The following is a 144,179-nucleotide window of genomic DNA, read 5'->3' on the forward strand; positions in this document are numbered from 1 at the left end:
GGGTTGTTTATGAGACTTTTCTTGTTTCCTGTGGTGAGATTGTATTGCTGTAAACTTCCCTCTTAGAACTGCTTTTGCTGTGTCCCATGGGTTTTGGATAGTTGTATTTTCATTGTCCTTTACTGCTAGGTATTTTTTGATTTCTTTCTTTAATTTCTTCAGTGATTCATTGGTTATTTAGTAACATATTGTTTGGCCTTCATGTGTTTGTGTTTTTTACCATTTTTTTCTGTTAACTGATTTCTAATCTCATAGCATTGTGGTTAGAAAAGATGCTTGATATGATATCAATGTTCTTAAATTTACTGAGGCTTGATTTGTGGCCCAAGATGTGATCTGCACTGGAGAATGTTCCACATGCACTTGAGAAGAAAGTCTATTCTGCTGCTTTTGGATGGAATGTTCTATAAATATCAATTAAATCTATCTGATCTAATGTGTCATTTTGGGCTTGTGATTTCTTATTGATTTTCTGTCTGGATGATCTGTCAATTGGTGGAAGTGGGAGGTTAAAGTCACCCACTATTACTGTGTTACTGTTGACTTCCCATTTTATGGCTGTTAGCATTTAGGTTATATATTGAGGTGCTCCTATGTTGGGTACATATGTATTGTATTTAAAATTGTTATATTTTCTAGGATTTGTCCCTTGATCATTATGTAGTGTCCTTCCTTGACTCTTGTATCAGTCTTTATTTTAAAGTGTATTTTGTCTCATATGAGTATTGCTACTCTAGCATTCTTTTGGTTTCCATTTGCATGGAATACATTTTTCCATCCCCTCACTTTCAGTCTATATGTGTCCTTAGGTCTGAAGTGGGTTTCTTGTAGACAGCATATATACAGGTCTTGTTTTTGTATCCATTCAGCCAGTCTGTGTCTTTTGGTTGGAGCATTTAATCCATTTACAATTAAGGTAGTTATCAATACGTATGTTCCTATTGACATTTTCTTAATTGTTTAGGATTTGGTTTTGTAGGTCTTTTTTCTTCTCTTCCTCTTTTGTTCTCTTCTCTTGTGATTTGATGACTAATTTTAGTGTTGTGTTTGGGTTGCTTTTTCTTTTTGTGTGTGTGTGTCTATTGTAGGTTTCAGTTTGTGGTTACCATGAGGTTTTGATGTAAAAGTCTATGTATATAAAAATGTTGTTTTAAATTTCTGGTCTTCTAATTTCAAATGCTTTTCAAATATCCCACATTTGCACTCTCCTCACAGTTGCTGGTTTTGATATCATATTTGTGTGTGGATGATTTCCCACCTTTATGTATGTTTGCCTTTACTGGTGAGCTTTTCCGTTTGTAATTCTGTTTCTAGTCATGGCTCTTTCTTTTCCACTTAGAGAAGTTCCTTTAGCATTTGCTGCTTACCTGGTCTGGTGGTGCTGATTTCTCTTAGCTTTCATGTGTCTGTAAAGCTTTTGATTACTCTGAATGAGAACCTTGCTGGGTAGAGTATTCTTGGTTGCAGTTTCTTCCCTTTCATAACTTTAGATATATAATGTCACTCCCTTCTGGCCTGAAGAGTTTCTGCTGAGAAATCAGGTGATAACTTTATGGGAGTTCCTTTGTATATTATTTGTTACTTTTCCCTTGTTGTTCTTAATATTTTTTCTTTGTCTTTAATTTATGTCATTTTGATTACTATGTGTCTTGACATGTTCCTCCTTAGGTTTATCCTGCCTGGGATTTTCTTCATTTCCTGGATTTGGGTGACTGTTTCCTTTCTCATGTTGGGGAAGTCTTCAGCTATTATTTCTTCCAATATTTTCTCAAGTCCTTTCTCTCTCTCTTCTCCTCCTGAGACCCCCTTTACTGTGTGTTTGACATTGCCCCAGAGGTCTCTTAGACTGTCTTCATTTATTTTCATTCTTTTATCTTTATTCTGTTCTTTGGCAGTGATTTACACCACTTTGTCTTCCAGGTCACTTATCTGTTCTTGGGCCTCAGTTATTCTGGCATTGAATCCTTCTATTTTTTTTCTTTTTCATTTTAGTTATTTTATTGTTCATCTCCATTTGTTTGTTCTTTAATTCTTCTAGGTTTTTGTTAAATATTTCTAGCATCTTATCGATCCTTGCCTCCATACTTGGATCATCTTCACTATCATTATTCTGAATTCTTTTTTTGGCAGATTGTATATCTCCACTTCACTTTGTTGTTCTTCTGGTGTTTTATCTTGTTTCTTTATATGGAACTTATTCCTCTGCCACCTCATTTTGTCTAAATTTCTGTGATTGTGGTTTCCATTCTGCAGGCTTGTAGTTTTTCGTGCTTATGCCATCTGCCCTGGTAAATGAGGCTGTCTAAGAGGCTTGTGCAGGCTTCCTTATGGGAGGAATTCCACTGGTGGATGGAGCTAGGTCCTGTTCCTTTGATGGGAAGGGCCATACTCAGGAAAATTTTAAGCAGCCTGTCTGCTGATGTGTGCAGCTGTGTTCCACCCTGTTGGTTGTTTGACCTGAGGCTTCCCAGTACTGGAGGCCACAGGCTGTTGGGTGGGGCTAGTTGTGACCTCTGAGAGGGCTCACACCAACAAGTACTTCCCAGAACTACTACTGCCAGAATCTGTCCCTGACATGAGCCAAAGCCACCTCCCACCTTCACAGAGGATCCTCCAATAATAGCAGGTATGTCTGGCCCAGTCTCTTATAGGGGTCACTGCTTTTTTTCCCCTGAGTTATGGTGGCCACAGGACATTGTGTGCTCCCTGCAAGACTGGAGTCTCTGTTTCCCCCAGTTCCATGGATTTCCTGTGATGAAACCCCACTGCCATTCAAAGCCAGATTTTCTGGGGTCTTCTGTTGCTGGGCCCGCAGGCTGAGAAATGTGACGTGGGGCTCAGGACTTTCACTCCTGTGGGAGGGCCTCTGTGGTACAATTGCTCTCCAGTCCATGTGTCACCCACCTGCTGGGTATTGGATGTGATCTTATTGAGATTTCACCCCTCCTCCCATTTTGTTGTGGCTTCCTCTTTGTCTTTGAGTGTAAGGTATCTTTTTTGGTAGGTCCTGTGTTTTACTGTTAATGGTTGTTCAGCAGTTAGTTGTGATTTTTGTGTTTCCCTAAGTAGGGGTTAGCCCATGTCTTTCTACTCCACTGTCTTGAACTTGAGATCTCCCTGGTTCTGTTTCTGAGCTGTGTTTCTGATCCTTGGTAGGCCAGATTGGAGCACTACTACTGGAAGAAAAGCCACTGAGTTTTCCTCCTTTTGAGATGTTCACCTGTGAGTGCACTCTGTTGTGTCATTTTTCACTCATTGTGCTGGCTCACAAATTACACTGTTGTTGGAACAGCTCTCAGCCCCACCTTAACTGTGGGTATGCTGGTAATTGGCCCTAGTGTCTCTCAGGCATTGTTTTCACTAGGCCACCAGCACAGATCCACTAAATTCAGGTCCCAGGACTGCAGTGATCATGTACCTGGACCTGCTGTGTGAGCCATGGAAGCAGCTCAGATTCTGACCTGGACACATTCCTGCATGGGCATAACCACAAAGTCCACAGTTGCTAAAGCTAGACCTATCTCAACTACAAGAGCACTCATCCATTTAGACGTCCCCCATGTCTCAAGCTTACAAAACCCACAGCAGGTGTGTGAATCCACAGTTCCCACAGCCATGAGGAGAAATTTCAGTCTTCTTCCTCAGTTGCATGGCACCTAGGGCTCAGCTGTGGTTTGAGCCCCACCTCTGTGTCTGTTCTTCCTATGACATCTTTCCAAACATCCCCACCCAGGTGGGAGGGGGTGGAGGTGGTGATGGGCATGGAACACAAGCCCACCAGGGCTGGTGGTGCTGGAGGAGGCTTTGGCAGAAAGGGCATATTAGCCTGCTCAGGCAGGCGTCCCTCCTAGTACCTGTGGAGGCAGGGGCCAGTGCATGGGGAAGGGGGTGCAATGGCAGCCCCACCCCTTGTGCACCACTCAACAATTGTGCCCTGCTTCTATGGCAGCATGGGCTTCTTTCACAAACTTTCCCAGTTGTGGAGTTCCTTACTCCCATCCTTTCAGGCTGTCTATTTGCAGCCAACAGTTGTCCCTTCCCTGGGTCTTCTCTCCAAATCCCATGTTCTAGCACCCAGCACCTCTTCACACTAGCAGACACAGAACTCAGCCTGGGGCACTCAGAGTTGTGGCATGGGTCATCAATGTATGTCTTACTCTGTGCTGCTTGTCACAAACCACTTGCTGCTCTCTCCTGCGAGCCCCCGAAGCTCCCTCTCTGTCCCAGTTGATCTTCCCACCAGTGAGGGAGCTTCCCTGAGTGTGGGAACTTCTCTTCTCCTTCAGCTCCCCACCAGGGGTGCAGGTCCTTTCTCGTTTCCTCTTTTCTTTCTTTCATCCCACTCAGTTGCACAGGGATTCTTATTGTCCTTTTAGGTGTCTAAGGTCCTCTGCTAGTGTTCAGCAGGTACTCTATGGAACTGTTCCATTTGTAGATGTATTCTTGATGTACTTGTGGGGAGAGGTGAACTCCTCACCCTCCTATTCTGCTATCTTCCTTTTTCCTATTTTTCCGGGCTTGTCACTAACTATTATATATTCTAAGTATTTCAGTAACTTGTGTATCTGGATATGTCAGTAACTTGTGTATTTATATTGTGCAGTCTCTTTAAACTTAGATTTTTAAATATATATAAATATATATAAATATTAAATATTAAATATATATAAATTTATAAATAATATATTCTCTTTACTTGGTTGTAAGCATTTTTAATATTCTCTATTACAGATCTTCAAAAACATGCTTATTTCTTATATGAAAAGCAGTATGGTATAAAGGTTTGCAGTAAATATTTTCTGTTTGCTTCCTCAGATCCACTCTTGATTTAAGTGTTTGTGCTGCAGACAGCAAACTTTATCACTTGGTTCCTTTGTTTTGTGGGTTCCATTTGCATTTAGAGAGGGTATTTATAGTCAGTTCTGCTAAAATGTAATATGTGTGTTTCTAATTTCTAACATTCCATGTAAAATTATGCAATTAAAACCACAGGGCTAGTGGAAAAATGGGTTTGGGTGGTTTAACACTCAAAATCTTACCAGTGATACATTAAGAAATTAAGAGATAAACTAATGATAATGGTTGCACAGCATTTTACTGTTAATAAGTGTATAAATGGTACAATAAATATGGCTATTTCTCTTGAAAGGGACTCAAACTTTGCTTCTGGATGTAGACATGAAAGAGTTGCACATTGGGAATTATTGTGAAGTTGGGGAAGGAGAGTTACATGACATGGGAGAGAAAGTTGTAATACCAGATTCAAATTACATGGCTCATATCACACACAATGAATGAAGTACAGTCAGCCCTCTGTATCTATGGGTTCTATATCCATAGATTGTTTTCAACCACTAATCAAAAATATTTTTGAAAATTTCCTGAAAGCAAAACTTGAATTTGCCTTTGCACTGACAACTATTTACATAGCATTTACAATTTATTAGATATAATCAGTAATCTAGAGATGATTTAAAGTATTGTAATGGATGTGTATAAGTTTGATGCAAATACTATATATTATTTTATAAAAATTACTTGAATTTTGGTATCCGTAGGGGCTACTGGAACCAATTCCCTGTGGATTCTGATGGGCAACTGTAGCTAGTAGACACTTGAAATATATGTATATGTTTGTTTGTGTATCCCCACACTGCTCTGCTCACTAGGTTTTCTTGTGAATAACAGGAAATTATAAACACACAAAAAAAGAAACATGAAACGTTCCTTACAAATAAGCAAAACCAAATTTTTTCTGCACAAATCTTCTCTAGTATATCAATTGTATTGAAACAAATTCCCATTTTTGAAGCAAGTATGGTATTTACCTGGCTCTTTCCTTGTGTTATTGTAGGCTGCAAATTCTCTGTTCTTCTACTGAGGGCCACAGATCTTTCAAGGAAACCTTCTCTTTCCTACCATTATAGAGGGTGTTAAATCTGCTTCTCAGTTCCAGGCATCTCTCATCTCTTGCTCCTTCTGGCATGTAGGGATTATGTCTCACAATCATCTTTTGTTAGTTCTCCTTAGTCCTTCCATTATATCTTTAATCAGTTCCTTCATAAACCTTTACAATTAACACATTCAATTGTGCCATCTGTTTCCAAAATGCATACTTACTAATACAGATGAAACACAGACCTTAGGTAGCTCTGGTTTTAATATTGGCTTATTCATTACCCATTTGTATACCTGGGAAAATTAGTCATTCTGAAATTTCATTTCCTCATCTATTGATGGAAATTATGGTAGAACCTACCTCATAGGATTGTTTAAAGATTTAAAAGAGATAAATACATGTGAAGTGTTTAATGTAGTACCTAGAATGTAGTATGTCTCAAGAATTTTCAATACTATATAGTATACTTTCTTTACACAATCTAATTCAGACTAAATACACATACATACAACACTACTGTTTACAAGAACTTTTATCTTAGTTTTGGAAGCAGTTTAACAATATGCTGCTAATGGACACTATTTCTTTTCTTGCATTATTGCTTAAGGATGCCTTCAACTGTACTTTGATCTGAATTGTACTTTGATTTTCACAGTGAAAAGGGTCATCATTGACTGTGTCCAGAAGTCATAAATTTGACAATCATCCCTGATGACATATCCAAAATTACAAACGCTGTCAATTCTATTTCCTTGATTTTATTTTAACTACTCTTTTCTACATGCCTATTTGCTAGTATTTAGCATAAGCTCTCAAGTCTCACCTACACTGCTAAACAGTACCTTAACTATTCTTTTTCCTCCCAGTCTTACCAAATAAATTATTCAGCATATTGTGAGAAAATAAAAGTTTATGGTGTGAAACAATTGATTATTTAATAATTCATTCATACATTTACTTTTTTTCAACTTTATTGAGACATAACAGTGTGTAAGTTTAAGCAAGATAATGTGACGATTTGATATACATATATATTGCAAAATGATTAACACAATAAGATTATTTTTTAAATGTAATTATGTGAGATACAAAAACCTTTATGATAAGGAAACTTGTGATGACTTCCAGTTGCATCCAGGATAAAACCCAAACTTTTAATATGCATTGTCCACAAAGTTCTTTGTCCTTCAGAACTTTTTCATAATATAAGCATGCAATTCTCTGTGTGTAGGATGTTCTGAGCCCCACAGCCCTTCTTTCCCAGTAACTGCATGTATTGATTTAGTAGATATTTATTAAAAATCTTCTCATTTTCTAAAACTCAGTTCAATTATTATATCAATTATTGAGTATGATAAACTAAATATCTTTAATGAATTATCGTCTGTCTTCCCCATCCCCAACCCCACTTTAATGGGTTGGCATAAAAATTATGTTTTTTAAAATCTTTTCCTTCTGTCAGGTAATCTCCAGAAAATTTTCATTAATAGATTTTGCTCCACACTTCTCTTTCTATCTTATTTGTAAGGGAAAGTTGAAGGTGAAAATTTGTGCAGCAGAATCTTCTAGGTACCTGATACTTTTTGAATATGAACAATATGGAATATAAATATCAGTCTTCATTTCAGATTTGTCTTCACCAACGTGGACTCAGTGTGATAAGGATAAACTCAAGTGTAAAAATTAGGGATAGAGTTAGCAGTACTTGATGGATTAGATTTAGGATGTGAAAGAAGGAGAATGATTAACAGTAAATCCTGGACTTGTGGTGTGATTATCTGAGAAGATGGTATTTATATTTTCCGAGAGGAAGTAAAATGGGATGTGAACATGCTATAAATCGTAGCAATCCTGCATTATTATTGGCTTATCTTTCTTATAGTTTGTTCTTGTGGTACTGCTCTTTTTTCTTCTCCAAAACTCCAAAATATTTCTGACCATTTATTTCTTATTCTCATAAACTTAAGTTTTATGCAGGGATCCTGTTATTTGTCATTTACCTTTAAGATCTCTACTCCTCAAACTTTATTATGCATACAAATAAGCTCAGACACTTGTTATAAGGCAGATTCTGAATCAATAGTATGAGGCAAGGCCTGAAATTCTTCATTTCCTACAAATATCTAAAAGACTGATGCAATTGATTCAGGTGTGTTGGAGTAATAAATTATCAGATCAAAAATACATTAATCCAAATTTTTGTATACTGGGGATCTAAATCTGTAGTATTGTGGCATTTTGTCTAAATAATTTCAGGCAACAGGTAGGAGATGAGGGGCTCTAGATGAAATCCTGAAACTTTCAAAAATTACTTCATAAAGAAATTTTGTGTGTCCACATAATTCTCTGCTCCCGTTAGAATAGCCTATGTGAAATGAACTAAAAATCCTTTACCAAGCTGCATAAATCTGACCATAAATATATTTGGGAAGATATGAGGTACATAGGTATATTTGCTAAGTTTCTGTTCTCTGAGCAATTTATCAAAAGCTCACTTCAAATGGCCATGTTCAGCCATACTGAGTAAACTGTGTATAACAAAGACCTCCTGCCTGTCCAACAAAGGATCACACTAGGCTGGAGCCAGTATTTGTGGACACGAAGGAAAAAAAAAAAGACTCAAGATAAGCAATTTAGTGCAAAGTAAGATAATGGCTAGCATAGTCAGTTGAATTAAAATCAATGCTTTAATTAACTGCACATGGTATTTTAAAAAGTATAGCACCTGTGAGCTAACATGCTTTTCCGTTATTACTGCATTGTGTGTTTTACATGGAATATCTTATTTAATGCTTACAATCATCTAAAGTAGGTATTATTATTTTCACCATTTTATAATTAACTGCTTAAGATGACACCTCTCGTAAGTGGTAGAGTCCAGAATGTAATCCATATATACTTGACTCCAAAGCACATGCTTTGTACTACTCTGTATCCTTTTTTTTTTCTTCAAATTTGTATTTGTCAACCCTATACATACGCTACATAACAAGAACTTATAAAATAGAACTGATCTAGAAATTTTAAAGTATGGAATTTCGGTTAGCATTGGTGAGAGTTTGTGGACACTCAAAATTCCCTGTGCATTTATTTCATCTCATTCATTGCCATTGGATCTGTGTTGTCTTCCCTAAACAGACATTGTGGGTTTTAAGTAAATTATTCTTATAAAATAGTTTAAATACTATTTTTAGCAAATGTATGTTTAGATTTTCTATCCTTACAGCACAGATTCACAGAAATTAAGGCTGTGATTATTCTGTGACTCAAATCATTATGTACCCACAAATTTATGTTGGTATATTTACATATATAATTAATTCTATATAATGCTACACTGAGTACGTTTAACAAAATACTTTGGATCTTCATTATATAATGGAGAAGAATAAGAAGTTCATATTTGCATTTTAAAATAATTCATTAATGAAATAATTTTGTTGATTATTTTGTATCCTCCCATTTTCTATAGGTCATATTAAAGATCGGGTTACTAAGAAGACATAGATATCACTTTTATCAATTTTGCCAAATTTTAATTCTCTGACTCAAAATTGCTAGTAAGAAAACAGGCAAACCTATATATCATAATTTCTTAATTATTAATAGCCTCAGAAAATCTAAATAATTCAATATTTTATTTGGAACAAAAGTCGAATGTATGACAGTCAATGACAAATTATTTTGGTGATCTCTTTCTACTAAATGTGTACATTTCTAAATCTGTCTAAAACCTTGAAATTCAAGATATGAATGAATATTGCCACAAATAAGCATTTCAATGAATAAAACCATTTACACTTTAATTTTATATACATAAATACACATATGTATCATGTACTTGTATGAAAAAGTAGAACCATGGATGTGTTCTAGCTTCTGAGATATTATTAGTTTTAAACTGCTTTTTGTGTGTCTTTTGCTCTGTCCATTGAAGAGATAAGCTAATTAGTCTTCTCCCTTTGCATTTTATTGGAACACATCGCCCTGTAATTTTATATACTATGACACTAATTATATCAACTAGACTTCTTATTGATTATGCCTTCCTGCTCTCCCCCAAGATACTTAACTACATTTGATTATGATTTATTTTGAAGCTGTTTCCTTAGATGATCATCCTTAGTAGCAACACTTTCCCCTCAAAAAAATTCACAAAATGCCTCCAATCACCAGGGGAATGATAAAATACTAAAATATCTCTATAACCTCTGTGAAAAATAATTGAATCGGTTGAGAAGTATATATCAGACAAAAAAATTTATAAAGAAAGTTAAACGATGTTGTCTTCCTATTCATGCTTTTTTTTTTTTTTTTACATAAAAGAGAAGTTAGAGCCATATGTTACAATGGCAGTTTCTTCCTTTGTAATAGAATTGATGTCTTAAATCCAGGATATCATTTCTGTCATTTCTTCACTCCACAGATTGCACTTGAGTTCCTATTTTATGTTAGGCAATGTGTGAGGAACTGGCCGTACATGGGTGTCAGTAGGTTCAGGGTGCTCTAACAAGAATACCACAGAATGGGTGGTTTAAACAACATTCATTTCTCTCACAGTTCTAGAGGCTGGGTGCCAGCATGGTCGGCTTCTTGGCAAGAGTCGTCTTCCTATTTTATAAATAACCACTTTATTGCTGTATTCTCACACGATAGAGAGATCTTGTGTTTCTTTCCACTTATAAGGAAACTAATCCCATCATAGGGGCTCTACCCTCAGGATCTCTTTCAAATCCAATTATCTCCCAAAGGCCTCACCTCTGAGTACCATCATCTGGGGAACTGCGGCTTCAACACATTAATTGAGGTGGGGGGATGAAAATACTCAGTCTATAGCAATGGGTCAGGAAAAACCAAGCAGCAACCCTTTTGAGATTTCTAGATTAAAGAGTGAGGCAGGCATTCATAAAATAGCTTAACATGTGTGTACATGTGAAACTACTAATGTGGTAATTGCAGAAAGAAGAATTTTTAATGCTTTGGAAGCATAGTTAGAAAGATAACATTTTCAAGGGATCACAGAAAATGTGCCTTAAAGAAACTGATCTGAAATTTTCAATATGAAACAAAGATAGAAAGGTATCTAAGAAAAAGTTGTGTGTACTAGGAAGGAAAAGGTCTTTCCAAGCAGGGAATTCACTCTGACATAAGATATATGAGGAAGAAGTAAGGGGAACATTATTACAAGGTCTGAAGGAAGATTACTGAAAGAAGTTACTGCAGGACATTTGACAAATTACTTTTACTCTTGGTCTTAATTTTCTCACGATGGATCAATGACAATGAGAATAAGACCTTACAAAGTTGAAGTGAATTATATGGTCTTTAGCTACTCAAACTTAACCAGTCTTGCTGTCCTCATACTTCTATAGAAACAGGTAAGTAATGTTTTATCCCAAAGCCTTGGACTACATATATTTCAGAGTTCAATTTTATTTTGCTTTGTTCTACGTGTTAGGTGTATAAAATAGCCCCACCATGGTCTTCAGCAGCAAACCTATTTCTATCTTTTACTGAAATGGATGAATTTTCTAATCAATCTGTAAGTTTTAAGATGTAAATTCAGGTTATGTTTACTTCCTAGAGAGTTGTGGGAAAATATCTTAAATTTAGGAAATTTTTGTATTTCAGTATCATGTTTAAGAAGTTACAAACCTGTAGTAAGACTTAGCCTTTCTCTCTAGGAAATAGCAGAATCAACTGGGATAATGTATATAAAAGCACATTCAAAATTTTAAAGAGCCAATATAATTCAAATTAATTTGGGGAGGAAACGGGGTTTTGATTAAAGCTTTGTTGCCAAGAGGTTACTCTTAAGATCATTATAAAGAATTTTTAATACTTCTACATGCACAATCATGCTTAATCATAAATGCAGACTCATCCTAAATAAAGAAATTTTTATTTTCCCTTTAGGACATGTACCCCCCAAAACAGGAGCAGAGACCATAGTACAATTTAAGGTGCAATTCTACAGATTACTTTATACACATCATATTCATACATTTCTTTTACACTTCAGAAAAATGTTATAATATCATATGATGCACTTCATCCTTATTTTTTTTCTTTACAGTGACAATTAACAGTGAGTACTTCTTATCCTTTTACACTGAATATTACAAGTGCTGTTTTACTTCTTCAGAATTTTTTTAAATGTTTTTTTTTTATTGTGGTGAAAGTCACATAATATAAAACATACTATTTTAACCATATTTAACTGTACAGTTCAGTGGCACTAAGTATATTCACAGCATTGTGCAACTCTCACCATCATCCATCTCCTGAATTTTTCACCTTCCTAAACTGAAACTCCGTCCCCATTAAACACTAACTCCCTATTCCCCCTACCCACCGGCCCAGCCCCCTAGTCCCTGACATCTAACTTTGTACTTTCTGGCTCTATGAATTTGGCTATTTTAGGTACACTGTATAATTTTAATATAAAATTATAATATCGGAAGCTGGTCATGATTGGCATATCAGAACTCCCTCTTTTCACTCCTTCAGTTCACTGTTATTTTTATGCTCCAAATACTGAAACCTGTAAATAACTGTTTCAGTCCTCAGGCTACAAAAAGATTGATAGAAGAAAGTCTTCTCTAAATCATAGAATTTTGTAACACATAAACATTTTGCAAGGCTCTTGGAAACTACTGCTACCACATTTTTTCAACTATAGGGTTGACTAAATCTAGATCTCCACAGGTTGTTTGTGCTTATTCAAACCATCTTTTTTTCATCCCACAGCAGCCTTTGACCTATAATATACTGACTTTTACAGTGGGTTTACAGAGAATCAATCAGGTTCAGACAAAACTAAAATACAGAACAGTGTTCATTATATTATATTGGCTAAGCCCAGCAGGCATGACAAGTAAAACACAGCTGATTGATTTTCTAACCTTTGAAGTATTTTGTATGTAAAGCATACACATTCTACAATACCATGTGTTTAACACTGAAACTGAATCTCAAGTTTAATGATACTGGACATTGACTGCTAGTTTTGTTTTTTTTTTTGCTTTAAGATTATTAATTTCATTTTTTCTCTCTCTCCTATGTGTGTGCATGTATGCATGCATGTGTGTGCCTTAAATAAAGAACCCATTATTATCACTATATTTTACTTCTGAGTCTTTTAATGTTCTAACAAATATGTTCGAAGACAAGTTCCCTATGGTAAACCAAAGAGGGCATGAAACTCATTGGCAAGATCAGCCAAATCAATCTGCTACCTTAGCCATATTGCTTTCCTACCCAATCACTCTCAATTAATTAATGATATCTATTTGAATTTAAGGACTGTTAGTTTTCACAAGAAAAGTTAATGGTTCTACGATATGAAAGAGTGCCATGTTCTTCCTGTAAGATACTAGGAAATGATGATGAAGAGCTAATAAATTGTTATTTCAAAACATTTTGATACTTCATGCTATCAATAATTGACATAGGCTTCATAGCTATCCAACCGATGCTGAGAATGCTAAAAATAATCCTTGACAATGGAAGCATATGAGTCAAATTCTTCCATGACTATTTTGTCTCCCAAGTAGTGATACATCAGAAAACATTCATGGATATATAATTTATTTAGTAATTTTGTGAATAGAGCTATCTAAAATTCATATACTTTTTTCAAAACAACTATATTGAAGTATAGTTGATTTACAATTTTGTGTTAGTTTCAGGTGTACAGGGAAGTGTTTCAGTTATAGATAGATTCTTTTTCAGATTCTTTTTCCATCATAGGTTATTACAAGATATTGAATATTGTTCCCTGTACTGTACAGTAAGTCCTGGTATTTTATATATAGTAGTGTGTATCTATTAATCCCAAACTCCTACTAATTTATCCACCCCTCCCCTTTTCCATTTGGTAGCCATAAGTTTGTTTTCTATGTCTGTGAGTCTATTTCTGTTTTGTAAAGTTACAAAATATATTTTTTATATTCTATATATAAGTGATATCATATGATATTTGTCTTTGTCTGACTTACTTCACTTAGTATGATAATCTGTAGGTCTATCCATGTTGCTGCAAATGGCATTATTTTGTTCCTTTTTATGCTGAATAATATTCCATTATATATAATTGAATATTATTTTATTTCACAACTTTATCCATTCATCTGTCAATGGACATTTAGGCTGCTTCCATGTCTTGGCTATTGTAAATAGTGCAGCTATGAACATTAGGGTGTGTGATATTTTAAATGCAAAAATGAATTGCCCAAATTGTTGTTAACTTTTTTCTAGTCATTATTAATAAAATTGGGTAATTCAGCTATTGATTTCTATCACATGTGGAATAATCTTTCAAGTATCTTACTGACGTTTCTTTGAAGTTCTACAAGATATGGCAATGGCTACCAAAGTTAAATATATTCCTAATGACTTGCCTTTACAAAGGAGACCATTTAAATCTAATATTTGACAGTACTTTTAAAGAAAAGTTACAAATTACTGTGTTAAGTCTCTTCTTGTCTCTCTCATGCCTTCACTAAAACAAAATATATAGCACTGCAACTATTATAGACTAAATTATGTACCTCGAAAATGTGTATGCTGAAGTCCTTACCCCTAGTATTTTAGAATGTGACCATATTTGGAGAGAGGATCTTTATATGAGCAATGAAGTTAAAATGAGGACCTTAGGGTTATCCCTAATCCAATATAATGGGTGTTCTTGTAAGAAGAGGAACTTTGGACACAGACACTGATGGAGGGAGAAGATAGCCATCTACAAGGCAGTGAGAGAGGCCTGGAACAGAAGGAACCAACACTGTTGACACATTCATCTTGGACTTCTAGCCTCCAGAAATGTGAGAAAATAAATTTCTGTTGTTTAAACCAACCAGTCTGCGGTACTTTGTTTTGGTATCCTTAGCAAACTAATACACTGGCCTCATTTGATATAGCCATTGAATTGAATTTTTCTATTCCTGGAAGCACAGCAAAAGATATAGATAGCAATAGGCAGTCAATTAAAGCCAAAAAATTCCAGAAATAATAAAGGAGATTAATATCTTAGGTAATACCATGGATGAAACAGGTGAATGACCAGAAGTGGAAACCATTTATTCCTCTTTATGCAGCCAGGATGTATTGCTTTTTAATTTTTGCTGTTACATGTTTAATGAATAAGTATTATTACTGAGTGTTTAAAATTGGAAAGGCAGCATGATTTAGTGGATAGGCTGATCACCTTAGTTTTCTAACTACATTTACTTCTGACTTACTCTAGTGACCTAATACAAGTCACTTTATCATCATTACCATTTTATTATTATCATTATATTTTTATGACTCAAATGAATCTGGTTTGAACTCATTATAATAGTATGTTACTCAGTGGACCAGCACATTTCAGTTAATCTATTATTAGAATAGGAATTTCCTAATGAAAAAGAATGCATTTTAGAATGCTGCTATTAAATTAAGCACTATTATAAACTTTCAGTTTCATTGAGAAACTGTGCTAATTTCTGTGCTAATTTCATTGAGTCGATCATGTACTTAGAATTATCAGCATTTGTCTCTATTTATGATTCTCAATTCTTACATTTACTTAAGTGTAAGTTATTTTTCAGAGTTAGATTTCTAATCATGTAATATTAATTCTGAGAAAAAAATCATTATTTTTCTATTTTTCAAAGGGGTTGATGTAAATATTATATTTCAATTATTTTGGTACAACATTAATTGACTAGATATTTCTTACTTTACTACAAATAATTTTTTCTTTTAACTACATGAAACCATTTTACAAATAATGTATTATCAATTGTTTTAACTTTATGACAATATTTTGTCCATTATAAATATTTTTGCTTTAATGTATTCATCGGCAATTACTTTCTTAAATATCCTTATGTATGTGAGTACATAAGGGTTTTCATCTATTCATTTAAAAAAATTAAGGGATTTTGCAATTTTGTAACTGCATCTTTAATACATGATTTTATATACTAGACTACAGTTATTTTTTTTAATTGTTTGTTTTGGGATACCTATAGATTCACGTGTAGTTTTAAGCAATAATATGGAGACGTATAATGACTATGTATTATACTTATATAATGACCTTGTATATACTATTATCCCACAAAGCTCTCATCCTGCAAAACTGTAATACAATACTAAAATCAAGATATTGACATTGATGCAGGCAGAATACAGAACATTTCCATTACCACAAGGATTCTTTATGTTGCCCTTTTATAGCCACACCCACTTCTCTCCCATCCCTAGTCCCCATTAACCTCTCGCAATCACTAATCTGATCCTATAGAATATATTTAGCTATCTACAGAACATTAATCTGTTTTCTATAACTTTGTCATTTCAAAAATTTCATATAGATAGAATCAAACACTATAACGTTTTAGGATTTTTTTCAGCATAATTCTCTGGTTATTCAGGCTGGTTGTTGCATGTTTTAATAGGTTGTTCCTTTTAGTTGTAGTATTCAAGTGTATGTAGTTACCACATAATGTATGTACATAACCATTTGCTTACTAAAGAATATATAGGTGGTTTCAATGTTTTGTTTACTGAAAATAAAGTTGCTATAAATATTTGTGTATTTTTAAAATAAATTTCTTTTTGGCTGCATTGGGTCTTTGTTGCTGCATGTGGGCTTTCTCTAGTTGTGGTGAGCGGGTGCTACTCTTTGTTGCAGTGCACGGGCTTCTCATTGCAGTAGCTTCATTTGTTGCGGATCACAGGCTCTAGGCACGCAGGCTTCAGTAGTTGTGGTGCTCGAGCTCAGTAGTTGTGGCTCACGGGCTCTAGAGCACAGATTCAGTAGCTGTGGCACATGGGCTTAGTTGCTCCATGGCACGTGGGATCTTCCCAGACCAGAGCTCAAACCTGTGTCCCCTGCATTGGCAGGCAGATTCTTAACTGCTGCACCACCAGGGAAGTCCCTGTGTGTGGTTTTTGGATTAACCCAAGTCTTCATTTCTCTGGTGTAAATTTCTAGGAGGGCAATTTTGGGTCATATGGTAGTTGCATGCCAAACTTTTCCACAGTGGCTGTAGTTTTCCACATTTCCAACAGCAGTATATGAGTGACTCAGTTTATTCACATCATTGCCAGCATGTGGTATAACCTTTATTTTTTTAATTTTACCTATTCTTATAAATGTGTAGTGATATCTCATTGTGGTTTTAATTTGAATTTTCTTAAAGGTTAATCATATTGAACATCTTTTCCTTTGCCTATTTGCCATATATATATATATATCCTCTTTTGTGAAATGTTTCTTCATGTCATTTTTCCTTTTCATGATTAAAAAAAAAATGCCTTGAAATCTAGCCTCTTAAATTTTTTTTAAGTGTACAGTACAATATTTTTAACTATAAGCATAATGATGCACAGCAGAGCTCTAGAATGTTTTTATCTATGTAACTGAAATTTTATACCCAATGAATGGCCCCCCAGCTCCTGGTGACCACCATTCTAATTTCTACTTCTGTGAGTTTGGTAACTTTATATAGCTCACATAAGTGGAATTATGCTGTATTTGCTTTTTTAAATAATTAATTAATTCGTTCATTTTTGGCTGCATTAGGTCTTCATTGCTGCATGCGGGCTTGCTCTAGTTGTGGAAAGCGGGGGCTACTCTTCTTTGCAGTGTGCAGGCTTCTCATTGCAGGGGCTTATCTTGTTGCAGAGCATGGGCTCTAGGTGCATGGGCTTCAGTAGTTGTGGCACGTGGGCACAGTAGTTGTGGCTCTCAGGCTCTAGAGCACAAGCTCAGTAGTTGTGGTGCACGGGTTTAGTTGCTTCACTGCAAGTGGGATCTTCCCAGACCAGGGCTCGAACCCATATCCCCTGCAGTGGCAGGTGGATTCTTCACCACTGCACCACCAGAGAAGTCCCTCTATTTGCTTTTTTGTGACTGAATTACTATAATGTCTTCAAGATTCATCCATGTTTTCACATAGGACAGTATTTCCTTCATTTTTAAGATTAAATAATATTCCGTTGTATGTATATACTCCATTTTCTTTAACCATCCATCAATTGACATTTAATTCACTTCCATATATTGGTTATTGCAAATAATGCCGTAATGAACATGGGAGTGCAAATATCTCTTTCATATCCTGCTTTCAATTCTTCTGGATAAATATCCACCAGTAGGATTGCTGGATACTATGTTAATTCGATTTTTAATTTTTTGAGCAATTTTTATACTGTTTTTCATTGTGGCTGTACTATTTTATAGTCTCACCAACAGTTTGCAAGTGTTTTGATTTCTTCACATCTTTACTAACACTTTTTTTTTTAATATTTGATAATGACAATGACCATCCTTACAGGTGTGAAGTGATACCTCTGGTTGTGATCTTTGATTTGCATTTCTTTGAAGATTATTGATGTTGAGCATCTTTACATATAGATGTTGGCCATTTTTATGCCTTCTTTGGAGAACTGTCTATTCAAGTCCTTTGCCCAGTTTTCAATCAGGTTATTTGGTTTTATGGTATTGTGATGTAGGAGTTCCTTATATACTTTTAATATTAACCCTTTCTCTGATATGTAGTTTGTAAATACTTTTCTTTCTGTAGATTGCATTTTCATTCTTGATTGTTTCCTTTGCTGGGCACAAACTTTTTTAGTTTGCAGTCCATTTTGTCCATTTCTCTTTCATTGCCGGTGCTTTTATGTTATAACCAAGAAATCATTTCCAAGACCAAAATCATGAAGCTTCCCCTATGTTTTTTCAAGGAGTTTTATGGTTTCGGGTCTTACATTTAACTTTTTAAATTATTTGTTTTGTTTTTTGTGTGTAGTGTAAGATAAATGTTAAATTTAAATTTCCTTCTTTTGCCTGTGCCTATATAACTTTCTCAACAGCACTTATTGTAAAGATTACCCTTTCTTGGTTGTGTATTCTTGGCACAGTTGTGGAAGATAAGTTGACCACATATATGTTGGTTTATTTCTAGGCTTTCTATTCTGTTCTATCAATCTATATGTCTGTCTTTATGCCAGTACCATAAAATTTTAATTTGTTTTAATTTGTTATAGCTTTGTAATATGTTTTGAAATCAGGAAGTGTGAGGCCCCCAGATTTGTTCTTTCCCAAGATAGTTTTGACTATTCAGGGTTAATTTTGGCTCCATATGAATTGTAGGATTTTTCTTTTTATTTGTATAAAAAATACATTGTGTTTTGGACAGGGAATGCATTTAATATATAGATCACTTTGGGTAATATAGACATTTAAACAATATTAATTTTTCCAATCGATGAACACAGATTGTCTACTTATTTTTATCTTCCTTAATTTCTTTCATCAATATCTTGTACTTTATACCTAAGTATTTTATTCTTTTTGTAAGTCAATTACAATAAACTTATTTTTGTTTGTTGATTTTGTATCCTGCAACTTTACTGAATTAGTTTATTAATTAGTTCTTATATCTCTATTTGTGAATTCTTTGGGATTTTTACATACAAAACCATGTCATCTATGAACAGAGATAATTTAACTTATCCCTTTCTCATTTGGAATGCCTTTTACTTAAGTCATTTTTAACTGAATTTTATTCTTCTTATTATTGAGTTTTGAGAGTTCTTCATACAATCCAGATAATAGTTCTCTTTTATCCATTTGATTTGCAAATATTTTCTCCCACTAGGTAGCTTTTACTTCATTATTTTCACAGTATTTTTGTGGAGCAAACATATTAAAATTAAAGTTTGAATGCTTTCTGTTCTTTTGTATAACAATTAATTTTCTTTTTTTAACTGAATATAATCGACTTACAGCACTGTATGAGTTTAAGGAGTACAGCATAATCATTTGACTTACCTCCGTTATGAAATGATTATCACAATATGTTTGCTGAACTTCTATCATTTCATACAGATAAAAATTAAAGAAACAGGAAAAAAATATTTTTCCTTGTGATGAAAACTTGTAGCATTTACTCTCTTAACAACTCTTTTATATAGCATACAGCAGTGATAATTATATTTATCATATTCTACATTACCTCCCTAGAACTTATTTATCTTATAACTGGAAGTTTGTACTTTTGACCTCATTTACTTAATTCCTACTCTTATTCTGCCACTGCCTCTGGTAACCACAAGTCTGATTTCTTTTTCTATGAGTTTGTTTGTTTGTTTTTGTAGTACAATTGACCTACAACTCTATGTTAGCTCCTGTTTTACAACATACTGATTTGATATTTCTATACATTACAAAATGATCACTATGGTAAGTCCAGATACAATGTCATCATAAAAAAATATTACACAGTTATTGACTATATTCCCTGCATTGTATGTTTCATACTCATAACTCATTTATTTTGCAAGTGGGAATTTTTACCTCTTAATTTCCTCATTTATTTAGTTCCACCCTCCAAATTCATCCTTCAAGCTCTCTCCTATTTGTTCTCTGTATCTATAACTCTGCTTCTCTTTTGTTATGTTTGTTCATTGTTTTATTTTTTTTGTTTTTGTTTTAGATTTCACATATGAATGAAATCATATGGTATTTATCTTTCTCTGTCTGGCATATTTCACTTATCATAATACACTCTAGATCTATCCATGCTATTGCAAATGGCTAGATTTCATTAGTTTTTTATGGCTGAGTAATATGTATATACCACATCTTTATCCACTTATTTATTGATGGACTCTTCCTGTGCTTCCATATCTTGGAAATTGTAAAAATAATGCTACTGTGAACATAGTGGTTCATATATCTTTTCTAATAGTGACCTTATTTTCTTTGGACAAATACACAGGACTGGAATTGCTGGATCATATGGTAATTTTATTTTTAATTTTTGAGGAATCGCCATGTCATTTTCCATAGTGTAACACCAGTTTACATTCCCACCAAAAATGCACAAGGGTTCCCTTTTCACACCATCCTGGTCAACACTTTGATTTGCATTTCCCTGATGATTAGTGATGTTGAGCATCTTTCCTTGTGCCTGTTATTCATGTGAACATCTTCTTTGGAAAAATGTCTAATCAGATCTCAGCCCATTTTTATTTTATTTTATTTATTTATTTTTTGTTTGTTTTTTTGTTTTTTGCTGTACACCAGCCTCTCACTGTTGTGGTCTCTCCCGTTGTGGAGCACAGGCTCCAGACACGCAGGCTCGGTGGCCATGGCTCATGGGCACAGCCGCTCCACAGTATGTGGGTTCTTCCCGGACCAGGGCATGAACCCGTGTCCCCTGCATCAGCAGGTGGACTCTCAACCAGTGTGCCACCAGGGAAATCCCCTCAGCCCATTTTTAAAATCAGGTTGTTTGCTTTTCTGATGTGCAGTTGTATGAATTATTTAAATCTTTTGGCTATTATCCCCTTATTAGATGTATTGTTTGCAAATATATTCTCCCATTCAGTAAGTGGCCTTTTTGTTTTGTTGATAGTTTCTTTACTGTAGAAAAGTTTTTAGTTTGATGTAGTCCTATTTGTTTATTTTTGCTTTTGTTTCCCTAGTCTGAGGAGACATATCTATATCTATATCTATATCTATATCTATCTATCTATCTATCTATCTATCTATCTATCTATATATATATATATATATATATATATATAACTAAGACTGATGTCAAAGAGTATACTGCCTAAGTTTTCTTCTAGGAATTTTATGGTTTCAGGACTTACACTAAAGCCTTTATTCTATTTTGAATTTATATTTGTGCACGGTGTGAGAGAGTAGTCTGGTTTGATTTTTTGCATGTAGCTGTCTAGTTTTCCTAACACCATTTATTGAAAAGATTGTCTTTTCTCTCTTGTATATTCTTGCCTCCTTTGTCACAGATTAATTGCCTGTATAAATATGGCTTCTTTCTGGGCTTTCTATTCTGCTCCAATGATCTGTGTATCTGTTTTTATACCAGTACTATACTGTTTTGATAGTATAGTACTGGTATACTAGTACTATACTGTTTTGATAGCTTTGTAGTATGGATTGAAATCAGGGAGTGTGATATCTCCAGCTTTGTTTTTCCTTTTCAAAATTGTTTTGGCTAGTCGGTATCTTGTGTTCCATAAATTTTTAGAATTATTTGTTCTAGTTCTATGAAAAATGCCATTGGTATTTTGATAGAGATTGCATTGAATCTATAGATTGCCTTGGGTATGTACCACGGCTTGGGTAGTATGGTCATTTTAACAATATTAAGTCTTCCAATCCATGGACAGGGTATATGTTTCCATCTGTTTGTGTCATCTTCAATTTCTTTCATCAGTGTTTTATAGTTTTCTGAGTATAGCTATTTCACTTCCTTAGTTGTATTTATGCCTAGATATTTTATTCTTTATGATATGGTGGTAAATGGAATTGTTTTCTAATTTCTCTTTCTGATATTTTGCTGTTAGTTTATAGAAATGCAACAGATTTCTATATATTAATTTTGTAGCCTGCAACTTTACCAAATTCTCTATTGAGCTCTAGTAGTTTTTGGGTGGTGACTTTAGGATTTTCTATATATAGTATCACGTCATCTGCAAACAGTGACAGTTTTACTTGTTTCTTTCCAATTTGGACTTGTTTTATTTCTTTTTCTTGTCTGATTGCTGTGGCTAGGACTTCAAATATCATGTTAAATAAAAGTGGTGAGGGTGTGCTTCCTTGCCTTCTTTCTGATCTTAAAGGAAATGCCTTCAGCTTTTCACTGTTGAGTACTATAATAGCTGTGGGCTTATCATATATGACCTTTATTACATTGAGGTATGTTCTCTCTATACCTACTTTGTTTAGAGTTTTTGTCATCAATGGATGTTGGGTGCTGTCAGAAAAATTATTCTGCTTCTATTGAAATGATCATATGATTTGTATTTTTCAATTTGTTCATGCAGTTCATCACAATGATTGATTTGATTATATTGAATTATTTTTGCATCCTGGAGATAAATGCAACTTGATTATGGTGTATGATCCTTTTACTCTATTGTTGACTTTGGTTTGCAAATATTTTATTGAAGAATTTTTATGTTCACCAGTGATATTGGGCTGTAGTTTTCTTTTTTCTCATATCTTTGTCTGGTTTTGGTATTAGGGTGATGCTGGCCTTGTAGAATGAGTTCAGAAGTGTTCCTTCCTGCTAAATTTTTGGAATTGTTTGAGAACGATTGGTGTTAACTCTTCTCTAGAAGTTTGGTAGAATTTCCCTGTGAAGTCATTTGGTCTTGGATTCTTGTTTCTTTTGAGTATTTTAAATTACTGATTCAAGTTCATTACTGGTAATTGATCTGTTCATATTTTCTATTTCTTCCTGGTTCAGTCTTGGGAGATTCTACATTTCCTGGAATTTGTTCATTTTTTTTAGGTTGTTCATTTTTTTGGCATGCAATTGTTAATAGTGATCTGTTATAATTTTTTGTATTTTTGTGGAATCAGTTGTAACTTCCTCATTTTCATTTCTGATTTTATTGATTTTGGCCCTCTCTCCCTCTTTTTCTTTCTTTCTTTTTTTTTTTTTTTTTTGTGCTACATGGACCTCTCACTGCTGTGGCCTCTCCTGCCATGGAGCACAGGCTCCAGACACACAGGCCCAGAGGCCATGGCTTATGAGCCCAGCTGCTCTGCAGCATGTGCGATCCTCCCGGACGGGGCACGAACCCACACCCCCGCATTGGCAGGTGGACTCCCAACCACTGCACCACCAGGGAAGTCTTTTTTTTTTCTTGATAAGTCTGACTAAAGTTTTATCAATTTTATTTTTCTTTTCAGAGAACCAGCTTTTAATTACATTGATCTTTCCTATTTTCTGGGGGGTGGCTGGGTTGTTTTGTTTTCCTCTATTTTATTTATTTCTCTTCAGGTATTTATGATTTCTTTCCTTCTACTAACTTTTGGTTTTGTTTGCTCTTCTTTTTCTAGTTTCTTTAGTTGTAAGATTGGGTTGTTTATTTGAGATTTTTCCTATTTTCTGCAGTATAAACTTACCTCTTAGAACTGCCTTTGCTGTGCCCATATATTTTGGATCATTATATTTTTGTTTTCATTTGCCTACAGGTATTTTATTGATTTCATCATTGACCCATTAGCTGCTTAGTAGCATATTGTTTAGTCTCCATATATTTGTGGGTTCTTTTGCAGTTTATTTTTATTTTTTTCTTGTAGTTGATTTGTAGTCTCATAGGGCTGTGGTCAGAAAAGGTGCTTGATAAGATTTCAATTTCCTTAAATTATCTGAGATTGTTTTGTGTCATAGCATGTGGTCTATTATGGAGAATGTTGCATATGCCTTGAAAGAATGTATATTTTGCCGCTTTGGATGGAATATTCTATATGTATCTATTAGGTCCATTTGATCTAATGGCATTTAAGGCAAATGTTTCCTTATTGATTTTCTGTCTGGATGATCTCTTCATTGATGTTAAGTGGAATGTTAAATTCCACTAATATTAGTGTGTTACTATCAATATTTCCCTTGATGTATATTAATATCTGTTTTATGTATTTAGGTGCTCATATGTTGGGTGCATATATATTTACAATTGTTATATCTCCTTCTTGGATTGATCACTTGATCATTATGTAAGGTCCTTCTTTGTCTCCCATTACAGTCTTTGTTTTAAAGTCTACTTTGTCTGATTTAACTATTGCTACCCCAGGTTTTTTTTTCATTTTCATCTGTGTAGAATAACTTTTCCATCCCTCATTTTCAGTCTGTGTATTTCTTTAGATTTTGAAATGAATCTTTTGTAGGCATCATATATATGGGTCTTGTTTTTGTATCCATTCAGTCACTTTATGTATTTTGATCTAAATATTTAATCCATTTATATTTAAAATAATTATCAATAGGTATGTACTTATTGCCATTTTGTTAATTGTTTTGGGGTTACTTTGTAGTTCTTTTCTGTTCCTTTCTACTTTTATTCTCTTCCCTTATTATTTCCCTTATAAAACTTATCTTTAGTGTTATATTTGAACTCCTTTCTGTCTTTTGTGTGTGTATCTATTATACATTTTTGGTTTGTGGTTACCATGAGGTTTATATATAGCAATATATGTATATATACACATGATTATTTTATTTTGGTGATCTCTAATTTCAAATGCATTTTAACATCCCTGAGTTTTTACACACCTGCAACCATTTACTGTTTTGACATATCTTTTCATTTTGAATATCCCTTAACTACTTGTGAATATTAATGATTTTACTACTTTTGTCTTTTAATCTTCCTACTAGCTTTGTACATAATTGACTTACTATTTATTTACTAACTTTTATTTATTTGTTTGTTTGTTTTGTTTTCAACTTTAAATACAGTTTTACTTAAGACATTGAATTTTCCACTTACAATCAAGTGCTTATAAAAGTGCAGTTATTTCCTTTTCTTGTGCACACTTTCCATGTTCAAGAATCAAGAATGCTCAGTTATTTACTATAGCAGCTCAACTGTAAAATTGCCATGGAATTTGCTACAAAGTTGGGTCCTTCAATGTTTTGCATGGAACAATGCTTAATCTATGCTAGGTTGGCTTAATCAACCTCTTCAGTGTTGGGCCCAAAGGAGACACCACCAGACAGAGGAGCTCCACCACTAGGGAAGCCCACAGGCATTCCTCCTGGCATTCCTCTTTGCATGCCTCCTGTGCTCTGATACAGCTTGGTAATGATGGGGATACAGAATTTTTCCATTTCTTTCTGCTGATCTTCAATAATACCTTTATATTTGCCTTTACCACTGGAATTTTTCCTTTTCTATTATTCATATTTCTAGTTGTTGCCATCTCTTTTTCACTTAGAGAAGTTCCTTTTAACATTTCTTGTAAAGCTAGTTTGGTGGTGCTGAACTCTTTTAGTTTTGCTTGTATGTAAATCTTTTGATCTTTCCATCAAATCTGAATTAAAGTCTTGCCAATTAGAGTATTCTTGGTGGTAGGTTTCTCCCTTTCATCACTTTAAATATATTGTGCCACTCTCTTCTGGCCTGCAGAGCTTCTGCTGAAAAGTCAGCTCATAACTCCTAATGGGACTTCCCTTGTGTGTAACTTGTTGCTTTTCCTTTGCTGCTTTTAATATTCTCTCTTCATCTTTAATTTTTGCAATTTTTAACTACAGTGTGTCTTGGTGTGGTCCTCTTTGGGTTGATCTTGTGTGGGACTCTCTGAGCTTCCTGGACCTGGATATCTGTTTTCACTCTCAGGTTAGGGAAGTTTTCAGCTATTATATTTTCAACTATGTTCTCTGCCCCTGCCCCTTTCTCTCTCTTCCCCTCCTGGGACCCTGGGACCCCTATCATGTGAATGCTAGTATGCTTGATGTTGTATCAGAGGTCTCTTAAACGAAGCTTATTTATTTTTATTCTTTTTTTTTCCTTTTTCTTCTATTCACCTTCAGTGGTTTCCACTACTCTGTCTTCTGGCTCGCTGATCTTGTCTTCTGAGTCATTTAATCTACCATTGATTTCTTCTAGTGTATTTTTTATTTCAGTTATTCTACTCTTCAGCTATGTTTCATTTGTCTTTATATTTTTAACTCTTTGTTATAAACCTCTAACTTTTTACTCTATCATCTAATCTTCTCTCAATTTCTTTCAGCATCTTTATCATCATTACCTTGAACTCTTTGCCAGGTAGATTGCTTATGTCCACTTCAATTAGTTCTTCTTGGATTTTAACTGGTTCCTTTATTTAGAAAATAGTCTTCTGTTGTCTCATTTTGCCTAATTCACTGTTTTTATTTCTATGTATTATGTAGGTTGATTTCATTTCCCAGCCTTGGAGAGTGACCTTTTGTAGGAGATGTCCTATGTGTCCCAGCAGCACACACTCCTCTGGTCATCAAAACTGTATGCTATTGGGCTGCCCCCTACGTGGCTCTGTGGTTCCTTTTAGTGTCTAGCTGACTACTGTGGGAAATATTGTAGTTGTGGATAGCCCCCAGTCTGGTTGGTTAACAGACCCTGCATTATGTAGAGGCTGCTGGCCAATTGTGGGTAGGGCTGGCTCATGAGGTAGCTGGCTGCAGCCCCAAATACCTTACGCTAACACTATCTCCAGGACCCCCAGGACCCTGCAGCAAGAGACCCTGGAATCTGACTCTGTCCACCAGTAGCCAGCATTATCCCCAGGTACACCCTGGGCCCCAGACTGACCACGAGCAGACAGACACAAGCTCCAAGCCACCTAGGACCCCTTAGCTGACCACCCTGGGATCCAGCCATACTCAGCATTGGACTGACATCAGCTTTGAACACCCCAGACTGTAGCTTACTGTATCAGGAACTGGCTCCACCCACCAGCAGGACAACACTAGATCTGAGACCCCTAGCTCTGCAATCAACCACCCTAGGACTCAGCCCTGCCCAACAGTGGGTCAGCACTTGCCCTGGTTACAGGGCCTGTGGATCCCAGATTTGCTATCAGTCCCACTGGTGAGTGGGCACTGGGTTTGTACAGCTGGCTGTGGGGCCCCAAGGGGTCCTGTGGCTAGTGTCAGTGCACTAGTGTGTGGGGCTGGGTCATGGGCCGTCTGGTGGACAGGGCTAGGTTTGGGGTGGCTGTGGGCTCAGGGTTCTTAAGGCACCTGGCCTAATGGTGGAAGGAACTGTGTCCTCTCTTGGATAACTGCTTGGTCTGAAGCTTCCAGTACTGGTGCCACCAGCCATGGCTGGTGGGCAGGACTAGGTCCCACAGTTAATGAGCCAGAGTGAGGATTCCAAATTGGTGCTTGCCAGCACCAGCATCCTCATGTTAGAATGAGCTCCCCAAAATGGCTGCTGTCAGTGTCTATGTCCTCAGGGTGAGCTCCAGTTGCTTCCTAAGCCTCTCCAAGTTCATTAGGTGGTTTGACCCAGGATCCTTTCAAATTATTGCATCTCTCTTGGGTCCCAGATCATATGAGATTTTGTGTGTGCTCTTTAGGAGTGGATTCTCTTTCCCTCAGCTCTCTGGATCTCCCAAAAGTAAGCCCAGTGGCTTTCAAAGCCAAAGTTCTCTGGTCTTATCTCCTGATTCAGGATCCCCAGTTTGGGTAGCCCAATGTGGCACTTGGACCCCTTACTCCTTGGGGAAAACTTCTACAATTGTAATTATCCTCCTGTTTGTAGGTCACCCACCTGAGGGTATGGGTCTTGACTATACTGCATCTCTGTCCTTCTTACCTGTCTTGTGGTTTCTTCTTTATTTCTTTAGTTATGGAATATCTTTTCTGCCAGTCTTCTGGACTTCCTCATCAATTGTTGTTCTGTAAATAGTTGTAATTTTGGTGTGCCTATGGGAGGAGGTGAGCTTAGGGTCTTCCTACTCTGCCACCCTAGCCACTCCCTGAGGAATTTTTCTATTATGGACATTTTCCTATTATGTTATGGGTCTCTGGATCTTATATAAACCATCTCTTTTAGATGTTTTTTCTGATACTGTTTTTGCTTGAGAAAGGTTGGGCACTCTCTCCTTAATACCAGGTGGAAGTGAAATTGCAGGTTCCTCACTCAGTCTCTATTGATACCCAAGGTTGGGGAGGGGCTTCATTACAGCTGGTCAAAGATGGGATCTTTATTTCATCTCCATAACCACTGTGGTGGATGTGTATATATTATTGCTGTGCAAAGTTGAATGTCCTGACTCTCCAGTAGACAAGCTCTGAAACTACCTACTGTAAAGAGGGAGGGATACTCTATTCCTTCAGTGTGGACATGGAAGTTCAGGTTCTGCGTGTTGTTTCCAGTGATACCACGTGAGGGAGAAGATAACTTGTTACTGCCAGGAAGAGGTGAGAACCCTGGCTCCCTACTTGGCCTTTTTGATACTACTCAAACAGTATAGTTGAGTACATCCTCACAAACCCTCAAGGTTGGAAGTTCAGTTCCCCTCATTGCTTCTGCTGGTGTGGGAAGGGTAGAGATTTTGTTTTTTTCTGAGGTGTTTACAATTAATAGCACTGTTATTATCTAAAAATATTTACTTTTTGCTAAGTTTCTCCTTTACCTAGAGAGAGCAAGCTTTGGTTGGGCTGTTTTTGATTGTGTCTGTTGGTGTTTTTAATTCTCAGCTTTTTCAGCTTAAAGTCTTTGATTTATGAGGTAAAAAGAAAACCCAGGGAACTCACCACTGTGTTGTTCCTTGGATCTTAAGTTTCCTAGCTTCCCTGTCTTCTTCTTTTTCTTTAAGTCTTAAAATATTTTATATTCAACGTCCAGGATTTTTAGTTGTATTTAGCAGAAAATGTAGGACAAATGTATGTCTACTTCATTTTTTCAGAAGTGGTAGTTAAGTTTATATTTTTTTTTAAGTTTATATTTTAAGACACTTTTTGAAAGACACATTTTTATTTTCCATATCACATTTGTAGGAACATTTATATCAATTTCAACTACAATAAAAGAAAGCATCTTTATAACACTTTTCTTCTATTGATACTTAGTAATAATGAAGGGGATATGCTTGATTTATCATTCTGGAGAGAGATCGGGTTATATATTTAATGTCTATTGTTTTAGTATGTTTGCCTTGAAATAGGAGGAGAGATTAATCAATCTAGAGAATTAACAATTAGACCTTGCCTTAGTCTATACTATTTGAATAATCAACTTGTTCAGGAAAATTATTAACAAGAGCTACTTAGTAAGCCTTTCAAAATTTAAATGTTTGGAGGCGAAATGTAGAAAAATAGGCCAATCTGGAAAATTGATTACAATTATTTTTAATGTCAGGTTGAAATTTGTTCAAATTTCTGAAAGTAATCAACTGACCTTTGAGAGTTTACTCAAATATACAAAAATGCAATTGAAATACATTACAAAATATGGAAAATGTTTTATTTATTGAACTGTTAATATGGGATGGAAAATACCTTCAGGAGTTTTGAACTTTACAATGATCTTCATTTGGCCATGTGTCCCTTCCTTTTATCCTCTGTCACCATTACTGTACTGAAGGATATACAAGAGAATAAAAATATCAACATCAGTTTTTGAAGGATTACCCAGACATGGAAAGGAAGGCACACATATTACTGTTTAAATCAAGCTTTTTTTATTTTGAGGTTATTGTATATTCACATGCAGTTGTAAAAGATAATATAGAGAAATTCCATGTACTCTTTACCCAACTTCTCCTAAAGTTGACATCCTTCAAAAACTATAGGACAATATCCCAAGTAGAATATTGGCATTGATACAGTCAAGAAACAGAGCATTTCTATAACCATCCAGATGTCTCATGTTGTCCTTTTATAGTCATATCTGCTTTCTTCTCACTCATTTCTCCTTAACTTCTAACAACCACTAACTTGTTTTCCATTTCTATAATTTTGTCATTTCAAGAATATTATTTAAATGGAATTATACTGTATGTAACCTTTAGGGATTTGTTTTTCACTCAGCATAATTCCCCAGAGATTCAGACACATTTTTGTGCTTTTAAGGTTTTTTTCCTGTTTATTGCTGAATAGTATTCCCTGATTTGAATGCACCATAAGATTGTTTAATCATTCTCATATTAAAGAACATCTGGGTTGTTTCCAGGTTTTGGTTATTATTAGTAAAGTAACAACTTTATTAAACATTAAAGTACAGGTTTTTATGTGAACATAGGTTTTCATTTCTCTTGAATAAATTCCTAGGAGAGATATTTCTGGTGGTTAGCTGTTTACATATCACTACTTACCTATCAGACTGACAAACATAAAAAATATATATACACTGGCAACACCAAATGCTGATGAGGATGTAGAGAAATGAACACTCAACCCTTGCTGATGAAAAGGTAAAAACATATAACCACTCTAGAAAACACTTTGGAAGTTCCTTCAAAATCACAAATCAATTTTTGGTCAACTTTTTGGAGCTCATGACAGGCTCCCAGGTATCTGGAACTGTGGAGTTAAAACAGTCCTTTGGAGAAGCAGTTTCTACACATTTCCTTATTGTTTAGCTCCACACGTAAAAAAAAAAAATTAAGTACACCTTAATAAATACACACTTACATGCAAATTATTTACATACCCTATGGTTCTAGTACAAAATGTACATTGAAAAATATATACAATATATACATTTTTAAAAATACATAAAAATGAATGTAAATCAAATGTCAAAATTCTAATTTAATTATTTGTGTATTTTTTCACCACACACCGGTGGCTCACCCAACATAGTCCTTAGTGTTATTCCCAAATGTGGAGATAGCCAATTTAGAGTCACATAGCATAGCAGCTCAAGTAAAAAATCTATGCATTAGAGTAAATGAAGCATTCCCCTTTTGGTCTCTAGTCCAATTGTCTTCTACAAGGATATTAGAGTGTGAGCATTGAAATCCACAATGGTTGGAGGTTTATTCTTTCATGGAGTTTGGAGAAATCACAAACCTGTAAAAGTCTGAGTCTTCAGCAGCAGCAGTGAAAGAGTTTTGTAATTTATGGAGTATCTCCTGTCACTGTAGTAATATAAGCAGGAATATATTTTAGGTCCAGTATACCCAAAATAAATATTAAGGCTATATTATGGCTAACTCATTGCCCTAAATTATTTTCTGATATATTATTTTTAGAGAAAATTAGTTACCTCTTATGGAGTCTATGGAAGTCAATGACTATTCTATTTAGTACATATTGATCGTTTTCTTAAGATCCAGATTAAGAATTATAGCAGGTGAGCTGGAGTACTGTTTCATGCCAGAAAGAGATGTTGATACATTATTTTCAAATGGAGAAAGTACTTCTAGCAGAAGAGTAGAAGGTAAGGGAGTTTGGAGGCAGTGAACAGGCAGTCATTTAACCATGACAGTTGGTATTGGTCCCAGGTATCTCTGTGGCAGTCCAGAAGAGGATACTGGGTTAAATAAAGCATATGAAGATAGAAGAATGATTATAAAGTTTATTGTGATAAGCAGGGGTTGTTGACTCAATTATTTTAAGTTAGGGAGGTCAAGTAACCAAAGATCAACCAAAAAGATGGTGAACTGCTGTCAATTATGTGCAGCCAGTTCCCCAGGATGGACTTTTATTAAAATAAGTCAGTCTGAGTGACTTCCAACTTAAAACAATTTTCATATCAAGGCCACAGTACTTATAAAAGTTTCAGAAGGAACTAATCCTTCACTTTGGGGAAGAGTTCAAAGTGTCTTTGCTCAATAGACATGATGATTTTGTATTTCTATAGAACCATAATGAGCAGAAAATGGCTTCAGTGTTTTGTTTTGTTTTGTTTTGTTTTTTTGTATTTCCAAGCATATTAGAGGAATGGGCAATCAGTTTCATAACTGAGTTAAGAGAGCCCGAAGGAATATGCCTACTATTTCTTCGCAAAATTGGAAATAAAAACAAAAAAAACCAATAAATACCTCAATAATAGAGCTCCCTGCCCTAGTGAGAAAAAAATCTAGTCAAAATTACACCTGAGGCCATCCCTGGTGTAGAAAGGAAAGAAACATTGTCTTAGTTTTCATCACGAATATGGGTTCCATATCAAAATCATTAAATGCTTCACATCCTTCTAGCACTGTTAGAGAAATAGACAAACATTTGCTAAAGTACTAATATTCTCCAAAGAGTGCTTACAGTTGAAATAAAACTTACACAAGAACACAAAATTAAAAGACATGCACCTTAATAGGATAAATCAAGGGATTTGTTACCAGGCTAGATATTGAGCTTGTTAATATTAAATTTAGAAAGAAAAAAGACTCTCTTCAAGGTAACTTATTTATGCAATGACTCAGTATTATGACTTTAGATTCCTTTAAATCAAAACAATCAGGGAATAAATAGTTAACTACATCACTTATGTGAGGTGATGACCATATTAATTGTCTTGATCTTGTTAATCATTCCACAATGTATATGTATATCAAATCATCAAGTTATACACTTTAAATATATACAAATTTTTATGTCAATTATTCTGCAATAAAGTTAGAAAAAAAGAAAAAAATAATAAAAAACACTTAAAGACAGCAGCAACAGGTGTCCCCCAAACATGGAGTCTTGAAGCCCAAGTCTTACCAGAATCAGGATGAGGGAGTGGTGGGTTTAGGTGGGGCTATTGGCTATGCCCCTGCTTGCGGCCTAGCTGCACATCACCGCCCCTCCTTCCGCCACCCCCAGCTTTCCTCTGTTTTTCACTCATGGAAGTCATCAGGCAATTTTTTTTACCTAAAAGGGACTGAGTATCTTCTACTAAGACTCTGTGGGTGTGGTTTGAAGTCCGGAGATAGTCGTACTTTTATATGGTTTTACAATGTCCAGCTATGATTGGTGCAAGATATGGGAAGTCTGACCCTCAGGTTTCATCGAGTGATTGTCCTCAATTTCCTAGGTTTTGGCTTCAGTGACAAACCAAGACCACATGACTATTCCATATTTGAGAAGGTCAGCATCATGGAGGCACTTTTGTGGCATCTGGGGTTCCAGAACAGTAGGATCAACTTATTGTCTCATGCCTGTGGGGATATCTTTACTCAGGAGCTGCTCTATAGGTTCAAGCAGAATAGATCTGGTCAACTTACCATTAACAGTCTCTGTCTGTCAAATGGAGGTATATTTCTTGAAGCTCACCTTCTTCTCCTTCTCCAAAACCTTCTCAAAGAGGGAGGCATGCTGTCACCCATCCTCACGTGACTGATGAACTTTGTATTCTCTTGAGGTCTCTCCTCAGATTTGGGGCTGTACACCTGACCCTCTGAGAGTGAGAGTGAGCTGTGGGACATGTGAGCAGGGATACGCCACAATGACAGGAACTTGGTTATCAACAGTCTTTTGCAGTATATCAATCAGATGAAAAAGTTTAGAAGACACTGGGTGAGAGCTCTTGTCATTGTATCTATTCCTATTCATTTTATCTAAGGGCCATTGGATCTGGTAAATCCCTATCCAGAGTTTTTGGAGCTGTACAGGAAAATGCTGCCGCAGTCCACAGTGTCATTCTGGATGACCATATTAGCCACTATCCACAGCTAGAGGATCCCATGGGCTTCTTGGATACATATATGGGCTTCATCAACTCTTTCTGAGCTGGAAAGAGTAACTTCCCTGTATTACCTCCCCTATTCCCTTATCTGTTGTGTATTCCACTTAGGAAGAAATGCCACAAAAATCTCCTGGTTACCAAACACTATTCTCTCACAAAAGTCCACCTGACTCACACTGGTGAACAGCATATCCTAAAAGGCTAGCAGAAACTCTACGGGTGACCTAATAGTTCACCTCCCATTCCTTTGACATCTGATCAGGTGTGACATCTGATCAGGCCTTTGTCTTTGTGTTATTAGGAAATTCTGATGGGCATACTACTCACCGATACAGAAAGACAGACAGACATTCTTTTGCATAAAAGTCTTTGAAACACTTCTATGGACTTTTCTGAAATATTATATTTAGAAATGCTCATTTCTGGCCCAACCCTGATTGAAATTACGTGTAGTAAAGAATAAGGAAGTGCCACCTTAACCTTGCCTAGAATGGCTTTAAGTTCTCTAAGCAATACAACTTTAACTGAGAGCAAGTCTCCCTTGTCATAACTTTGGATTTAGTTTCATTAGCTTCTTCTAATTGAAGACATTTTGTTAGATTTTGATTTAAATAAAGCAGTATTCTAAGTATACTTTAAGACTATGATTTACCTACATGTATTTTACATATATATATTTTTTTTCTTTTATAAGGATACTAAACCAGCAGAAACTTACTCTGGCAGAGTAGTTTAATGTTATTAAACATGTTTTATTTCTGAATAAATTGAACTAAATCCAAAATATTTGCATAATTTCCTAAAACCACAGGACATTAAGGACAGTAGCATCTGTGTTGGAGATTTACCATTATTTGCTATTAGAACTGGTCTTTCCAACTAATAACAGTTGGACTCTTCATACTTCAGTGCTTAGAAGCATGTCTCTCCTGAGCTAGAGTGGAGAGGAAGGGAACATTGTATAGTCCAAGTTAGCAGGCTGAATATAGGCTGATTGCTTAACTTCTCTTTGGTTGCCACAGAGAGAGTTCCTCATGTAACTCAGCAACTCCTGTACTTCACAGACAGGAAAGTTCCAGAAATTTTAAGAACAAAGTCTGAAAGTTATATGATCAAGTGGTGCTGAATACTTTTATTTTTTAAGCCACAGTTTCGTTGTCTTAGTTAAAACAGGATTATTAAGTGATTATTTATATTTTTTAATTAGTAACTTCCAGCATAATGACTGAAACTGGAATAAGTGTTTATTTTTATTAATAAAAATGAATTTTGACCAAAAAAGATACCAGCAACAGCAAAAATACAATAAAACATGTATTTGTGAACATGCTCAAAAATGAGACAAATCAAAGCTCAGGAGGGCACATGTAAAAGGACATTTATTGTTCTTGGAAAACACAAAGGAAATAATTAATGGAGATGCTTTTTTTATAATAACTATAAACTGACAACATATAAAATTATGATATATCTATGTATAACATAGATATAATATGTATAATATTATATACAGATATGTGGATAGATAGAGATATAGATGTAGATCTCACTATGTGCCAAAGAGATGGCAGGTTTTCACAAGTAAAGGAGTAGAATTTCTGTTTTAGGGGATAAGGAAGAGCAATTGTGACAGAAAAGGAGGTGCCAGACAGTATTTAGGAGACATAGTAGTTAAATTTCTTAGTATAATTCTGACAACATTTATAGTTTTCATGAAAATAACCAATACATCTATTAAGAATGATCGGAATGCAGCGAAGTGAGAGAACTCAAAGAGCAGTAACAAGTTAATTTATTTAAACTCATTAGTTTAGCTGAAATGTTTAAGGTATCAACTACATGGTGACCCAGAACAGTGCCTTTTATAAGTATTTAATTACAAATACCCAATAGTGATATTTTGCATATCTCTGTTGCTGCATCATGACATTGACTGTCAGTGACTTCTTTAGCACTGGAAATAGGGTTATTAGAGCATTTAAAACTATTCAGACTAGAGAACCAATTCTAGGATTCTAGAAAGCCCAGAAAAACTCCAGAAAGCTCATCTGTAAGATTCTGTTCTTTTAGAACAAGTCCTGCTACTGAAATATGTATCAGTTACAGTTCTCCAAAGAAACAGAACACACACACATTGTAGTCACTATGCTAACATTAGTAAGATATGCATATGTAAGAATGTGGGAAATAAATCTGTCAGAACTTCAGGGACCTTCAACTTCAGTGAAATTTCTAGAAGTCCAGTGGTGTCCCTTCTAAGGTGAAGGATAAGTTGTGACATCTGTTCCCTAACAACCAGAAAAAAGGCACAACACTTATTTTGCCTCTGGATTTGGAGGCAACATATTCTTCTTTGTGTTCACTACTCCAGGCCATTTAGCAAGGGACCCAAAAAGCTGCTTGTTTTGTATGGGGCCCATAACATACAGTCCTGAGATGAACAAGGAGATCATCAATCACAGAGGCAGAGAAATAAGTCTCAATAAAGGGAGGATGAACATCTAATAGTATGCAGATGAGGGTGAAGGGCAGATTTCTGAAGCAGTTAGCCTGAATAGATTAGAAAGAATGGGCTAGATGAGGTAGGTAAAATTCAAGGGGCGAATTTCAGGATAAAAAATATTGACATTTATAAGAAAGGCAGTTGATCAAAAAATATAATAAGATTTTAGAAGTCTCCCCTGAAATCCTAGATTGCAGGTTCTTGCACTTTCAAGTAAGTTTGTATTTCCTATGGCAGTTTCACCTAAGGAATGAATATAATTTTTTTGTATGTAGAAAGATTTATTTTTTCTAATAGCAAGATAGTATGTCATCTGTATAAGATTATTTTGAATGTGCTACAAAACTTGCCTCTGAATTTCAGAGTGCATTAACTGATAATATATCAAAAGACATGAGCAATGTCTTAGTAGGACCAATTTGGAGTATATCAGTTTAATTGCCTCTCATGATATAACTTTGGTTGTTACACTTATAATACCTTCATGTACCTGGGCTGTGTGATTATACCACCTGTTTCAGAGGATCCTAAAGAGGAAAAAAGATGTTGTAACCTAGTCTAAATTATATACTCTAAATTGGAAAAGGAACGTAGGAGGGAGAATTTCTCCTGCTCTACCCTAGCTTAGCTCAATCTTATTTAATTTGGGGAGATATAATTTCATGTTTTAATGACATAGAATACAAAATATTTTAAAAATGTGTGTCCTCAGAAGAAATTGTTGTATAAGCCATATTTAAATGTAAGTCCTATACATCTGAACATCCTTTTAAAGATTTTCAAGTCAGAAAATACTGACCCAAAGAGTTAGTGTCACATATTTTCTTTTTTTCCTAAACTCTAGAAGTTACCTTTAAATTAACAAGTAAATGATTTGGGCAAAGAATTACATTAATTTGGTACTGAAAATTTATGAATAAATAATTATCTCATATAGCTATGCATTTTTATTTAAAATGTGTTGGATTAACTTTATTGATGTAGATTTTTGTTTTCGTCATGGAAAGATAATCAAAGTCACTTAATTCCATTTCCCATTATTAAATTATGACCATCAAGATTGTCCTAAGAAAACATTTGTGTAACAAAAAGTTGTTGCTGATTGTATGTAAGATGCAAGGAAACAGATGCAAATAAGTTAGAGATAAATCCATCTGATAAGAAATAACAATATTTTCAGAGGCTACTGTATCTCACTCTCATGATCAAAGAGAGATTTATCTTTTGTGCACCTGTGGCAGATTCATGAGAATGGCTAGGTAAGAAAGTAAAATTAATTGGGCATAAACGATACTTCTTTGTTTAAAATTGTACTACAGTAACTTAACCCTTTAATGATTATTTGAATCTAATATCAAAATCTAACCCAGGAGTAGGAAATTTTTATAGATCATGCTTCAGTGTTGTAGAACTTATAAGACCCGATTTTTAATGGATATTTCCTAGAGGAGTGTAGCTAGTTATGAAATATACCTTTACAGAAAGTCCTATATGTAGTCAGTTACTCACCAACCTGTAATAAGATATTAAAAAATATATTAATTTTAGTTATATAATTAAATATATGCATCCTATAGTATGAATAAAATTAATAATATAAACTTATGTGTTTAATATGCCACCTTTGTTCTCTCATGTAAATGTATGTAGACATAGTAGCCCTTATAAAAAACACTCTTTACACACTACATATATTATTTAAAAGTTATAAATTTTACCATGTTGACCCAACCAAAATAAAAAGTTTCTACAATTCTCTGAAATTTGCAAATCAATAACACAAGATCTCTAAATATATAGGTGGTCATTTAAATTTACATTATTTGTAAAGCACTCATTTCCTAATATATCACTCTTCTAACTTACTACATCAGAAGACTTGGTCTCTTGACACTACTCAAAATCCACCGATACATATAAGTAAAAATGAATCTAAATATCTAGTTTTCTCGGATGATCATCTCTCTAGGCAATATTTATAAAAGCACAATGTAGCACCACTGATCAATTTGTGTGACTGAAGGAACAATTTTGTATGGCTCCATACAAAGGCTCTTTTTTCACAGAGAAATACCTTCTGGAGTTATACATAGGCTTCCCTTAAATCTACATCACTGAGTATAAGAGAAACATTACTCCTAGTGTAGGGTCAGTTATAATAAGGAGGTTGCCATATACAAACACATAACTAAAGGTACTTATTTGAACTACACTAATTTGGATTTATGATTATTTTTAAAATGCTGAAGTCGAAGGTTACCTTTAAAAAACACATTTCCTACCTACGTATTTGCCACATTAAAAGGACAGGTACCATATTTAGGGAAATTAAATATCCTCAATACTCTCAGGCACTGTAATAGAACACATGACACACTTGATAGTAAATAATGGGTATGTGCTTACCTTCACGGAGAAGACTATTAAAATTCTGTGTATATACATATTATTAAAATTTTGAATCATTATTTCTATGAACATGAAGCTACTGAGTCCATTTGAAATTTTCTACAAATCAAATAGTCAAAATAGTCAAACAGCATCATAGTTAACTTTTTTCTAGGAGACAAGCGAAAAATATTAGCCGATTATTCTTCACGTTTGTGGTGGGGTACAGAAAATGACTTGAATAGCATTATGAAGGGGTTATTTTGGCATAAAGAAAAAGTAAAAAAAAAAAAGAAAACCTTAGTTCACAAGGTTGAAAACAAAGGAGATGAGTAGGCTTGTTACATTCTACTTACTGTAACTATGGAAGCAATCCAGTTACATTTTGTCAAGGATGTGGGTCACCTTAAAGCCAGGAAGATATCACAAATAATACCACAAAATTATTTGTTTCCACAAGTCTTGATGATTGGATGTAACTGTGTGTTCTGTGATAGCCATAGACAAGTATTAGAGTGGAAATATTTCATGATCTGTCCAGATTTATTTCCTATGTTCTTTCTTTCAGCTCTTTCCACTTTCAGCGATTCCAATGGTTAAAAACAATTCTAAATTACCAAGTACCCAATATATTTATAGTGTTCTGGCTGAGACCAGGTGCATAAAAAGCAGGCCAAAAATACTAAGTAAAACTTTATGGAATTGTTACATTAATAAGTCAAATGAAAGTAAAATATTGGCAATTCATATGTTTTAATCTAACATAATCATAGAAGAATTGTACACTTTGAACTGAAATGGTCACAAAGAGACTATCATGTCCAATTTTCAATTTCTAGTGGGGAAAGTGATTTCCATCATGATGATATGACTTATCCAAGACCACAAAAGGAATGATAGGCATACATAAATGTTAATTTTATTAAAGCAGAAGAATTAAGTAGACCATAACTTTTATGCCAAATAAATTAATCACTTTAGAGATAATTTAGGCAGTGTGTATTTGTTTAAGATATGGTTTCTGACTATAACGGGTATATAGAAAGAAACTATATACTGAATATATTTACATGGCTGAAAATATACTTTATGTATGAATTTTAACTACACTAATTTGGAAAATGTGATCATTAATAAAAAGCTAATATGGTGTATTGCCTCATATACCTTAAATCACATAATATAGATAGGTGTGACACTGAATTCCTTATTCAGTTGTGCTAGCTTTCATGTTAAGGAAAATACATTAATTTATACAACTGATATTTATTGATGTCTATTAGAAAATAACTCCATTAGGTACTATAGATATAAAATGTATATATCCTGTTCCTAGTTCTTAAATGCCTAATAGCATATGTTTTTTGTTTGTTTGTTTTAAATGAAATATTCTATTTTTCAAAATGTGAGTTTACTTAGTGAGTTAATTAATATTTAAAGGTATAAAATAAGCCAAATTTCAAAGAGATACATTGATAGAAATGTCTGAATTAATTCCTCTGATGAAACTAGACAGCTTTTCATAGAACTTTTAAAATTTTTTATACAATTTTTATAGGTTACTTTTCATTTACAATTATTACAAAATATTGGTTATTTTCCCTGTGTTGTACAATACATCTTTAAACCTATTTTACACCCAACAATTTGTACCTCCCTCCCACCAAGCCACCTGTATATTGTCCCTCCCTCCTTTCCCAACTGGTAACCACTAGTTTGTTCCCTATATCTGTGAGTCTGCTTATTTTTTGTTATATTCACTCATTTGTTGTATTTTTTTCCCTAAATTAGTGTAAATTGCTGACTTCCTTCCTCAGAATTACCACAACAAAAGACCAAAATAATGGAAATAAGAATAACTGAGATAAAGTCTGGGAAATAGATTTTTTTTTTCTTGGAAATGTTGTAATGAGGAGGTAGTTTGTCCAGACTACATATGTCCATCAGAGTATGATACAGGAAATAAACTTCTAATTCTGCCCTTATTTCTTTCCTACCTTGTTTTAGGGTATTCAGAGCTTGTCTTTCAAGTGATATCTCAGCCCTCTGTTTTTAGAACAGCAGAGGGTTAAAATCAGGACAATTCAGAAGCCTGCTCAAAATGAGAAGCTGAAAAAAAAATTGTGGACTGACTAGTTTTGGAATGTACATTTCCCACCTCTAACCCTCTCTACACACAAAGCTGAGGAATCTAATCATGGACAGTGATTCTTACACTTGGATGTACATTGAAGTTACCCGGAAAGTTTTAAAATAATTCACACAAAACTAAAAATGAGACTAATTAAATCAGAATCTCTGGATGAGATACTGTTATCAGTATTATTTAAACTTCCCCAGAAAGTTTCCTGGTGGTCCAGTTGTTAGGACCCTGTACTTTCACTGCCAAGGGCCTGGGTTGAATCCCTGGTCAGGGAATTAAGATCCCACAAGCCACACAACCCAGTCAAAAAATAAAAGAATAAAACTTCCTCATATAGTTCCAATGTTCATTGGAAATTTGAGAAACACTGAAAAGAAGAACTTCTTCTTAATGTTGTTTCTCCCTGGGAGACTGAGTGTAAATCTCCTTCCAAAGAAGTTATTCTGTGATATGAGAAATAATAAATAATGTTTCTTCATGCCTGTAGTTCTCTACCCCTTGTGTTATTTGAACCTAGCCCATTCTTTGTGGCTATAGTCTTGATGCAGACTACAGTGTATCCTTTGGTCCTTACCTAATTCTCACTGCAAGAAATAGGAGCTTACAAATAAATCTGTAAGCTATCTAAGGAATACTTTTATTTCAAAAGAAATCAGCAAATAGATCAATCACAGATTCATTGAGAAGCAGATGTTTTGTAACTTTGGAAGAACAAATAATAATAAAACTTCATATACTAAACACAATAAAAAAGATACATGTACTAATACTATCATCTACAAACTGCAAAAGAAAAATAATAAATATCAAACAAAAATGCATAGATCAAAAACAGAGCTGAACTAACACAGTAGATAGGGTAATTAAAGAATGTTTGCCCATGGAAAACAAATTAGAAAATTAGAATATCAGAGTGAAAAATTCTTGCAGAAGTATCAAGAAAAGATAATAAAAGTTATATAATAGAAATGAGGAGAAATAAAATATAAGGTAGAAGTTTTAATATCTGGATTATAGGATTTATAAAGTGAGAAAAAATTAAAACTTGGGACTCAGAAATATTTGAATAGATTGTATAATTAAATGTCCCAGAATGAAAAAAGTAATATACTTGTAATCTTTCAAAGTTAAAGACCCTTTAAAATGCTAAAGAGAAGATATAAGGAACATTTCAGAGCTAGATACCCATAGTAAAATTTTAAATTATCAATGACAAAAAAAAATTATAAAATCTCAGAGAAGAAAATAATACTTCCATTAAAAATAAATCAGGGCTTCCCTGGTGGCACAGTGGTTGAGAGTCCGCCTGCCAATGCAGGGGACGTGGGTTCATGCCACGGTCTGGAAAGGTCTCACATGCCATGGAGCGGCTGGGCCAATGAGCCATGGCCACTGAGCCTGCGTGTCGGGAGCCTGTGCTCCACAACAGGAGAGGCCACTACAGTGAGAGGCCCACGTACCACAAAAAAAAAAAAAAAAAAGCAATTGGTATTGCCTAGTAAAGTTAACAATGCACATACCCTGATCCAGCAATTCCTTATCAGATGTACACTGTAAAGAAGCTTTCATATGTTCACCAGGGAGCCTGTAAAAGGATGGTCTTATAAATACTGTTCCCAATGGCAAGACACACACAAAAAGTACAAATGGTAGATTATATAAATTTGTCTCATTTCATTCATACAGTTGAAAATGATAAAGCTGTGAATAAATGAAATATAAATACTACCTTCAGCAGCATAGATAAGTCTCAATAACATAATATAGAGAGAATAGAATAGTAGAATAAGTTTAATTCTACTTCAGTAGAATTAGTTTCAGTAGAATAAGTTTAATATGATTTTATTACAAAAATGTGCAAAGCTAAATATTATATTGTTTAGAGACATAAATGTAAGTGGTAATGTAATGGATAAAATTTAAACACAATTATAGTATAGGATTACTACTGAGGAATGAGGAAGCTATACTCCTTCAAAAAGAGGGGAATTCTAACAATAATGACAAAAGTTTATTCCTTGGGATAAGTGGTGTTTATTAATTTAAATGGGGATTTATTTTATCACATATATTTTAAATCAGTTTAATAAAATACGTGGAGAGACAGTCTTTGGAAATGCATTAAAAAGAAGAGGATGAGTGAGAAAAATATAATAAAAATGTATAAAATGCCTATCTATTTCTTTAAGTAAGGTTGACTCAGTAGAGAGTAATTGAAATTTTCTTCTCCATTTACAGGTGTAGACTATGGGCATTCAGTGTCACATTCATTTTACTGAATCACTATAAGTTAAGAACACAAAGAAAGCATTTTTCTTTTACTACATTCTGAGTCTGAGTTTTGGGTCTCAGATAGGAAGTATGTACTTGGGGCACAGTCACAGGTTTACAAGTTTCCCAGTGAGAGCCATCTATGGCTATTGGCCAGGAAAGCCACCATCAATAGACCAGTGATCTAAAATGTAAACTAAACCTTAGGAAATTTTCTCCAGGCTACATTGCTAGATAATGTACATATATTTACTGTACTCCCTGCATGTACTTATTATTGCTTATCCTACTTATTATAGCTTAGGTAAGATAATCATTGTTTTCATAGATTTTAGAAGTGTGCTTTTTATTTTTCCACATAATTTCCTAGGACATGTGTAGAGGAAAATAACACAAAATTACATATAAAATAATCTTTTAAATTAATGTTAAAAGACAAATTAATCTTCCTAAACTAGAGTAGGTTAGTAAGAGATTAAGATCATCAAGGACCTTAATCTTTAATTCAATATTGAATAAATTTCATAGAACAAATAAATTAAGATTTGAAAAATTTTATATCATCCAAAATGTTTTCTTAGGATATCACTACACTAATTCCTATAAAAATTAGAGATTAAATTTATTTTGAAATTAATTTTACATTAAAATAACATGAAATTTTACCACAAAGCAATACTTTATTGAAAGGATTTTATTTTCATTAATTAAATGTCATTTAGATATTGATTATGCTTATAATATAAAGTTGAGCTTTAACTGACTTCAAAAATGACTATTGATAGGGAGAGTCATGTGTACATATGTAAACTATGCTTAAATTTTAGAGATGCTGGAATATAGAAAAGTTATCAAGCATACATATTCTGTAATGGAACAAGCACAGCTAGAGGAATCACAACATTTGACCATAGTGTTACAAGTTTAAATACATTAAACTAAAGGTGGAAACAATAGGTTTGTGTGTGTGTGCATGTGTGTTATCCTGTATGGGACTCTGTGCTTCCTGGACTTGGGTGGCTATTTCCTCTCCCATGTTAGGGAAGTTCTCAACTATAATCTTTCAAATGTTTTCTTGGATGCTTTCTCTTTCTCTTCGCTTTCTGGGACCCCTATAATGCGAATGTTGTTGTGTTTAATGTTGTCCCAGATGCCTCTTAGTCTTTCTTCATTTCTTTTCATTCTTTTTTCTTTATTCTGTCCCACAGCCATGAATTCCACCATTCTATCTTCCAGGTCACCTGTCCATTCTTCTGCCTCAGTTATTCTGCTATTGATTCCTTCTAGTGTATTTTTCATTTCAGTTATTGTATTGTTCATCTCTATTTTTTTTTTTTTTTTTTTTTTTGCTGTACACGGGCCTCTCACTGTTGTGGCCTCTCACGTTGCGGAGCACAGGCTCCAGACACGCAGGCTCAGTGGCTCCGCGGCATGTGGGATCCTCCAGGCCTGGGGCACGAACCCATGTCCCCTGCATCGGCAGGCAGACTCTCAACCACTGCGCCACCAGGGAAGCCCTGTATTGTTCATCTCTCTTTGTTTGTTCTTTAATTCTTCTGGGTCTTTGTTAAACATTTGTTACATCTTCTTGATCTTTGCCTCTATTCTTTTTCTGAGGTCCTGGATCATCTTCACTATCAATATTCTGAATTATTTTTCTGGAAGGTTACCTATCTCCACTTCATTTAGTTGTTTTTCTGGTGTTTTATCTTGTTCCTTCATCTGATACGTAGCTCTCTGCCTTTTCATCTTGTCTATCTTTTTGTGAACGTGGTTTTTGTTCCACAGGCTGCAGGTTTGTATTTCTTCTTGCTTCTTCTCGATGTGTGCTCTTAAACAGAACTGTGTTCATGCTTAGAGAAACCTGAAAAGTCCCTAAATTCTTACCTCTGGCTTATTTTCAGGCTCTGTACACTCACAAAGTAAATCTATGGCAGAATTATAAATTGCTTGGCTGAGTGTTGAGGGTGTGCCTCAACAAACACACTGAGGCCCTCAGTTTCTCAGAGCCTCATTGATAGCAAGCATTTAATGAAATCCCTGTCCCTTCACTAGCTGACTACTAAGCTAATTGAGAGATTTTAGTGACCACACATGACATAGAATACACAGTTTAGAGAATTAATTCATAAAGTCACTAGACAAACAAAAAATAACAACAAAGCACAACAATAGAAAATCCTGTCCAGACTATATAATCTGTTTCTAGAGGTACAACATTATATTATTTTAAATGTCCAATTTTCAAGAAAAAAAATAAAACACATGGAAAACAAGAATATATATAAGACAAATTATAAATAATACAAGCCATCAGAGCAAATCCCTGGGAAAGCCCAGATAGTGGAAATCTATACAAAGACTTTAAATCACCTATTTTAAGTATTAACAAACACCAAAGGAAACCATGTTTAGAGAAATAAATTATGTATGAGAATATATCACTGAATAGAGAATATCAGTAAAGATATAGACATTATCAAAAGAAACAAAATTAACGTTTTGTATGTTGAAATGTAAGATGAATGAAATGACTTTATTAGAAGATCAACAGCAAGTATGTGCAGATCAAAGATAAAATAAACAAATATTAGAATGAAGATCAGTTCATATTGTCATATATGAGGAGTAGGGAAAAAAAAGAGTGAAGAAAATGAAAGGATTCTCAAGACCTGGGGGAAATATTGAAGCATACCAATGTCTACAAATTGGAAGTCTCGGTAGAGAGGAAATAGAAAAAGAGTCAGGAGGAATATTTGAATAAATAATAGCCAAAATTTCCCAAATTTAATAAAATATATTAATTTACACTTCCAATTAGCTCAATGAATTCCAAGTAGAATAAATGCAAAGAGATCCACACTTAGATCATAATCAAACTTTGTCAAAAGACAAGAGAAAATCTTGAAAACAGCAAGAGAAAAATAACTCATTGTGTACAAAATATTCTCAGGAAGGACTATATGTTGGTCAATAAAAACAAGTATTAATAAATGTAAGGGAATGAAATTAGACAAAGTATGTTCTCTGATCACAATGAAATTAAATTAGAAATAAATAACAAGGAGATATGAGAGATTCACAGATGTATAACATTAAACAACACTCTTCTAAATAAAAAGTATAACAAAGAAAAAAATGACAAGAAAAATTATAAAATAGAGATTAATGAAAATGATAATACAACGTGGCAAACTTATGTGACACAGCTGGGCAGTATTTATAGGGAAAATAATAACTATAAAAACCTAAATTTAAAAGAAGAAATGTGTCTAATTAATAATCTAAACTTCTTACCTAATTATCTTAAAAATTATTTTTAAAAAGCAGAGTAACTAAAAATCAAGCAGAAGGAAGGAAATTATAAATAATAGAACATAAATAAATAAAATACAGAATTAAAGCAAATAATAAGTAAATGAACAAACACAAGTTGGTTCTTTGAAAAGATTAATAATATTAAAAGCATCTACCTAGACAGACTGAGCAAAAAATCAACATAAAATCAGGAATGAAAGACAAAACATTACTACCAATGTTACTAAAAGCAAGAATTATAAATACAATACACTATGGAAAATTATATGATAACAAATTAGATAACCTAAAAGAAATTAATGTATTCCTATAAAGATCCAAAGTACTGAAATGGACACAAAATAAATGTAAAATTTGTATAGACTTATAACAAATAATGAGTTTGTATTAGTAAACAAAATTTATTTCATGAATAAAAGCATAGAACCAGATGATTCACTGTTGAATTTAACCAAATATTTAAAGAAAAACACTTTAAAAACTTTTTTCTAAAAAATATAGAATGGGAGGGAACATTTCCCAACTCATTCAGTGAGGCCAGTATTACTCTGATACCAGAAACAGAGAAAGACATCACAAGAAAGGAAAACAAGGAACCGGTATCCTTCATGAATATAGATGTCAAAATACTTAACAAAATTCTAACAAACTAAATCCAGGGACATATAAAATGGCTTATACACCATGACCAAGTAGGATTTACACCAGGAATGCATGATTAGTTCAACATATTTATGGAAAAAATGAATAAAATATGCCATATTATTAAGATAATGAGAAACAAAAACATGACCATCTCAATAGTTACATCAAAAAAAAAAAAAAAAAAAAAGCATTTGGCAGAATCCAGCACCTTTTCATTACAAAAAAAAGCACTCAACTAGGAATAGAAGGAAACGTCTTTATTCTGATCAAGTGTACATAAGAATACCCTCACTAACATACTACCACACTGTGAAAGATTAAAAACCCCTTTTCTAAGATCAGGAACAAAGCAAAGGTGTCTGCCTTCAACACTTTTATTTGACATTGTGCTGGAGATTCTACTCAGGATAATAGAGCAAGAAAAAAACATAAAATGCATCCAGATAGGAAAAGAAGGAGTAAAACTATCTCCATTTGCAGATGCCATTATTTTGTACATAGACGATCCAAGGGCATACACTAAAAAAATTATAGCTAGTACAAAAGTTCAACAACACTGCGGGATACAAGATCAATATATAAAAATCCACTCTGTTTATACATACTAGTAATGAAAAACCTAAACATAAAATTAATATTTACAATAGCAGCAAAAGAGTAAGATACTTTAGAATATTGTAGCAAAAAGTGAAACACTTGTACACTGAAAACTACAAAGTACTGTTGAAAGAAATTAAGGAAGACTTGAATAAATGGAAAAATCCCATGTTAATGGTTTGGAAATGTAATGTTGTTAAGATGGCAATATTCTCTAAATTGAGCTACAGTGTCAAAGCAATCTCTTTCAAAATACCAGGTGAATTTTTTGCAGAAATTGACAAACTGATTATAAAATTCATATAGAAATGCAAAGGACCCAGACTAGTCAAAAAATTTTTTAAGAAGAAAAATGTTGGCATACATTTACATTTTTCCGATTTCAAAACAATACAAAGATACAGTTATTACGACTGCATTTGAAAGAAATGAAGATAGATACAAATAACCTGTAAGTATATGAAGAGATGCTAAATAACATTTGTCATTTGGAAAATGCAAGTCAGAACTATGAGACACCACTTCACACCTATCAGGCAGGCTATAATAAAAAAAGACAAAATCAAATATTAACAGGAATGTGGAAAATTGGATCCCTCATACACTGGTAGAAATGTAAAATGTTCCGTCTGCTTTGGGTAACAGTTTTGTAATTCCACAAATAGATTAAATGAAGAGTTATCATAATCCAGCAATTCTACTCTTAGTTATACACTCAAGAGATATAAAAACACTTGTGAATGCAAAAATGTGTACCCAAATGCCCATGGAAGCATTATTTACAATAACAAATGTGCAAACAACCCAAATGTCCATCAATTGATTAATGGATAAGCAAGGTGGAAAATAAAATGGAGTATTATTCAGCCACATAAAAGGATAAATTAGATGCTACAAAATGAAAGAACCTTGAAGAATATGCTAATGAAAGATATCAGATACACAAGGTCACATATTGCATGGTTTCATTCACATTAAATGTCCAAAATAGGGAACTCTATACAGATAGAAAGTAGATTACTAGTTTCTAGGGGAAGGTGGGAGTGGAAATGGGGTGTAACTGCCTGCGGGCTGGGGATGATTTCTGAGTTTAGAGAGTGGCGATGATTGCAAAACTTTGCAAAAATAAGAAAAAAAAATTAAAAAACACTGAACTGTACACTTTAAAGATTCAATATTATTGTATGTGAATTTTTTCCCATTAAAAAAAGGGGAAAAGATCTTGTGACTGCTGAAAGAGAATGGATTCTTAAGGTCATTTTTTCTTAAGCTATTTGAATGGTATGTTAAATGATCTACACTCTCAGAGGCAATGCAGGGAAAAAATTAATGGTGATAAGCACTTACATCTAATGATATTGCCAGTAATTAACGATTGCTCAGTTTTCCAGTTACAGTTGTGGAGGGAGAAAAGGAATACTATTTTTTAATTGCAAATCAATAAAGACAATGAAGTAATAAATTACCCCCAGAAAGAATACAACATGCCCAAACACCAGGCTCTAGCATTCTTTTCCAGTTTTTCCTTTGATTTTGTCTATCTATATGTCATATCTTCCTCAAACCTCAAAAATAATAATTAGAACTTTTGGGAGAGTACAGGAAGGAGGTATATTTAAGGTGGTGAAATGAGCTAATTTGAACATATACAATTTTTATATATGTGGTCAAATTCCTTCAAGCAATGCTAAAATAGAGTTTTTCTAGTACTAATAAGTAATTTCTAACAGTAAGATATTTAAAAATAAAATAGAGAAGATAAATTATTCTTAAGCCTTTTCTTAAGGGTTGTCTCAATATCTCATTTAATGGATGAAAAGAATATACATTATGATTAGAATTAATTAAACTAGTCCTTACAGAAGAATTTCAGACATTCGTTGGAACTTTTAATAAGCTGAAAAACTAGCTTAAGAATAGTATATATAGTATTAGGTATTAGTTAAAATGAATTTCAAGAAATATCTAATAAAAATAGTGATTTGGAATCAATGTTTTCAATCCACAGGGCTTCAAGAGAAACTTTTTCTTCTCTATTGATGTATATATATTTTGTATGTTTTTTTTAAAATCCAACACAAAAGATGTCAAAACAAAGAAAACATTCTTCAACAGTGCAATACCTTTTTCTATGTAACTCTACATTCATTGGATTATGAACTTCTCTTTCATATGTATGTATGTATATACATATATATCTATATATGTTTACAAATAAAAATCAAAACAGTACCACAGGGATATATGTGTACATGCCTTTGTACTCTTAAATCTGTGAATGATTCATATTTTTCATTTTCTATTAAACAAAGCTTTTTTTTTTTTTTTTTTTTTTTTTTTTTTTTTGCAGTATGCGGCCCTCTCACTGTTGTGGCCTCTTCCGTTGCTGAGCACAGGCTCCGGCCGCGCAGGCTCTGGCGTGCAGGCTCTGGACGCGCACGCTCAGCAGCCATGGCTCACGGGCCTAGCCGCTCCGCAGCATGTGGGATCTTCCCAGACCGGGGAACGAACCCGTGTCCCCTGCATCGGCAGCTGCACTCTCAACGAATGCGCCACCAGGGAAGCCCCTAAACAAAGCTTTTAATGTTGAACATTTATACAGTAAGTAAATTTAACTATAATTGCAAATCCTTACCTGTCATACTTTCTTAAATATGTGAAATGCTTTAAATGGAGATGTAGCAGTATAGGCCAGTAAAAGAAATCTAAATTAAACCAAGAGTTTTGATTTTGTTATTTTGTTCTCCTTTATGTTTTATGTGTGTGTGTGTGTGTGTGGTTTCAAGCACATTTTTTTTTCCTTTGTCAGAAAACATTGTATGGTGATGAAACAAATCTTGGGAAATGTACTTTTCTTTTATAGTTGCTAGGTAGGGCCAATACTGGAATCCCAGTTTTTCTGGAAAAAGATATATTGGATTATCTGATTACCTGAGCTTATTCTGTGTGACAACAGGAGTCAGGTTGAAAGGAAAAAGGAGGAGAATATTTCTATTTGATTTTGGATTGTATATTCTATATTTTTTCCTGAAATGACTTGCATCATTTTATTCAGAACTTCTTGAAAAAACACATACTTGGAAAAAAATATATATTTAATAACAAGACATTCAGATCAAATGTACCAACAGTAATAGGGGTGTGAATACTGGATCCAAAAGTGATTAAATTTAAACCTGTTATATCTCCAGGATCTCTCATCTCCCAATCACACTACCTCGGAGAGAACCATCAATATTACCACTTCTTATATTAGAAATATTTCACTGAACAAGGAAATTGTATTACTGAAGTTATATTCTGTTTGGGGGAAATGTTAATTGTACAATTAAAAGGAACTCAGAGTAGGTACAATATTAGAAGCAAAAAGATATGAGGAATCCTAACCTATCCACATACACTTTTATGTTATACCTAAGGGTTCCAACTATAATATAAATTCCATGGATATTCTGATTAATGAACTAGTGGGCTGCTTGAAACATGAAAGCAGTAACTTTAATAGGCAAACACTGGCATTAGCATTCAGTGATATCTTCCTACCAGCAGAAATCTAATAAACAAAGAAGTATGGAGAAAAGATAAAAGAAAGACAGCATGCATTGAAACAATGCTTTTTAAGTCATTTGGAGACTTTTCTTTCTAATTCTTGCTTTCTTTAATGAACTTTCTTTAAAGAACTGTTGTGACTCACTGCAAAGGAGTGAAAGTTATATTGGCACAGGGTTGTTTCAAATTTCATTTGCCTACAGCAAGGTTTTGAAAACTACTAAAACTGTTACATGGAATGTAAGAAAGTAGTTTTCCAGTTACTAATGTCATTCTTACAGCCTCACTGATCAAAACTCATCTCAGGAATAAACTAAAAGCTTATCCACCAAAATGTGTCTCACATTTTTCCGGTGTCAGAACATGGTAGTGTATATATATAGTATAATGATTTCATTATATGCATTTTTATTAAATCCTGACTTTTTTGACAGACATTTCAAATTTGTCTCATTTTAATCATGCTTCATTTTTCAATGATCTTATAAAGTCATTACATTCTTTTAGCCCCTTTGCCTCCTCTTGTTTGATACAAGGCTAGTAATAAAATCTTTGCACCCTTTCTTGATCCTTCTTTTATACATGGATGGGTAGCTCCCTGCAGATGGCTTGGACTCTGCTACAAGTGGTGCTTCCCTTTCAGGCAAGGTGTTTGTGTTTGTGGGAGAGTTTCTCTGACAATTTTACTAATTTTTATACAGCCAAATGGCAATTTTGATACAATCTGTAATGGTAGCTGTGTGTGCATTTGTGTGGTATGGTTGTGAGTGTATTTGTGGTATGGTTTATGCACAGTGTATGTATGGCTCCAGTATCGCTCCTTCTCAAGGCTCTTCAATCTGTAAACCAAAGGACACACAATCACATGCCAGCACTCCAAATGGATGAAGCCAGTGGAAGAGGTTGACTATACTGAAGGCTGGAGCTGGAGCATATACAGTGTGTGCTTCACCAATAGGTTGACTGATTCTTTTCTTTAGAAACTGTGGTAGCAGTCATCTGAGTTCTCAGTTTTCAAGAGAATCTATAAACCCGCATTGTATTTGTTTTCCTAAGATTTAAAATACGTTTTGTATGTATCAACTGTGTATGAATTTCTGTTTTTTAATTTTTTAAATAACCTTTTGGCTAGACAAAATACATGTATAGGCCAGATTTAGCATGTGGGCTCCTATTTGTTATTTCTCCTTTAGGATGTATTGAACAACTTCTATTTTATCAAGTTCAGACTATCCTTTATGATATTACATTGAGGTTCTCCTGGATGACTCTATCAAAGATGGGAAGTTCATTTTAGCCAAGAATGTAATGTTAGTTAATGACTTAGTTCAGTGCTAAACATGTGGGTTAAAGTCTAGGATGCTTTGATGAAGGGTAAATATATCTGTACATTTTCATCTTTTACCTTAGTAAATTCTCCCATTTTATGATTTCTATTAAATACTATGCTTGCATTTTAACGTAAGAATAATGTTGACATTACTTACATTGATAAAGCTAACATTCCAGGCACAAAAGCAACATTTATCTTTTGGTTTCACACAGCCTCTGGTATGGTATGAAGAATTTGAATATTACATGGATCTTACTTAGTTTGAGACAATGGATTCCATCTACCAGATGACATTGTATTTGCCATTACGTACTCAATAAAAAGTAAATCGTGTATGTAGATTGTAATAAAATACCAAAGGACAAAACTTTACATTTTTGGATAATGAACAAAGGATCTTGAATAACACAAAATAAACTATAATTTGCCCATTTTATAGAGGACACTGCTTCTGGCTCAGAATATAAAGCTCTGAAAAGAATCCACTGGCCAAGAATAAAGTGGGGAAAGAGTCCCAGTTGCAACCAGAAACCATTGACAGCTTTTACTTTATACTGACTCACCCTTCTATTAGTGGGATAGTGTTATACTGATTATTTAATTATATATAATTCCTTTTGTTCCTACAATGCTCATATCTCTGCAAGCAGTACCACATTAAAATCTTTGGTGTAAATTTTTTCCTCATTTTTTTATATCCAGTTACTTTAAGAATCCCTAAAATGATGACTATGTGTCAAGGAATTTCAAATGATATCTTCAAGAGTAAAAATGAAGTTTCTCATTACTACAAATTTGAAATGAACTTATTTTGGTTAAAAACAGCTTTTTTAGAGCCAATTATATTATGGAAAAAGTGGCTTGAGGACACAGTTTCATATATATGTTTCAGTTCACTCAGTGAGAATTAATCATTCAGACTCTAATGGCAATGAGTCCTTCAATATTCCATTGCACTTCCTCTTCAGAACTTCCATTCATGGGATCATTAATAACCTGCGAAAAATTTACCATAGTATATTTAATTTTCTACCTATTCAATAGGTAATATCACCTAGAAGCTCTCATTATTTCACCCTAGCTAGTATCATTTCCAAATTTCTTTCTCCTTTTTTTTTTTTATAGTATTTCCCTTTCTTTGTCTGCATCTGGGATACAAAATTCCTCCATTTTGTGAAGCCTCTTCGGTTGTATCTTTGAAGACTACATGAAATAATTGGACATTTAGTTTAAAGTAAACCAAAATCAAATTAAAATAGAATCAAAGGTCATGTGGTAATAATGGGCTTGTTAGAATCCCCATTTTGTCAATGGACGTGGGGATAGGGAACTCTCAGGAAAGGGGATTGAGGAAAATCTGGCAACTGAGAAGATGTCCACTAGGAAATGTACATGCTAACTTAACATACAGAGTTATATTAAGTGCTAAATAAACACTATATATGTGATTCAGAGTATTTGTTTTTTTCTTAGCTCATATTCTTTCAATTTATCATCATTGAGTTCAATAATACGTGTAATTTCGTTCCTGAGTAAATATTTTAACATTGCTGAATTTTCACTGATTTGTTATTGCTTTCTTTCAAACATTCTCATTCTGGGGATATAAAAATCTTAGATGTTAATTTTTCTCACACAACAGAAGACTGAATTCTAATAACTTGGAGTCCTTTTCTTAAGCTGGCAATTTGGCTACTTTTTATCAATTAATCACGTTAATTTTGTTGTTATTTCAGCAACTAAAACCCAGGTAAGTAGATTTGTAAGAACGAACTTTTTAAGTGGTACCTGTTAGAAAGCTAAATTAAATTTCAACTATATATTTGTGGAATTAAAAATAATTGAAAACAAATTTTAGCATGAGCAATGCTGGATAATCTCAATTTAGCTTTTGCTTTCAAAATAGTCATATGTATCAATACTTACATAATTTTAAATTCATACATTTGCTTCTTAATGAATACTTTGATTAAATAATCTATTGTAGTAAAACACCAATAACATTACAGAATGAAATAAAATAAATCGTTTTTTAATATAATAGAATATAATATTCTACACGTATATCAATTATCTGTGGGAGTCTATTAGAACTGAAATGGAATGGATAACAATGCCAATATAAAATAAAGGTAGACGTACACCCTCATGAGTATAGAAGAAATATTATTTTATGTAAAAATCTTAGGTGGGAACAAATACTGCCTGTAAAGAATATCATATGAAATAAATCAAATATAATCCAGTTCCACTTATACTGAATGAGAAATATAAGATCTTTTTCCAAAACTTATAACCTTAACCACTTTCTATGGTTGTTTGTGCTTGGATTCTATTTCAAGCCATATTTTTTCCTTATTTAATTAGATGAGAAAAGAAGGCATACATACACTTCATAATTTGGCCAACTCATATCTTTATATAGAATTAAAATCAGATCAACCCAAATGTGTGCATTCTGGCCTTTAAACACTTAAGAACTATGTTGGTCTAGATTTTCTTTTAGAAGGGATAAAGAACAAATGTTATGAATGTAAATTTTACCTTAAAACTAAAAATACCCTGAAGCATCACCAACAGTAGAATATGTCAGAAAGAAGTACAATGAATTACAGTAGGTTATGAACACTAGTACAACATTGCTATAATAAAATCAACAGAGATATTCTTATCAGGATTCTACCATTACATGACTTTAATAAGTAGTCTAACTTAAATACCCTGTTATTTAAAGATAAATACCTTTCATTAACTTAACAGTACTTCCAAAAAATTGCACCTGATTATAAAAGAGTTCACATATACATACAGCAGTATTCACAGCATGGGTAGGGGAAGGGAAACAAAATGCTGCAACAATTTCAAATTTTAAATTGAAAACACCCTGGAGTATATTGATATCTACAATATACAGTTATGTATACATCTACATCTACAATGTATTTTATTTTTATCTATATCTACATCTACTTTTTTATGTACACATTTATATACATAAATACACGTGCAGTCACATACACATTTTGCAGCTTTGTTTCACAGTATTTCCAGTTCTGTAGACTTATATATCATTTTCTCAGTTTTCGTTAACCTTCAAATAGCTACTTCAATAAAATCATTTTTATTTTCAGTTAGTATTTGTAGATAAATCTAATTATTTATTATTATGTTTCCTGTTATTTTATAATATGTTAAGATATTATCTACTGTTTTCATAAATATCTGAAAATGTTTATTTTATATTATGAATATGATGTAATTTTAAATTATATATTTTTATTTCTCACAACTGGCTTGTGAAGAGACTAATCAGTTAAATTCACAAGAAACTATTATGGGCTGAAAGTTTGTGTCCCCCCAAATTGATACGCTGAAGCCTTAACTCCCAATGTAACTGTATTTTGTGATAGGGCTTTTATGGAAGTAATTTAGGTTAAATGAAGCCATAAGAGTGGGATCCTTATCCCACAGGATTAGTGTTCTTATAAGAAGAGACACAGGACTCACTTGCTCTCACAGTGCACACAAAGAAGAGGTCACACAGCAGATGGTGGCAGTCTACAAACCAAGAGAAGATGTCACAGAATGAAACCTACCATGGTGGTACCATGGTCTTGGATTTCTAGTCTCCAGAACTGTGAAAAATAAATTTCTGTTTGTTAAACCACCCAGTTCGTGGCACTTTGTTATGGCAACCTGAGTAGACTAAAACAGAAGTAAATACACATGGAGAACATGAGATTCTAGCACTAGGAGAACTGCCTTTCCCAAACAAACTTTATGCACAGCCAATGCACTGTAGTCTTTAAAGGCAGTTGCAGTCAAGGACTCAGACCTCCTTCTGACTGGCCATACTCTTATGTATACCTGAGCTTCTGAGCTCAGATACCTCCATACACAAGCTTCTTTATTTGGGGCCCTCAGTGGAGGCTTCTCTCGTGTTTCTGTGAACACCTTTTGGAAGGGGAGGAACTTTGAAGACACCTTTCTTCCTGGGACTCAGTACTCAATATATTTCCACTCCTAGACTTTCACTTCTTTCTCCTATTGACCCCCAGATATACAAAATGGTAGGAGACTTCTGCAGGGCTCCTTTGGCAGGGAGACAATCTCCTCATCCCATCTCACCCCATCTGCAGTAATAAATCTGACCTTCACTTGGCACCCTTCTTGAACATTAGTGAGCTTTTGATTTTTCTTCTTGCTTATACTATTGCAGTAAATGACTTAAAGCTTGACTGTGACTTCATTTTGGCTTGTTTTAATTGACTATTCAACACCTGGTTTCTCAGCTCTCTCCAGCATAACTCAGCTCTTGTTAATTTATTTCTTTAATATATTGTAAAACAACTTTAAAAAGGTATTGTTGAATCCAGAATCTGTCAGAATGAAGCAGTTTGATGACAATTTTATAGATTAAAAATGATATGTGATCAATCCCATGATATTAGAGTGAAATTTTTAACTCTAATTTTATATTAAAGTTTCTCTTATAAAATGATCAAATATATGCACTCAATTATATTTAAAGTTGGGGTAATGCATGTTCAATAAATAGCTCATAAATGTAGTGATTAATGAAAGTACACTTGGTAGAGACAGTTCATTGTTAGTGGCCTTTCTCTGACTCCTCTCTTACCAAAAGGAATGTAGATGTGATGGCTGATTACCAAACGTAAGTCACCATATTGAAATATGAGTGTCATTGTGACATGCTAGGAATAAAAGCACTGATAAAAAAAGATGTCAGATTCCCTGAATACATAGTGAAATTATCGTAGAACCACTGAAATGCATAATACCCACAACTCAACTTTTTATTTTATTTTATTTATTTTGTTCTTTTTTTTTTTAACATCTTTATTGGGGTATAATTGCTTTACAATGGTGTGTTAGTTTCTGTTTTATAACAAAGTGACTCAGTTATACATATACATATGTTCCCATATCTCTTCCCTCTTGCATCTTCCTTCCTCCCACCCTCCCTATCCCACCCCTCCAGGTGGTCACAAAGCACTGAGCTGATATCCCTGTGCTATGCGGCTGCTTCCCACTAGCTATCTACCTTACGTTTTGTAGTGTATATATGTCCATGCCTCTCTCTCGCTTTGTCACAGCTCACCCTTCCCCCTCCCCATATCCTCAAGTCTGTTCTCCAGTAGGTCTGTGTCTTTATTCCTGTCTTACTCCTAGGTTCTTAGTGACATGTTTTTTTTTCTTAAATTCCATATATATGTGCTAGCATACGGTATTTCTCTTTCCCTTTCTGACTTACTTCACTCTGTATGACAGACTCTAGGTCTATCCACCTCATTACAAATAGTTCAATTTCATTTCTTTTTATGGTTGAGTAATATTCCGTTGTATATATGTGTCACATCTTTATCCATTCATGCAATGATGGGCACTTAGGTTGTTTCCATCTCCAGGCTATTGTAAATAGAGCTGCAATGAACATTTTGGTACATGACTCTTTTTGAATTATGGTTTCCTCAGGGTATATGCCCAGTAGTGGGATTGCTGGGTCATATGGTAGTTCTATTTGTAGTTTTATAAGGAACCTCCATACTGTTCTCCATAGTGACTGTACCAACTCACATTCCCACCAGCAATGCAGGAGTGTTCCCTTTTCTCCACACCCTCTCCAGCGTTTATTGTTTCTAGATTTTTTGATGATGGCCATTCTGACTGGTGTGAGGTAATACCACATTGTAGTTTTGATTTGCATTTCCCTAATGATTAATGATGTTGAGCATTCTTTCATGTGTTTGTTGGCAGTCTGTATATCTTCTTTGGAGAAATGTCTATTTAGGTCTTCTGCTCATTTTTGGATTGAGTTTTTTGGTTTTTTTTTTTTGTTATTGGTCTGCATGAGCTGCTTATAAATTTTGTAGATTAATCCGTTGTCAGTTGCCTAATTTGCAAATATTTTCTCCCATTCTGAGGGTTGTCTTTTGGTCTTCTTTATGGTTTCCTTTTCTGCACAAAAGCTTTGAAGTTTCATTAGGTCCCATTTGTTTATTTTTATTTCCATTTCTCTAGGAGGTGGGTCAAAAAGGATCTTGCTGTGATTTATGGCATAGAGTGTTCTGCCTATGTTTTCCTCTAAGAGTTTGGTAGTTTCTGGCCTTACATTTAGGTCTTTAATCCATTTTGATCTAAGTTTTGTGTATGGCATTAGGGAGTGAGCTAATCTCATACTTTTACATGTACCTTTCCAGTTTTCCCAGCACCACTTATTAAAGAGGCTGTCCTTTCTCCACTGTATATTCCTGCCTCGTTTATCAAATATAAGGTGACCATATGTGCGTGGGTTTATCTCTGGAATTTCTATCCTGTTCCATTGATCTATATTTCTGTTTTTGTGCCAGTGCCATACTGTCTTGATTACTGTAGCTTTGTAGTATAGTCTGAAGTCAGGGAGCCTGATACCTCCAGCTTCATTTTTCGTTCTCAAGATTGAATTGGCTATTCAGGGTCTTTTGTGTTTCCATACAAATTGTGAAATTTTTTGTTCTAGGTCTGTGAAAAATGCCAGTGATAGATTGATAGGGATTGCATTGAATCTGTAGATTGCTTTGGGTAGTAGAGTCATTTTCACAATGTTGACTCTTTCAATCCAAGAACATGATATATCTATCCATCTATTTGTATCATCTTTAATTTCTTTCATCAATGTCTAATAATTTTCTGCATACTGGTCTTTTGTCTCCTTAGGTAGGTTTATTCCTAGTTATTTTATTCTTTTTGTTGCAATGGTAAATGGGAGTGTTTTCTTGATTTCACTTTCAGATTTTTCATCATTAGTGTATAAGAATGCAAGAGATTTCTGTGCATTAATTTTGTATCCTGCTACTTTTCCAAATTCATTGATTAGCTCTGTAGTTTTCTGGTAGCATGTTTAGGATTCTCTATGTATAGTATCATGTGATATGAAAACAGTTACATCTTTACCTCTTATTTTCCGATTTGGATTCCTTTTATTTCCCTTTCTTCTCTGGTTGCTGAGGCTAAAACCTCCAAAACTATATTGAATAAGAGTGGTGAGAGTGGGCATCCTTGTCTTGTTCGTGATCTTAGTGGAAATGCTTTCAGTTTTTCACCATTGACGATGATGTTGGCTGTGGGTTTGTCAAATATGGCTTTTATTACGTTGAGGAAAGTTCTCTCTATGCCTACTTTCTGCATGGTTTTTATCATAAATGGGTGTTGAATTTTGTCAAAAGCTTTCTCTGCATCTATTGAGATGATCATATGGTTTTTCTCCTTCAATTTGTTAATATGGTTTATCATATTGATTGATTTGTGTATATTGAAGAATACTTGGATTCCTGGAATAAACCCCACTTGATCATGTTGTACGATCCTTTTAGTGTGCTGTTGGATTCTGTTTGCTAGTATTTTGTTGAGGATTTTTGCATCTATGTTCATTAGTGATATTGTCCTGTAGTTTTCTTTCTTTGTGACATCCTTGTCTGGTTTTGGGATCAGGGTGATGGCGGCCTCATAGAATGAGGTTGGGATTGTTCCTCCCTCTGCTATATTTTGGAAGAGTTTGAGAAGGATAGGTGTTAGCTCTTCTCTAAATGTTCAATAGAATTCACCTGTGAAGCCATCTGGTCCTGGGCTCTTGTTTGTTGGAAGATTTTTAATCACAGCTTCAATTTCAGTGCTTGTGATTGGTCTGTTCATATTTTCTATTTCTTCCTGATTCAGTCTTGACAGATTGTGCATTTCTAAGAATTTGTCCATTTCTTCCAGGTTGTCCATTTTATTGGCATAGAGTTGCTTGTAGTAATCTCTCATGATCTTTTGTATTTCTGCAGTGTCAATTGTTACTTCTCCTTTTTCATTTCTAATTCTATTGATTTGAGTCTTCTCCCTTTTTGTCTTGATGAGTCTGGCTAATGGTTTATCAATTTTGTTTATCTTCTCAAAGAACCAGCTTTTAGTTTTATTGATCTTTGTTATTGTTTCCTTCATTTCTTTTTCATTTATTTCTCATCTGATTTTTATGATTTCTCTCCTTCCTCTAACTTTCCAGTTTTTTTGTTATTCTTTCTCTAATTGTTTTAGGTGCAAGGTTATGTTGTTTATTCAAGATGTTTCCTGTTTCTTAAGGTGGCCTTGTATTGCTATAAACTTCCCTCTTAGAACTGCTTTTGCTGCATCCCATAGTTTTGGGTCTTCATGTCTCCATTGTCATTTGTTTCTAGGTATGTTTTGATTTCCTCTTTGATTTCTTCAGTGATCACTTCGTTGTTAAGTAGTGTATTGTTTAGCCTCCATGTGTTTTGTATTTTTTAGCCTTCATTTGTTTTGTATTCTTTAAATACAGATATTTTCCTGTAATTGATATATAGTCTTATGGTGTTGTGGTTGGAAAAGATACTTGATACAATTTCAGTTTTCTTAAATTTGTTAAGGCTTGTTTTGTGACCCAAGATATGATCTATCCTGGAGAATGTTCCATGAGCACTTGAGAAAAATGTGTATTCTGTTGTTTTTGGTGTGTCCTAAAAATATCTATTAAGTCCATCTTGTTTAATGTATCATTTAAATCTTGTGTTTCCTTATTTATTTTCATTTTGGATGATCTGTCCATTGGTGAAAGTGGGGTGTTAAGGTCCCCTACTATGAATGTGTTACTGTCGATTTCCCCTTTTATGGCTGTTAGTATTTGCCTTATGTATTAAGGTGCTCCTATGTTGGGTGCATAAATATTTACAATTGTTATACCTTCTTCTTGGATTGATTCCTTGATCATTATATAGTGTCCTTCTTTGTCTCTTCTAATAGTCCTTGTTTTAAAGTCTATTTTGTCTGATATGAGAATTGCTACTTCAGCTTTCTTTTGGTTTCCATTTTCATGGAGTACATTTTTCCACCCCCTTACTTTCAGTCTGTATGTGTCTCTAGGTCTGAAGTGGGTCTCTTGTAGACAGCATATATATGGGTCTTGTTTTTGTATGCATTCAGCCAATCTGTGTCTTTTGGTGGGAGCATTTAGTCCATTTACCTTTAAGGTACTTATCAATATGTATGTTCCTATTCCCATTTTCTAAATTGTTTTGAGTTTGTTATTGTAGGTCTTTTCCTTCTCTTGTGTTTCTTGACTAGAGAATTTCCCTTAGCATTTGTTGTAAAACTGGTTTGGTGGTGCTGAACTTTCTCAGCTTTTGCTTGTCTTTAAAGGTTTTAATTTCTCCAACAAATCTGAATGAGATCCTTGCTGAGTAGAGTAATCTTGGGTGCAGGTTTTTCTCCTTCATCACTTTCAGTATGTCCTGACAATCCCTTCTGGCTTGCAGAGTTTGTGCTGAGAGATCAGCTGTTAACTTTATGGGGATTCCCTTGTGTGTTATTTGTTGTTTTTCCCTTGCTCCTTTTAATATGCTTTCTTTGTATTTAATTTTTGACAGTTTGATTAATATGTGTCTTGGCATTTTTTTCCTTGGATTTATCCTGTATGAGACTCTCTGTGCTTCCCGGACCTGATTAACTATTTCCTTTCCCATATTAGGGAAGTTTTCAACTATAATCTCTTCAAATATTTTCTCAGTGTCTTTCTTTTTCTCTTCTTCTTCTGGAACCCCTGTAATTCGAATGTTGGTGTGTTTAATGTTGTCCTAGAGGTCTCTGAGACTGTCCTCAGTTCTTTTCATTCTTTTTTTGTTTATTCTGCTCTGCAGTAGTTATTTCCACTATTTTATCTTCCAGGTCACTTATCCGTTCTTCTGCCTCAGTTATTCTGCTATCGATCCCATCTAGAGTCTTTTTCATTTCATTTATTGTGTTGTTCATCATTGTTTGTTTGCTCTTTAGTTCTTCTAGGTCCTTGTTAAATGTTTCTTGCATGTTGTCTATTCTATTTCCAAGATTTTGGATTATCTTTATTATCTTTATTGTGAATTCTTTTTCAGGTAGACTGCCTATTTCCTCTTCATTTGTCAGGTCTTGTGCATTTTTATCTTGCTCCTTCATCCGCTGTGTGTTTTTCTGTCTTCTCATTTTGCTTATCTTACTGTGTTTGGGGTCTCCTTTTTGCAGGTTGCACATTCGTAGTTCCCGTTGTTTTTGATGTGTGTCCCCAGTGGCTATGGCTGGTTCAGTGGGTTTTGTAGGCTTCCTGGTGGAGGGGACTAGTGGCTGTGTTCTGGTGGATGAAGCTGGATCTTCTCTCTCTGGTGGGCAGGTCCACGTCTGGTGGTGTGTTTTGGGGTGTCTGTGAACTTATTATTTTAGGCAGCCTCTCTGCTAATGGGAGGGGTTGTGTTTCTGTTTTGCTAGTTGTTTGGCATAGCGTGTCCAGCACTGTAGCTTGCTAGTCGATGAGTGAAGCTGGGTGCTGGTGTACAGATGGAGATCTCTCGGAGATTTTCACCTTTTGATATTATGTGGAGCTGGGAGGTCTCTTGTTGACCAGTGTCCTGAAGTGACTCTCCCACCTCAGAAGCACAGCACTGACTCCTGGCTGCAGCACCAAGAGCCTTTCATCCACACGGCTCAGAATAAATGGAGAAAAAGTAGAGAGAAATGAATAGTAGAAGTAGGAAGAAAGAAAGAAAGAAAGGAGGGAATGAAGGAAGGAAGGAAGGAAGAAAGAAAGAAAGAAGAAAAGAAGGAAAGAAAGGAGGGAGGGAGGGAGGGAGGGAAGCTGGGAGGAAGGAAAGAAGGAAGGAGGGAAGGAAGGAAAAAAGAAAGAAAGAAAAGATAAAGTAAAATAAAATAAAGTAAAATATAACAAATTTATTAAATTACAAATAATTATTAAGAAAAAAAATTTTTTAAAAAGGATGGATAGAACCTTAGGACAAATGGTGGAAGCAAAGCTATACAGACAATATCTCACACAGAAGCATACACATACAAACACAAAAAGAGGAAAACGGGAAAATATCATAAATCTTGTTCTCAAAGTTCACCTCCTCAATTTGGGATGATTCGCTGTCTAAAGCAGGGAAGGAAGGAAGGAAGGAAGGAAGGAAGGAAGGAAGGAAGGAAGGAAGGAAGGAAAGAAAGAAAGAAACAAAGAAAGAAAGAAAGAAGATAAAGCATAATAAAATAAAGTTATTTAAAAAATTTTAAAAAAAAAGGACAGATAGAACCCTAGGACAAACGGTGGAAGTAAAGCTATACAGACAAAATCTCACACAGAAGCATACACATACACACTCACAAAAAGAGTAAAAGGGGAAAAAATCATAAATCTTGCTCTCAAAGTCCACCTCCTCAATTTGGGATGATACATTGTCTATTCATGTATTCCACAGATGCAGGGTACATCAAGTTGATTGCGTAGCTTTAATCCGCTGCTTCTGAGGCTGCTGGGAGAGATTTCCCTTTCTCTTCTTTGTTCTCACAGCTCCTAGGGGCTCAGTTTTGGATTTGGCCCCGCCTCTGCCTGTAGGTCGCTGGAGGGCGTCTGTTCTTCGCTCAGACAGGACAGGGTTAAAGGAGCCGCTGATTCGGGGGCTCTGGCTCACTCAGGCCAGGGGGAGGTAGGGGTACAGAGTGCAGGGTGAGCCTGCGGTGGCAGAGGCCAGCATGACGTGGCACCAGCCTGAGGCGTGCCATGCGTTCTCCCGGGGGAGTTGTCCCTGGATCCCGGGACCCTGGCAGTAGCGGGCTGCACAGGCTCCTCGGAAGGGGGGTGTGGATAGTGACCTGTGCTCACACACAGGCCCCTTGGTGGTGGCAGCAGCAGCCTTAGCGTCTCCCGCCCGTCCCTGGGGTCTGCACTTTTACCCGCGGCTCGCCCCCATCTCTGGGGTTCGCGCTTTTAGCCGTGGCTCACACCCATCTCTGGGGTCCGTGCTTTTAGCCGTGGCTCACGCCTGTCTCTGGCATTCGTTTAAGCAGCACTCTTAATCCTCTCTCCTCAAGCACCAGGAAACAAAGAGGGAAGAAGAAGTCTCTTGCCTCTTCGGCAGCTCCAGACCTTTTCCCGCACTCCCTCCCGGCTAGCCGGGGTGCACTAAGCCCTTCAGGCTGTGTTCACACAGTCAACCCCAGTCCTCTCCCTGTGCTCTGACCAAAGCCCGAGCCTCAGCTCGCAGCCCCGCCTGCCCCGGCTGGTGAGAAAACAAGCCTCTCGGGCTGGTGAGTGCTGGTTGGCACTGAACCTCTGTGTGGGAATCTCCCCGCTTTGCCCTCCACACCCCTGTTGCTATGCTCTCCTCTGCAGCTCCGAAGTTCCCCCCTCTGCCACCCGCAGTCTCCACCCGCGAAGGGGCTTCCTAATGTGTGGAAACATTTCCTCCTTCACAGCTCCCTCCCACTGGTGCATGTCCCATCCCTTTTCTTTTGTCTCTGTTTTTTCTTTTTTTCTTTTGCCCTACCCAGGTACGTGGGGAGTTTCTTGCTTTTTGGGAGGTCTGAGGTCTTCTGCCAGCCTTCAGTAGGTGTCCTGTAGTAGTTGTTCCATGTGTAGATGTATTTCTGGTGTATCTGTGGGGAGGAAGGTGATCTCCACATCTTACTCTTCTGCCATCTTCAGAACACACCCTCAACTTTTTAAATTATAGGATTAAATGTCTTTTAAAATGATTGTTTATTAGGATTTTTGGTATAAAGGTTAATATAATCTTCTCTCTCCCTCTTGCTGTGTCTCTCTCTCTCTCTCTCTCACACACACAGTAAATTTATACACATACAATTACAGTCACTGCACTATATTTTGGAATTTACTTGATTTTCTGTTTTTAAGTTATTAGGAAGATAAGAATTATCAGAGTATCAATATCTAAATAATGAGAGGACTGGACATACTAGTTACTGACTCTTCAATATATAACTTTTTCATTAGTAAATGGGTGGGAGATGGAAACAAAAAATGGTCTCAATGAAAATTGAAAGAAAAATCAAACTTCTATATTAATAAAATAAGAAAACTGCCTATGACAATCAGGTTAAAAAGTCTTCTAAAATAAAATAAATTTTACTAAGCCCATTCACTTTATTTTAGAAAGTTGGAACTTTTCTTGATCACAAATTCACATGAGATTTTAAAAAGATAAGGTCTATGAGTGAAAACCAGCAGTGTTAATCATGTTAGAGAGTTCATCAATTGACTCTTCTGTGGTTGGAACACTGTTTCCATCTTTACATATATTGGAGATCTTAATAAAAAGAATAATGAAAAGATGAATTTAGGAACTGTTTATGCATATATTCCAATCATAAGTGATAAAATCTATTGTTTCAAAAATCATTATACAGTAAGCACTATTTTATCATAATTATATTGTTAAAATATTTTAATTGGAGATTGTTGCTGCATCTAGACTGTATCATTACAAACATTAAGAGTAAATAAATTTGGAGAAAATGGAACCCTCCTGCACTGTTGATGGGAATGTAAATTGATAGAGCCAATATGGAGAACAGTATGGAGGTTCCTTAAAAAACTAAAAATGGAACTACTTTATGACCCAGTAATCCCACCAGTGAGCATATAACCTGAGAAATCCATAATTCAAAAAGATACATGTACCACAATATTCACTGCAGCACTATTTACAATAGCCAGGACATGGAAGCAATCTAATTGTCCATCGACAGATGAATGCATAAAGAAGATGTGGCACATATATACAATGGAATATTACTCAGCCATGCAAAGGAATGAAACTGAGTTATTTGTAATGAGGTGGATGGACCTAGAGTCTGTTATACAGAGTAAAGTAAGTCAGAAAGAGAAAAACAAATACCGTATGCTAACATACATGCATGGAATCTAACAAAAACGGCCCTGATGAACCTAGTGACAGAACAGGAATAAAGATGCAGACGTACAGAATGGATTTGAGGTCACCAGAGCAGAAGGGGAAGCTGGGAGGAAGTGAGAGAGTAGTATTGACATATATACACTACCAAATGTAAAATGGATGGCTAGTGGGAAGCTGCTGCATAGAACAGAGAGATCAGATTGGTGCTTCGTGACAACCTAGAAGGGTGGGATAGGGAAGGTGGGAGGGAGGCTCAAGAGGGAGGGGATATGGGGATATATGTATACATATAGGTGATTCACTTTGTTGTACAGCAGAAATTAACTCAACATTATAAATTAATTATACTCCAATAAAGATACAAAAATACAAAAAAATTTAAAAAGAGTAAATTTATTCAATTAATTATACTTTGATTTATATAATAAGAGCTCTATATATTAAATTATTTAAGATAAATATTTAAGAATGTGTTATTTGTTTAAAATAATTATGTCTTTTATTTATGTCATAATGATGTACATGTTATATAATTTTAATGAATACTGAGTATTAGACTAACTTTATTATGGTTTTTGCAGTCTATATATTAACTTACTAAGTAGTACTTTGTTGTTTGCTTATCTAGTTAACAATATATTATTTTACATAGAGAGGGTATAAGTTATTAACCATCACAATGTGATAATTTAATAAATCATTACCTAAAATATCCTGGTTGCTGAAGGAGTGGTTGAAAGCATATAAAGAGGGCTTCCCTGGTGGCGCAGTGGTTGAGAGTCCGCCTGCCGATGCAGGGGACACAAGTTCGTTCCCCGGTCCGGGAAGATCCCACATGCCGTGAAGCGGCTGGGCCCGTGAGCCATGGCCGCTGAGCCTGCGTGGCCGGAGCCTGTGCTCCGCAATGGGAGAGGCCACAACAGTGAGAGGCCCACACACCGGAAAAAAAAAAAAAAAAAAAAAAAAGAAAGCATATAAAGAAAACAAGAAATTTAATTAAATAACTCAGAGTGATGTGAAGGATAGAAAGTAGAAAGGCAGAACAATTTATAGCTGGAAAAACCTACAATGTAATTTGTGTAAAAATAAATGTAATTTTTTCTAGCTGCCCTTGAATCACAATATAAGAAACAAATTAATATTTTTTTTCCAAAGTATAGCCAAGAAGAATTCACACCATTTGGCTTTCAAAGTTGGTTGATTTGACTTAAACTACACAGACAATATTGAGGCAGAAGTTTCAATATGTAAAAGATATCTGGATATGTAAAAGTTTGCATATGTAAATGATATTTGATTGGTCAAGGCTAACAAAAATCATACACTAATGTAGAATGCTTTATTTTGTAGAATATGAAGATATTTTCCCTTTAATATAAAAAGGATTGTGAATTAAATGAAATCTTATATTTACAGGTGCTGAAATGTTATGACCTACTGTGAGAATGACATTAACATTTTAATCACAATTACTAAAAGTACCAACATTTCTTGTGATACTAAATAAATGTCTTGCTCTTGTTCTATCTTTTCATCCATATATCAGTGAATTTATAGCTGATATTTGTATATTTTCTGAGAACAGAATTTGTAACTCAGATGACTAAAGAAGCCACATAAGCAAGGTATTGGATGATGATATGAAGATTGGTTAAGAATTATGTCTTCCTTTCGTTATTTTATTATTTATTTATTTATTTTTTTGCAGTACGTGGGCCTCTCACTGTTGTGGCTTCTCCCGTTGCGGAGCACAGGCTCCGGACATGCAGGCTCAGCGGCCATGGCTCATGGGCCTAGCCGCTCCGCAGCATGTGGGATCTTCCCAGACTGGGGCACGAACCCGTGTCCCCTGCATCGGCAGGCGGGCTCTCAACCACTGCACCACCAGGGAACCCCTCCTTTCGTTATTTTAATGCAGATACATTTTTTTTTTTTACACAATTTAAGCATGTTTGAGTATTCCATGCTCTCTGAGGAAATATTACACCCCCTTTTATAAAACACTATAGCCACCTTGTTCTATGTGTTGGTTTCAAACTTTTGGCAGAGATTAGGTACTAAAATATTTCACTTTTCTCTAATTCTATTAGGACAAAATATATCAAGTGCACTGATAAATTTTAACTGAATTTATCACCACATCATGGAAACTGCAAAAAGATATGAGGAGTGTGACGGACTAGAGACCATGTCCTACTTAAGAGGGACAACAGATAACTTGGCTCCCACCAATTATTACCTTTGAAGAATGTTAGACCAGTTTTGTCAGATAAACCAATTTTTCAAGAAAAGCCAGAAAGCTTGATACTTACAAGAAATTTCTGAAGTTTAAGACTGGCAGATGTTTAATTAATCACCGAACACTAAGCTCCAAAATTCTACCAACCACAGAACATGTGATTGAGGGGATGCTCAATCGTGCTGACAACAAATTTATGACCTCTGTGTCAATGCTGCAAAGCTTATTATCCTTTATTACCTTTTAGAAAAAATCCTCACTGTAATTTTTTTGTTGGTTATCCCACACCCTTTCCCTCACCCATAATGTTCATATTCTGAGATGAAATAGAGGCAGAAAGACACTAAGTAAATTGCCTAAGATTATAAAATATGTAAACTGTGGAGCCAGGATTTAATAAAGTCAAATTTTCTGATTTCACAGTCTGATTTCATAGTCTATGATTTTCCACTGAGGTGTTTGTTTCAGCCAAAATAGATTTGGCTATGCACATTCATTTATTTAAAGGTAAGTGGAAAAACGTATGTCAATTATTTCTGTTCCCAGTGATCTTCCCTATCAAGTACTTCAACAAATACACCACTACAAGTCTACTAGTTCCAAAATTGCACATACTATTTTATTTTATGTATTTTAACAAATTTATTTTATTTATTTATTTTTGGCTGCATTGGGTCTTTTTTGCTGCATGTGGGCTTTCTCTAGTTGCAGTGAGCAGGGCTACTCTTCATTGTGGTGCGTGGTCTTCTCGTTTCAGTGGCTTCAGTGGCTTCTCTTGTTGTGGAGCACAGGCTCTAGGCATACGGACTTCAGTAGTTGTGGCTCGCAGTCTCAGTAGTTGGGACTCATGGGCTTAGTTGCTCCGTGGCATGTGGGCTCTTTCCAGACCAGGGCTCGAACCCATGTCCTCTGCATTGGCAGGCGGATTCTTAACTACTGTGCAAGCAGCGAAGCCCTACACATACTATTTTAAATAATCACATCACAAAATTACTAATAACTTATAGTCTATTTCTACAACAACCATTAATAGTACTGTAGTTGTCAAAATTATTAAAACCACAAAACAGCTACTCCATTTACATAAATGACTGCTACATTCACAAATATTCATATATACTGTGATAGCATCTACACATTTATTCAGTGCTATTTAGGTGGTGTTATGCCTTCTAAATAAATTATTCCTTAATTCTCAATTAACATATATATATATATATATATATATATAAAACGTAATTATACATGATCACAATTGTCAGAAAAAAATAATAAAGAGAAGGAGGAAGAGAAGATCTGAAGACTAAAGAGTGGTACCTATTTTTCGATTGTTCCACATCTAGTGAATAGAACTAGGATCCTTATTTGAGTCTCTGTGACAACAAAGATTTCTGCTATCTCATATTCACTATTTTTACTGGTTTATTCATTATCTGGGGTCAAATTTTTATAGGATAGACTCAAACTACAATATATTCTCCTCATTTAGAGTGCCACCCTTGACTTTCTCAAATTTAAACACTTTCAAGATACTCTATCAAAGACGTAAAATAGTTTTACTTTGAATAGACTTTATATATTGTTGTCCTTATTTTTTAGTCTTTGAATATTAATAACATATGAATGTGTATTGTAGCTTTAAAAAATATTTCCAAGGGCCTTAGGAGAAAACTCTGGGGAAGAATTCTTTACTGATTATTGATGAAACACAACTTACAGGCCATTCACTCTTGTGTTCACAGCCATTTAGACATTCTTCCACAAAACAAAATGCAGTAGTTTTTAATCATCTTCCTCCAGATTTTCAAGAAAAACTACTTTGTTTGTCCCCAAAGTAATATTAGGCACAGTTTCCTTTGCTGTGCATCAAATATTTGAACCACATTTTTATGTTATGTCTGACATCAGCTTTAAACAATTTTGAGAATAAATTTTTGAACATACTCTTAGTTTTAAAAGTCCTACCATGCCATTCCTCCTTTAGCAACTTCTTTTTTGGTTGAGGCCAAATTATAGGCATTGGTTGTATTCATTCTTAATCTACCTTCTCTCCCTGTTATTATGCACTTGTAAGGCTTTTAAAAATAATTTCTCTTTCAACATCCAGAACAAATGCCAATTCCTTTTTGAAAAATGTTATTATCTTGGTATAATAGATCATTTGCTGTGTCCCAAAAGAACATCAAATATAATTTAGTTTAATACTTAATACATCTTTCAATAACCATTTTTTTAATGTTCTTCTCTCCATTATACTTTAACTAACTTGTAGTGAGAGACTCTGTATTATTCATTTAGGCATCACCTTAGGCCAGTATCTAATGGGTCTTCAATAAACATTCTTTAATTTAATTTGGGCTTTTCCCTTTAAGATATTATTTCATTGGATGGAGACACAGTTCACAATTAAGTTGTTCTATTATAAAAATGGAAATTAACAATACTTTTTATTTTAATTTAGAAATCATCTTGTAGAAAATAAAGGTACACTCTTTATAATAATAAAGTTTATTATGAAACAGGTATAGGTCATTTGATGGGTCATATCTTCTTATTTGAAAAACTAATAATAAAATAAAATATTCATATTTTTAGTACATAACCATAAGTTCCCATGTGCTACTGTACCCTCTTTATTAATCAAATATATTTCAGAATTAAAATAAATTTTTGTAATATTATTTTATTCTTTGTAAAACTCCTGTACCATTTTCAGTAAAGTTATTTAAATCAGAAATTCTAAAGAACAGGTGAAAATTTGCTCACTGGAATCAATAGTTTCACAGATAAAAACTGTAAAATTTATTGTGAAATCATTACTGACTTTTTATGAGTTAATAGCAACCCATTATTTCTTCTTGACAAGGTAAATATGTACTATTATAGGTAAAAGAGTTGACTAAAGCTTGTCCTAAATATATGTAAAATAATGGTATAGACAAATATACACACACTCAATAATTAGGACACTTCAAGTTCATTATGATTATTATGCTCCAAATGTTTATTGAAAATAATATTAAATATCAAATATGTAGCAAAATTTGTATTTGCTTTTATAAAAGCTAGTAATCTAAAATTAAAAGTTTCATGTGTACAAAAATGCATTTTTATGTTAAATTAAACTTATATAACACAAATGTTTGCCATACACATTTATTTTATTATAAAGTAAAAAAAAAAAAAAAAAAACATGAGAAAAATCAAGCTCAGTGAGTGACAGGAGCCATAGAAGTACGAGAGTAAGTTGAAAAGAAAAGGAAGAAAACATGTTTTCATTTGTCAAATAACTAGTAATTCAATACAGAAATATGTTTCATATATAAAATTAACTTGGAATGGAAGACTGCATTGCAACTTCCTAATTTAAACCTAAGCAGGAAGAAACTTACCTGTCACATCATCATCACCAAACACAGGCTTGCAAATCAAAATGAACTTGGCATGGTGTGACATTATTTTTAATTTGTGGAAAAAAATGTAAGATAAAAGCAGTATATAATGCAAACCAAATTCTGAGGTCATCCACCCAGTTGCACATCTAAGGATCATAGAACTATTGATACTTTGGATTGTCACAAACAACAAACAGCAAAAATGCTACAATATAAATTATTAAAAGAAGTTGAAGGATGGTCTTCGAATATTTTGCTCTATAAAAAGCTTAAAAACATGAGACAAAATATAAAGAAAGTAAAATAAGGATGAAAAATGTATAGCAAGTACATGTCATTTAAATTTGATGTTTAGTCATATACTCATTTACATCACAAAATAAATTGCTCATTTTATAAGCCATTATTGTATCATTAAACTTAGAAAGTGTGACCCTTTAACCATGTTTCTGTGATGAATATTTCAACTAGTTCTCAAGTCTGATTTAAGTATTTTGTTTATTATTTTAGTCCAGAACAGAATAGCTAGTTGTTGAGCTGATATATGATAATATTAGTAGCTTACAATTACAGTCAATAAATCATTCTTCACATTAATAAATTGTTTTGCATTAGTTTTTTATTTTCAACTGTTTTTAAGTCTTATACTCTATCTGCAATTCTATACATAAAATGTTCCTTGTAATAGTGCTAAGAATATAGGCATACCCTTTATTTGTTTTATTTTCCATTAAAATTACATATAGAATAATACAACATATATAAATTTCATTAAATGATCTTTTGAATATGCATTTTCTACATATCTCATTTTTTAATGGAAGTTATTCCCATTAATATGAAATTGAGATACATACATAAGATATACATACAGAACACTAGACAATGAAAGTAACTACTGAGATTAATATTTATCATATTACTGCACAGGAAGGAAAAATATCAACTGCCTAGAGACTACTGAATTTGTTCATTCTATTATATTTCTTTTGTGAAAATTTCACCAATTTATCCTTATAATAACATCTGTTACTGAGGCTTCTAAGACAAAGTTATATGCCAGCCAAATAAAATATATTCTTGTAAATTTACACTTATAACCATAATCATCTAGCTTATTATTCCTCTAATATTTGATTCCTATTTTCTGAATATGACATAAAGCAAAGTATAATACACAATTTCAAAGAAAATACAAACAATAGATAATCTATGCTAAAATCATGTTTGTATTGCATTGTTTAAAGACACATCTATTATTGCCTCAACTATATCTACATATAAAGGAAAAATGTTAGAAATAAGTGGTATTTTTTAATCACAAGTTACTGTAGCTTGTCTAGAATTTGTATTATCACAGTCATATTTTTTCAGTTATCAATATTGTCTGATTTGAATCACACTAATTTTTTTCCTGTTTTTCTACAGGCTGAATATAAACTTCATGTGTCAGCTATATCGTGACACTTTGCAAAAATATATACTTTTTAAGGCAATACAACATACTGCCAAAACTAGTAGAAAGAAAATCTATATATTGGGTTTTTTCTCAAGAAATCAAACCATAGCTATGAAAAGTTGTTCTTTGAATGTTCTTTTATTTTGTGGAAACTAAATCCATTTTTGGTAATCTTTTTTACTGATTGTAATGTTAAAAATATAATTGTGATTAAAGATAGCTCCCTAATAATAGAAACTAAAGAAGGAGCTACTTCTCCCTTTAAATATTTTTTTCTTTAATTTTAATCGGCATTTGCCAATGTTGAGATTTGCTCAGCCTAAACATTGCTTATTTTTTAAATCTGCCAAATACTTTAATTTTTTAAAAATTTTATATTTGGATAATAAAATTTGAAACACTTGTAAGGAGAGAGAAACTTGGACTACTTTAAGGAATTGAAGTGTCAAAATTTCTTATTAGAATTTTTTGGGGGATAAAGATATTTTATTATGCCACATTCAGGTACCATTTCACACTCTTTCACTTCTCACAAATATACCTTTGGAATGATTTGGAAAGGATCAAGAGCTGACAGATGTCTTCAAGAAAACAGTTTTGGATTTAAGTTTTAGAAAGTTGCAAAACACTATTTCCAGCATAATGACATTTAAGTAAAATTGTTTAAAAAAATCCAGATTGTTCAAGAATAGGAATGAAATAATGTAATTAACTCTAGAAAGGGAGAAAAGGGAAAGGGATAAAAGAGATAGGGGTTGGATAGTGTGTTGGTATTATTTGTAACTTTTCTTTCAATTTAACAATATTCTGGAGAAAATGAAATTTACATCAGCTTATATTGCATTAGTTTTATACATCTCTGTGTTTGAACATTTTATTTTAAAAAGAAAAATTTTAAATATTACAGTGCAAAATTTCAAACTATAAACATTATGAATAATGCAAGAACTACCAACAGTAGGAGCATTATATTTTAATAAATGATGGAGCTCTAACTACCCAATAGGAATTTTACTAAACACTTTACTTGTATTATTTATTAAATCCTCTCAATAATCACATGAGGTAGACACTATTATGTACCTTTTACTGATAAAGATTTTGAGGGTTAAAATAGTGACTTCTCTATCTCGCTAATTGCTATAAACCTTGTACTTAGAAATGCAGCCGACTTTTAAGAAACTGATAAATATTTAAACTCAACCACAAATATTATATAGAACAAATATAGCAAGGCATAATTCTAGGGATATAACAGTGAATAAAACAAAATCTGCTTTCTTATATCTTCTAATCTGGTGGGAGAGACAGACAACAACATTTTGATGAGAAGTGTCATGAAGAAAAATAAATCAGATCAAAGAGGAGAAAAAGTGAATGAATAAATAAATGAATGAAAATCATTTGTATATTATAGTGTTTGGAGAGACAGTACTCTTTGCATCTCTGTGTTCTTACCCTTTTTGCCACGTATGGCAGATTGCAAGCCCTGACTGCTTGGCTATTTCTCTGATTTGTCTCTCAAATTTGAGAGCTGAGGTAATGTTTCTATCCTCCCTTGAAAAAAGAGCAGACTTGCTAACTGACTGCTATAAAAGTAGTGGATTCCCCAAACTCAGTGCTCTTCAGCTGTGATGCAAACTCGCTGCTTGTGTAGCATCCACCTGGGTTTATCATGTTGTCCTGTGACAGATGGGGACAAGTAGGACCAATGTAAATATGCTGACACTTATGCTCCTTTCTGTACTGTGAGCAATAAAAACTATTGTTTCATCCCTGAGACTCTCCTGTGTTCTACTGGCATCCATGAAATAGTAACAAGTTAGCTTAGCTTGTAAACTGAGTAAAATCAAATCCCAGACCTAAAGTACACAAATCAAGCTCTGTCATCAGGAGGAATTCCTTTCATCACTGTCTCGAATTTTAGGTCCTTAAAGACTGAATTTTATCTCTTGGAATACTCCTTACAACTATCTGCAAGTTCAATACTATATGATTGAAAGCACCTTAAAATGTTATTCTAAATTTCTAATTGGGCAGATTCCCAAATAAGGAATAAATTAATTAATTGAGCAGATTTTCAGTTAAGACTTTTAAAAAATTTTTTCCTGGAAAGAGAGATAGAAATACAATTGTATATGGATCCCTAGACTATGACTAATGGCTGTAGAGTCAAGGATTTGGATTATCGATGGAGAAGTGTGAATATCATCCAAAGACAGTATTCTTTTCTAGGGAAAGCCTTAGTATGTTTTTGATTGTATGATGGATAATTGTATCTTGTAAGTGGAAGTATTCATTTGTTATTGTTTATATTTGGAGATTAAGTACTATTTAAAAAGAGATGTGTATGGGTTCCAAATTAGCAAGGAGTAGGCTGTGTGTCAAATTAGCTTGGCTAAACTGTGTTTCCCAGACTCCCCTCCTTAATATATCTGGATAGAATGAGCTATAAGACATATTTTCTTGTGAGTGTTGGAGGACAAAAGGGAATAAATCAGCACCATTTGGTAGCACAGACACCTCTCAGTTACTCGAGAAACACTATTATGTTTCTATTAAGGGATTTAAATTTTTTTTTAATCGCTTTTTTAATAAATATTTATTTATTTATTTTTTGGCTGTGCCTAGTCTTAGTTTTGGCACAAAGAGTCTTTATTGCCACGTGTGAGATCTTCGTTATGGCATGTGGGATCTTTAGTTTAGGCACGCAGGCTCTTAGTTGTGGCACGCGGGATCTAGTTCCTTGACCAGGGATCAAACTCGGGCCCCCTGCATTGGGAGCATGGAGTCTTAACCACTGGACCACCAGGGAAGTGCCTATGAAGGTATATTTTTAAAGTGAAGTCCCTAATAAGTTTACAGGTATTTCAGATATTGCAGATTTTGTCCCAGACCACCACAATAAAGTGAGTCACGTGAACTTTTTGGTTTCTCAGTGCATATAAAAGTTTTGAATATACTATATTGCAGTCTATTAAATGTATAATAGCATTATGTCTAAAAATGTATATATCGTAATTAAAATATTTTCTTGCTAAAAAATAATAACCATCATCTGAGCCTTCAGTGAGTTGTAATCTTTATAAAATATTATCATCAAAGATCACAGATTGCTATAAAAAATACAATAATAATGAAAAAGTTAGAAATATTGTGAGAATAACCAAAATGTGACTCAGAGACATAAAGTGAGCAAATGCAGTTAGAAAAATGGATCTGATAGACTTGCTTGATGCAGGGTTTTCACAAACCTTCAATTAGTAAAAAACACACACACAAAAAAACAAGAGCAATATGTGTGAAGCACAATAAAGCAAAGTGCAATAAAATGAAGTATGGTTACATGTTAGATTATAGAGAGAGATTATCCTGGGTGTACCTGTTTTAGTTAGTTATAAATTATTAAAAGTGTGATTAGGCCCTCCTCAGAGAGAAAGAGATGGACTCTCACCTGTTATGACAGCTTTGGCCCATAGCTGTGTGCTTTCAGCCTGGTCTAGATCTTTCCAATTTGGGGCTGGATTTTGATACTAAAAGTAATTCCAACGGAACAGAATCTTAAGTATGTTTTATTATAAATTTTCTGGATTTTCTGGAATTGGTTTTCTAAACTGATTCTATCTAAAGACAATAATGGCCCTGTTTCTAGTGGTAAAGAGAATTGATAATACATGGTATGATATGATAAAGGAGTTACTCAAAGTATTGCCTCTGGATACCTGTAACTGATTACCTATAGAAGAAGAAGCTCATGTGAGGCTTTTAAAAGAGAGTCTAGAGGTCCAACATGAATGAAATCAAAGAGACTGAAATAGTATAGATGTTTTTCTGTTGGATTTGAAGGACCACCCTATTATGTTTTGGAGAGGGACACATGGCAGGATATCGGAACCTCTTGGACTTAAGCACTTCAGTCTTATAACTAAAAAAAAAAAAAAAAAAAAAATTGAATATTGCTGGCAATGTTTGAACGTTAAAGAGACCTCCAAGCTTCAGATGGAATTGCATTCATTACCAAAATGTGGATTTCAACTTGATGAGACTGTAACTGTGAAACAATAAATTTGTATTATTTTTATTTTAAGCTGTTTAGTTTGGAATAACCGTCATACAACAATAGAAAGCTAGTATTAAGGATAATATCTAGGTGTTATTAATCAAATATTATATGCATGATTAGAGCAATCATAAAGTACAAATATATACGCAGAAAATAAATATGTGTATGATACATATGTATTAGCAGAGAAAGACCAAATATGATCCACTCATATTTTCTCCTCCTGGCCAAGCAAAGAAATTGCATTCCCCAGTGTCTTGCAGTTATGTGGGGGTTATGTGGCTGGGTTCTGCTCAACAGAATATAAAAAGAAATTGTATATGCAATATCCAGTCCTGGCCATAAAATATATTTTGAAATTTACCAAGTCCCCGCCGTGGAGGAATAACACATTGTAAGGCCTCTAGAACTCTGGGTCATTATTTGTAACTCTCTGTAGTACATTCTCAGTTACAAAGGATTGGGGCTTGGGGAAATTATAGCTTCTAGCTACGTTAAGCCACAAAAAGTTGGGATTGTTTGTTGTAGAAGCTAGAATTAATTTATCCAATCTTCTTCTGCATATGCATGGTTACCTGAAAGACAGTATAATATATAAAATCTGATTTTTAAATTTAAAAGCCTGAATGAAATACAGGTATTCCATTTGCTAGATATGGGGCTTTGGACAGGGTGTTATGCAATTACAAAAATGTATTTGCTAGAATATTTTTCATTCTCATTTTCCTTCTCCTTCCACTCCTTTTCCTCCTCTTTCTCTTCTAGGCCTCCTCCTCTCCCTTTCTCTCACCATTTCCTTCCTCTTCTGCTTCTTCTCCTTCTCTCCTTTCCCCTTCCTTTCTTTTCTTCTTCCACACTTTGTGCTATTTGTATTTGTCTGTGTAAGTTTTACCGACTTATCTAATTTCACCGATTCTTTTCTCAGTGATGTCAAGGTTCATAGGAGCCCATCAAGACATTCTTCATCTCTGTTATACTTTTGTTGTTTTTGTTATCATTTGCAGAATTACTATTCAATTATTTCTCAAATTTTCCTTTCCCTGTTGAAATTTATCATCTGGATATGTGTGTTATTTACCTTTTCCATCAGAGCTTTTAACATAGTATTTGTATTTTTTAATTCTCTATTAGTTCCATCATCAGTATCATATCTGAGTCTGGTCCCAATTATTACCTTTTTATCTTTTTAGCCCAATTGTTTGTACTTTCTCATATGCTTCCTTTTTTTTTTTTTGTCTTGAAAACAAAACGTCTTGTAGTAGAAAGTAGATAATGGGATTTTTTTTAATTGACATGTAATTCACATATCAAGTAATTTATTCATTTAAAAAGTATAATTTAGTGATTTGTGTTAGACACACAGCTTGTTCAATCATCACTTCTATCTAATTCCAGGATATTTTTATCACTCTAAAACTACCAGACCCATTAGCTGTCAACATTCCCTCCTTCACGCCGCCCCTAGAAATCAATAACCTACTTTCTGTCTGTTGATTTGTGTATTCTGGACATTCTATATAAATAGAATCACATAATATGAGTCTTTTTTTGTGTCATGTCTGTGAGTATTTCATTTCCTTTTGTGGATGAATATTCCATTTTGTAGATAGACCACATTTTCTTTATCCATTAGACTATTGATAAGCCCTTGGATCATTTCCACTTTCTGGCTAATATGCTTAATGCTTCTCAGAATACATGTACACATTTCTTGTATACAACAGGTGGACCCACATTTTCAATTATCTTGGGTATATGTCTAGGAATGGAATTTCTGGGTCATATGGTAACTTTTTCAGTAACTGTTGTCCAAAGAAGTTGCACCATTTAATATTCCCACTAGCAGTATATGAAAGTCCAAGTTTTTCCATATTCTTTTCTTTTGTTTCATATATTCTCTTTTACTTACATTTCCAGCTGAATTTTCAGAACATTTTGTCAATTTCTGTAACAAAGCTTGGATATTTTAGGCAAATTCATAAACATACAATATCTTTCCATTCATTTGTCTTTAATTTCTTTCATCAGTGTTTGTATTATAGATATAGATTAGCAATTACTAATAGCTTCTTTAGTGTATTAAAATATATGACTTTTTTATCAAAGAGTTCATTTCACAAAAGTATTCATATATGTTATTACTGTATCATTGGTTTGAATGAGAAACAGCAATTATCAATACTTGTATTCCTACCAGAAGAAAATTCAGCTTTTTAATAATTAATGTTTATTACAATTTATTTTCACATTTAGTACCCCAAATTAAAAGACTAAAAATCTGTGTAGTTACATTCTGTAAACTGAATATCTTCCAGGATATCAAATGAGAAACATGAAATTCTGGAGACATTTTCAACACCATTTTGTTATTTCACCTTATGTAAGAGAATATCTACAATTTCTCAAATGAGGTAATGAGAATGAAAAGCAATCATCCAAGCAGACGTGTTTTAAAATGGCAGCTCTTTTGCAAAAGAGATATTCTAAAGACGTATGTCGAAATAAGGTAAAATCTTAACATAATGAGACTTAGGAGAGCTTAGTTTGAGAATGCATTTCAGAAAAATGTTGGCTGAGATACAATGAAACACATCTTGAGTTTTAATTTTGGATTAAGATTTAGACTAGATCATACTGCTATTGCAAAAATCACCCACTGAGTAATACTACTCTGTGTGCTCCACAATCACCATCATCCCACAAAGTGCGGAAAGGCACTATTTTTTTTTAGATTATTGAACTTTCATTTTTTCACACCTCCTTCACATGCAGCTGGAGTGGCTTAAAGTCTCAGTAATAGGTTTGATTCATTGCTGCCGCTATAAACACTTGGCTTTCATATTTTTAGATTTTCACTAACAGAGATAAAACATATTAAGAGTTCATATATTTTAGAAGGCATTTTATAGTATTATTGATCTTTTAAAAAATTTATTTATTTTTATTTAAATTGTCCTTCCTTGGAAGAAAGAATGATCAAGTAATTTATTATATTGTACATATTATTAAACTTTGTATATATACATACATTTTAAATTTAATATGCTACACATATATACTTCTATGTTATATTATATATATACATATATATATAATGGTGTATATATACATATACATATCAGTGCCTTATATATGTGTTCATGTCTATGTGTGCATAAATACTTTTAACTTCCAAGGTATGGAGTCAATTTGAATTTAAATCTAGTAGTAAATAAATATTAATCAAATATATTAAATCCTACCCCAATCAGCTACAAGTCTCTCTCTCTCTCTCTCTCTCTCTATATATATATATATATATACATAAGAATTAACACAGTGAAGAAGAAAAGTATGCTTTTTATTTTTTTATCACAACTTATTAACCCCATAATCTGTAAATATCTGTCAAAGTTATGAATGAATAGGATAATCAAGGTACAAAGTTAATGATTATATTTTTCTCTTCCATAAATGAGCTTATTAATATGCAGATTTTGTGTCTTCTGGAAGCATTCATAATTTATCTTCTACAAATTATTGTGACTGCAGACTTTCCAAGCTAACAATTTCATTTAACATTAAATTTTCATTCCTGTTTTAGCACCTATATACAAATATTAAAAGTAAAACTGTACTGGGAAAATGTACTTTTAACTATTTATTTTAGAAAGTACTAACTTCATTAAATAATAAGCCTAAACTACAATATTTTATTAGGTTAACATTTATGAGCAAGATTACATTAGGATATTTTCTGTAATCTGTAACTTCTACCATATTATTTCATATGAATTATTTTACACATGAATTCATATATTGAAGTATTTTATAGTTGCCCTACACAGGTGGTATGAAGCACTGCCATGAAAAATTAGGTTCAAATGTCAGAACTGATGATACCACACACTCACCAAGAAAGTATGAAGAGATTACTCACATATAAGTTTTCCTGGGGAGAGCAGGATGGGCTCTTAAGCTGCTCTGAAAATTACTTGAGAGAGCAGGGAAGGGCAACCCGCTTTGGCTCTTATTGCAGTTACAGGGCAGGGCTGACCTGAATTCAGTTTGCAGGGGCTTGAATAGTTTTCACTTCCCACAGGTGTCAAGGAGGGAGCACCCGGGCTCTCTTACCAGCTTACCTAGATGTGGGAAAGAAGGACAAAAAGGAGTGATGGGGCTTGAAGTCTGTCAGTAGTCAAACATCAAAAATGGAGTCAGACTCTACTACAATGTGATATAAATTAACTATCTGTGATAAAGTATTATTTACCAAAAACAGAAAACTCTTTTGAATTTAACTACAAAGAACATTCTTTAAAATAGCTACTGACTCAAAATATATAGTTATATTCTTTACGGTGAGTAATATAGAATAATTTATGGATTCCATGCATCATATTTTAAGCAAATTTAGTTGAAGAGATTTATCACTGTAAAACTCTGTTTTTAACATAGACAATATGTCTGTCTTGTTTGCTGCCAGTCTGCTTGGCATTTTCCAATTTTCTTAAGCATATTTGTGTTTTGTCTTTAGGAAATAAAATTTTATTATTCCAGTTTCTTACAGGGTATCATCATCAAATAGATTTTTACTCTTATCTATGTGGCTTCCTTTCAAAGCAGATGGTAACACCATGTGCATTTTCTTTTCAAACTAAAATTATTTTTCTTGTCTTTTCATGTCTTTCATAGACCACCTAATAGGATAAAAAAAATTGTTTTACCTGATGGATATTCACAGTGATGTTTCTGCTTCTTCAAGATATGCCAAACATATCTTCCAGGCAGTGCAAAAAAAGAAACAAAAAGAACATAAATATCCAGATTATCAGAGTTACTTTATTTATTCATGACTTTTTTCTTTTGCAATTTGCAAAATGCATTATATGTAACGTGGCTTTTTATGATCCTATCCTCCTTAATTAGGCTGTCAAACATAGGTTGTAGGATTGATATGTTTATAAATGCATGAAAATGATAATAATCATAATTTTAATGAATCTGAACAAATTATTTATAGTAACATGAACAGATAAATTAGTAAAAACTGTCAAAAGACACACTCAGAGATAATTTTACCATACTCTTATTCTTATGAGGTTACCATTTCTTAAAAATATTTATTTCATAACATATATCCATATACATTTCAGAAAAAAGTCAAGGAGATATTATTCACTTAGGCCTTATGTTGTTAATAATAATAATTCTGTATTTTTAATCAGTGCTTCACCGGAATTGTCTTTAATTAGTATGAGAGAACTAATACTGATAATTTTTAGACTAGGAGCAGGTGTCACTGAATTATCCTTTGTTCCTTTCCTCAGGGAGAGAAATAATTGACTAGACATGGAAAAGACTAAAGCCAGTGACTTTCTAATGTTCTATTTGAACATTCTATTTGAATGCCAGGGAAGATAGCACTGGTGGAACTGTCCTAAATTTACATACAGAATGTAGTCCTTTAGTAGATAAAATGGCTATTTGAGAATGGAGAAGGGAAGGACACTGGTTAAGATTATTAACAAGAAGATTCTGCCAACCAATGTATGAGATCAACCTAATATTATTCAATAATCAGAACCACAGTAGGAAAATTCTCAGTATCATTTATGCTAAACAGAAGGCTCCTCACTCATATTTCCATTTCACTCCAATCTCTCTAAAAAGGGGCTCTAACAGATATGTTGGGTGAAATGGATCTGGTGTCCAACTGAACCTAAATATTTCTATAATTTGGTAGATTTTATCACCATCATGGGGGAGGGTGGTTTTAAGAGCTTAACAATCCAGTGAAAGAAATGAAGACAGAAAAAATTTTTTCTTTCTTTCTTCTTCATTAATCAAGCACCATTTTAAATGGGAGGATTTAGGGAATTTCAACTTAGAAACATAATGGAATTCTGCCTAAAAAGAGACCATTAAAGTAGATATTTAGCAATTTTTCCTCCAAGAACACACTACCTTCTTCGATTAGTCCTTTTCATTCATATATTTTCCAAAGAGCTAATGGTTTCATGTATGATACTCATCCTGTGACTTAAGTTAATTGGTCCAGGGGTTAGCAATACATGAGAAGGCTGGGACATTAATTTGTTTTCCTCAGATTTTGGAACATGGATTTGATAGTAACTTTTTTAGTGTTTCATTATGAGGTAAATATTTTGGGAATAATTGAAGTTTATTTTTCTGACGTGCTCAAAGTCAGAGGAAAAATGAATGAAAGAAACAATTAGTTTAGATGTTTGAAAATAATAAGATGATTATCAAAGTAGAGATATGTATTAATATTGGGACAGGAGGATAGAAAAATCCAACCTGACTGATTCAGTAGAAAATTATTGAGTGGGCAGTATTCTGGCCAAATTTTAAAGGATACATACGCTTTCACTGAAGAAACAAGAGAGGAAAGAGGACAAACTATTTACCAATATAGAAAAGTTTGATAAAATGCTGTATATTCACAAGTAGTTCAGTATTGTGGGAGCAAGTAATGTATTCAAATAAGTGACTGGAATTAAAGTCAAACAGGTAAGCAACTCTGACATTATAAGTGGACGTGTATGGGAAGTAAAAAAAAATCCATACATTTAACTTAAAATGAGGAATGACATAAAAATATTTCATGTGACCAATACTATCTTAAGGTCAAGGATTGAAAATGGTGAATCCTGAAACTAGGAGACTAGAAATGAGGCTTTTGAAGTATTCTAGAAAGAGGTAATTTTCCTTTAAAAAAGTAAGTGATTTGGGGATAGAGAGGAGGATGGAATATTATAAACACTTAGAAAGTTATAATTTGGAGGCTTTATTACTTGTTTGTGTGTAGGATATAACATGAGATAATTGGTATAATATTCATGATTTGGGTGCTAAAATTTTAGAAAAATTCGAGGTTTCTAACCATGAGTTTAATTTTAGACACATTTAACTTAGTAGCTGCTAAGGTTTCCAAGGTAATTGCAATGAACTCCTTTCATGTTTATAACATGTGAGTTAGAAATTTGTAACAACTCTAACTATAGCAACGTTGGCACAATGATTTTTGTGATCAGATAATTATTTGTAGTGGGGGGATATTCTATATATTATAGGATGGTTGGTACCTTCCCAGGCCTCAACCCACTAGGTGCCAGTAGCACTGCCTTCTGGTTGTCGTAACTAAAAAGGTCTATGAGCATTGCAAAATGTCCCCAGACATTGCAAAATGTCCCTTGCAGGGAGAAGAAAAAACATCCCTGATTGGGAACCGCTGAGTTAGAGTAACAGCATAATTTGTAGGCAAGTGGGTAATTGCCACATGGTGACTATAGAATAAGAAGAGAATAAACCAAAAGGCAGAACTCTGCAAACCATGGAATGGTAAAGAATGGTGTCTTTGTTCATATTACTAAAAAAAAAAAAAGACATAAACTGGGTGTTTATAAACAGCAAAATATGTTGCCGTTGTATTCTGTCTTCCTTTCTATCCCCAAATCACTTACTTATTTAAAGGAAAATGATCTCTTCTAGAATATTTCAAAAGCCTCATTTCTGGTCTCCCAGTTTCAGGATTCACCATTTTCAATCCTTGACTGTAAGATGCTATTGGTCATATGCAATATTTTTATGTCATTCCTCACTTAAAAGTAAATGTAGTGATTTTTTTTCTTTTTTAACTTCCCAGAGGCTGGAAGTCCAAGATCAGAATGCCATTATGTTCGGGCTCTGGTGAGAACCCTCTTCCAGGCTATAGACTGCTTACTTCTCCTTATAACATTATATCCTTACATGACAGAGAGGACAAGGGAGCTGTCCAGGGTTTCTTTCCTAAGAGCACTAATTCCATTTATGAAGACACCACCCTCATGAAATAATCACCTCCCCAAAGTCCACCTACTAATACCATCACTTTGGGCATTAGGTTTCAACACATGGATTTTGGGAGGAACACAAAATTTCAGATCATAGCGTCAAGGAAAAAGAATCTGAAAGATGACTGGAAACAAGCAAATAGTTAAGCATGAGGTGGTTGAAGACAAAGTGATAACACAAAAAACAAGGGTGAAGAGAGTCAGCAGGAGACCAAAAAATAATTATATAAATATTAAGTTAGAGATAAGACTCTTCTAAGAAACCTTTTTAATGAAAGTATAATTTCAAAAGTGCTATGCTCATATCTTTCAGTCTCTAGATGTGATGATGGGATTTCATGTGAGGAAGTAACCAGTGTTGCAAAGGAGGAAGAATTTTCAAGAATCATATAATCATTTTTACAGCCTTGAAATGCTTAATTTATAATGTTTAGCTACTTTTAGCAACATTTTAAAATCCTAAAATATGTCTCCCCTATAACAAGAATAATGTTAGTTAATAATATACTCAGAAACAAGTGGGAGGAAATCATAAACAGCTTTGGTGAACAGTTAGGTAGTATATAAAAATGAGTGGATTTTTTTGAAATGTTGAATTAACTTTTAAAGAAAAAATAACTACAGTTGAAGTGTATAAGAGAAGTATTTTAGGTATCAACTTTATATTATAAAAGGCATAGCTTTGAATATTTATACTTCATTTAGTAGAATTCATGCAAGTAGGTCTCTCAGAAAGAAATCCAAAAATATTTCTGTATAACAAATGCATTAAATAACATTTGAATATACATTTTTGCACTATGTTTTGTAAGAATCAATTTGATTGTTTTAAGACAATAGTAGAAGAATGATTTTCTGGACAAACTACCAAAAAAAGACAAAACTAGTTAGATATCTTGAACACCTCTGTTCATAGGGGACAGTGAAGCAGTGGGAACATGAAAACTTGCTGTAAAACAATTTCCTATGATTTGGAAAAGGAGTGGCCCCAGTAAAGACCTTGGTGTCTGTCTGTTTATTTGGCACCAAGCAGGACATGAATCCCAGTTTCCTCCTTAGCACCCACCCTTTTTAAAAAATACATTTATTTATGTATTTGTTTGTTTTGTTTTGTTTTCTATAAGGTTGTTTTTAATTTTAAATTGACTTTATTCAGATATCTAAATAACATTTGAAGAAGGAATGTGAAGTTGATTATGTAGAATGTGTGGCTCCCATTTTAGTATTTCTGATGGAAAAGGCAGAAGAGAAATTTAACAAAAAACAGTATAATGGGAGCTCTCATTGTGACGATATAACACATGCACAGAACTTTCTCTAATCAAAAACATTAAAAAAATTATTTTAGAGAAAATCTTGTAAATATACAAAAGTAGACACTAAAAGAGAATACTGAATCCCCTTATATTCATCACTCAGCTCAATAATTATCAACTCATGGTTATTGTTCTTTTAACTACATCTCTATTTCATCACCCTTCTCCAGATTTTTTTTTTAACATCTTTATTGGAGTATAATTGCTTTACAATGGTGTGTTAGTTTCTGCTGCATAATAAAGTGAATCCACTATACATATACATATATCCCCAAATCCCCTCCCTCTTGCGTCTCCATGTCACCCTCCCTATCCCACCCATCTAGGTGGACACAAAACACTGAGCTGATCTCCCTGGGCTATGTGGCTGTTTCTCACTAGCTATCTATATTACATTGGTAGTGTATATATGTCCATTCCACTCTCTCACTTCATCCCAGCTTACCCTTCCCCGTCCCTATGTCTTCAAGTCCATTCTCCACATCTGAGTCTTTATTCTTGCCATGCCCCTAGGTTCTTCAGAAGCTTTTGTATTTTTTTTTAATTCCATATATATGTGTCAGCAAATGGTATTTGTTTTTCTCTTTCTGACTTACTTCAGTCTGTATGACAGTCTCTAAGACCATCCAACTCACTACAAATAATTTCGTTACTTTATATGGCTGAGTAATATTCCATTGTATATATGTGCCACATCTTCTTTGTCCAATTCAGCTGTTGATGGACACTTAGGTTGCTTCCATGTCCTGGCTATTGTAATTAGAGCTGCAGTTAACATTGTGGTACATGACTCTTTTTGAATTATGTTTTATTCAGGGTATATGCCAAGTAGTGTGATAGTTGGGTTGTGTGGTAGTTCTATTTTTAGTTTTTTAAGGAACCTCCATACTGTTCTCCGTAGTGGTTGTATCAATTCCCACCAACAATGCCAGAGGGCTCCCTTTTCTCCACATCCTCTCAAGCATTTATTTGTAGATTTTTTGATGATAGCCTTCTGACTGGTGTGTGATGATACCTCATTGTAGTCTTGATTTGCATTTCTCTAATGACTAGTGATATTGGGCATCCTTTCATGTGTTTTGTGGCTTCTTTGTAGAAATTCCTATTCAGGTCGTCTGCCCATTTTTGTATTGGATTGTTTATTTTTTTGATATTGAGCTGCATGTGCTGCTTGATATTTTGGAGATTAATCCTTGTCAGTTGCTTCATTTGCAAATATTTTCTCTCAGTCTGAGGGTTGTCCTTTCATCTTTTTAATGGTTTTCTCGGCTGTGCAAAAGATTTTAATCATCATTAGACCCCATTTGTTTATTTTTGTTTTTATTTCCATTTCTCTAGGAGATAGGTCAAAAAGGATCTTACTATGATTTATGTCATAGAGTGCTCTGCCTATGCTTTCCTCTAAGAGTGTTATAGTGTCTGGCCTTACATTTTGGTCTTTAATCCATTTTGAGTTTATTTTTGTGTATGGTGTTAAGAAGTGTTCTAATTTCATTCTTTTACATGAAGTTATTGAGTTATACTAGCACAACTTATTGAAGAGGCTGTCTTTTCTCCATTGCATATTCTTGCCTCCTTTATCAAAGACAAGGTGACCATATGTACGTGGGTTTATCTGAGCATATGTGCGTGGGTTTATCTCTGGGCTTTCTATCCTGTTCCATTGATCTATATTTCTGTTTTTGTGCCAGTACCATGCTGTCTTGATGGCTGTAGCTTAGTAGTATACTCTGAAGTCAGGGAGCCTTATTACTCCAGACCCATTTTTCTTTCTCTAGATTGCTTTGGCCATCTGGGGTGTTTTGTGTCTCCATATGAGTTGTGAATTTTTTTGTTCTAGATCTGTGAAAAATGCCATTGGTTGTTTGATAGGGATTGCATTGAATCTGTAGATTGCTTAGGGTAGTATAATCATTTACACAATGTAGATTCTTCCAATCTAAGAACATGGTATATCTCTCCATCTGTTTGTATCATCTTTAATTTCTTTTGTCAGTATCTTATAATTTTCTGCACACAGGTCTTTTGTCTCCTTAGGTAGGTTTATTCCTAGTTATTTTATTCTTTTTGTTGCAATGGTAAATGGGAGTGTTTCCTTAATTTCTCTTTCAGATTTTTCATCATTAGTGTATAGGATTGTGAGAGATTTCTGTGCATTAATTTTGTATCCTGGTACTATACCAAATTCATTGATTAGTCCTAGTAATTTCTAGGAGCATCCTTAAGATTCTCTATGTATAGTATGATGTCATCTGCTAACAGTGACAGTTTTACTTCTTCTTTTCCAATTTGGTTTCCTTTTATTTTCTTCTTTGAGTGCTGTGCCTAAAACTTCCAAAACTATTTTGAATAACAGTGGTGAGAGTGGGCAACCTATTTTATTCTGGATCTTAGTGGAAATTTTTTTTACTATTGAGAACAAGGTTGCTGTGTGTTTGTCATATATGGCCTTTATTTTATTGAGGTAAGTTCTCTCTACTCTATAGGGTTTTTTATTGTAAATGGGTGTTGAATTTTGTCAAAAATTTTTCTGTATGTACTGAGATGATCACATGCTTTTTATCCATCAATTTCTTAATATGGTGTATCACACTGATGGATTTGGATATATTGAAGAAACCTTGTGTTCCTGGGATAAACCCCACTTGTTCATGGTGTATGATCCTTTTAATATGATGCTGGATTCTGTTTGCTAGTATTTTGTTGAGGGCTTTGCATGTATGTTCATCAGTGATATTGGCCTGCAGTTGTTTTTCTTGTTTTTTATTTTATTTTTTTTTGTGACAATTTTGTCTGGTTTTGGTATCAGGGAGATGATGCCCTTGTACAATGAGTTTCAGAGTTTTCCTCCCTCTGCTATATTTTGGAAGAGTTTGAGAAGGACAGGTCTTAGCTGTTCACTAAATGTTTGAAAGAATTCATCTATGAAGCCATCTGGTTCTGGGCTTTGGTTTGTTGGAGGATTTTTACTCACAGTTTCAATTTCAGGGCTTATGATTGGTCTGTTTATATTTTCTATTTCTTCAAGATTCAGACTCAGAAGGTTGTGCTTTTCTAATAATTTGTCCATTTGTTCCAGGTTGTCCATTTTAATGGCATATAGTTTCTTTTAGTAATCTCTCATGATCCTTTCAATTTCTGCAGTGTCAGTTGTTACTTCTCCTTTTTTCATTTCTAATTCTATTGATTTGAGTATTCTCCCTTTTCTTCTTGATGAGTCTGGCTAATGGTTTATCAAAATTGTTTATCTCCTGAAAGAACCAACTTTTAGTTTTATTGGTCTTTGATATTGTTTCCTTCATTTCTTTTTCATTTATTTCTGATCTGATCTTTATGATTTCTTTCCTTCTGATAACGTTGTGTTTTTTGGTTTTTTTGTTGTTCTTCTTCTTCTTTCTGTAATTGCTTTAGGTGTAAGTTTAGGTTGTTTCTTTGAGATGTTTCTCCTTTCTTGAGGTAGGATTGTATTGGTGTAAACTTCCCTCTTAGAGCTACTTTTGCTACATCCCATAGGTTTTGGGTTGTCGTGTTTTCATTGTCGTTTGTTTCTAGGGTTTTTTTTTTCTTTCCTCTTTGATTTCCTCAGTGATCTCTTGGTTAAGTAGTAGTGTACTGTATAGCCTCCTTGTGTTTGTATTTTTACAGGTTTTTTTTTTCCCATAATTGATATCAAATCTCATAGTGTTGTACTTGGAAAAAGTTAGTTGACACAATTTCAATTTTCTTAAATTTACCAAAGCTTGATTTGTGACCCATGATATGGTCTATCCTGGAGAATGCTCAATGAACACTTGAGAAGAAAGTGTATTCTGGTTTTTTTTTTGGATTCAATGTCCTATAAATATCAATTAAGTCCATATTTTTAATATATTATTTAAGCCTTATTCTTCCCTATTTATTTTCATTTTGGATGCTCTTTCTATTGGTGAAAGTGGGGCGATAATGTCCACTACTCATGGACTTTAACTTGTGTTACTGTTGATTTCTCCTTTTATGGCTGTTAGCATTTGCCTTATGTATTGAGGTTTTCCTTTGTTGGGTGCATAAATATTTACAATTGTTATACCTTCTTCTTGGATTGACCCCTTGATCATTATATAGTGTCCTTCTTTGTCTCTTCTAATAGTCTTTATTTTAAAGTCTATTTTGTCTGATATGAGAATTGCTACTCCAGTTTTCTTTTGTTTACCATTTGCATGGAATATCTTTTTCCCTCCCCTCACTTTCAGTCTGTATGTTTCCCTAGGTCTGAAGTGGGTCTCTTGTAGACAGCGTATATACAGGCCTTGTTTTTGTATCCATTCAGCCAGTCTATGTTTTTGGTTGGAGCATTTAATCCTTTTATATTTAAGGTAATTATCGATGTGTATGTTCCTATTAACATTTTCTTAATTGTTTTGGGTTTGTTTTTGTAGGTCTTTTCCTGCTCTTGTGCTTCCTGCCTAAAGATGTTGCTCTGGCATTTTCGTGTAAATATGGTTTGAGTGTGATGAATTCTCCTCGCTTTTGCTTGTCTTTAAAAGTTTAAATTACTCCATTGAATGTGAATGAGACTTTTCTTGGTAGAGTAATCTTGGTTGTAGGTTTTTCTCTTTCATCACTTTAAACATGTCCTGCCACACCTTTCTGGCTTACAGAGTTTCTGCTAAAAGGTCAGCTTTTAAGCTTATGAGGATTTTGTTGTATGTTATTTGTTGCTTTTCCCTTGCTGCTTTTAATATTTTCTTTGTATTTAATTTTGGATAGTTTGATTAATATGTGTCTTGGCATGTTTCTCCTTGGATTTATCCCATATGGGACACTTTGTGCTTCCTGGATTTCATTGACTATTTCCTTTCTCTTATTAAGAGAGTTTTCAAATATAATATCTTCAAATATTTTCTCAGCTCTTTCCTTTTCTCTTCTTGCTCTTTGACCCCTATAATTTGAATGTTGTTGTGTTTAATGTTGTCCCAGTGGTCTCTGGGACAGTCCTCAATTCTTTGCATCCTTTTTTCTTTATTCTGCTCTGCAGTAGTTATTTCCACTCTTTTATCTTCCAGATCACTTATCCGTTCTTCTGCCTCAGTTATTCTGCTATTGATTCCTTCTGGAGAAATTTTAATTTCATTTATTTTGTTATTCATCATTGTTTGTTTGCTCTTTAGTTCTTCTAGGTCCTTGTTAAACATTTGTTGTATTTTCTCCATTCTATTTCCAAGATTTTGGATCATGTTTACTATCATTACTCTGAATTCTTTTTCAGGTAGACTGCCTATATCCTCATCATTTATTTTGTCTCATGGGTTTTTACCTTGCTCCATCATATGCTGTGTATTTCTCTGTCTTCTCATTTTGCTTAACTTACTGTGTTTGGGGTCTCCTTTTTGCAGACTGCAGGTTTGTAGTTCCCATTGTATTTGGCATCTGCCCCCAGTGATTAAGGGTGGTTTAGTGAGTTGTCTAGGCTTCCTGATGGAGGGCACTGGTGCTTGTGTTCTGGTGGATGAGGCTAGATCTTGTCTTTCTGTTGGGCAGGACCACATCTGGTGGTGTGTTTTGTGGTGTCTGTGAACTTATTATGATTTAGGCAGCCTCTCTGCTAATGGGTGGCATGGTTTTTCTGTCTTGCAAATTGTTTGTCATGGGGTGTTCAGCACTGGAGCTTGCTGGTCGTTGAGTGGAGCTGGATCTTAGCATTGAGACAGATCTCTGGGGGAGCACTCACCCATTGATACTACATGGAGCTGGGAGGTGTCTGGTGGACCAATGTCCTGAATTCGGCTCTCCAATATAAGAGGCTCAGGCCTGACATCCAGCTGGAACACCAAGACCCTCTCAACCACACAGCTCAGAAGAAAGGGAGAAAAATAATAAAGAAAGAAAAAATAAAATAATTAAAATAAAATATTAAAAAATCGTATTAAAATAAAAAGAAGTAAGAAAGAAAAGAAAGAGGAGAGCAACTAAACCAATAAACAAATCCACCAATGATAACAAGCGCTTAAAACTATACTAAAAAATTAAAATGGACAGACAGAATTCTAGGACAAATTGTAAAAGCAAAACTACAGTGACAAAATTACACAAACACGCATACACATACACACTCATAAAAAGAGAAAAAGAAGGAAAAATATATATATAAAGGAAGAGAGCAACCAAAGCAATAAACAAATATACCAATGATAATAAGCTCTAAATATTAACCTAAGATAAACATAAAGCCAGAAACAAATTAGATGCAGAAGGCAAACCCCAAGTCAGTGGTTGCTCCCAAAGTCCACTGCCTCAATTTTGGGATGATTGTTTGTCTATTCAGGTATTCCACAGATGCAGGGTACATCAAGTTGATTGTGGAGATTTAATCTGCTGCTCCTGAGGTTGCACAGAGAAATTTCCCTTTCTCTTCTTTGCACAGCTCCTGTGGTTCACCTTTAGATTTGGCCCCACCTCTGAATGTAAGTCACCCTCTGGCATCTGTTCTCCACCCAGACAGGAGGGAGTTAAAGGAGCAGCTGATTAGGGGGCTTTAGCTTACTCAAGCCAGCGGGAGGGAGGCATACAGAATGCCTGGTGAGCCTGTGGTGGCAGAAGCCAGAGTGACGTTCCACTATCTTGAAGCACACCCTGTGTTTCCCCAGGGAAGTTTTCCTTGGATCATGGAACCCTGGCAGTGGCAGGCTGCACAGGCCCCCATGAAGGGAGATGTGGATGGTGACCTGTGCTTGCACACAGGCTTCTTGGTGGCTGCAGCAGCAGCCTTAGCATTCATGCCCATCTCTGGTGTCCACACTGATAGCTGCAGCTCACGTGCATCTCTGGACCTTGTTTAGGTGGTGCTCTGAATCATCTCTTCTAACTCACCCCAAAACGTGGTCTCTTGCTTCCTAGACAGTTCCAGACATTTTCCCGGACTTCTTCCCAGCTAGCTGCGGCACACTAGCCCCCTTCAGGCTGTGTTCACACAGCCAACCCCAGTCCTCTCTCTGGGTGCTGACCTCCAAAGCCTGAGCCTCAGTTCCCAGACCCCACCACCCAGGTGGGTGAGCAGACAAGCCTCTCAGGCTGGTGAGTGCTGGTCTGCCCCGATCCTCTGTGTGGGAATCTCTCTGCTTTGGCCACTGCACCCCTGTTTCTGTGTTCTCCTCTGTGGCTCTGAAGCTTCCCCCATCTTCACCCCATCCCTGCCAGTGAAGGGACCGCCTAGTATGTGGAAATTTTTTCTCCTTCACAGCTCCCTCCCAGAGGTGCAGGTCCCATCCTTATTCTTTTGTCTCTGCTTTGTTTTTCTTTTGCCCTACCCAGGTACGTGGGGAGTTTCTTGGCTTTTGGGAAGTCTGAGTTCTTCTGCCCGCATTCAGTATGTGTTTTATAGGAGTTGTTCCATATGTAGATGCATTTCTGATGTATTTATGGGGAAGAAGGTGATCTCCATATCTTACTCCTCCACCATCTTGAAGGGCCCCCCTATTTATTTGTTTTCATTATTGGCTGTGTTGCATCTTCATTGCTGTGTGCAGGCTTTCTCCATTTGCTGTTAGCAGGGGCTACACCTTGTTGTTGTGTGTGGGCTTCTCATTGTCATGGCTTCTCTTGGTGCACAACATGGGGTCTAGGTGCACAGGTTTCAGTAGTTGTGGCATGCGGGCTCAGTAGTTGTGGCATGTGAGCTCAGTAGTTGTGGTTCACAGTCTCTAGAGTGCAGGGTAAGTAGTGGTGGTGCACAGGCTTAGTTGTTCCATGGCATGTGGGATCTTCCCAGGCCAGGAATCGAATCCATGTCCCCTACATTGGCAGGCGGATTCTTAACCACTGCACCACCAATAAAGCCCTCTTGTTAGCCACCTTAATCTTACTTGAAGCCCTCACTGTTAGACATTGAAAGATATATCTACTCCAAATTGTCTGGCTCTCCTCTACACATTTGGCCGCATTCTCTTTTTAGTATTGACAGCTAATGGGAAAAACATATTGTGTACAACTTTCCATCTTTTGCCAATGAAATAAGTGACTATCTCATAAGAAAAAGTGTTTGTTTACATTTGTAGTAGACAATCCACCATTTTAATTACATTTTCTTAGGAAGGGAGGAAGCTATATTTTTAGTTTGGTTTATAAATATTAATTAAAAATAAATATGCTTCCAGCGACTTCCCTTCCTGTCCAGTGGTTAAAACTCTGTGCTTCCACTGCAGAGGGCATGAGTTCCATCCCTGGTAGGGGACTAGGATCCCACATGTCACGCCACAGAATCAGAATCAGGCTTGATCCCTGAATCAGTCCTACTCCCTTCCCACCTTTAATAGAGGAATCAGAGGAAAATTTCCCTGGGCCAAAAAGACTCCCCAAAACTATTATTTCTCATGCTGGAAGCCTGAATCCACCATTGCCATTTTAAGTACTTAATAAAATTTGTAGGGGGCATTCAGTTAAATGTGGCAGATGCATGCATATATTGACCTCCACTGACTGCAAAAAGCCACTAAATAAGTAAGTAAGTAAGTAAGTAAATAAATAAATAAATAATTTTCCAACATTATTTACCTAATGTTAGGATAAAGAAGGAGTACATAATTTATTTTCTATACTGAAAATTTCACATTTTTTTGGACACCTAAAGACCTATATTTTTAATTTTTTAAAACTGTTTAATTGCTTTACAATGTTGTGTTAGTTCCTTTGTTGTGAATCAGCTGTATGTATACATATATCACTATATCCCCTCCCTCTTGCACCTTCCTCCCACCCTCCCAATTCCACCACTCTAGGTGGTCACAAAACACAGAGCTGATCTCCCTATGTGATGTAGCTCCTTCCCACTAGCTATCTATTTTACAGTTGGTAATGTATATATGTCATTGCTACTCTCTCACTTCATCCCAGATTACCATTCCCCCTCCCTGTGTCCTCAAATCCATTCTCTATGTCTACCTCTTTATTCCTGTCCTGCCTCTAGGTTCATCAGAACTATTTTTTTTTAATTCCATATATATAGTGTTAGCATACGGTATTTGTTTTTCTCTTTCTGACTTACCTCACTCTGTATGACAGATTCTAGGTCCATTCAACTCACTACAAATAACTTAATTTCATTTCCTTTTATGGCTGAGTAATATTCCTTTGTATATATGTGTCACATCTTCTTTATCCATTCATCTGTTGATGGACATTTAGGTTGCTTCCATGTCCTGGCTATTGTAAATAGTGCTGCAATGAACATTGTGGTACATGACTCTTTTTGAATTATGGTTTTCTCAGGGTATATGCACAGTAGTGAGATTGCTGGGTGGTATGGTAGTTCTATTTTTAGTTTTTTAAGGAACTTCAAAACTGTTCTCCATAGTGGCTGTATTAATTTACATTCCCACCAACAGCGCAAGAGGGTTCCATTTTCTCCACATCTTCTCCAGCATTTACTGTTTGCAGATTTTCTGATGATGGCCGTTCTGACTGGCGTGAAGTAATACATCATTGTGGTTTTGATTTGCATTTCTCTAAATATTAGTGATGTTGAGCATCCTTTCATGTGTTTGTTGGCAATCTATATGTCTTCTTTGGAGAAATGTCTGTTTAGGTCTTCTGCCCATTTTTGGATTGGGTTATTTGTTTTTTTGATATTGAGCTGCATAAGCTGCTTGCATATTTTGGAGATCAATCCTTTGTCAGTTGCTTCACTTGCAAATATTTCCTGTCATTCTGAGGGTTGTCTTTTCATCTTTTTAATGGTTTCCTTTGCTGTGCAAAAGCTTTTAAGTTTCATTAGGTCCCACTTGTTTATTTTTGTTCATCAGTGATATTGCCCTGTATTTTTCTTTCTTTGTGACATCTTCGTCTGGTTTTAGTATCAGGGTGATGGTGGCCTCATAGAATGATTTTGGGAGTGTTCCTCACTCTGCTATATTTTGGAAGAGTTTGAGAAGGATAGGTGTTAGCTCTTCTCTAAATGTTTTATAGAATTCACCTGTGAAGCCATCTGGTCCTAGGCTTTTTTTGTTGGAAGTTTTTAAATAATAGTTTCAGTTATTCAGTTATTTTCAGTGCTTGTGCTTGGACTCTTTATATGTTTTATTTATTCCTTGTTCAGTCTCGGAAGGTTTTGCTTTTCTAAGAATTTGTCCATTTCTTCCAGGTTGTCCATTTTATTGGCATATAGCTGCTTGTAGTAATTTCTCATGATCCTTTGTATTTCTGCAGTGTCAGTTTTTACTTCTCCTTTTTCATTTCTAATTCTGTTGATCTGAGTACTCTCCTTTTTTTTTTCATGATGAGTCTGACTAATGGTTTATCAATTTTTTTTTTTATCTTCTCAAAGAACCAGCTTTTAGTTTTATTGATCTTTGCTACTTTTTACTTCATTTCTTTTTCATTTATTTCTGATCTGATCTTTGGGATTTCTTTCTTTCTGCTCACTTTGGGTTTTTTTTTTTTTTTTCTTTCTACAATTGCTTTAGGTGTAAGGTTAGGTTGTTTATTTGAGATTTTTTGTTTCTTGATGTAGGATTATATTGCTATTAACTTCCCTCTTAGACCAACTTTTGCTGCTTCCCTTAGGTTTTGGGTCATCATGGTTTCATTGTCATTTGTTTCTTGATGTCATCAGTGATCTCTTGATTATTTAGTAGCATATTGTTTAGCCTCCATGTGTTTGCAGTTTTTACCATTTTTCTCCTGTAATTGATATCTAGTCTCTTAGTGCTGTGGTTGGAAAAGATATTTTATATGACTTCAATTTTCTTAAATTTACCAAGTCTTGATTTGTGACCCAAGATATGGTCTATCCTGGAGAATGTTTCATGAGCACTTGAGAATAAAGTGTATTCTGCTGTCTTGGATGGACTTTCCTATAAATATCAGTTAAGTCCATCTTGTTTAATGTGTCATTTAAAGCTTCTGTTTCCTTATTTATTTTCATTTTCAATGATCTGTCTTTGTTGAAAGAGGTATCTTAACATCCCCTACAATTCTGTGTTACTGTCAATTTATCTTTTATGGCTGTTAACATTTGCCTTATGTATTGAGGTGCTCTTATGTTGGGTGCATATATATTTATAATTGTTATATCTTCTTCTGGGATTGATCCCTTGATCATTATGTAGTATCCTTCCTTGTCCCTTGTAACATTCTTTATTTTAAAGTCTATTTTATCTGATATAAATATTGCTATTCCAGCTTTCTTTTGATTTCCATTTGCATGGAATATCCTTTTCTAACCCTCACTATCAGTCTGTATGTGTCCCGAGGTCTGAAGTGGGTCTCTTGTAAACAGCAGGTATACAAGTCTTGTTTTTGTGTCCATTCAGCCAGTCTGTGTCTTTTGGTTGGAGCATTTAATCATCTTACATTTAGGTGATTATCAATATGTATGTTCGTATTATCATTTTCTTAATTGTTTGGGGTTTGTATTTTTAGATCTTTTTCTTCTCTGTGTTTCCTACCTAGAGAATTTCCTCTAGCTTTTGTTGTAAGGCTGGTTTGGTGGTGCTGAATTCTCTTAGCTTTTGCTTGTTTGTATAGGTTTCAATTTCTCCAATGAATCTGAATGAGATCTTTGCTGTGTAGTGTAATTTTTTGTAGCTTTTTCCATTTCATCACTTTAAATACATCCTGTCACTCCTTCTGGCTTGCATAGTTACTGCTGAAAGATCACCTGTTAAGCTTATGGGGTTTTTGTTTTATGCTATTTGTTGTTTTTCCCTTGATGCTTTTACATTATCTTTGTATTTAATTTTTGATAGTTTGATTAATATGTGTCTTGGCATGTTTCTCCTTGGATTTATCCCATATGAGGTTGTCTGCCCTTCCTGGACTTGATTGACTATATCCTTTCCTATGTTAGGGAAGTTTGTAATTATAATCTCTTCAAATATTTTCTCAGACTGTTTCTTTTCCTCTTCTTCTTCTGGGACACCTATTATTCTAACGTTGGTGTTTTAATATTGTCCCAGTGGTCTCTGCGACTGTCCTCAATTCTTTTCATTCTTTTTTCTTTATTCTGCTCTGTGGTAGTTACTTTCACTGTTTTTTCTTCCATGTCACTTATCCATCCTTCTGCCTCAGTTATTTTGCAATTGATTCTTTCTAGAGTATTTTTTAATTTCATTTATTGTGTTGTTCATTATTGTTTGTTTGTTCTTTAGTTCTTCTAGGTCTTTTTTAAATGTTTCTTGTATTTTCTCCATTCTATTTCCACGATTTTGGATCATCTTTGCTGTCATTTCTCTGAATTGTTTTTCAGGTAGACTGCCTATTTCCTTATTTCCTCTTCATTTGTTAGGTCTGGTGCGTTTTTACTTTGCTCCTTCATCTGCTGTGTGTTTTTCTGTCTTCTCATTTTGCTTAACTTATTGTGTTTGGGGTCTCCTTTTTGCAGGCTGCAGGTTCATAGTCCCTGTTGTTTTTGTTGTCTGTCCCCAGTGGCTAAGTTTGGTTCAGTGGGTTGTGTACGCTTCCTGGTGGAGGGGACTGGTGCCTGTGTTCTGGTGGGTGGGGATGGATATTGTCTTTCTGGTGGGTAGGGCCAAGTCCTCTGGTGTGTTTTAAGGTGTCTGTGACCTTAGTATGATTTTTGGCAGCCTCTCTGTTAATGGGTGGATTTGTGTTCCTGTCTTGCTAGTTTTTTGTCATGGGGTGTCCATCACTGGAGCTTGCTGGCCATTGGGTGGAGCTGGGTCTTAATGTTGAGAAGTAGATCTCTGTGAGTGTTCTTGCCAATTGATATTATGTGGGGCCAGGAATTCTCTGGCGGTCCAATATCCTGGATTCAGCTCTTTCATCTCAGAGGCTCAGGTGTGACACCTGGCCAGAACACCAAGACCCTGCCAGCCACACGGCTTGTAAGAAAAGACAGAAAAAAAGGAAGACAAAAAAAAAAAAAAAAAAAGAACTGATAAATCCCAAACCAAATGTTAAAAGTAAAACTAAACAGACAAAATCACACAAAGAAAAATACAAACACACTCATAAAAAGAAAACAACCAAACCAAACCAAACAAAACAAAACAAAAAAACAATAGTCAGTGCCCAGGAAAAATGATAAAAGCAATCCTAAAGAGATAAAAATCACATAAAGAAACATATTCATATACACTCAGAAATAGAGAAAAAAGGCAAAAAAAATAAAAATTACAAAATATTAAAAAAATAATAAAATTTAAAAAAAGAAAGTAACCAAATCTATAAACAAATCCACCAATAATAACAAGCACTAAAAACTAAACTAAGATAAATATAAAAACTAGAAACAAATCAGATGTAGAAAGTGAACCCCGAGTGTACAGTTGCTCCAAAAATCCACTGCCTCAATTTGAGGAATGTTCATTGTCTATTCATGTATTCCAGAGATGCAGGATTCATCAAGTTTATTGTAGGGATTTAATCCGCTCCTTCTTAGGCTGCATGGAAAAATATCCCTTTCCCTTCTTTATTTGCACAACTCCTGGGTTTCATCTTTGATTTTGGCCCTGCCTCTCTTTGTAGGCCACCCTCAGACATCTGTTCCCCCTCCAGACAGGAGGGGGTTAAAGCAGCGGCTGATTAGGTCTCTCTTGCTCACTCAGGCTGGGGGGAGGGAGGGTTATGGTAGTCATAATTTGAATGTGGCGTGAGCCTGCAGTTGCAGAGGCCAGCTTAACATTGCAACAGTGTGAGGCATGCTCTTTGCTCTCCTGGGGAAGTTGTCCCTGGACCTTGGGACACTGGCAGTGGTATCCTGCACAGGCTCCCGACGGGGGTGTGAGTAATGACCTGTGCTTGCACACAGGATTCTTGGTGAAGGCAGTGACAGCATTAGTGTTTCATATCTGTCTCTGTGATAGCTGATAGCCATGGCTCATGCCTGTCTCTGGAACTTACTTAGGTGGTGTTTTGCCTTCTATGGGTGCACAAAGCAGGAATCCCCTCTCCTCATGCATCTTGAAACAATTGTCTCTTGCCTCCTAGGCAGTTCCAGACATTTTCCCTGACTCTCTCCTGGCTAGTTGTGGTGCACTAACCCCCTTCTGGCTGTCTTCATGCAGCCAACCCCAGTCCTCTCCCTGGGGTCTGACAACCATAGCCCAAGCCTCAGCTCTCAGCCCTCACCCACCCTGGTGGGTGAGCAGGCAAGTGTCTCAGGTCAGTGAGCACTGGTCAGCACCAATCCTCTGTGCAGCAATCTCTCCTCTTTGCCCTCTGCACCCCTGTTTCTGTGCTCTCCTGCATGGCTCTGAAGCTTCCCCCACTGCCCAGCCCCTGTCCCTGCCAGTGAAGGGGCTCCCTAGTGTATGGAAACTTTTCCTCCTTCACAGCTGAGTCCCAGATTTACAGGTTCTGTTCCTATTCTTTTGTGTCTGTTTTTTCATTTGCCCTACCCAGGTATGTGGGGATTTTCTTGCCTTTTGGGAAGTCTGATGTCTTCTGCCAGCATTCAGTAGGTGTTATGTAGGAGTTTTTCCACATGTACATGTATTTTTGATGTATTTTTTGGGAGGAAGGTGATCTCCACGTCTTACTCCTCTGTCATCTTGAAGGTCTCCTCTCTACTATATATAAAGCCAAGTGGGCATTTTATTCTCTTATAGTCAGCTTTCCTGTTCTAACATAATACAGAAGTCTATTGATTCATTATAACACATTAGATTTACGAAGTTTAAATCACGGAAATGCTGAAAGAAACCAATATTGGGATATTAATTAGACTGGATGAAGACAGTAAATTCAGACATGTAAGGGATTACAACAGATATGTAATTACCAAAGAAATGAGATGGAGAATATGAGTGCCAATGTATGAGAATGACTATTTCACTCCACATATGAATACTTAGGGATATTTGAAAAACTGTTGAAATAGAGTTTGTATTATTTTTTAATTTTAATTTTGGTTATGGGTTATAAAGGGCAGTATTACATGTTATTTCACCATTTTATGGTTTGTCTCTTATCTTCTTTACTGAATGCCTTCCTTTTTTCTTTAGAGAGGTTGGCTTATTTATTTTTACATCTTTATTGGAGTATAATTGTTTTACAATGGTATGTTAGTGCCTTCTTTATAAGAAATTGAATCAGTTACACATATACATATATTCCCATATAATTTCCCTCTTTTGTCTCCCTCCCTCTATATCCCAACCTTCTAGGTGGTCACAAAGCACCGAGCTGATGTCCCTGTGTTATGCAGCTGCTTCCCACTAGCTATCTATTTTACGTTTGGTAGTGTATATATGTCCATGCTACTCTGTCACAGCATACACTTTCCCCTCCCCATATCCTAAAGTTCATTCTCTAGTAGGTCTGTGTCTTTATTCCCATCTTTCTTCATGACCTATTTTTTTTCCTTAGATTCCATATATATGTGTTAACATACGGTATTTGTTTTTCTCTTTCTGACTTACTTCACTCTGCATGACAGACTCTAGGTCCATCCACCTCACTACAAATAACTCAATTTTGTTTCATTTTATGGCTGAGTAATATTCCTTTGTATATATGTGCCACATCTTCTTTATCCATTTATCTGTTGATGGACACTTAGGTTGCTTCCATGTCCTGGCTATTGTAAATAGAGCTTCAATGAACATTTTGGTACATAACTCTTTTTGAATTATGGTTTTCTCAGGGTACATGCCCAGTAGTGGGATTGCTGGGTCCTATGGTACTTCTAATTTTAGTTTTTTAATGAACCTCCATACTGTTCTCCATAGTGGCTGTACCAATTTACATCCCCACCAACAGTGCAAGAGGGTTCCCTTTCCTCCACAACCTCTCCAGCATTTATTGTTTGCATATTTTTTGATGATGGCTATTCTGACTGGTGAGAGATGATATCTCATTGTAGTTTTGTTTTGCATTTCTCTAAAAATTAATAACATTGAGCACTCTTTCATGTGTTTTTTGGCAATCTGTATATCTTCTTTGGAGAAATGTGTATTTAGGTCTTCTTCACATTTTTGGATTGGGTTGTTTGTTTTTTTGATATTGAGCTGCATGAGCTGTTTTTAAATTTTGGAGATTAATCTTTTGTCAATTGCTTCATTTGCAAATATTTTCTCCCATTCTGAGGTTGTCTTTTGGTCTTGTTTATGGTTTTCTTTGCTGTGCAAAGTTTTTAAGTTTCACTAGGTCCCATTTGTTTATTTATTTATTTTTTTACCTCCATTTCTATAGGAGGTGGGTCAAAAGGATCAAGCTGTAATTTATGCAATAGAGTGTTCTGCCTATGTTTTCCTCTAAGAGTTTGATAGTTTCTGGCCTTATATTTAGGTCTTTAATCCACTTTGAGTTTATTTTTGTTATGGTGTTGGGAGTGTTCTAATTTCATACTTTTACATATACCTCTCAAGTTTTCCCAGCACCACTTATTGAAGAGGCTATCTTTTCTCTACTGTATATTCTTGCCTCCTTTATCAAAGGTAAGGTGACCATATGTGTGTGAGTTTATATCTGGGCTTTCTATCCTGTTCCATTGATCTATATTTCTGTTTTTGTGTCAGTACCATACTGTCTTGATTACTGTAGCATTGTAGTGTAATCTGAAGTCAGCAGCCTGATTCCTCCAGCTTTGTTTTTTGTTCACAGGATTGCTTTGGCTATTTGGGGTCTTTTGTGTTTCCATACAGATTGTGAAATTTTTTGTTCTAGTTGTGTGAAAAATGCCAGTGGTAGTTTGATAGGGATTGCATTGAATCTGTAGATTGCTTTGGGTAGTAGTCATTTCCACAATTTTGATTCTTCCAATCCAAGACCATGGTATATCTCTCCATCTATTAGTATCATATTTAATTTATTTCATCGGTGTCTTATAATTTTCTATATACATGTCTTTTGTCTCCTTAGGTATGTTTTTTCTTAGATATTTTATTCTTTATCTTGCAATGGTAAATGGGAATGTTTTCTTAATTTCACTTTCAGATTTTTCATCATTAGTACACAGGAATGCAAGAGATTTCTGTGCAATAATTTTGTATCCTGCTACTTTACCAAATTCATTGATTAGCTCTAGTAGTTTTCTGGTAGCATCTTTAGGATTCTCTATGTATAATATCATGTCATTTGCAAAGAGTGACGGCTTTACTTTTCTTTTCGGATTTGGATTCCTTTCATATCTTTTTCTTCTCTGATTGCTGTGGCTAAAACTTCCAACACTATGTTGAATAATAGTGGTGAGAGTGGACAACCTTGTCTTGTTCCTGGTCTTAGTGGAAATGGTTTCAGTTTTTCACCATTGAGGATGATGTTGGCTGTGGGTTTGTCACATATGGCCTTTATTATTTTGAGGAAAGTTCCCTCTATGCCTACTTTCAGCACGGTTTTTATCATAAATTGGTGTTGAATTTTGTCAAAAGCTTTCTCTGCATCGATTGAGGTGATCATATGTTTTTTCTCCTTCAATTTGTTAATATGGTGTATCACATAGATTGATTTGAATATATTGAAGAATCCTTGCATTCCTGGGATAAAACCCACTTGATCATGGTGTATGAAACTTTTAAAGTGTTGTTGGATTCTGTTTGCTAGTATTTTGTGTAGGATTTTTGCATCTATGTTCATCAGTGATATTGGCCTGTAGTTTTCTTTCTTTGTGACATCTTTGTCTGGTTTTGTATAGGGGTGATGATGGCATTGCAGAATGAGTTTGGGAGTACTCCTCTCTCTGCTTTATTTTGGAGGAGTTTGAGAAGGGTAGGTGTTAGCTCTTCCCTAAATATTTGATAGAATTTACCTGTGCAGCCATCTCATCCTGGGCTTTTGTTTGTTGGAAAATTTTCAAACACGGTTTCAATTTCAGTGTTTGTGATTGGTCTGTTCATATTTTCTATTTCTTCCTGGTTCAGTCTCAGAAGGTTGTGCATTTCTAAGAGTTTGTCCATTTCTTCCAGGTTGTCTATTTTATTGGCATAGAATTGCTTGTAGTAATGTCTCATGATCCTTTATATTTCTGCAGTGTCAGTTGTTACTTCACCTTTTTCAATTCTAATTCTATTGATTTGAGTCTTCTCCCTTTTTTTCTTGATGAGTCTAGCTAATGTTTTGTCAATTTTGTTTATCTTCTCAGAGAAACAGCTTTTAGTTTTATTAATCTATGCTATCATTTCCTTCATTTCTTTTTCATTTATTTCTGATGTGATCTTTATGTGATTTTTCCTTCTGCTAATTTTGGGGGTTCTTTGTTTGTTTTTTTCTTCTTTCTCTAATTGCTTTAGGTGTAAGTTTAGCTTGTTTATTTGAGATGTTCCTTGTTTCTTAATGTACACTTGTATAGCTATAAACTTCCCTCTTAGAACTGCTTTTGCTGCATCCCATAGGTTTTGGGTCATCGTATGTTCTTTGCTATTTGTATCTAGGTATTTTTTGATTTCCTCTTTGATTTCTTCAGTGATCTCTTGGTTATTTAGTAATGTATTGTTTAGCGTCCATGTGCTTGTATTTTGTACAGATTTTTCCTGTAATTGATATCTAGTCTCATAGCGCTGTTGTCAGAAAAAGATACCTGGTATGATTTCAATTTCCTTAAATTTACCAAGGCTTGATTCATAGCCCAACATTTAATCTCACCTGGAGAATGTTCCATGAGCACTTGAGAAGAATATGTATTCTGTTGCTCTTGGATGGAATGTTCTATATATATCAGTTAAGTCAACCTTGTTTATTTTATCATTTAAAGCTGTGTTTCCTTATTTATTTTCATTTTGGATGATCTGTCCTTTTGTGAAAGTGAGGTGTTAAAGTTCCCTACTATGATTGTCTTACTGTCAATTTCCCCTTTTATGGCTTTTAGTGTTTGCCTTATGTATTGAAGTGCTCCTGTGTTGGGTGCATGAATATTTACAATTGTTATATCTTCTTCTTGTATCAATCCCTTGATCATTATTTAGTGTCCTTCTTTGTCTCTTCTAATAGTCTTTATTTTAAAGTCCATTTTGTCTGATATGAGAATTGCTAGTCCAGCTTTCTTTTGATTTCCATTTGCATGGGATATCTTTTTCCATCCCTTCACTTTCAGTCTGTATGTGTCCCTAGGTCTGAAGTGGGTGCCTTGTAGACAGCATATATATGGGTCTTGTTTTTGTATCCATTGTGCCAGTCTATGTTTTATGATTGGAGCATTTAATCCATTTACATTTATGGTAATTATTGATATGTATGTTGCTATTCCCATTATCTTAATTGTTTTTTGGTTTGTTACTGTAGGTCTTTTCCTTCTCTTGTGTTTCCTGCCTAGAGAATTTCCTTTAGCGTTTGTTGTAAAGCTGGTTTGGTGGTGATGAATTCTCTCAGCTTTTGCTTGTCTGTAAAGGTTTTAATTTTTTCCATCAAATCTGAATGAGATCTTTGCTGGGTAGAGTAATCTTGGTTGTAGGTTTTTCTCCTTCATCACTTTAAATATGTCCTGCCACTCCCTTCTGGCTTGCAGAGTTTCTGCTGAACGATCAACTGTTAACCTTATAGGGATTCCGTTGTGTGTTATTTTTTTTTTCCCTTGCTGCTTTTAATATTTTTGCTTTGTAATTAATTGTTGATTGTTTGATTAATATGTGTCTTGGCATGTTTCTCCTTGGATTTACCCTATTTGGGACTCTCTGTGTTTCCTGGACTTGACTATTTCCTTTCCCATATTAGGGAAGTTGTCAACTATATTATCTTTCAAATATTTTCCCAGTCCTTCCTTTTTCCTCTTCTTCTTCTGGGACAACTATAATTTGAATGTTAGTGCATTTAATGTTTTCCCAGAGGTCTCTGAGACTGATCTTTGCATTCTTTTTTCTTTATTTTGCTCTGCAGGAGTTATTTCCACTATTTTATCTTCCAGGTCACTTATCCGTTCTTCTGCCTCAGTTATCTGCTATTGATCCCTTCCAGAGAATTTTTAATGTCATTATTGGGTTGTACATCATTGTTTGTTTGCACTTTAGTTCTTCTAGGTCCTTGTTAAACTTTTCTTGTATTTTCTCTATTCTATTTTCTGGATTTTGGATCACCTTTACTATCATTATTCTGTATTGTTTTTCATGTACACTGTCTATTTCCTCTCCATTTGTTAGGTCTGGTGGGTTTTTACCCTGCTCCTTCATCTGCTGTGTTTCTCTGTCTTCTCATTGCTTAACTTACTGTGTTTGGGGTCTCCTTTTGGAGGAGGTCTGTGTTTGGGGTCTCCTTTTGGCAGGCTGCAGGTTCGTATTTCACGCTGTTTTGGTGTCTGTCCCCAGTGGCTAAGCTTGGTTCAGTGGGTTGTGTAGGCCTCCTGGGGAGGAGACTAGTGCCTGTGTTCTTGTGGATGAGGCTGCATCTTGTCTTTCTGGTTGGCAAGCCCACGTCCGGTGGTGTGTTTTGTGGTGTCTGTAGCCTTATTATGATTTTAGGCAGCCTTCCTGCTAATGGATGGGGTTGTGTTTCTGTCTTGCTAGTTCTTTGACATAGGGTGCCCAGCACTGTAGCTTGCTGGTTTTTGAGTGAAGCTGGGTCTTGGCTTTGAGATGGAGATCTCTGGAAGGTTTTCAACCTTTGGTATTAAGTGGAGCTCGGAGGTTTCTTGTGGAGCAGTGCCCTGAATTTGGCTCTCCCACCTCAGATGCACAACCCTGACAACTGGCTGAAGCACCAAGAGCCTTTCATCCACCCGGCTTAGGATAAAAGGGAGAAAAAATAGAAAGAAATAAAGAAAAAGAAAGAAAGAAAGAAAGAAAGAAAGAAAGAAAGAAAAAATAATTAAAATAAAAAATAATTATTAAGAAGGGAAATTTTTTAAGTAAAAAAAAATAAAAGGATAGATGGAACCTTAGGAGAAATGGTAAAAGAAAAGCTATACAGACAAAATCACACACAGAAGCATACATATACACACTCACAAAAATATCAAAAGGGAACAAGATATATATCTTCTGCTCCCAATGTCCACCTCCTCAATTTGGGATGATTCATTGTCTATTTAGGTTTTCCACAGATGCAGGGTACAAGTTTATTGTGGAGATTTAATCCGCTGCTCCTGAAGATACTGGAAGAAGTTTCTCTTTCTCTTCTTTGCTCACACTACTCCCGGGGTTCAGGTTTGGATTTGGGCCTGTTTCTGCATGTAGGTCACCTGATAACATCTGTTCTTCACTCAGACAGGATGGGGTTAAGGGAGCAGCTGATTTGGGGACTCTGGCTCACTGAGGCCAGGGGGAGGGAGGGGTACAGATGTGGGGCAATCCTGCAGTGGCAGAGGCTGGCATGAAGTGCAACAGCCATGCATTCTCCCAGGGAAGTTGTCCCTGGATCACAGGACCCTGGCAGTGGTGGGCTGCACAGACTCCCAGGAGGGGAGGTGTGGACAGTGACCTGTGCTTGCACACAGGCTTCTTGGTGGCTGCAGCAGCAGCCTTAGCATCCCAAGCCCATCTCTGGGGTCTGTGCTGATAGCCACAGCTTGCACCCTTCTCTGGAGCTCCTTTAAGTGGTGCTTTTAATCCCTTCTCCTCATGCAACCAAAGATGGAAGAAAAAGTATCTTGCCTCTTTGGCAGCTCCAGACATTTTCCCAGACACCCACCCTGCTAGCTGTGGTGCACTAACCCCCTTCATGCTGTGTTCATGCAGCCAACCCCAGTCCTATCTCTGGGATCCGACTGAAGCCTGAGCCTCAGCTCCCTGCTCCCATCTGCCCCAGTGGGTGAGCAGACAAGCCTCTCGGTCTGGTGAGTGTTGGTCACCACCCATACTCTCTGTGGGAATCTCTCCAGTGTTCTCTCCACATCCTTCTTGCTGGGCTCTCTTCCATGTCTCTGAAGCTCCTCCATTTCTGCCACCTGCAGTCTCTGCCTGAGAAGGGGCTTCCTAGTGTATGGAAACCTTTCCTCCTTCACAGCTCCCTCCCAGTTGTGCAGGTCCCATCCCTATTCTTTTGTGTCTGTTTTTTTCCTTTTTCTTTTACCCTACACAGGTACATGGGGAGTTTCTTGCCTTTTGAATGGTCTGAGTTCTTCTGTCAGCATTCAGTAGGTGTTCTGTAGGAGCTGTTCCACATGTAGATGTATTTCTGATGTATTTGTGGAGTGGAAGGTGATCTCTGCATCTTAGTCTTCCACCATGTTGAAACTCCCCAAGGTTGGTATTTTTGTTAATTTTTCTAAAGGTAGGTATTTCCATAGTCAAATCAGAAAAAAAAAAATTTAAGTGAGGGTATTCTACCTAGGCAAAGGAACAGCAGGAGGATTGGGCATTATGTCCTAATTCGATAGTGATGACTCTGGTCTGGCTAGAATAAAGAATGCTCACTGTCAGAGAAGGATATTAGTTGTATGGAGAAGGTAAGATCAAAAGAGTCTTAAAGAAAATTTTTCCAGATATGAGTCAATGGATATTAGAACTATAAAAGATTTAGAATAGAAAAATTGATCTAAGGAAAGTAGTCTTGTGATAAAGTAAAGTGGTTTTGAAAAGAGGAAATTGTAGACTGGGAATCCAACTAAAGAAACATTGAGTCAGCAATTCAAGGTAAAGGTCATCAAGGTCCAGAATAGTGTGGTAAGCATAGTTATGACCCCCTAAAAACATATCCTCTTCCTAGTCTGTAGAACCTTCAAATATTACTTTATATGAATAAAATGAAAAAGAGAAAAAAAAAAAAGATTTGTAGATGTTAAGGATTTTGAGATATGGAGATTATCCTTGATATCTGAGTAACCCCTAAATGCAATTACATATATCCTTAGAAGAGAGAGGTAGAGGAGTATTTGATATTCAGGGGAGGAGAAGACAATGTGACCACAGGGGCAGAGAGTAGAGTGATGTATTCACAAACCAAAGAATGTCATTGACCTCTAGAACCTAAGAGAGATAAGGAATAACTCTCCCCTAGAACCTCAGAAGAAACCATGCCCCTGCTAACACCTTGATTTTGGCCCAGTTAAACTTATTTAGGTTTTTCAGTGTCCAGAACTGTGCGAATAAGTCTGTTGTTAAGCTAGTCTGTGCATGATAATAATTTGTTAAAGTCATTTTAGGAAACTGATACCAGTGGGGTGTTATTTAATTGCTTATTCAGAAATAATACTCACAATCTCTTATGGCAACTTTGTCGTTAAGGTTGTATTAAAGCATTCAAAAGCAGGCACTTCAAAATATATCAGATACTTTTAAAATGCAGCATATAAACTACCTTTGGAACTTGGGACAGGTTTTTAATGTCTCTAAACATTAGTTTTCTCACCTGTACAATGGAAATACTGATCCTTAGCTCACAGTATTATCATGAAGAATAAATAAGAAAGCATATGTGATATACTTTGTAGAGTATAAATGTATCCCATATTGTAATATAATTATTATTATAATATTATTATTTTATATCTATTTTCACTTCTCTTAATTTCACAAAGACAAAACTTTGCTATTTACTTACTTATTGTATAGCTGATGTTCAATACATTTATTTTTGAATAGATAGATGAATAGGGAGAATGAATAATAAAAATCATTTTTTCAGAATTTGGTTACTAACTAATAGCAGGTGGAAGATAAATATTTAATTTAGTTTTTTTTCCATTTTGTTTTTCTTCAAAATATAATATCTTAATGATAGTTTTTTTTTTTAAAGCTTATATGAATACTTCAAATTAACCATAGAGAAAAGTTACATTGAGTTCTTGGGATTTACTTAGTTTTGCAAATGGTGAAATTCTAAGGTGAGGGGGTTGATAATACACAGGTAGGGAACCTGATACCAGATTTAAATCAAGTTTGGTCATGTAAGATATGTGGAAATTGTTATATAAATATATGCCAAAATCATGTTGCCTTTAGTGCCACTTTAAATGATATTTTACTGTGTTTATAATGATTAGATTTGTTTCTGGAAAATTACCAATGCTCATAATGTTAAGGTCAATTCAATGTTTATTTTGTGTTGAGGAGACCATTCATCAATCCCAGTTTTCTACGTTCCTTCTTCGGGCTTTGCTTGCACTTGATAAATTTTCCATCCTCTGTTAGATTTCTAATTAGTAAATGTTTTGCCAACAATGTACATAGAACATCTTCACACAGTTAAGATTTTCTGGTAGTCCTGAAGCATAGCCTGAACATATCATGCTGCATGCAGGCCTTGTGAATACATATGCTCTGTGTTATCACTCCCTTGCTTGTTCAAATTATTTCATTTTAGATTTACAGATAATGTCATGAAGCACTGACTTTTCTTTTTCTATCACCTTTCCACATAATACTGTGCAGTAAGTTATTTTATCATCCTGGTATAATGTTGTTAAAATGGAATGCAACTGTTTTGAGATGTGTTATAAGCAACAACCAATATCTATCACAATCAGAAGTGAAGTGGATGAAGAAAATGACACACAACAATATTTCAAACAGTTCAGATAGTTATTTGATAATTCCCTTTATCATTACCATATTTCTTTTCTTCATTCCCATATCCAATTTTTCATATGCATTATGATATATGTTTCCTGCTCTGAAGGGGATAACGTAAATTAATATCTAAAAATGAAATGCTGTTTTTTAAGTAGTCACATTACTTTACACTAAAATATCACACATTAGAATTATTTTTAAATTAGATTAATGTTGCTGAAAAAGAATGATTTTATTCAGTCTTATAACATATACAAGTCTATACAAAAGATTACAGTCCCTATAGAAATTTTCTTGCAAAGTATGGGTTATATAAGATCTACAATTAACAGTGTCCATAATATAAACTTGTAGCTTTACTAAAAGTTGTTGAGTTCTTGCAAAATGACATTTCAGCTAGTCATTGATATTTGTTGATTATTAGAAGAAAATACACTAGTTGAGAAACTTGATTGCTAATTATAAACTGTTTAATTTATAAAGCATGCACTGCATTCCATCATTTAGAGTGTTTGTAACATGTTCCTATCAGTAATTATACACTAAACTACTTTCAGCTGGTTAAAATAAGCACTTTCATAACAGCAAGGTAAATTCCTTTATGTGGACTCAACCTTATTTTTAAGTCTGCTTGACTCATTTGTTTAAACTGAAATAAGGTCATTTCAAAACAATGTTGTCACAAGATCAATATCTTTGAAACTATACTTTGGCTTTGATTGAGCATTTTTGTAGAACCAGAGCCCATTATCTGGTGATAGGATGCCAGATTTGCTGACATTTACTTTCAGTTTTAAACATCACCATAATAATTTCCACTGTTATTGCTCATTAAATATTACACTAATACTTTTGACATGTGAACCATTATTATTATGTCTTGATTGAATTATTTATAGAAATATGCATCCTCAATATTATTTCTCTGCTCAATTTCATACAATCACATACAATAAAGTATTATGAATTATATAATTAGAGAATGATCAATATAAAATGTTTATTGGACAGCAATTATACAGAGAATTCATAATCTTGATGGAGAGGAAATAGTGTGAAACTCTTGAGTCCCTGATATCACTGCCTGGACACCAAAGGCATGCATCTGAAGTGACTCTTAACTGAATATTACTGTCCTCAACTCTACTTTGTGACTCAGTTTTTGATCACTCTGATTCTCCTTGAAAATGCTCACTGCAGTATCAGTGGTATGTCTGGACATCTTTTTATATATGTAGCCTGAAATCCTAAAGCTAACTCCGTTCTTGGACCAAAATAGCATTGTTATGGTGTTGTTGATTGTCATTGAAGAAACTACAGGCACCTTAGATCTCTGTTTTCTGTGCTTCAGGATTTTCTTTCATCTTCTTAATCATACCCTTCCAGATCTGGATCTGTCTTCTCATTTATAGCCTCTTTTTCTCTGTCTCATCTAGAATTTTCATTCCATTATTAACATAAATGCCATTCTTATTTTGTTTATGGAAATGTCCATCTCCTTCCATGCTTAATTAAAACTTGGCTCTCTCCTATTGATGTTTTTATCCAGATTTGTCAATAAGAAACTGTGCTTTCTTCCATATCCTACTTAATAAAGAATCCAGAGTTAGAATTAGCTTAGTATTATTTGCAGACCACTACTTCTTAATTCAGAAAGAATAAACTCTGGTCGTCTGGGATTTTATGCAATCTCATTCCATCAATTTCATTATGTGCCATCCTTGACATCTTTTAACTTTCAGGGTCAATTCTCTATTTCTTGAGAATATAGGTACAAAGGATTTCAGTTTTATTCCCTTCCATTAAGTATGTGATTATCCAGGACTGTTTGAAAACCCACTTAGAATACTAAATGAAATATAAAGGAAGAAGTTCCTGGATTTCAAAAATTTAGTTATTTTCACTTATGTTCTATAGCAGTGATAATGCTCTATACATTTTCAACACAAACAACTATGCCACTTTAAAAATTCTAAAATTCACTAGCCAAACATTTAATGTGATTTCTTGTCTTTTAATGATTTTCTTTCTTTATATGTGAAAACTACTCTTCTTTAACATTCTCAAGGCCACCATTTTCTTACTCTTTTTTGTCAGTATCTCACAGCCTCTTCTTGTATTCATATAAGTTCTAAGTATCATCAACCCAATATTCAAACTCATGCATTAAGTTTTACATAGGATAATGGGAGACACAAAGTCAAGGAAGACATAAGACCTACAACATGTTCATGGGCTCACGAGCTGATTGGGAGAGAATATTCTGTTGAAAAGTGAACTGATGATGAATGTGGACATTTGTGTTAAGCTGGGTAGAGTAAAACAAAAACAAAAACAGACAAAGTATTTCAGACATGGGTTTAATAAAGGGAATCGGTTGAGTTTTTGATGGGCTAAAACAGCAAAAGTCATGGTTGCTGAAGGAGCAGATGAAAAGAGAAGTAATAGTATTTGACCAGCAGGTTGCTTGTACCTTTCTGCTGGAGCTCACCACCCACACTGCCCACTTTACTGAGAATATTGACCTTTCAGTGTTTGAACCACTGAAGAATTATTTTTGCTTCTGTCACCATTCTTACTTCTCCATCAACTTCCTGTATCCACTTCTGTTATTGGAGTTCAAGTTAAGACATTTATCTTTCCTTTCTGATTTTTTATCTCCCAACAGAGCCTCAAATCAGCAGAACCTAGTTTGAATCCATCACACAATGGAGACTGAGAAATGTAATTTAAAGATTTTTCAGATCTAGTTCTACAAAATTTAGCACACAGAGGCATGTATGGTGCTTAGTACACATCAGATGTATAACCAGCATTAAGAAGTGATTGAAAAAGTGAGTAGAAGTAAGATAAAGAAAAGTAAAAATTCATTTGTACATCTTACTAAGTTTTCGGAGTTTATCTAAATGTTCTCTGTTGTTAAATTTCTTAACATAATCATTTTTTTTGTAAGTGGTACTTCCTCTACGTAGGCACCATTTTTCATATGGGAATCAATGGAACTGTGATTGGCAATTGGTGTTTTTACATGGCATAACATCTTGAGTCCTTTATTCTTTTAAATTCATAAAGCATTCAGACTAAAGTCATGACATATAGGCATTAAAGGGAATAGCATTTGCCTTAGATAAACTAATTTGTGTAAAGCAACCTAATTTTACTGAAAATTTCTTCCAGAATAACATCCTACTGCATATTAATGAACAACTTTGCAACAGCATTAGAAATCATATTGAGAAATTCGAGCCTGATGGACTTTGCTTGATACCAGGCATGAGAAAATAATTATCTTATCATCCAAATTTTCCAGTAGAAAATTCATTCTGATATTCCCTTTTGATATCATTGACATCAGAGAGATATTCATAAAACTATCTTTAAAGTTTCAATTAGGACATTAATTTACTAGAATGATTTAGTTTTATACAATTAGTATAACTAAAGTATGTATAATATCCCTTTTCATCTCTCTATCAATATTCTATTATATTTATCTATTTATTCTTAATGTTTAACATGTATTTTATTTTAATTGAATAATAAGGAACTCAAAATAGCAACAGTGTCACCAATTAGGCAATATAAATTATATATATATAAAATCTTAAATAATTCATAACTGTGTGCTAATTTTCTGAACTTTAGAGGCAAATATGTTAAAAGTGTTTCATATATGTAATCGATATTTTTTCTAGGTAGCCTATGATCTGGTTGTTTTCCTAGTAGAAATAGCAGGTTTACAAGGATCAATCGAAACTCTAGCTCTGAAAAGATAGCCTTGGTTCCCGAAAAAAAGGAAGAAATCATGCAAATCAGTTAAGGTATATGGAAAAGCATCAGAAAGAGCTCCATTCAGAACCTTAGCTACAATAGAGTACTTGAGATGACTGGGTGCTCACTTATTCATAGATTTTTCCTCATTTATTCTTATACCAGGAATTCTGCTGAGAGAACCAGACTTGAAACTGCATGAGAAAATCATGATTTCCAGGAAATATTTTTAAAATCCCAGTCAAGGTCTAGAACTGTTTTCTCTGATGCATTCATCACTAGCTACATGCAGCAATTTAAATTAATCAAAATTAAATAAAAGCACAAGATTACTCTACCCAGCAAGGTTCTCATCCAGATTTCTTGGAGATGGTAAAATCTTTACAGACAATCCAAAGCTAAAAGAATTCAGCAACACCCAACCAGCTTTACAACAAATGCTAAAGGAAATTCTCTAGACAGGAAACACAAGAGAAGGAAAAGACCTACAATAATAAACCCAAAACAATTAAGAAAATGGGAACAGGAACATACATATTGATAATTACCTAAAATGTAAATGGATTAAATGCTCCAACCAAAAGACATAGACTATCTGATTGGATACAAAAACAAGACCCATATACATGCTGTCTACAAGAGACCCACTTCAGACCTAGGGACACATACAGACTGAAAGTAAGGGGATGGAAAAAGATATTCCATGCAAATGGAAATCAAAAGAAAGGTGGACTAGCAATTCTCATATCACACAAAAAAGACTTAAAAACAAAGACTATTACAAGAGACAAAGAAGGACACTACATAATGATCAAGGGATCAATCCAAGAAGAAGATATAACAATTGTAAATATTTATGCACCCAACATAGGAGCACCTCAATACATAAGGCAAATACTAACAGCCATAAAAGGGGAAATTGACAGTAACACTATCATAGTAGGGGACTTTAACACCTCACTTTCATGAAAGGACACATAATCCAAAATGAAAATACATAAGAAAACACAAGCTTTAAATGATACATTAAACAAGATGGACGTAATTAATATTTATAGGACATTCCATCCAAAGAAAACAGAATACAAATTCTTTCAAGTGCTCATAAAACATTCTCCAGGATAGATCATATCTTGGGTCACAAATCAAGCTTTGATAAATTTAAGAATATTGAAATCGTATCAAGTATCTTTTCCAACTACAATGCTATGAGACTAGATATCAATTACAGTAAAAAAAATATGTAAGAAATACAAACACATGGAGGCTAAATAACACACTTCTAATAACCAAGAAATCACTGAAAAAATCAAAGAGGAAATCAAAAAATACCTAGAAACAAATGACAATGAAAACACAGTGACCCAAACCCTATGGGATGCAGCAAAAGCAGTTCTAAGAGGGAAGTTTACAGCTATACAAGTGTACATTAAGAAACAAGAAACATCTCAAATAAACAACCTAACCTTATATCTAGAGCAATTAGAGAAAGAAGAACAAAAAATCCAAGTTAGCATAAGGAAACAAAAGCATAAATATCACATCAGAAATAAATGAAAAAGAAATGAAGGAAATTATAGCAAAGATCAATCAAACTAAAAGCTGGTTCTTTGAGAAGATAAACAAAATTGATAAACCATTAGCTAGATTATCAAGAAGAAAGGGAGAAGACTCAAGTCAATAGAATTAGAAATGAAAAAGAAGGAACAAATGACACTGCAGAAATACTAAGGATTATGAGAGATTACTACACGCAACTCTATGCCAATAAAATGGACAACGTGGAAGAAATGGACAAATTCTTAGAAATGCGCAACCTTCTGAGACTGAACCAGGAAGAAATAGAAAATATGAACAGACCAATAACAAGCACTGAAATTGAAACTGTGATTAAAAATCTTCCAAAAAACAAAATCCCAGGACCAGATGGCTTCACAGGCAAATTATGTCAAATATTTAGAGAAGAGCTAACACCTAGTCTTCTCAAACTCATCCAAAATATAGCAAAGGACGAAACACTCCCAAACTCATTCTACGAAGCCACCATCACTCTGATATCAAAACCAGACAATGATATCACAAAAAAGAGAAAACTACAGGACAATAACACTGATGAACATAGATGCTAAAATGCTCAACAAAATACTAGCAAACAGAATCCAACAGCACATTAAAAGGATCATACATCATGATCAGGTGGGGTTTATCCCAGGAATGGAAGCATTCTTTAATATATACAAATCAATCTACGTGATACACCATATTAACAAATTGAAGGAGAAAACCCATATGATCATCTCAATAGATGCAGAGAAAGCTTTTGACAAAATTCAATACCCATTTATGATAAAAATCCTCTAGAAAGTAGGCATAGAGGGAACTTTCCTCAACATAATAAAGGCCATATATGACAAACCTACAACCAACATCATCGTCTATGGTGAAAAACTGAAACCATTTCCACTAAGATCAAGAACAAGATTGCCCACTCTCACCAGTATTATTCAATAGAGTTTTGGAAGTTTTAGCCACAGCAATCAGAGAGGAAAAAGAAATAAAAGGAATCCAAAGCAGAAAAGAAGAAGTAAAGCTGTCACTGTTTGCTGATGACATGATACTATACATAGAGACTCCTAAAGGTGCTACCAGAAAACTACTAGAGCTAATCAATAAATTTGGTAAAGTAGCAGGATACAAAATTAATTATCTATTTAATAAATAAATTAATTAATTTATTTATAAAAAGAAATAAAAGGAGTCCAAATCAGAAAAGAAGAAGTAAAGCTGTCACTGTTTGCAGATGACATGATACTATACATAGAGACTCCTAAAGATGCTACCACAAAAGTACTAGAGCTAATCAATGAATTTGGTAAAGTAGCAGGATACAAAAGTAGCAGGTTGCTTAAATTAATTAAGCACAGAAATCTCTGGCATTCCTATACACTAATGATGAATAATCTGAAAGTGAAATTAAGAAAACACTCATTTTTTACCATTGCAACAAAAAGAATGAAATATCTGGGAATAAACCTTCCTAAAGAGACAAAAGACCTGTATGCAGAAAATTATAAGACACTGATGAAGAAATTAAAAGATGATAGATGGAGAGATATACCATGTTCTTGGATTGGAAGAATCAACATTGTGAAAATGACTCTACTACCCAAAGCAATCTACAGATTCAATGCAATCCCTATCAAACTACCACTGGCTTTTTTCACAGAACCAGAACAAAAAATTTCACAATGTTTATGGAAACAGAAAAGACCCCACATAGCCAAAGCAGTCTTTAGAAAGAAGAAAGGAGCTGGAGGAAGAAGGCTCCCTGACTTCAGACTATACTACAAAGATACAGTAATCAAGACAGTATGGCACTGGCACAAAAACAGAAATGTACATCAATGGATCAGCATAGAAAGCCCAGAGATAAACCCATGCACATATGGTTACCTTATCTTTGATAAAGAAGGCAAGAATATGCAACGGAGAAAAGACAGCCTCTTCAAAAAGTGGTGCTGGGAAAACATGACAGGTACATATAAAAGAAAAAATTAGAATACTCTCTAACACCATACATAAAAATAAACTCAGAATGGATTAAAGATCTAAATGTAAGGCCAGACACCATCAAACTCTTAGAGGAAAACATAGGCAGAGCACTCTATTACAGAAATCACAGCAAGATCCTTTTTGACCCACCTCTTAGAGAGAAACTTAAAAGCTTTTGCACAGCAAAGGAAACCATAAACAAGCCAAAAAGGCAACACTCAGAATGGGAGAAAATATTTGCAAATAAAACAACTGATGAAGGATTAATTTCCAAAACGTACAAGCAACTCATGCAGCTCAATATCAAAAAAACAAAAAACCCAATCCAAAAATGGGAAGAAGACCTAAATAGACATTTCTCCGAAGAAGCTATGCAGATTGCCAACAAAGGCATGAAAGAATGCTCAACATCATTAATCATTAGAGAAATACAAATCAAAACTACAATGAGATATCATCTCATACCATTCAGTATGACCATCATCAAAAAATCTACAAACAATAAATGCTGGAGAGGGTGTGGAGAAAAGGGAACCCTCTTGTATTGTTGGTGGAAATGTAAATTGATACATCCGTTATGGAGAGCAGTATGGATGTTCCTTAAAAACTAAAAATAAAAGTACCATATGACCCAGCAATCCCAATACTGGGCATATACCCTGAGAAAACTATAATTCAGAAAGTGTCATGTACCAAAATGTTCATTGAAGCTCTATGTACAATAGCCAGGACACAGAAGCAACCTAAGTGTCCACCAATAGATGAATGAATAAAGAAGATTTGGCACATATATACAATGGAATATTACTCAGCCATAAAAAGGAATGATACTGAGTTATTTGTAATGAGGTGGATGGACCTTGAGAGTGTCATACAGAGTAAATTAAGTCATAAAGAGAAAAATACCATATGCTAACACATATATATGGAATCTAAAAAACAAAGAAAAAAATGGTCATGAAGAACCTAAGGGCAAGACAGGAAATAAAGATGCAGACCTACTAGAGAATGGACTCTAGGATATGAGGAGGGGAGAAGGGTAAGCTGGGACAAAGTGAGAGAGTGGCATAAACACATATATACTACCAAACATAAAATAGATAGCTAGTGGGAAGCAGCTGCATAACACAGGGATATCAGCTCGGTGCTTTGTGGCCACCTAGAGGGGTGGGATAGGGAGGGCCGGATGGAGGGAGATGCAAGAGGGAAGAGATATGAGGACATATGTATATGTATAACTGATTCACTTTGTTATAAAGCAGAAACTGACATACCATTGTAAAGAGATTATACTCTAAGATGTTTAAAAAAAAAAAAGAAAAGAAAAATAAATAAATAAAAGTAAAAATTCAGGTGCACAAGCTACAATGTCATGTGCTCTATAGTCATATGTAACTAGTGGTGATGACTATTGGATAGGACAAATGAGGGACAACCCATCATCTCTGATAATTCTATTTGATAGTGCTGTTATGAAACAAGATAAAGGGGGAAATGGTGGTTTTTCAATTGTGACCAATGATACTCATCATTGGTGAGTTCTTTCAAAATAGCTAATAAATACGGTCTCAAACAAAACATACGATATTCTTTCAATTCCTACCTAGAAATAAGATTATCTTCGGTATAAACAGTAATAGAAATAAGAGATATTAATGTCAGAATTTAGTTTGAAAATCTATTGCCTATTCTGGAAAAATCAAAACTTCCATATACTTTTTAAGAATATCCTATTTCTTTAAAAGAGATAGAATTGACACATATACATTATGGGATGGAATCAAAAGAGAATAAATGGCATATAAGAACTACCAATCTTAGATTTTCTTTTGTAGAGCCTTTTGTTTCTTTAAACATAGAATAGTTCCACTGAAACATACCTCACCACACCACATTGGTATGATAGAGCAGAAATAAAGAGTAGCCAGTTCAAATACAGTAACTGATTATAAATGTAATTCCTAAGTTATCACAGACTATCCAGTTGCAATTCATTTGGTTTTCTAAAACTTGATCTTTACCACTAACACTGAAGGAGTTTTTTTCTTTTGACCACTGGTTTATAGTTTATTGTTTGCCCTTTATTCAGGTCCCTTTCTCTATAGCAAAGTATGAAGATATAATCCATGATTCATGCAGATGCCTAAATTTTTTGGGATATGATTATTCTCTCTAAAAGTAGTTAAACAGAATCTTAGAAATTTGATAATCCAGAGGAATTCTTCCTGAGATATTTATAGTAAACAACTTGTTTACTACTATTAGATGTTCACTTCCTCAGGTCTGAAATAAGGAAAAGGGTCATAGTATCCTCTTCATGTGCTTATTTGGGGAAATTAAATTAATACCCCATCAACTGAAAACAAAGTGAAACAAATGATAATCTCCTTCACATAGTAATTATCTCATATTCTCCTTCACTTGGTAATTATCTCATATAAGCCTAAGAGACTGAAAATAATGAATTATGTATCATAGATCTTCAAGAATATTTTTGAATAACTCAAAGCAAGAAAAGTTAAATTAATAAATTTTAATCATGTAAATTTCACAAATATGAATTAGTAACTACTCATATCATACAAATCAATATAAACCAGAATATAAACACTGGTCAGAAGTGTGGCACAAAGTTTAATATGCATTAAACATACCTCCTAAACAAAGAAAAAAAAGGACTTTCTCACTAGGAGCTCTGGTCTGAAGTACTGTGTGCAAGACCTCCACAAAGAGCACGATATGAGCAAATGAAACTGGATGAAGTGCAAAGGAATAAAAGGGTCCTTTGAAGCACAAAAGTTTTGAATTTTGATGAATTGTAATTTCTCATTTTTTTCTTTTTTTTTGCTTATGTTTTTGGTGTCACATCTAAGAATCATTTGCCAAATCCAAAGTTATGAAGATCTACACAGAATAGTTTAGTCTTATAGGAGTTTGAATCATTAGGCCTCATATTTAGGTCTTTGAATCATTTTGAGTAAAATTTTGTATATGATTATCCAATGTCCTAGCACCATTTGTTGGAGCATCAGTTATCTTGATATTCCTGTCAAAAATGAACTGACAGGGCTTACCCGGTGGCGCAGGGGTTAAGAATCCGCCTGCCAATGCAGGGGACACGGGAATGAGCCCTGGTCTGGGAAGATCCCGCATGCAGCAGATCACCTAAGCCCATGTACTACAACTACTGAGCCTGCACTCTAGAGCCTGGGAGCCACAACTACTGAAGCCCGTGCAACTAGAACCCGTGCTCTGCAACAAGAGAAACCACTGTAGAAACCCAAGTACCACAATGAAGAGTAGCCTCTGCTCACTGCAACTAGAGGAAGCCCACGCACACCAACAAAGACCCAACGCAGCCAAAAATAAATTAAATAAATAAATTAATTAAGAAAAAACTACCTTTTTTTTCTGTGTAAAAATGTTTATTTGTACTAATTCTTAGAATACAGGAATTAAGGAAAGAAAGAAAGAAAAAAAATGACACCTCAACTCCAAAATGACAGTGAATTAGGGTCTTCCCACAGCCAAGGGGAAGGACACCCCAGGGTGTCCTGGTATGGACTGTCCCCCCCCACACAATACTTAATGTCAGTGACACCAGGCAGAAAATTGAAGAACCAGGGTGTGAAGAACTTACCAGCTGCTAGCAAGTGTGCAAGGGAAGAAGGGGATGTCTATGTGGCTTCCCTACCACCCAGGAACCAGGATACACAGAGCAGGAGGCAGAGTCTCGCAACTCAGTTGAGGGCAGGAGCTGAAGGCCCAGGTCCAGGGAGAACATAAAGGGGATAGGTAGTCTATCTATCCAAAAGAGGTAGGCTTTTGCATTAAGTTAAAAACAGGCACATTATCCAACATCTCTCTGTGGCTCCCAAGCTGTTGGCCTGGCTCCCTGATACTTCCCCTCTCCCTACAGAACCAAAGGGAATAAGGAGGGGAGGCAGAAGACAGGAAATAACAAGGGTGTGGAATGCTTCAGTCACTAGAGACCAGGGCCTGTGATAGTGACTCAGGCAAGCACAGGAAGAGTCAGGGTGAAGCTGCTACTCGAAGCTGTCCTCTCCATTGGAAATGGCAATTAGGGTCAGATTTCCATCCACTGCCTTTAGAAAAACCACGTCCTTCTTGCTCTGGCAGCCCATCTGGGGCATGAGCCTTGTGACACTTGGGTCTTGATGGTAGGTGATGGCCTCATAGGAGAAGTCAATGCCCTGGACTGGACAGCAGGGGGACTTTTGCTCAAGGGGTCTTTACTGCCAAGCTTATGTCAGCACTTTATCAACTGTAATCTTCACATCCTGGTACAATAGAAGGTGTATCTTGTGGTTTATTCTCCCCAGGGACGTTTCATTACAGCAGTTTTGCTGCCACTCAAGGGAATGACAAGCCTAACGGTGATTTACAGCCAGCGTTTGGAGAACTGTGGAAGCTGGATCTCTTCAGATGTATTATGTTCTGCCTTTTCAATAAATATGAGCAATAGTTCAGCCAAAAAAAAGAAAAGCTACTTTTTTTTTCATGTTCAGGCTTGTCCTATTGGAACATTCTTTCTTGGGAGCCAGTCCCATGTAAAGAAGATCAAGCTAGACTCCTGAAAGACCAGAGGTCACATGGAGAGAAATACTGGTAGATGAGAAGCCATCCTGGATGTTCCAGTTCAAGATGAACTTGGGCTGAATGCAATCACGAGTGATCTTGGCTACACCATGTGGAGCAGAAGAACTGTTAAGCTGAGCCCAGTCAACTCACAGGACAAAAAGAATTTCTCTGGCATCAGTGCAACTGGTTGGTGCATGACTGCTGGATCTGACTCCATAATATTGGAGCTCCTTGTTAGACTACAGAATAAAACAACATTCATGATGATGATGAAAAGGTTAAGACGAATGGATCCATGAAGGTTCTTTTTAAACCTGAACGTTCTATAAAAGGAATCCTTCAATTCTCAATGCATTTGGGTCCTTGCTTCTCTATTAGTTGTCTGTACAACTATGTTTAATATGCATTAAATTCCATGAATGCTCACTGAAGGAGATATGTGGATTGCAGCAGTCAGTAATATACATTCAGGAACTGGAGAAATTATGGGACATTTCCATTTGAAAAAAAAAATCATATGATTATCTACATGTGTAGCATTGAGGAGTAAAGTCTACAGTGTATGTAGTTTATATCTCAAAAGACCAAGTTGAGGATAATAGTAGACATGCATGTTCTGTTCTTTTCAGTAAAAGTTCCTTTGTCTTTCCAGCCACCATGTGGAAAAAATCAGTTGTGCCTTGATTTACAAATTTATTTCAATATCCTGATCTATAAATGTGTTCCTTGTTTTGAACATCTTTTGAACAAGTTATAAAATCTACCTGGTTCTTTATCATGAGTTAAGCAACATCTTCAACACATGTTTATTTTTATATATGCATGATATCTATGGTTTTTATTTTTTCTGAAAATTATTTTTGCAATAGTCACTAGTAAGGTCAGTATCCTTCCACTAGGATGGATTTTCTGTATGAAATGGGAAATAGAGGCATTTCAATACCTTGTGGTGCCTATAGTGAAATCTGCTTCTTCCTTTCCCTCGGCGTCATGAAGAAAGAGTTAGCCAAAAAACTGCTTCACCTCTTCACAACACCCTCACCAACTGCTGGCAGAAATCAACAACACAGTTTTTCACTAACTATAAATAATAAAGAGTGTGTTGTCTGCATTCATTAGTAATGAAAAAATATATAAATAAAGTTAAATGGTTCTTTATTTGGGAATCCCAGGTACTTTGTTGTGAGTACTAGAAATTGGAATTGGATGTCAAAATCATTAATTCCTGTATATGTGACAATAATTTCCTCAAAAACCTAGGAAGGATTTTTGATGTTTCTCTATTTCTTATTGCTTGATGAGACTTTCTAGAATAATGAGAACATCTCCAGCTTATCTCATCACCAGTAAATACTTCAAATTGAGTGTGAAGCAATTCCAACAAGCATCTGTTTGCTTGTAGAGATTAGGTACATTTAAATAAATTTTAAAATTTATTAAATAAAAAAAATAAATTAAATAAATAAATACATTTAAATTAGAGACTTCTGTCATGTATATTGAGCACTTACTCTGCAATATAAAGTTCTAAGTACTGAGGTTATAACTGTAAGCAAAAAAGAAGAAAAAATAATGATAAATGAATATAGTATAATATAACATCAATTATTGCTAAATGTTATAAGGAAAAATGTAGTATATAAGTAATACCTAGTGTTATGTGTAGGGCAGATCTTAAATTCAGGTGATCAAGGAAGTCACTGAGATCATGTAATTTGTACATAAATTGAAATGAAAAGGTTTGAATATACTTAATAAGAAGATTAAATGCAACAACTGATTAAGTGTTTCTTGTCTTTATTAGTTCAAATAGAAAGAAACCATACTGAAAATGACACAAAAGACCAATTCTTTGTCATGCTTCATAATGGCACTGAGCTAATCCAACTGCCAACTTCCCACTGATTTCAAAGGATCTCTATGCCCAGATCAGCTCTGCAGAGATGCAGAGCTATGTGAGAAATTGCATTAAACATACTTGACATCCAATATGCTTGATTCGGTATTTTTAACACAGATGAACATAACATTCTCTCAGATTAAAAAAAAATAAAAATGGAGAATATTTGTATGGCACTCTTGAACTTGAAGTTGTTTTGCAGATTTCCCACTGGTGAATCTTTTAGTAAATAATTAAAGAATTCTTATTTTTCTTCAAATAAAGTGTTACTGAAAACTTGCATGGAAATAGAACCACTCTGCATCACATATCTTGAAAAATAATTTTTACCTACTAAGAAAAATAAATGATTGACTTACAAGCCTAAGAGATAAAATTGGATCATTTGATATTATTGTGCAGTACAAAAAAATACATGTGGATAGTTAGATATCGTTCAGAAATTCTTTATTTTATTTTACTTTTTTTCTGTTTTTAAGTAAATCTACTGAGAGTGGTAGATGCATGATTGAAGAAAATGTATCCACTAAATTACACAAATATCACATGAAAATTCAGGTTCATCCTCAAACATGATAAAAATCTCAGCATATATCCTTTATTTAGAAAAAAAGATTAAATTTTAGTCTCCATCGTTAGGTATTCTTCACATCACTGCAGAGCCTTTCCTTAAAGAAACATAGTAGGTCTGAAACACACATAGGCATCTATAAATATCATGTTTCAATATATTCTCTGAGGGGTAGAATCTTCTTAGATGACAAGTTTCAAAAGTTGCCAAATGATTTTCCCTCAGCCATAATTATCATCATATACTATATTTGCTTCCAAAATTCTCTAAGTTTTAAACTTCATTTATATCTCTATATGTTTTTTGTCTTATTCTATTTGTAAATAGGCCTTGAGAGCACTTATCGCAACAAAGATTTTCATTGTTTGAATCCTGGGTTATCAGAAACATGTTATCAAACACCTTTTACTAATCACATAAATAAAGGAATAAGACTTAATCCCTAGGAATTCATGTCTAAGTCTTAGATATATAATTTGTGATTAAAATAATAAAAAATAAAAAATAGAATCTGTATACATTTTGCAATTATAAATAATATAAGATTTAATTGACACATAACTCTAGTACCATAGGCATACACATGTTATATATCTGTAAGATATAGATGTATTACTTGTTAAGCATTATCAATCATGTTTTTCATCTTATCTATTACAAACTTTTCTTTCCATGTTCAATGTACATTCCCAAATAATAGTTTATGTTTAAAAAAATGACAGGTTGTTGTTTACCAGAAAAATTTTATTTTTCACAAAAATGAAGGGAATGTTTTCTGTCTTGATCTATCTTTCAAGAGAGAAATCCTACTGATTTTATGATGAGCTTCAAGGGGCACAGAGCAAGATGAAACAAGCCTAGCACTACTGAAATGTGCCAGGCTTCAGGCATGATTTGGTAAATCACTGTGGTCTCTTAAAAGACAGCAATAATATATGGTGTTTGGGAAATTAATACTATGAATTTCCCTCCACTTATACTCACAGTGATATTTTTTGTGAGTGACTTTCTTGTTCCTGAAACAAAATTCATGATAACTTGCAAATTGTTTTAATAATGAAACTTATTTTTGTAACTCATATAAGAAAGTAACATAGAAAACAGAACAAATTATATCTGTAGATTAAATAATTTGTTGCATTATTTAGGATAAATTCCATATTGTTCTGGAAGTGTGTTTTTAACCATGCACCCCAAAATTTAGTCATTCAACCAACTTTTCTGTAAAATTGACCAAGCTCTTTATATTGGACTAAATATGAAAGATACAAAGGTGATTTAGACAAAGTTTATTCTCTATGGATGTTTACAACCTGGCATGGAGAGTTAAAAAAAAAACTCGGTAAATATGTAAAGTAGGGCTTATCAATACAGCCTTCAGCAATGATAGAATTATTGAATGTCTGTGCTGTTCATTAGAGCACCCACTAGGCATGTGTGGCTATTGATCACTTGAAATTTGGCTAGTATAACTAATAAACTAATATTTAAATTTTATTTAAATTTAACTAATGTAAAATAAATAGCCATATTTGTTTAGTGCCCATCTTATCGGACAATGCAGATATATGATAAGACATTTTAAATGTTGTTGTATATTGGGAAATAAATATACATTATACATTTTCATAAAAAAAAACAAAAAAACTGATTTTTGAACATCTTCCTTCTGGCACTTTTTTTAGAAGATGGGGATATATCTGAGAATAAGACATAGAGAGTAAAGAAGTTCATTTCTAGAAGAGTGAAACAGAAAATAAATATGTACTATGTCTGGTGAGATAACTGTTATGATCAAAGATGCTAAAAGAAGGTAAGATAATAAAAAGTGTCTACAAGGTACTCATTATATGTGGGGGGAAAGTTAGGATTTTATGATAAATTAATATTTGAGTACAGGTTTCAGCAAAATGAGAATAGAGAGTCATGTTGATATTTGAAGAAAAATATTTCAGGGAAGATATAATAATGACAGGTGCAAAGACCCTGTGGCAGACACACTCTAAGGAAGTTCCATAATCCCCAATTCCTGATATCTAATGTCCTTGTTTCATCTTGAGTGTGGGCAGAAACATGACCTTCTATTAATTAGTAGAATAATGCAAATGTAATTAGATGTCACTTCTGTAATTATGTTGAAAAATGTTGTAGTATCTACCTTGTTAGAACACTATCTCTTTGACTGGCTTTGGTGACACAAGTAGCTATCTTGAAGAGGATCACGTGGCAAGAAGCTGAGGACAGCTTTCAGCAAGCAACTAGCTAGGAAATGAGGGCAGCCTCTGGTAGAGAGCCAGGTCCTTCAGAGCCGCTGAAGAAACCAAAGTTCTCAGACCAAAAAGCTTCAAGGAACTGATCTCTGCCAACATCTGAGTTTCAAATCAGATCCTTCCAAATCTAACCTCAATGAGACTGCCACCACATCTATGTTGCTTGCAGCCCTGTGGAGCCCTGAAGAAGATGACCCAGTTAGGTCATGCCTGGACTCCTGACTTTCGGAGGCTGAGATGTTAAATGAGTATTTTAAACTGCTCTATATTTATGGCCATTTTGTTATGCTGCAGTAGGTAACTAATACAGACCTTAAGGAAAGACCATATTTTGCATGTTCTAAAGCAGAATGGTAGTGAACGGGGTCAAAGAAGAAGAAAAATGTCAGAGTCTGGGAAATAATTTGAATTTTGATTTAACTTGATTAAGAATAAGATTATAGCCATTTAAAGTGTTTTATTCAGAAGCTTATCATGCTGTGCATTTAGAAATATCCGTATATATACTGGGTGAAGAAAAGTCCACCAGAGGTGTGGGGGGGGGCAAACATAGTAACAAGGAGGCCTGTTACTTGGCTATTGGAATAATTTTGATGAAAAATGAAGATGTCCTGAACTAGAGTAATAGTTGTGAAAGTGCTGGGAAGTGGAAGAATTTTGAATAGTTTGGAAAACATGGCACAAAGGATTTGCTATTACTAATGAATTGGAATGTGAGTTATGAAAGAATGAAAGAGATTACAATGACCCTAAGATTTTTGGATTTCTAGCTTTGTACAGCAATTTTCATTGAACACATCTATTTGTGATATTTTTTAATATAATTATTCAAAAATATATTTTGATTATTAGTTCAACTGTACCTATATTTAAATGCCTACTTACTATATGTCAGAGTAAAGTAAATGACATTACATATACACATAAACACAAATTGGGCAGGCCTACCAAAATCTATTATCAAACTTGTGTGTTTATATATTTTGCTTCTTACTGTTTTAATAGGGATTATTAATATGAAATCAGTGGATTTAAACCATAAAGAAAAGGAATGTGAATATATTATAATGGTATATCATTGAGGAGGAAAACAAGTGCAAAAATTATTAGGTTTTTACTTGTTTATTAATTCATTAAAATTTTCAATACAAGTAATAAAATATATTCTATCATCTGTTAAAATAACTACATAGTTGTTTTAGTGTTATATTTTAAAATCAAATTAAAACTCTAAAATGCAGTGAAAAGTGGCCTCATGATTCACTTTTTCTAAGAACAACCAAATACTGATTACAAATACAAACATATTTACATACATAAACACAAAAAGTATTTTAAAGTGTATAAACCCCCAAATATATCATGGATACATATTTTTGGCTTCATTTGTATAATCTTGTGTTATTTTTGTTCAACTTTCTCTTTTCTTGCAAACACAGAACATGTACAAAATTTTCAGTAATAGAAAATTTAGATAATTAGAATAATTACATAATTATAAATTAAATGAAATAGTCTTTACAAAATTAGTAAAATCATATTTTCCTAAACAGGCATATTTAAAACCATTCTTCATAGACTCAGCCCCATTATCTCAGGAAAGAGATGAACTGCAATAGTAACTTAATGATAACGTATGAATAGCATAGGCAGGATTGGTCTTTGATCATGCAAGAGTCACTTCTTTTATGAAGTGGCTTAGTATTTCTTCTTCAAAAATCCTCAACACAATACAATAGAGCAAAATCAAATAATATATTTAATGTCTATCTGTCATCTATCAATCTATTTATCTATATATGTATAGTCATACACATACATATATGTGTGGAACAAGGTTTCGTGAATTTATTTCTTGAATGGATGTGTTTTCATCTTTGACTTATTTAGCAAATAACAGTTTTAAATAATTCACACATGATTGTTGCAGAATAGTTATTACTTATTTAATAAAGTTTAAATACACTGGAAATCAAGCATAAAATTGTTTGTAGTACAGTCTTTTGAAGATTAGTAGCTGTTAAAAATTCTCACATCTTAAGAAAAACAGAGTAAGATTTTTACCCATGATATCTCAACCACATGTGTAATTCATTGGCCTAGAAATATTATGGTGGTAGATCCCTAAATCACTTGACTGTGGATATAAATATATTACTGATTAGTGGAATGTGTTGTGTGAGGTTACAATGGGAGGGATAAATTAGGCAAAATCAAAAGTGTACATGGACCCTTTATGGATAACAATATGTAATAGTCTAAATTAACTTTAAAGAATATTGCATAGTATTTTGAAAAGCATTATAAAGTTTTACAGAAATAATTCAAATAACATACTTCTAAGAATAAATTTTTAAAAGTATAATGAGTTGTGTCCCTTTCTGCATTTCAGGATCTCTTAAATATAATATTTCAGTGAAAAATTACACATCATATTTTATTTCTCTAGCAATAAATGGAATATTTTCAAACCATTATTTGTATTTACTATTTTTCTTTAGATCTTTCTCTTTTAAAATGTGGTTATATATGATGCTTATGGAAATCAAGAATTATAGATACTCTCTGGAACACTGGTGCCATTCCTTCTCTCCTTTAATCATGAACATAAATGGAAAGAATATAGGCTCAGCCACTTGCAATGAAGTTACATGTTAGGCAGTAAGTAGTTTTCATATGTAATCTCACTCACAGGTTATAAAATAAAGTGCAAAATGGAATAAAAGTGTTGATAGAAAGTATGCCAATGAACAAGTGACTTTTGTCTGTTCCTCTCCAAATGTGGTCTAAGAAAATTCTGATGAACACCTACTAATTTATTATTTCTGAGCATTAGGTTTGGACATCTGTATTTTAACTCAATCGTTATGCACAATAACATTCAAAATGCACTTAGTTTTATTGTCTAAAAATACAGACTATTTGTAAATTGGATTTTATAGTTTCATAACGTTACCTTCCTAGACTCCCTTGTTGCTCTTTGTTTTATGATTAGCTTGAAATATGGAGTCTCATAAATGGGGAATGAGGGAATTAAGAAATATATGCTTCTACCAAAATACCATGAATCTGAAATATTATTTAAAAAGCATCTTATTTTGTTATGAAATTATCATGTAATTATAGATAACATGCAAACAATTATTATCTTTCTTTTTGAAAATCAAAGAATAAGAAAAAAATGTATGCCATTTAAAGCAGCTGACTTCCTTAAAGGAAACAATTAATTCTGAATGTCTTTGTATTTGAGTAATATTTGTCTCTATCGGGAAAAACAAAAATTCCTAATGTACTCTCTCCAGGGAAAGGTTATCAAATGTTTATTTAGAAATTAATTTTTTTTATTTGAGTGAACTCTTATTAAAAAAAAGAAGCCTAAATAAAATGCAGACAAAAACATGTTCCACTTTCTGCAGCCTCCCTTAAATCACCCTGTGGAATTCTCCATGACTTTACATAACACAATTTGAAAACCATCCTTCTAAGCACGTAAGCAAACTGAAATTCCTTCAGTGTATATAGGTAATGAAAACATGTGATAGGAGTTAGGTGTAAGATAATAAGTGTGATATGGCTCATGCTGCAATAAACCATTAGAATGCTTAGACACACTGCCTTTAAAACACTGTAATCAGAAGCTAAAAAATACACAGCTCGGGGCAAATCATAGCATTTGCTACCACCACTTCTCTATGTTCTAGAGAATGTATCATGTCTGAAGTTTCAACAAACTCAACTACTACTTAATAACCATTGCTATTGTTAAGTTTCTTACAAGTGTTTAATCTGAAAATTATATTAATTTTGCTTCTCCAGAATCTCCAATCTGGTGATGTTATACATTTACTTACAGTCAAGTAACTGGATTTACCTTCAAGTCTGCAGAAAAATTGTCTTCCAAAGTGAAAGTCCAGGTTATAATCATCATAGTTAAAAACTCCAACATTACTGAGTAAAAGATTAATAATCTTTCTTAATGTTAAATATTTTTGCAAGTAAAATTATGAACTAAGTTTATAAGTATATATAGAGATGGATATTTTTTATAAGGGTATTCAAAATTTATTTTATTTCCCTAATATATGTGAATACATGTTTTCAGATTTGTACTTTTCTTAATGAAAAGTAAAGATATAAAACTTAAATAGACAATGTTCAAATGTACACTCTAAGAGCAAGTAGTTACTATAGAATGTAACTTCCTTAAAAGGCAGAAATATTATTTAATAACCACAAGTGTATCTTATCTAATAGCAAAAATGAAAAAGGAATTTCATACTCAGTAGGAAGCTAGAAGACAGCATTTGCATTTGCCATACAGTACTAAGATGTACTGAAATTATATTGACAATATCCACCCAAAGAAGAAAGGATATGATTGCCAACTACCATTTTATTCTGAAAAATTCTGAAAAATATGGATACGGTAATTAACAGCTACCTAATGTCACCCCAAAGAAGGATGCTTAAGAAAACCATGACTCATAAGACAACAGAGCTGACCTATTTGTCATACCTGTGATGGTCAGGTTTTAAAAAGGAAGAAAGGGGCTTCCCTGGTGGTGCAATTGTTGAGAGTCTGCCTGCCGATGCAGCAGACACGGGTTTGTGCCCCGGTCCAGGAAGATCCCACATGCCGCAGAGCAACTAGACCTGTGAGCCATGGCTACTGGGCCTGTGCGTCCGGAGCCTGTGCTCCGCAATGGGAGAGGCCACAACAGTGAGAGGCCCACGTAGCACAAAAAAGAAAGAAAGAAAGAAAGAAAGAACTAGAAAAACAGCACTGTCTCTTCAGTCAACTTATAGCAATGTTCAGTGTTTTTAAAAAGCGTCTTTTCTGCTAAGTCTAATCAGTAGTCATTTTCTAGCTGGTGTACTAGAGACCCAGCTAAAGCATTCTCTCCCTAAATGTGATTATAAGGTCCCCTGTACAGGTGAAAGACATCTTGTCATTTCTCTTGTTTGACTTTTAAGCCAATTTTAAAGCCCCCCAAAAGATCTAAAAAACAAGTATTATTTGATAATTCCAGTTGTAGCTATGTTACTGAGTCCAAGCTCCTACTAGCTGCTGCACAACAGGCCAATAAATCAAAAGATGAGTTGCTGGGGCAAGGAATAGAGACTTTATTCAGAAGGCCAGCAGACTGAGAAAATGGTGGACTAGTGTCCCAAACAACCATTTTTCCCAGGCTTGGATGCTAGTTTCTTTTATAGAACAAAGAGGGGGAGGTAAAGAGGTAAATTTAAACATTGATAAGTTATTGCAAATATTTCCTGGTTCTGGCCAGACTCTGAAAGGGATATGTTTCTTTCTTCCTTCCTGCAGGCATTCACAGGTGGGCCTGGTCAGGATGTTTCCTGTGAACTTAAACAATGGCATTTTAGCTTAACACTCAGACAGTGGAGGTAGGGTTTCCTGGAGGTGTGACATTATGTATACTTTGATCTACAGACAGCATTCCTTTAGTGATTAACTTAGACCACAAAGATTAAAGTAAAAGAAAAGATCCAATATGGAGTCAGATTTGTTCTTCCCTATTACAGTTACAGGTATAGGAAGGGAATAACTTAGAATGTAGTCACCAACACAAAGAGCCACAGTGTGTCTCTGCAGTGGAGTTACAGAAAGCCCAGCACCACATTTTAATACAAAAACAGAACAACCCTTTTGAGCAACTGCACTGGACACAATGAATCCAGGAATTAGAATGACACAGTGCTGGATATTAACATTTGCAATTACACTGACAGAAGAAAATATGATTTTATCATGCATTGAAAATAAAATGTGTACTAATTTGTTCACTTAATAAATAATCTCTTTACATGATACTGTGATATATGAATGTGCCTCTCTTAACATGACACAGAAAAATGTGAAAAAAGAAAATGTTAGTACAGAAACGATATATCTAGAAAGGAGAAACTGCATTAGACTTAAATTTTCCAGATGTCTGAATATTTTGTGTTTTAAATCTAACATTTAAAAAAAAGTTTCAGGAAATGAGATGATTTTCCCTTTATCCACATAATATATAATAATCAGGAAAATAGTTTCATATTACATATAATATAAGCATATTTTATATAGGTATAGGTTGAAGATAGAATATTTTAGTACATGGTATGTGATTTTTTACCTACAAAAGGAATAAACAACACATTAATATTGCTTGATATATATATATATATATATATATATATGTATATATGTCTACATATATTTTTAGGACAGCTCTAGTGAATTGCTTGTATTTGTTCAATTTCCATCTGGGCCATGAAAGTGACCATCTTCATTTTCTCTAACAATTTGAAAAAAATTTCATTCCAGTTAAAAGTAATGTTAAAAAAATTTTTAAAGTCCAGCATTATCTTTTATTTCAAAGTATTGTGCATGATTTAACTCTACATAAAACATGCTTTAAAATAATAAAGTCTTTCTGTTTCTCTTACTCTAACTTGTTATTTGGAATAGCTACAGAATTTCAAATCTACTGACAAGCCAGGAATGCTAAACATTGGACTTGAGGAGATTTCCTTGCTATCTGCTTGTCTGCTGGTTCCTTCCTGTATTAAGGAATTTAATTATGGAAAAACAGATCATAGACCAAGCGAGTGCACTAACCCCAAGTATCTGGGTATATATTCAGTCCTTAGTATACCCAGGACTCCCTTCTATGATGACCATGTTAGGGCATTCATCCTTCATAGATATCTTTTTCTATTTTCTTTTTTGTTTGTTTTACTTTCTATTTAAAAAAACAATTTAGATTCACTGAATCTAAAAATTGCAAATATAGTACAGAGAGGTCCCATGAACCCTTCACCCTGTTTCTCCCAATGATTGTATCTCATATAACTAATATTTAATATTAAAGCTAGGAAATTGACATTGATAAATGTGTGTGTATAGTTCTATGCAGTCTCTCTTTCTTGTGTATAGATTCATGTAAGCACTAGCACAAGCAAGATGCATGACTATTTCCATCACCATAAATATCTCTCTCTCTAGCCACCGCTCTATGTACTTCCCCTCCACCATCCCTAACCCCTGTCAACTACTAATTCATTCTCCATCTCTATATTTGTGTCATTTTGAAAATGTTATATAAATGGAATCATGCAATATGTGACCTTTATAGATTGGATTTTGCAGTGAACATCAGTGCCTTTGAGATCCATCCAAGTTGCTACATGTAATTATAGCTTACTCCTATTTTTTCCTGAATATTTCATGGAATGGATATATCACATATTGGATAACCATTCACCTACTGAAGGACATTTTGGTTGTTTCCTGTGCTTTGACTATCAAATATGAATAAGGCTACTATAAACATTAGTGTCAGAATGTTTTGTGGATATAAGTTTCATTTCTCTGGGATAAATGCTCAGGAGTGTGATTGCTGAGTTGTATACAATTGTATGTTTTCCAGACAGCCAAACTGTTTGTCCAGAGTGCTGTTGCAATGTACATTCCCACCAGCAAGGTATGAGAGATCCAGTTTCTCTGTATTTTTGCCAGCATTTGGCAGTATCACATGTTTTTATTTTTTTTTCTTTTTGGGCTGTTCTGATAAGTATGTAGGAATTGCTCATTGCTGTGTGAGTTTTCATTTCCCTATTAGCTACTGATGTTCAATACCTTTTAATGTTTCCACATACCATTTTGATGAATCAGTGAAATGTCTCTTCTTTCACCACTTTCTTTATTGGATTTTTTTTATTGTTGTATTTTGATAATTCTTTCCATTTCTAGATATTACCCTTGCATTTGTGGGATAGATCCCAATGGTTAAAGTATGAAATTCCTTTTATTTATTTCTAAAACCTGTTTACCAATAGTTTAAGGATTGTTGTGTCTATATTTTTGAGGGATATTGCTCTTTAGTTTTTTTTTTCTTTTTGTACTGTTTTTGTCTGGTTTTGATATAAAGGTAATACAAGTTTCATAAAATCATTCCACATGACTGTCAGCTATTAAACTTTTGAATAGAATAAGTTACCAAATAATCCAAATTTTTCAAATGTCACTTTTTCTTTCTGTGTGAATTTGGGTACATTAAATTTTTAAGACTTTATATATTTAAAGCAATTTTAGGTTCAGAGAAAAATTAAGGGGAAGGTACAGATATTTCTTATATATACCTAATCTCTAGCCAGGCATAGGCACTCCCATTAGCAACATTTCCCACCAGAGTAGTACATATACTACAACTGATGAACCTACATTGACACATCATAATTACCCAAAGTCTATAATTTACATTGAAGTTCAATCTATGAGTTTGGACAAATGTTTAATGACATGTACCCAACATTATAGTATTGTACAAAGCATTTTCACTGCCCTAAAATCTTCTGTGTTCTCCCTATTCATCCCTCCTTCCCAACATCTGGCAACCACTGATCTTTTCACTCTCTCCATAGTTTTGCCTTTTCCAGAATGTCACATGGTTGGAATCATACAGTATGTGTTCTTTTTAGGTTGGTTTCTTTTGCTTAGTAATATGCATTTAAGATTCCTCCATCCATGAATTTTAATTGCTTGATTTCATTTTAGTAATGAATAATGTTCCATTGTCTGGATGTACCACAGTTTATGGATCTATTTACTTACTGAAGAACACCTTAGTTGCTTCCAAGCTTTTACAAGTATGAATAGAGCTATTACAAACAACTGTGTGCAGGTTTTTGTGTGGATATAAGTTTTTCATTACTTCAGGTAAATACCAAGGAGTATGATTGCTGAATCGTATGGTAAGAGTATGTTTAGTTTTGTAAGAAACGTCAGTCTTCCAAAGTGGCTGCACCATTTTGTATTCTCAACAGCAATGAATGAGAGTTCCAATTGCTTCTCTGCATCCTCATCAGCATTTGGTGTTATTGGCGTCCTGGATTTTGGCCATTTTAATAACTGTGTAGTGTTATTTTACTGTTGTTTTAATTTGTATTTCTCCGATGACATATGATATAGTGCATCTTTCATATGCTTATTTGCCATCTGTATGTCTCTTTTGGTGTGGTATCTGTTAAAGGCTCTGGTTCATTCTTAAATCAGGTTTTTTTGTTTTATTATTGTTGAGTTTTAAGAGTTCTTGTGTATTTTGAATAACCATCCTTTATCAGATGTGTCTTTCCCAAATATTTTTTCCCCAGTCTATGGCTTGTCTTCTCATTCTTTTGATGTTGTCTTTCACAGAGCAGAATTCTAATTTTAATAAAGTCCAACTTATCAATTATTTCTTTCATGGATATTCCTTTGGTAATGTATCTAAAAAGGCATAACCATACCTGAAGTCTCTAGGTTTTTTACTAAATTATATTCTAAAATTTTTATTGTTTTATGTTTTACACATAGGTATATGATTCATTTTAAGTTAATTTATTTGAAGATTGCAACATGTCTAGATTCTTTATTTTTTCTTGATGTGGATGTCTATTTACATGAAATGATTTTAATATTAATCTGTAATATAGCCACCCAAATTACTAAAAAATACTTAGCATCACAAGAACGTATAACATTTATAACTGAATACACAATGAACATTTAAACATTATTTGTATAAATACATTTCATAAGATAGCATAAGTGTATATATGAACAAAAGTCTGCCTTATATATTACCCAGAATATATAACCATATAGGAGAATAATTACTACATATTTATTAATACATACTTGACAGTTATTTATGAAGTGTTTTAAGTTAAAATATACCTGTTTTATTATTAACAGTTACTGTCAGTGAAGAAAATGCCAATGCTATACATAGATAAAATGGACTTTTTGTGCTTATATCCAGAGAAAATTAAGTTAAATTTGCACTTGCACTCAATGATATATGAAATTAAAGCACTGTGCTTATTTAAATAAGAACTTTGATTCTGAAATTATTTCCACTCCTTCCTGTGACATCAAATTTTTTCAATCATGAATTATTTCTATTATCATAAAGTTGTGCTCCAAATTTCCTATCTTAAAACAAAATTCCCTGAAAAGAAAGTCTCTTACTCCAATATTTCCTTTCTATGATACTCCTTACTATACTCTACACAACAAAAATTCTGAGACAGTTGTCCAGAGTTTTTCTCTCAACACTTTCACCTTTAATTTTTTGTCAACTACTCTACTTGCACTTTGGTTCCCACTACATCACTGAATTGTGTTTATCTGGTTATAAAAAGCATCCCTATTGTCTAGTCCTGTGTCCATTTCTATTTTCTTCTCTATTTAATGAGTTTGATCCATTTGCCCACATCTGCCTTCATGAAACATTTTCTTCTCTTGGCTTCATCCCTAAATCCATAACTGCCATCTAATCATGAGAAAATATCAGGAAAAACTCCACTAGAGGAATATCATACATATTGACTAGTATTTTTCAAAAAGGGAGAATGTCATCCAATCGAGAGCCCTGAAATACATTCACACAAGTATATTCGGCTGATCATTAACAAAAAAAAAAAGCAAAGAAAATTCAATGGAGAAAAACATAAGCTTTCAATAAATAATGCTGGATGTACATATGGACAATTGGATGTCCATATGGGATAAAAAAGAACATATATACAGGCTTTATACCTTTCACAGAAATTGAATGAAAATGGATCACAAATATTAATTTAAAATGCAAATTATAAAATTTTAGAAGAATACACAGAATAAAATCTAGGTGATCCTGGGTTTTGCAATGAATCTTTAGGTACAACACCAAAAGCATGATACATGAAAGAAAATAATGATAAGTTATAATTTATTAAAAATGTAAATTCTTCTTTTTGAAAGATACTGTTAAGAGAATCAAAAGCTAAGCCACAGACTTGGAGAAAATATTACAAAACATATACTTTTATACAAAGTGGGTCAATGGATAAACTGTGGTACATCCATACAATTGCTTATTATTTAGAGATTTAATTTAATGAGGTATCAAGGCTCATTTAATTAAATCTCTAAATAATAACCAATTATTATAATAATAATCCATCAAAGAGACATTGATGGATTGAAAGAAACCAGTTTGCATCCCTTCACTGTCCAAAGTAGAATGCTCCCACGAAAAGATTAACACACAAAAAAATAAATTATATGCTATATCCATCTGAACTTTAACATTTGAATGTTTACTACATAAAATTGATTAACAAAATAACAAACAATTTAAAAATGGGCAGAGAAACTGACATACAAATGGCCAACAGGTACATGAGAGGTAGATATGTAAATTGGTGTAGCCACTATGAAAAACAATATGAAGTTTCTCCTAAAATTAAAAATAGAACTACCATATGATCCCACAATCCTAGTTCTGGGTATATATCCAAATGAAATTAAAACCATATTTTGAAGTTACATCTGCACTCTCATTTTCATTACAGGATTATTCAGTAGAATCAAGATTTGAAATAAACTAAGTGACAGTCAACAGATGACTGGATAAAAAAGATATGGTATATGTGTACAATGGATTAGTTTTCAGCCATAGAAAGAAGAAAACCCTGATATTTGTACCAACATGGATGGTCCTTGAGGACATTATGCTAAGTGAAATAAGTCAGACAAAGACAAATACTGTATGATATCACTTATTTATGAAATCAAAAAGCCAAAATCATAGGAACAGAGTAGAGTGGTGGTAACCAGGGTCTGGGGAATGGGGGACATAGGGGGATGCTGGCCAAAGGGTACAAACTTCCAGTTAGAAGAAGAGGAAGTTCTGGGAATTTACTATTGTGATTATAGTAAATGATATTGAGCAATATTCATAAGGAAACATGGGTAAGAGATTTAATAAAACCGGAGAAGGGTTTTGCCTGTCTTTAATGAGGGGATATTTGTGTTCAGCAGTAAATTTAATTTTAAATGAATCACCGACAGTTAATAGATATGAGGAAAAGACCATTCCATGCAGAGGAAGCAGTATATGCAAAAAAGTACAGATCTTTTGACAGATTCAAAGTAAGGTAATTATATTTGGGCTAGGGTATATAATATAAATAACAATAATCACAATAACAATTATTTTTGCTTTTACTGAATGCTTTGCTTCCAGAATTGTTTTATCCCAGTCAGATACACAATTTTGTTTGCTTACATTAATTTTCATGGCAAGTGTTAAGTACATTTATTAGGGATTTTTTGTTAATTATTTCTATTTTTCTTGGGAAAAAGGCCACATTTGTCACCTTATCTCTACAAAGAGTAATAGTTGTGTGAATTTTAAGATTCAGAGTCAAAGGCTTGGTGGGGGGAGCTTCCAGGAAGATGGCGGAAGAGTAAGACGCGGATATCACCTTCTTCGCCACAGATACACCAGAAATACATCTACACGTGGAACAATTCCTACAGAACACCTACTGAATGCTGGCAGAAGACCTCAGACTTCCCAAAAGGCAAGAAACTCCCCACGTACCTGGGTAGGGCAAAAGAAAAAAGAATAAACAGAGACAAAAGGATAGGGACGGGACCTGCACCAGTGGGAGGGAGCCGTGAAGGAGGAAAGGTTTCCACACACTAGGAGCCCCTTCGTGGGCATAGACTGCAGGTGGGAGAGGGGAAAGCTTCGGAGCCATGGAGGAGAACGCAGCCACAGGGATGTGGAGAGAAAAGCAGAGAGATTCCCGCACAGAGGTTCAGTGCCAACCAGCACTCACCAGCCCGAGAGGCTTATCTGCTCACCTGCCGGGGTGGGCGGGGCTGGGAGCTGAGGCTCGGGCTTCCGTCAGAGCGCAGGGAGAGGACTGGGGTTGGTGGCATGAATACGCCTGTAGGGGGTTAGTGCACCACGGCTAGCCAGGAGGGAGTCCGGGGCAAAGTCTGGACCTGCCGAAGAGGCAAGAGACTTTTTCTTCCCTCTTTGTTTTCTGGTGCACGAGGAGAGGGGATTAAGAGCTCTGCTTAAAGGAGCTCCAGAGACGGGCATGAGCTGTGGGTAAAAGTGGGTACCGCAGAGACGGGCATGAGATGCTAAGGCTGCTGCTGCCGCCACTAAGAACCTGTGTGTGAGCACAAGTCACTATCCACATCCTCCTTCCGGGGAGCCTGTGCAGCCCGCCACTGCCAGGGTTCCTGAATCCAGGGACAACTTCCCCAGGAGAATGCACAGTGAGCCTCAGGCTGGTGCAACGTCACTCCGGCCTCTGCCGCTGCAGGCTCGCCTCACACTCCATGCCCCACCCTCCCCCTGACCTGAGTGAGCCAGAGTCCCCGAAACAGCTTCTCCTTTAACCGCATCCTGTCTGAGCGAAGAACAGATGCCCTCCGGCGACCTACAAACAGAGGCGGGCCCAAATCCAAAGCTGAGCCCCTGGGAGCTGTGAGAACAAAGAAGAGAAAGAGAAATCTCTCCAAGCAGCCTCTGAAGCAGCAGATTAAAGCTACACAATCAACTTGATGTACCCTGCATCTGTGGAATACGTGAATAGACAATGAATCATCCCAAATTGAGGAGGTGGACTTCGAGAGCAAGATTTATGATTTTTTCCCCTTCTCCTCTTTCTATGAGTGTGTATGTGTATGCTTCTGTGTGAGATTTTGTCTGTGTAGCTTTGCTTCCACCATTTGTCCTAGAGTTCTAGCGGTCCATCTTTTTTTGCTTTAAATTTTTTTCTTAATAATTATTTTTTATTTTAATAATGTTATTATATTTTATATTATTTTATTTTACTTTATCTTCTTTCTTTTTTTCCTTCCATCCCTTCTTCCTTCCTTCCTCCCTCTTTTCTTTTCTTTTTTTCTTTCTTTCTTTCTTTCTACTTCTACTAATTCTTTCTTTCTACTTTTTCCCCATTTTATTCTGAGCCATGTGGATGAAAGGCTCTTGGTGCTGCAGCCAGGAGTCAGTGCTGTGCCTCTGAGGTGGGAGAGCCAAATTCAGGACACTGGTCCAAAAGAGACCTCCCACCTCCAAGTAATATCAAATGACGAAAATCTCCCAGCGATCTCCATCTCAACACTAGCACCTAGCTTCACTCAACGACCAGCACGCTACAGTGCTGGACATCCTATGCCGAACAACTAGCAAGACAGGAACACAACCCCACCCATTAGCAGAGAGGCTGCCTAAAATCATAAGTCCACAGACACCCCAAAGCACACCACCAGTCGTGGACCTGGCCACCAGAAATACAAGATCCAGCCTCATCCATCAGAACACAGGCACTACTCCCCTCCAGCAGGAAGCCTACACAACCCACAGAAACAACCTTAGCCACTGAAGACAGACACCAAAAACAACGGGAACTACGAACCTGCAGCCTGCAAAAACGAGACCCCAAACACAGTAAGATAAACAAAGAGAGAAGACAGAAAAACACACAGCAGATGAAGGAGCAAGATAAAAACCCACCAGACCTAACAAATGAAGAGGAAATAGGCAGTCTAACTGAAAAATATTTCAGAATAATGATAGTAAAGATGATCCAAAATCTTGGAAATAGAATAGACAAAATGCAAGAATCATTTAACAAGGACCTAGAAGAAATAAAGATGAAACAAGCAAAGATGAACAACACAATAAATGAAATAAAAAGTACTCTAGATGGGATCAATAGAATAATTGAGGCAGAAGAACGGATAAGTGACCTGGAAGATAAAATAGTGGAAATAACTACTGCAGAGAAGAATAAAGAAAAAAGAATGAAAAGAACTGAGGACAGTCAAGAGACCTCTGGAACAACATTAAACACACCAACATTCGAATGATAGGGGTTGCAGAAGAAGAAGAGGAAAAGAAAGGGACTGAGAAAATATTTGAAGAGATTATAGTTGAAAACTTCCTTAATATGGGAAAGGAAATAGTTAATCAAGTCCAGGAAGCACAGAGAGTCCCATCCAGGATAAATGCAAGGTGAAATACACCAAGACACATATTAATCAAACTGTCAAATATTAAATACAAAGAAAACATATTAAAAGCAGCAAGGGAAAAAAAAAAAACACACAAGGGAATCCCCGTAAGATTAATAGCTTATCTTTCAGCAGAAATTCTGCAAGCCAGAAGGGACTGGCAGGACATATTTAAAGTGTTGAAGGAGAAAAACCTGCAACCAAGATTACACTACCAGCAGTATCTCATTCAGATTTGATGGACAAATTAAAAACTTTACAGACAAACAAACACTGAGAGAGTTCAGCACCACCAAACCAGCTTTACAACAAATACTAAAGGAACTTCTCTAAGCAAAAAACACAAGAGAAGGGAAAGACCTACAATAACGAACCCAAAACAATTAAGAAAAATGGGAATAGGAACATACATATTGATAATTACTTTAAATGTAAACAGACTAAATGCTCCCACCAAAAGACCCAGATTGGCCGAATGAATACCAAAACAGGACCCATGTATATGTTGTCTACAAGAGACTCTCTTCAGACCAAGAGACACATACCGACTGAAAGTAAGGGGATGGAAAAAGATATTTCATGCAAATGGAAACCAAAAGAAAGCTGGAGTAGCAATTCTCATATCAGACAAAATAGACTTTAAAATAAAGACTATTAGAAGAGACAAAGAAGGACACTACTAAATGATCAAGGGATCAATCCAAGAAGAAGATATAACAATTGTAAATATTTATGCACCCAACAAAGGAGCACCTCAATACATAAGGCAAATACTAACAACCATAAAAGGGGAAATCAACAGTAACGCATTCATAGTACTGGACTTTAACACCCCACTTTCACCAATGGACAGATCATTCAAAATGAAAATAAATAAGGAAACACAAGCTTTAAATGATACGTTAAACAAGATGGACTTAATTGATATATATAGGACATTCCATCCAAAAATAACAGAATACACATTTTTCTCAAGTGCTCATGGAATATTCTCCAGGATAGATCATAACGTGGGTCACAAATGAAGCCTTGGTAAATTTAAGAAAATTGAAATTGTATCAAGTATCTTTTCTGACCACAACGTTATGAGACTAGATATCAATTACAGGAAAATATCTGCAAAAAGTAAAAACACATGGAGGCTAAACAATACACTACTTAATAACAAAGTGATCACTGAAGAAATCAAAGAGGAAATCAAAAAATACCTAGAAAAAATGACAATGGAGACACGACGACCTAAAACCTATGTGATGCAACAAAAGCAGTTCTAAGAGGGAAGTTTATAGCAGTACAGTCCTACCTTAAGAAAAGGGAAACATCCCAAATAAACAAGCTAACCTTGCACCTAAAGCAATTAGAGAAAAGAACAAAAAACCCAAAGCTAGCATAAGGAAAGAAATCATAAAAATCAGATCAGAAATAAATGAAAAAGAAATGAAAGAAATGATAACAAAGATCAATAAAATTAAAAGCTGGTTCTTTGAGAAGAAAAAAAAAAAGATAAACCGTTAACCAGACTCATCAAGAAAAAAAGAGAGAAGACTCAAATCAATAGAATTAGAAATTAAAAAGAAGTAAAAACTGACACTGCAGAAATACAAAAAATTATGAGAGATTACTACAAGCAACTCTATGCCAATAAAATGGACAACCTGGAAGAAATAGACAAATTCTTAGAAATGCACAACCTGCCAAAACTGAATCAGGAAGAAATACAAAAAAAAAAAAAAAAAACAGACCA

The 144,179-nt window shown here is 34.6% G+C and overlaps 1 pseudogene; it reads left to right on the forward strand.

Annotated features, from left to right (window-relative positions):
- Positions 1 to 32,748: 32,748 nt before the first annotated feature.
- LOC132413792 (mesoderm-specific transcript homolog protein-like) lies at positions 32,749 to 33,866 on the forward strand (annotated as a pseudogene).
- Positions 33,867 to 144,179: the final 110,313 nt, after the last annotated feature.

Source organism: Delphinus delphis, chromosome 18 (genome assembly GCF_949987515.2).
Source record: "Delphinus delphis chromosome 18, mDelDel1.2, whole genome shotgun sequence".
NCBI lineage: Eukaryota > Metazoa > Chordata > Mammalia > Artiodactyla > Delphinidae > Delphinus > Delphinus delphis.